Here is a 144,179-nt window from a genome sequence, read left to right as displayed (position 1 = left end):
CATGTCCGACTCTTTGAGACCCCATGAATTGCAGCACGCCAGGCCTCCCTGTCCCTCACCAACTCCCGGAGTTCACTCAGACTTGCGTCCATCGAGTCAGTGATGCCACCCAGCCATCTCATCCTCTGGCATCCCCTTCTCCTCCTGACCCCAATCCCTCCCAGCATCAGAATCTTTTCCAATGAGTCAACTCTTCGCATGAGGTGGCCAAAATATTGGAGTTTCAGCTTTAGCCATGATCAAGTTGGGTTTATTCCAGGGATGCAAGAATTTTTCAATATATACAAATCAATCAATGTGATACATCATATTAACAATTGAAAGATAAAAACCATATGATAATATCAATAGATGCAGAAAAGCCTTTGACAAATTCAGCACCCATTTATGGTTAAATGGTAGAATTTGGCATCTGGAGATAAGAATTTTATTTTATTTTAATTATAAAATAATGGGACCTATATATAGGGTTGCTGTGGGTCTTAGATAGGATCATGTCTATAAAATTATTTGGAAATATGGAAATAATTATTCTATCATAATCTACTATGATTAATCAAAATATAGCTATCTGGTACATTATTTATATTTACATCAAATTAAATCCATTAATTCACAGTTATCTTAGTATACCACAATTTTAATTTTAGTATGTTTTACTGAAAAGAATTCCTTACTCTTAGGGAAAAGCATGTGTATGTGGAGAGGTGACACTTATCTATTTTTACCATGCATATCAACCCTAGAAAATGTCTAGACTAAATTGCTGAACTGTTTGCAGTAACTCCTCATGGGCAGATACAATTTAATATTCTGAAACACTGGCATGCAAATGTATAGTTTTATGGGCCAAGAACTATCATTCAGTATGAATTCTAAAGACATACAAATTAAGTTCAATATCTGTTCCGGCCCCATGACTTTATGATTTCGTGATTATAGTACATGAACTCAACTATCTTCCATGAAAGGGAGATAGTCCTAAACCGAAGATCCTTGATCTTCCAAACTCTTTGATAAGTTTGGGCATTTACATTTGGATGTAAGCACTGCAGAAAACTGGATTATCATGCACAATAGAAAAAGAAGAATTTGAAGGTCTCAGAACCTCTTGCACAGATAGAGTAAGGAGCAGAGATGGTCAAGGAAGGAAAGAGAGTGAGGGGAAGAACCAAAATCCTTAGTGAAATCTATTAAACTCCAAAGATGATTTGTATACATAAATCCCAGGTAGAAACTAATGACAAATGGAGTCTGGGTCACTTTTTTAAAGTAATGAGTATATATGGAGTTAGGACTCTGGGACATGGGAGAGGATATATGATTTTAAGTCCCCAAAAAGTTGCAGAAATGTTGTGGTCTTCCACAGACTCTGGAGTTGGTACATATTTGAGCAAATTATGCCTAGATCTTAAAGAGGACAAAGAGCCTATGTAAGTAAGACATATACCTATATACTCATCTGAGATTTTTAACCTACCTACTTTCAAAAGAAGAAATTATGCATTGTTTTATTATTTAGTTTAATAGAACTTTATGTAGAGGCGTCAACAAAAGTTATCAAACACAGGGATGGGATGACTAGGACATGAGGAGGTGGGAGGGGTGATTTTGCCCCCAGGAGATAAAGTGTTCATGTCTGAAAATAGTTTTGATTATCATAACGGGGTGTTTTTACCAATACCTTTTGGGTCGAGGCCAGGGACGCTGCTCCACATTATATGATGTGCAGGACGCAACCCACAGCAAGAATATCCAACTCAAAATGTCAGCTGTACTGAGCTGAGAAGCCCTTAGACCAACCAGCCTATTATTTTACAAAGAAAAAATTGAGCTGAGAGGGTCAGTGACAGAGGTCAAGTCACACAGCACACCAATAGAGGGGATAGGCCCCTCAGCACTGTTCCCATCACACTATGTAACTTCTGAAAGCTAAAAATGAAGCTGTTGGGAAATAAAGCTTCTTAGTAACAAATTTAGGCTTCAGTTCAGTTCAGTTCAGTTGCTCAGTCATGTCCGACTCTTTGCGACCCCATGAATCGCAGCACACCAGGCCCCCCTGTCCGTTACCAACTCCCGGAGTTCACTCAGACTCGCGTCCATTGAGTCCGTGATGCCATCCAGCCATCTCATCCTCTAATGCATAAATCTTAAAACAGGGTACTGCTTACACTGGGAAAACTGGGCCACCAGAAAACAGAAAACTTACTTATGTAACATATCTTTGAAATTTACTTGATAATATAAAACTGATCTATATGAAATACATTATAGTAATAATTTTTCAAATGATATTTAACCAAAGACCTGCCCACCACAGCTATTCTCAACCTTTAGCAGCTTCACAGGCACCTGGAGGGCTTATTAAAAGACAGATTACCCTGCCCCCATCCCAGAGGTTCTGACTCAGGAAGTCTGGAACAGGCCTGAGAATCTGCATTCCTAACACATTCCCAGGTGATGCTGCCCTTGCTATCGCTCAAGAGGTAACATGTTGAGATAACACTGGCCTAGCACTGGGTCAATAAACGTTGTCTTAATATTGTTGGTATTTAGAAAACAATTTAGAAATAATGTAATCTCACTTTAGCATAGATTAATTAATACAGCTAATTCACACTTAGTAGAATATATTCTACAGATGCAGAACCAAAACTAACTTTGGACCTCGCTCAACTCAAATGTTTCACTTTAGAAATGAAAAAATTAATGTAACTTTAAAGTTATATTACAAGAATTCCTTTGAACAATAGCCAAAAGAAACAGTATTAAATGAAAATCATTTACAGACAATTTGAGTGCTGACAGTGTTATCCTAAGATACATAAACTCAAAGATTATAAGTACAACTATATATGTATACATTATTTTTAGCTTTATGTTTATGAGGGATATTTGAAATGTCAAATGAGTAAAACCTAGTCTGATGGGGCTCTTACGCCAAACAAAGTCTACGGGGAATATGACTATTGAACATCAATAATATACAATCAGGCCCTGAGGGACCATAACTGTCTCTTTAAATTATTTGGGAAAAAATGTACATGTTTAATCAATTAAACATAGAAAAGGATGATAAGCAGTATATTCTCATCATAAATAATCAATGTGCCACTGTTAATCTTGATTAATAAAAAGTACTCTCAAAGAAATTCATTTCAGTAGCACTCATTTTCATTCTGATCATTTAATTAAAAGAATGCAACAGAATTTCAGATACTTGAAAACTACCTGTGTACCTAGTGTGCTCCGATTAACCTGCCTCATGCTGGTCCTCCCAGTGACTGAATAGTCAACCTTTATCTCTTTAACATCACAGAGACAGTGTACACAGTCTTTATTTTCCTAATCATGACTTTCTGATTCAAGACACTGAACTTTTCTTGCCAGGGGCACGCAGGAAGCCAGCTCCTCTCAGCTGTGCTGCATCTGTCTTCAACTTTTAAAATACCCACCTGTCCTTTAACTTAGGTGCCATTTGTTGTCTCATAATCTTGGTTAAATCTTATCCATTTTTTTTTTTTTCCTTAACATCACACTGCTGCCGCAGTCTTAGCAGGCTTTTCTGCAGCATTTCAGTAAGAGCCTCCTATTTCAGCTAATCCCTGTACTAGGACACAGTGTGAGAATCTGAAACAGAATAAGCACTATATTGTTTCTGCTTTTGCTCATAGAGTGAATAAGTGTTGATGCCAAACCTGGGATGATGTCTCCAAGCCCCCCAAACATAGTACAGTGTGAGCCAATGCAGTTAACTCAACACCATTTAGGCTTGTACCGAATGGCGCTCCCACTGCAGTATTCACCTTGGAATAAATAGGCAGGATTTATGATTTGTTGAAATCACCTAACTGCCAGGTTATGCAGGCTCTGTTCTCATATTATAACAAACTATCACAACAGAAGACAAATACAGGAAAACATACAGCTCATTTACAAGTGAAACAAATTTGCAATCAGACAAGGGCAAAATAACAGCCAAGAACTGCAGTAAATCTCTTTCAGCTACTAGCCCCATCTAATAATGCTCTCCTACAACACCTCTGAGCAAATGGATTGCAGTCAGTTTAAACAGTCAAATCAACATGCATTCCTCGATGGTTAGAGATGATGCTTGACAAGCAAACTCTAATTTATGATTCATTTACTCTTTAAAGGTTTTAAAGCTAGGATGGCTAGAACACTTCCTATGCTTATTCAAGCATGCTGACAGAACTGAAATCTCTTAATAATTTCTCTCTGCACCTCTAGCATGGCTGACAGGCATCTGCAAGACTGTAGCACATAAACTACTGATTCATGCAAAAAAAAATATATTTACCCCCAAAAGATGTAGTGAAAGCTCAGCTTCCTTCAGCTTCCATAGTCCCTGAAGTGTTAATCTGAAGTAACAGTTCCATGAGTTTTCACAGGCCAGCAGTGTGTCTCCTACACTTGACCTAGACAGCCTTACATAACGAAGCATCGGGGCTGGGGAGCTTGCTGAGTGTCATCACCAGCAAGAGTGAGAAGTATTGGCAGCAGCAGGCAGGCGGGCAGGCTGGGAGTTTGCATGGAAATCAAGAAGTCTTGTCTTTCTCCTTTCAAATGTTTCAGAAGGAGAGTTAAGAATAGCTCAGAAATTGGTCTTGCTCTTTTTGTGGGGAGAGTGACCAGAAGCAGAAAAGCCAAATCTTCCAGCAAGTACCAGACACCTCTTTCAGTGTTTGCAGTAAACCTAGCAGAATGAATGGCTCTCCGTACAGGACTGTGCTATGACACCTAAAATGAGAGGCATGGTAGAGCAAAGCAATGACTCAAAGGCTGCCATGGAGCTTTTGTCTACCTTTAACTCATTGTGGTGAGTAGAGGGGAACGCATGTATTTGTAGGAGAGGAATACTTGCAGGTGTGAGTTGCTTTGCAGGGTGATAACTAAAGGATTTATAAAGAGTGTTCATGTCCCTTGAACATCTTGTTGCAAGCAAGATGATAGCATTTATAGTCTTGTGTATCAGATTCAGAATGTGGGGGGTTAAACTGGTTGCATTTAATATATTTCAGTTTCAGATATTTTCATGAAAGTAGGAAGAGAAGCAGGTACCTCTCTGTGGTGATGTGCAGATAACTTTCAGATGTGTTAATTACTTCTGATGTCTACACAAAAAAGATCTGAATTTCAGCATCCAGATTTTGCATATAATGAATCTCTTTTTTAGACTTTGAAAGTAATTTATCTGAATGAGGCAAGAAGATCACTGTGCTTTTAAATAAGCTTTGTTAGACTCACTCCTGAATATCTGGGATATACTTTTGAACAACAAATTTAAAACAATGTACTCTCCGTCTAATTTTCATTGAATTATCTCAAATGGGTAAAATATAAGTTAAGTCCTTAAAAGCTGGAAATAATAAAACCAGTCCTATATTCTTATCTTGAGTAGAGTATTATTAATTCAAGATGACATATTGTTTAATTATATATAAAATTGTGGTTTTATATGGGATATGGCCTAAGATATATAATTCCTGAAGCAATGGAAATGGAGAAGCCGCCATGCATCATTTAAAAATAATCTTAATGTGCTGCTCTTAGCTGGGAAACTTGTCTACTAATGCATCATGCCCAGAATAGAGCAAGGAAATAAGAGAATTTTAGTTCAATGAAACACATTAATTTAATCCCTCACCACTATTTAACCCCTAGGTAAACAGAGGTAGAAAGAAGTTAGGTGATGTGCTGATGGTGACACAGAGGAAGAGGTGACTGGAAAGTGGTTTTCCTGATACTCGCTGGTGTTAATATTTTGCTGACTATATCACAGTGAATGATTGTCCTTTGGTACTGGTGTAAAGGTCTGATGTTCCATAATTTTTTTTTAACTCATAGAAATAACAAAACAAAGTGGAATAGCACTCAATATCTGCTTTCAGCAGTTCTCTAATTTTGGAAAAAGTAAGTTTTGTCATGGACAGAATGAGAAATTTTCTTCAATTATTTCTCACAACTGTAATGAATATACTGGTACAACATTTAATTAAATTTTCAAATTGTGAGACAGTGCTCTGAACATTTAGCACTGGATACCATGGTGGTGGTTCAGATTCTTTTATTTTGTTGATGTGCTTATCCATCTCTTGAAGAGCTAATGTACATGCAATAACTCATAGGAAGCAGAGAACTGGAAAACAGAATGTTTCAAAAAAAGATTTTGTCTTATTACTCTTATTATTTCATCCATTACTTTCAAGCAAATGGAGGCTCTTGCAGTCAGGCATTTGTTTTTCATTTTTGCATCCCTGTTCACAGCACAATGGTTACTGAGCCCTCAGTAGATGTTCACTGAATTAACAAAGGGAGGGATAAAATGTGTTCATACTGACCCTTCTATGAGAGTTGTGTATGTTGTTGCCAAGTAGAGTTCCTTGGAGGACTCATTTTAAAGAACATATAAAAATGATTTATACATGGTAATAATTGCCAAAATAAATGAATGCCTCTGAAATACTTGCTTAGAAACTGTTATTATAAATTTTTTTTAGTGTTTTCCTTGCAACCTAATTCGATCAACATGGTTTAGGTTTGACAGCCCATAAGATATAATCTAACTTTCCCTGGGTTAACCAAATAGAGGTTTTGTTTTACTCAAGTGACATAAAGTTGAGACAAATGACATTAAGTTAGGATTTCACAATCCTGGCAGACCCACAGTCCTCAGGAATCTAAGCCCATTTTTCCTACCTCTTGGCCATCCTTAATATGCGGCTTTTATTCTGACTTGTTGCCTTGTGGTCTCAAAATGGCTGCCTCACCTCTACTATCCTGACTACATTCCAGGCAGGAGGACAGAAAGTGCAAAACCAAGAGCCGGCTGAGTGAGCTTTCCCAGAAGATCATCTAGAGACTTTGATTCGTGTCTTATATGCTATAACTGAAAAATGCTGCCGCTTGCGGGGGGCACGTGTGGAGTAACTGTTTTTAGCTGAACCCATTGCCACTCTCAGTGAAGCTGGGGTTCTGTTCTTAAGGTAAAGTGGGCTGCTTCTCCAACATACATTCTCCCTTAGCATATTGTTTTGGTGGTTATGGTAGAAACCTAAAGAATGATCACTTATTCTAAGCTGATTTATCTTCCCCCAAAATGAGAACTTTTCTCATTTTATGTCTGGTTCTTCTATGGGAAAAATTATCCTATTTTTGCGGTAGAATGTTACCTGGGAAACAATGGGTTTATAACTACACTGTTGTCAAATAGATGCAAAGAGAAAGCTGTAGATAAACTTTTCAGAATGAAGAAGGAAAAATAATCCCATCTGCCATTTCACCTCATACTCAGCCTATACTCACAATCCAAGGTTGTCTAAAGTTGTATCTTTCTAGAAAGATTCTACAAAAGAATAAAAAGCTCTAACCCTTGAAACATATGCAACTACTAAGTAAAATGGTGTCTCACTAATTTAGAAGAGGCTTTTCTTTTTTTTTTTTTTCTTCCCAGCTTGGTCTGTTATCTTGCTGAAATCAACTAAACTGAAAAGCTCATGGTGCCTCCCACTGGGCATGGAAGAACTTCATCAGACATTTCAACTAGGTCACAAGAGCACCTCTCTAAACCAGAAGCTGTTTTTTATATTGCCAGGAATAATAATACTGACATCTTTTTAAAAATCTGGAACAAGATGACCCCACAAATCAAAAGTTTTGCTTTAAGTTTGTAGAGGGTTCCTGAGCACAGTGGAATAGAAGCTCTCTAATTTTAGAGGAAAAAATGATAGCAATCATAGTTTTTACCAAACTTAACTTTTAAAGAAACATAGTTGACTTTTGAACCCAAATCACAATCACCTTGAAATAATCTAGTCAGAAAAAAATGAAATATTGCGGTAGTTTCTACTTCCCTAAATAGCAATGAAGTGAAGTGAAGTGTAGTGAAATTGCTCAGTCGTGTCCGACTCTTTGCGACCCCATGGACTGTAGCCTACCAGGCTCCTCCATCCATAGCAATGAGGAGCATGTCATTTATTTCACATCCTTACAGAAATCAGTGAGGAAATTCTTTGCAAAACAGCAAGACTATACCCAAACCAAATGGACACATCAAAATTAAAATATGTTTACTACCTGGCAGGTATAAGTTTGATAGGCTGTAAACTCAATGGAGAACAAAATTGTAATTTTCTTCATTTCCTTATACATTAATTTAATTTCTATTTTAATGTCCCATTTTTGCCTAATGGCAGAAAATGTAATTATTTCTATGTTAGCTCAATCACTTTAATGCTTTCTCAGTTATCTCAGGCTTAGCTCAGTAAAGTTTGAGATTTCAATTTTTTGCCCTTTATATTAATTAGAGTAACACTAGTTTCGGCAGCAAATACTCCCCAAAGTCTTGGTAGCTTAGTACAATGAAACTGTGTTTCTTACTCATGCAAAGATCTCTGTGGTTGTTCCTAGTTGGCAAGTGACCTTCCATGTGATCGTTCATGAGTCCTTCTTGTGGCTCCTCTTGCCTCGAGGTACCCAAAGTCAGCTAACAGACCAAAAAAAAAAAAAAAAAGACATAATGAAGAGTTACACCTACCTCTTCAGCCCAGAAGAGGCACACATGACTAGTTTGTTTTTATATTTATTTATATTTAGATGGTGAGGAAGAGTCATATAGCTCCACCTAGATGCAATGAAAGGCTGAGAAATGTTCCTGGCTCAGCAGCCATTTCTCAGACGGGAGCATAAGTTATTGTGGTCATCACGCTCTCTCAGCCTACTTTTCATCTTTGCAGTTTAAGCGTCTTTTGAACATATATCATCTTTTGCCAGTTATTTTTTATTGAGATTAGAGAATGGAGAGGATTCAATGGCGAGATGGGGGTCTCTCCTGGCGCTGGTGGCATGACTGATGATATTTTGCACCTGGAGATGTGATAGTGTCCTTTGTCTTCTACCTTCAGAGATCGCAGATATTTTGGTATAAATTTTTGAATGTTTGCATTGTAGTACCTAGAATTCAGGCCTATAATTTTACATTTTAAGTAAAAGTTCACCAAACTGGAACAGTTCCCCATGCTCTAAGAAACATTGCTTGTATATATGAATTTTGAAAGAACAGTTTCTAATCCATTCTGATCATAGCGTTTAGTTAAGGATATCATTTTGGCATTTCAGGCAGGATGTAAGAAAATACAAGGAGGAAGGGTTAGAGCCCGTGTCAGGACAGCGAATTTCTCAGAAATCCTCAGCTGACTTCTTCATGCCCTCATTGGCCAAAATTGTTATTTGGCCACTTATGGGTTGCAAGAGAGGAAGCTGGGAAAGATAGCTTTCAAGTTGGATTATTAGATGTTTCAAACTAAATTGGGGTTCTCTTAATAACAAAGAAGGAGGAAAAGAATAACTGTCTAATAGCACACTAATAGCGCAGATAATCAGCCTGAGGTGATTATAAACTTCTTTTAAACTTCCCAGGGGGCTAAGTATCAGTGGTCCTACTGCTAAGTCACTTCAGTCGTGTCCGACTCTGTTCGACCCTATAGACGGCAGCCCACCAGGCTCCCCTGTCCCTGGGATTCTCCAAGCAAGAACACTGGAGTGGGTTGCCATTTCCTTCTCCAATGTATGAAAGTAAAAAGTGAAAGTGAAGTCGCTCAGTCGTGTCCAACTCTTGGCGACCCCATGGACTGCAGCCTACCAGGCTCCTCTGTCCATGGGATTTTCCAGGCAAGAGTACTGGAGTGGGGTGCCATTGCCTTCTCCATCAGTGGTCCTAAGGGGGTGGGTAGGGGGAGGGGGATGGAGGAGAGAAAGAGGGGTGAGGAGAGAAAAAAGAGAAAGGGACACAGAGACAGAGAAACACGTAACTGAATGAAAGCAACCTAATTTCTATTATAAGAAAATTGGGCTAATGAAGACAAAAATTTAGCTCTAGAAAAAAATTTCTAGAGAGCTCTGAGATGAACCATAAATAGTTAAAATATGAAGGCTATTCTATGAAAATGAAGGAGATTGCATATCAGGAGAAACAGAGAAGAGGCCTGAAAAATATATTACCTACCTGGTGTAGGTATGTTTAAATTTAGTGCCCTTGAGTCTGTGTTGGACTTTACTAGGATGAGGCTCACGCAATTCATGTGATAATGGCCTGAGGAATCTGGTTATTTCAAGTGATCTCTTTCCTTAAGGAGCTGGGGAAAAGCAACTGTACTTAAGTGATGCCACAATCCGAAGTTCATGAACAATAAGTAAAATGATCAAAGCAGATGTTTTATTAGATAGTCCAGTTACTGTGTTGACTAATGTGAATGGTGGCCAGAGCTGACAAGGTTTTCTTAAGCTCATTGTTGGGGTTTTGTATCTATTGCTATTCTGCAGTGCATCTGTTGCTCTGAATCAGACTTCCAGCAGGAGAAAAGGAGAAGAATGAGACAGAGACAAAGAAAGGTTGGAAGAGAGAGAGAGGAAGTAAATGACTGTTGCTAACGATGAATCCCTAGGCAGTCTAGAGACTTCTTTCACTTAAATCTGTTCTGTAATTCATGGCTAATGAACCAGGGTGTTTGTGGATTTGTAATTTTGCCTTTCCATATTTTCCAGTATTGAATTCGCCTCTTAACATGCTAGAATATATTCAAAGCAGGTGCCCTACTTCAACTAGAAAGGGGCATTCTTCAAAAAAAAAGCTTTCTTGTCTCCATCAGAGCTGCCATTCTTCATTAAACATACACACACACACACCAGAATATCTAAGCTTTTAGACAAAAAGGAGAATCATCCAGATTGGAGTATATGTGGATGGGAGGATGTTGGGAGGATGTTAAGATGGGTCCCTGGGAAAAAGAGAGAGATGTGTTCAATTTTTTTAAGAAGAACAAACATACACAAATACAGACTTATTAAATATAAAAACTTAGGAATAATGATATATCCTTTAAAAAGATGTTTTACTTTGTAAAAGGACATCAAATTTTCATTGAAAAATGTCATTTAATAGCTGCCGTTACATTTATTTTTTCCAGAACAGGCAGTGGCTTGATTAAAAAACATTTTTTTAAACCCGGTTTTCATAGCAGCTTTACTTTGTTCTCTATATACTTATTAAATTCAAATGTAAAGATTAAGAGAAGCTGGACATTGGCAGTTTATTTGAAAATACTCTAAAAGTTATAAAAATGATATACATTATTAATACAGTCTAATATTTTGACCTGGTATTATATAAGATGTTTTAGTTTCCCCAGACTCTCACTTTTGATTTACTATTTTATTCTTATAATAATCCTATGACAGGTGTTAAACAGATTTCAGCACTCTACCCTACCTCTCTTTGTAATCAAGAAAAAAGATGGAGAAAGTGTACACGGCTCTTCCAAGATTCCCTTATTATTAATTTACTTTCAGAATTTATGTTTTCTCAGGATGGGCCTCTGGAGCAGGAAATGGAAATACACTCCAGTATTCCTGCCTAGAGAATCCCATGGACAGAGGAGTCTGGCGAGCTACAGTCCATGGGGTCGCAGAGTCAGACATGACTGAGAGACCTAACACAGCACACAGGATGGACCTCAGTTCAATAAAAAATTTTAGTGTATCAGCAAATCAAACAGTCAATATACATTTTTTGTGTGCCATCCTTTATTACTTCTGCAAAGTCCTCAAAGGCACTTTTAGACAGAATTCCAAATTAAGCTATTGTATTTGGAACACAGTTTTAGAAGTATTGTCTTCAAATTGCCAGTCTTGACTCTCTCATTTTGATGTGAACATCTGCGAGTACATAGAACTCTAAATTGGCAGAGCTCCCTTTGTTTAAGGCCAATGTTCCTCTGGGGGTGGAAAATTAAGACTGTAAATGTTGACCTGGGTAACACAGACCCATTTGTTCCTTTTGCCTAATTTCTTTCCTACTTTGCAACTTTTCAGTTAGAAAAAGATGTGAAAAAAGTAGATAACTTGCCTGAGGCCACATAGATATTTGTCCCTAATGAATGAAAGTTGCTCAGCTATGTCAGACTCTTTGGGATCCCATGGACTATAGATCACCAAGCTTTGCTGTCCATGAAATTCTCCAGGCAAGAATACTGGAATGGGTTGCAATGCCCTCCAGGGGATCTTCTCAACCCAGGGTTCAAAGCAGGGTTTCTGGCATTGTGGACAGATTCTTTACTGTCTGAATCACCTAAGGCTTGGCCAACATATAGGATTTCTTGACTAGGGTCAAATAAATGAAAAAAATAAATTGTTGAAATGAAAAATAGGCAACCTAGACTTTTTTTGTAGATATAGCTGGATTATGAAATGTTTAAAATGTATTCCGTTCCATTTAGCAAAACCTCTAAACATGTTCTTCACAGTGACCTCATATAGACTGAGTCACCCTCCTCTTGCCACCCCCCACCCCCCTCCTTTTTTGGTAACTGAAGAAGCTGATGAGAATGTTGTGCTAATGACAGTTAAATCTTTATCATAATTTATAGTTAGTGTAAACATGACTGATACTTTACAAGGCATGTTCATAACTTTATTCCCTAGAGACCTAGATGCTGACCAGATCCGCATGAGGTCTTTAAGGCAGTCACTTATCTGATTCTTTGCTTCTATTACAATGGAGCCCAGATGCATCAAGACCGTAGAACTCTGCATGCAGCGCTCTTTGCAGCTCATTACACCGCAGGATACCACTAAGCAAGTACAGGGCCTCCTTGATGTAAGGTGGACAGTGTGAACAAGGAATGTTCAATCCTAACCCCACACCTGCCATGGAGAATCTCTGTTATTCAGGTTTCTACTTGGATTTGGAAAAGAAGCTCAGAATTTCAGAGGTTGGCTCAGAACACTTGTAAAATCCAGTGATTAACAGATGTTCAGAAATGCCAAGCTCTTATTATTCTGAGTAACAAATAGTCTCCAGATGATTTTTATTTTGGGGAAGAAAAACCTCAGAATTGATTAGTCAACTAGCCCAACAGCTGCAAATGTCTTCAGATTTGAAAACATTTCCCTCTTAGCAGGGGATAGGCAAGAGGGCTCCAAATACAGGCAAATTCCACATATACATAGAACTACTCTGTCAGCAAGCTTAATTGGGTGGAAAAAGTTTACTCTAATTCCAGTATTAAAGAACATCATAAATCAACCAGTCATAGGATTTGGAGGTTAGAGGAAACCCCAATTTTGCTATTGTTCCACATGGTTAGCTTGATAAATTCATAATCAGATGAAACTTGACTTTGATTAGTGCTATTTAAAGAAAAGATATTTCTAGAGCACTTTCCAACTCACAATCTTTCTTCACTAATGTAAGATCATTTTTAAATGCAATATGTCCACACTTTGATATTTAATTGTTAAGCCCTTATTGTTAACCTTTAATAAGCAATAACATTTTATCAATAATAATGAGTGTTAAAAACACACTATTTCATTTAACATAAATTTATTTTATAAAACAGAGTAGAGGAAATATTACATACACGACATGCCACATCTTGACCATATTCTTTCTGAATTCCTGGTTCCAGAGCAGCCAGGGCAAATTTTGTAGGGTAGAAAATGGGAATAATAATGCCTCTCTCATAGGACTGTCATAAATTATAGTAGGAAACTTTGTCACTGGGCATGTGATAACTGATCAATAGTTTTCACTTCTACCCCTCTTGCTTCCATTGGGTAAAGATGGGAATTTTGGTCCCTGGTCAGCCAGAGGAAGACTGTTTTTAGTCAACTAAACCTTCAGATTCCATTAAATTGAAAATCTTCTATTTGACCTTTTTTTTTTTTTTAATTCCTTTTTCTTCTCACTTTCCCCTAATAGGAAAGGTGATCAGACTAGAAGTGTCCATGTTTCCTAGGGAAAGCTTACTTTTAGCTTGTGCAGTAACCAATGACCCACTGATTGAATTTTTAAAGTATCTTAGTTTCTGATGTGTTTACTCATTTGTTGTGTATTCACTATATTGGCAAGGAATATCTATTGACTCCTTGCCCGCACACCTATCTTTTGGAACATAAAACTCAATCCTTTTGGAATGTTTAAGGTCTGGAGAATACATGCTGATATTATACTGTGTGATCAGTGTTGGGTGCTAGAAGTCTGAATTACATTGGGATTCAAAGGAGAACAAGATCATTTCCTCCTTTGGTTATCTGAGATATCTTCTTGGGGGAAGTGGGATTTGGATGGAGGAGTGGAGGTGGGGCTATCACAGGGAAGACTATGGAGAGGGTGGAGCACTTAATCATCTTTGAAGAAAAAAGAGAAGACTATTCTGGAAAGAAGCAATAGGCTGTTTATGTGGAGCTGAGCATTTGTGTATTATCATGATTAATCACAGGAACACATGCCAAGCTTTCATCATAAAAATATTCTCCAGGAGAATTCATCAAGCTCTATTGCCTATTAATTCCAGTTGATGCATTTTATTTTGCATCTTCAGTGACAGGAGACACTTTTTTTTTTTTAAGAAATGAAGGCAATAAAATGAAATTCACTAGAGGACTGATTTATGTGTGATATTTTAAAACTGAGCAATGCCATTACCCCAGGCAAATTTTGAGTCTTTAGTTTTGGCACTTTTTTAGTGTCCTTGAAATTTCTAAATGTATGACTTGACATTTTTACCTAGAACATATCAATTGATAGTATTTTATCATCCTACACTTATCAAGAAATTATGAAGCAAAGCACTATAGTGCTGTGACATATATTTTCAACTGGAATAAAACACTTGGTTTTAAGTCTGACTTTTACCATTAAATATTCTTTTCTTGTATGACCTTGAATATATTTCCCATCTGTGAATCTGTATAACCTGTATAACAATGTACAAAATAAATGAGACTAAACATAAGTGCATCTTAATCTCTTCAAGTTTTAAAATTATGTGTTTTTTAAAAAATCACAATCCTCTTCTATTTTCATCTTTTTTTAAAAAAAAGCCACATTCATGATGAATGGGACCTGCACATTTCAAATGTTTTTCTTCTTAGGTAGCAAGATAATTTTTCATGGGCTACATGGCACCCTTTAGCCCAGTTAAATCTTAATGTCAAAACCAGCATCCTAAAGAAATTTAAAAAGATAAAGGATGATTTTAAAACAACGTCTTTCTGCTCCTGTTTGGGGCTTGCAGGGAATTCTGAAATATGCATAACTTAACTTTAATTTCAAGACTTTATGAGGTTTTCCAGTTTTAAACGGCATCCACTCATACAATTGCACTTGACCTAAGTGACCTTTTGTTAAAGGTAATGTGTTCAAGCCTCACCACTGTGGTGGTGATAAGTGAATGCTATTTCTATGTGGAGGATGTATCCGCAGGAAGCCTAGAGCTGATGGATGGTGTCACACTTATGACTATAGCACCCAATTCCTACTGGTACCATTACTCTCTCTCCTAGTCCCCCAGCCTGAAGATTAAGCTCCCATTCCCTGTGTTAGAGAAGATGTTTGCAGGTTATCAACCAAGACAGAGCATTGATTAAGCATTACGGATGCATCTCTATCAACAGAAACCATGGGGTGGCTGGCAGTTTTCAGAACCTTTGCAAGAAAGCTTAGAATTGGCCTCTGCATTGTCATAGTTTTCTCCAGCCCTGAGAAACTTTCATTTTTGTAAGCCTGGGTCCTAGATGTGCATGTAATTCTAGCTTACACATAAATAAATAACATCAGTGCTAACAGTACATACACTTTTGTTGTGAGGTAAATTTGTCCTAAATGCTTATTGTTATACATTTTTAATTCCCTTCAGAATAAATAGAAGCTGTTCTTTACAAAGTGGTTAATGAAAGGTAAAGCCCTTTTCTTTTGTTTTTCTATTTGATGAAAATAAATGTCTACATCTTCCTTAAGATTTAAGAATGTAGGAGACCCTATCTTTATTTCCCAAAGCAGACTGAATTTTCTAGCTTTACTTTTTAATGTTTAAATGTTATTATATCAACCAAAATAAGACCATGGCTGTAAAAACTATAATTCACAATAAACCTGCATTATATGATCATTTGAAGTTAGCCTTAGTATAGTGTAAAAATCATAGTAAAACACAGTTAGGCAGACTGAAATTGATATCACTAAGATTTCACTTGATATCACATCACTTCACTAATTGATATCATTATGACTTCTGGAAGTTGCTTAAGTTTTTTGAGGCTTTGCCCTTGTCTGTTTAATGGGGACAATAATCCAAAATCATAGGGTTGTAAAATAAGATCCTGAGATATGTTTGCTATAACAAAGATGTCCAAAAAAAAAAAAAAAAATACTATTTTTTCCTCCCCTCTCCTTCTTATGTTGAAAGTACAGAGTAGGAACTTAGTGAATGCTTCATTGAAAAAGAAAATCAAATCTCCATGATTCCTTCCCAGGTATTCTGTTTTCCTTACTTTATACACTATCTTGAGCCATCTTGATCTCTTTTTTGGCCACAATTACCACCTCTATACTGATAGTATTAGTTGCTCATTCATGTCTAACTCTTTGCCACCGCATGGACTATGGCCCACCAGGCTCCTCTTCCCATAGAATTCTCCAGGCAGGAATGCTGGAGAGGGTAGCCACTCCCTTCGCCAGGGGATCTTCCTTGACCCAGGGATTGAACCCAGGTCTCCTGCATTGCAGCCCAGATTTTTATAGTCTGAGCCACCAGGGAAGCCCTATACTGATGGTTCCCATATGTCTGTTTCTGTCCTATATTCCAGACTCTTTTATCTATATACTTTTTAGTAATCTCACATGAATGCTCCTGTTAAACTTTGTGTTTTCAAAACTGAGTTTGTCATCATCCTATCATTAAAAAATGTAATTAACAATTTTAAAAATTGCATTCTCTCTTACTTTGTTTCCTTTCACCATTACCCAAGCTAAAAATTTGGGTTATAGCCTGATTCCTCTCTCCTCTTCACAACGAATTGCCAAATCTTGCCCTTCTCCTTCTAAAGTATCTTTGAGACCTATCAATAACTCTTCATTCTTACTGCCACTACCCTGCTTCAAGCCACCATCTGTTCCCAGGTGGCGCCAGTGGTAAAGAACCCACCTGCCAGTGCAGGTGACTTTAGAGATGTGAGTTCAATCCCTGGGTTGGGAAGATCCCCAGAAGTAGGGCATGGCAACCCACTCCAGTATTCTTGCCTGGAGAATCCCATGGACAGAGGAGCCTGGCAGGTTACAGTCCATAGGGTCACAAAGGGTCAGACATGACTGAAGTGATTTAGCGTGCACACTCCAATTGGTCTCTCTGCTTCCAGTCATGCTTCTCTCCAATTCTTTGCTCATGTTGCAGTCAGAAAAATCTTTCTAAGTATACATCATATTGTGTCTCTTCTTTTATTGTGCTTAAGCCCCCACTTCCCATTTTAATGGTTTATACAGTGCATCCTTAATATACTTTATTACAATGGGATGCACTTCCTAGATCTCCTTGAAAATTCAAGCATTCATTGTAGTGTTGCAGCTAACAGCTCTAAATTCTGTCCTTCCCTGGGACTTTCCCTCAGCTGAAGAGAACCTACATGCACAAGTTCATACCCTCCCCAGGACAGCCGACATCCAATGACACCTTCATTCAGAAGCATAAAATTCTAGTCGTCTGAATACAATCATAGACTACTCTGAAGGTCCATCCCAATTTCAGAGCTTCTTGTGGGATTGGCTAAATACTTTGTTGTGACCATATTACAGCCCAACTTCCCAGCCCAGGGAGAGAGAGGTTGGGTAGTAGAATGACTTCACTGCCTCACAGATGTTGATATTGAAAGCTGTCCCCAGTAAACCTCCTATATTAAGACCTCAGCCTCTGAGCCTATTTTCAAGAATTCGGGGATTGCGTAATTTCCTTGGCTCTGTCTCATCTCAAGAAAAATTTGAAGCGACGGACCAGCATTACAGCTCTCAGATGGGCCACCGTTACAGCTCTGACAGACCAGTGTCACAGCTCCGTGTTACAGCTCAGTTTTATTTAGAAAATAAAGGAAAATGCATCCTCGAGGCATGAGAGCATGACAACCCAAAAGACTCGAAGAGGAGAGAGCGCAAGCAAGGTAGCAAGAGGGAGCGAGGGAAACTCTGGGTCCTCTGGCTCCTCTTTCTATGTATTTTTCTCCTCCCCCTGGGCCTGCCCTATGTAAATTGCGATTAGCCAGGAGTGCTGTTTGTTCTACCTGAGGTCCTCACTCCAGTCCTTGGACCTTCCTTTGTTCTATTTTTGCAGGCATTTCCCTTCCTTGTCTTTTAGCCACTGGCATTCTGGATTCCTTTTTCCTATTCTAACAAAGAGAACCCAATATTTCAACAAGACTATCTCATGGACTGTTTAGCATTTCACCCTCATACTGTATGACCTCTTCCCTTTGTACTCTTTTTTTTTTTTTTTTTTCCAATCCGGCCCAACCTAACTTCAGTTCTTCCAAAAACAGAGCTCTACCTTTGAGCTTTGGCACTTGTCCTTTCCTCTGAGCTCTCTCCTCCCTCATTCTTTGGGTCCTTGCTAAAGCGTCACTCCTTTCAGGAAGGTATTCTGATCCTTATTCTAATCAAGTGCATTTCCCTTGTGTTCTGCGGTTACTTCCTTCCTTGCAGCGTTCACCACTTTCATGTATTGTTTTAGCCCATGGCCATGTCTAGTCCATATTGTTGACTGGCTGCAGGCTTTGTGCGGAAACGGAATTATCTGCTGTTGTATCTCAGCTCATTTTACTGTGTTTGGTTTACGTTAGTCTTTCAAAAAATACTTGCTAAGTGACTGAAGGAATTAATCGATGCATAAACTGTTATTTAAGACTGGTTTAGAGTGATTAGAATTATGACATTCATGGAAGAGGAATTATTTTATTTAAGAATGATCATATGCATTTTGAATGCTTTAGTTTTTCCTGTACATACTCATATGTATGTGTTAATTCTCACACAAATAATCATGACCTCATCTATCATTCAAATGCAGGAATTTTAAAAAATTCTATCAGGCATAGCTCTCCATGGGAGTTATTCAAAAAATGTCAGTTCAGTACCTGCTAAGAATTTTTTGTCTAACTATATTATTAAAATCTTTCATGAAAACCCATATTGACAAACTATCAGAACTTACATTAAGTTTCTCCTCCCTACAACCTACTTCTGTTCTTCTATTTCCAACAGTCTGGGAAGTGAACCAAAATCGATCAAATACTTATGGTTTTATTGGGTGACCTAAGACATCAAATGGCCTGACAAAGGTGTTTGAATTAGTAAATTCTCAGCCTTATGCCATAAAATGGAAAATTAGGAGGAAATTTGATGTCACTGTCAACCATTCCCCAGATTGACCACCACAAGTTGGGTTCCCTTGAAGCAGGGTGCACTGTCATTCTACTCAGCAGCTAGATTTTGAGGCATCAGATCCTCCCGTTGGAAAAAGGGTGGAATTTTCTATGTGTTTCCTAGTGATGAGGTCACTTTTACTGGCCTAGGGCAATTCTTCAGAAAAGAAGGAAGCTCTGGTTATGAAAACTGACAACTGAGGGATCTGCCTTCTATCCTAGTAAAGGGAATTTGAGTGAGGACCACGCCTATTACTCAACAGTCAAAAAAACTAAGATCATGGCATCAAGTCCCATCACTTTATGGCAAATAGATGGGGAAAAAATGGAAACAACGACAGACTTTATTTTCTTGGGCTTCAAAATCACTGCAGATGGTGACTGCAGCCATGAAGTTCAAAGACGCTTGCTCCTTGGAAGAAAAGTTACGGACCAACCTAGACAGCATATTAAAAAGCAGAGACATTACTTTGCCAACAAAGGTCCATCTAGTCAAAGCTATGGTAGTCATATATGGATGTGAGAGTTGGACCATAAAGAAAGCTGAGTGCTGAAGAATTGATGCTTTTGAACTGTGATGTTGGAGAAGACTCTTGAGAGTCCCTCGGACAGCAAGGAGATCCAACCAGTCAATCCTAAAGGAAATTAGTCCTGAATATTCATTGGAAGGACTGATGTTGAAGCTGAAATTTCAATACTTTGGCCACCTGATGCAAAGAACTGACTCATTGGAAAAGACACTGATGCTGAGAAAGATTGAAAGCAGGAGGAGAAAGGGATGACAGAGGATGAGATGGTTGGATGGCATCACTGACTAGATGGACATGAGTTTGAGCAAGCTCCAGGAGTTGGTGATGGACAGGGAAGCCTACAGTCCATGGGGTCAAAAAGAGTTGGGCACAACTGAGCAACTAAACTGACTGACACCTATTACACTGTTCCCACACTTCTATGGCCGTGTCTTTAGATAGCTACAAGCCCATTCCATGCTGCTTACTGTCTTCTTTATTTAGACCTCAAGCCCTTCTTTCAGAATGGAGGCAAACCAGAATCCCCTCCGTTGTCAGTGGTGATCACTAATTTTTTCTTAGAATTTACAAGTCGTCTATTGCTGACAGTCTCTTATATCTAAATTAAAAATAATTCTAGCTTAGAATTTAGCAATAATATCCAATTTACTACAAAGTTTCTCAGATATGAGGAAAGAATATTGAAGTCCAACAATTTCTTACAAAGTGTGTTAGTAAAAACAGAAGTTATTTTCTAAAGCCAAAATATTATCCTTGCTTTTTAAATACTTGAGGACATTTCTGGTGTCGGTGGGAAATCTGCACCTAATTACATATTCATTTCCCAAAAAACAAGCCAGAGAAGAGAATTAGTAGGAAGACTATTAGGAGGCTCCAGCATGAGGGAAGCCATAGCTTATGTCCCCCTCTCATGTGAGAGCTTTGCTTAAGACATTGTATGCTTGTTCACAAAAAGATGTCAGCCCGCCATCTACACATTTTATATTGAAAGCATAGGATGACTTGTGGACACAGTAGGGGAAGGTAAGGGTGGGATGAACTGAGAAAGTAGCACTGGCATATATTCACTATCATGGGTAAAATTAATAGTGGGAAGTAGCTAGGTAACACAGGGAGTCCAGCCTGGAGCTCTGAGGACTCAGAGGAGTGGGATGAGGGGAGGAGAGGGAGGCTCAAGAGGAAAAGGAGATAAGTATAGATACACATGTGTGTGCAGCTGTGTGTGTGTGTGTGTGTGTATATATATATACATATGACTGATTCGCACTGTTGGCATAAACTGACACAACATTATAAAGCAATTTTCCACCAATTAAAAAAGTTTTAATTACAGTTTATAAAAAATAGAATTTGCCTTTAATTAATATCCCAGGAATACTTGTACTTAAGGCCCTTGTCAGAAACTATAACATCAAACTCTGTTTTGACTCATCAGAAGTCAGAGAAGTAGAGTTGACAAAGGATACTTTGAAGGCATGCAGTTCAGCCTTTTTTGTAGTTTTTACACACTCCATTATTGGATAAGCAGCAAGCCTTATTTGGGATCACATACAAACTCAATAGAAACACACAAAGGTCAAATTCTAGAGAGATCCACTGCAGGTTTGATTTGATCATAATCATGTTGTTTTCAATGATGTTCAATAGAATCATCAGATGCTGCAGCTGAAACAGCTACCAGTTGTTTGTTAACAGGCTGACCAAACAGTTGTAATTTAAAACCAAAGATCATCTAAATATGTATCTTTGGGACAGTAAAGAAGGAAAAATACCTTAAGTGAAAATTGGCTTTAAATCAAATTGAGAAAGCGTTTTAAATGAGATCATGTTTTTCAGACTAAAAATACATGGAAATTGCTAAATACTGACTAGGAAACTTGGCACATATTATAAATTGCTAAACTAGAAACTAGTTGGACAAATACTGTATGCTATCACTTATATGTGTAATCCTAAAAATACAACAAACTAGTGAATATAACACAAAAGAAGTAGGCTTACAGATATAGAAAACTAGTGGTTACCAGTGGGGAGAGGGAAGAGGAACAATATGGGTATAGGAGTAAAATGTACAGACTATTATGACAACAATAATATACTGAACAACAAGGAAGATGAAGCCAGTATATTATAGTGACTATAAATGGAGCATAACCTTTAAAAATTGTGAATCACTATACTGTATACCTGTAATTTATGTAATATTATACAGCATCTATATTAGTTTAAAAATGATTAAAATAATAGAACAGGATTAATAAGTGGCAGATAATTAAATTATACCTAGACTTTGCTTCCAGAGTCCATAGTCAATAAATATTTGTTGAACTGAGGAATAAATAAAAGAATGACAAATTTTTTAAAAAGTTCTTTCATCTTAGAAATGTCACTCTGAAACCTCAGGCAGCTTTAACTTGCATCCAGTGAAGGAAGAACAAGCAAATGAACTCTGTCTTTGATCAAAGTGCTCCACAATGAACTCAGTATTTAGCTACTAATTTTGAAAAACTGAGTAAAGGGTAACAAAGTCCTTAGGAAGAACTAACTGTTCACTGTTTAAAACTCTCAGATTATGTTACCACCTGCTGTCCCTTTTAAAATGTGTATTATAATCTTTCTGGAATTTTTGAATATATTAGTGTTTCCACATTTTTGTAGTAGATGTTTTCTATGTCTAACAGAAGTACCTAAGTCTTCAAGTTGAGGTGATTCTACTTTTGCTTTGATTGCAGGCAAATACTTGAGGCATTTCCCTGTAGAATTTAAGGCTGAGATTGCCCAAAGCAACTTCTAGTTAACTGCTCCACTGTGATCTAAAAGATCTTTCTCTCCCACTGCTGTTACCAGAATTTTGACATCATCAGTTAGTGAAGCAAGAGGTACTAACTACTGAGGCTGAGTGACGGCCTCAGTCTCGTCTTGGCACCTTTGTATGAAACAGGCTGTAACCACCAGCTGACAAAGAAATCAGAGAGGCTGCTGCTACCAGAAAGCCCTTCCTGGAGTTAAAATCTCAGGTCAGTAATTCCCAAGAGCTTTGGAAGCTACGTGGAGATGTCAATTTCTTCTACACCTATTTGCTCATCCCTCAAACACACTTTTATGCACTTTTTTCAAAATAAGTAATGTGAAAAAGTATATGTATATATATAGTGTGTGTCGTTTAGTCATGTCCAACTCGGCAACTCCATGGATTGTAACCTGCCAGGCTCCTCTGTTCATGGAATTCTCCAGGCAAGAATACCAGAGTGGATTGCCATCCTCTTCTCCAGGGTGTCTTCCCAACCCAGGGATTGAACTCAGGTCTCCTGCATTACAGGCAGATTCTTTAATATTTGAGCCTCCAGTCAAGTATGTATGTGTGCTGCTGCTGCTAAGTCACTTCAGTCGTGTCCGACTCTGTGCGACCCCATAGCTGGCAGCCCACAAGGCTCTGCCATCCCTGGGATTCTCCAGGCAAGAACACTGGAGTGGATATATATATATACACACACACACACACACACACACACACAATATGTATGTTATAGAGCATACAACCACATACATCCAGTTCATTGTCCTAGGGTATGGTATAAGAACGTTTTTCTTAGAAAAAAGGACTATATATTGTAAAGGACATCCCCACAGAACTTTATTTTTATAACATGCTTTATTTTCCTGTGGTAGAAAGGGCTCTATAGAGAACCAATAAAATTGCTAGCTTCCACATTGGTTTAATGTCTGCAGATGGAATTAAAAACACTTTAATGTGCCCTTCAGTGCAATATTACCACTTCCTGGCCATTTTAAAATTGGGTTTAAGTGCTTCGATGTCTGCCAATAGCAATATTCGTGTTAAACAGTGATTGTGAGGCACGTAAAATATTTCACCAGTGCTTTTGTCTGAAGTCTCCCACACTGTCTTTACAGATGGGAACTAAACACAAGATACTGGATATTTTCTATGCACACTGGATGAAATATTTAAATATAGTTGTTGGGAAGGTGTAACACTGGGATGTCTTAATTGCTCTGTATTTTTCTCTTTTAGTTGTATACAACTGTGGCGAGCTTCACTTTGCAATAAAACACATCTCTTAATTTTCTTTTATTCCAGGACGAATTGATAGAAAGGAAAGGGTGGATATGAATCCATCTCCCTACCTAATCCTTACAGAGCCATAAAAATGAAAGCTTTTTACTTTGTAGTTCCTTTGATCCAACAAGTAAAATATTGTATACATTTAATCACATTTCAGTCAGTAATTAAAAGGTATGAGTATCATTTTTTAGAAATCAAGCTCTAAATATTTAATGACAGATTCAGAGGTGTCTCATCAGTTTAGTAATGTCTATTCTCTAACTGATGTTCCATGTTTGCTATGAAAATGCAACTTATTTATTGTCTTCTTGCTTCCTGTGCTTTTTGTAAAAAAACATCAAGCAACTATTCACTGGTTCATCTCTGCTACAGAAATGAAATGTTGACTTTTTGTCATCTTTACTTGTTTATGTTCTAATTGCCCTTTTTTTATGTCTAAACTCACTAATAAAATATCTTGCTCAGTTTTGATGAGAATGTGCAACTAGAATCATTCTGTAAAGCATTTTCATACTAACAGTAGCTCTTTTCATTCTAAATGAATCTTATTTTCTCATGAACATTTTTCTGTTTCCAAGAAGATACAAGAGCTTTGGGACCCTCTGCTTAGAGCAGAATAACTAGAATCTTCTTACATAGAAAGCTTTGTGCTCACTGTTCTTTAACTGAAGCAGTTAAAACTAATACAAGTATGAGAAACACATACAATACAAAAACTGTCCTTTTGAAAAAATTCATAATTAATTTGTGATTAATTCTCAGGTTTAAGGTATTATTTTTTCTGAGATAAAATTACTTGATATATGTTTTAAAAATTTATGAGTATATCCAAACACTAAATGAAAAAGAAAACAGCAGTTTTAATACCTTCGTGTTTGGAGATGCTTGATGAGTAACTGGGCCACTTATCTCACTGTCTGTGTCCTTAAATACAATTCTGTGCAACCTAGATATCAGTTGGACAATAGGAATCCATCTCAGGTATAGCATTGCTATATTTTTGTTAATTTTTCTCTTTTCCCCTTTACTGTAAAACAGTTAACTTTTACACATAAAGTTCCCATTAAATATGAAACAGAATGATTGCCAACATGACCTTAAAGAGTATACAAGCAAACAGTGAGGTCCAGATCCTGAAAGCATCTTCGCATGGCAACTTGCCCACTCTCTGCCCTCTCTGCATTGACCTGATTGTGCTTCCTGTCCAAAAGCCTGGACTCATACTATGGGTCCAAGTCTACCTCAAGGTTAAAGCCTCAGTCTAGTATTCCAATTTTAAATAACCTCTTTGCCCTGTGCTCATTAAGCCTGCTTTATGTCTAAATGGATTATAAAATTCATGCAACAGAAGAACCTTGTTCTATAAAACCTGCCATTATATTTACTGGACTATAATGTACATCAATTCTACCAGCTATTCTTTATTTGGATACCCAGTTTCCATTCTTCTTCTTTTGGTAAGAATGCCAGGATTCACTTTGGGCAAATAACCTCTCCTCATACCTTTATGCAGTCAAGGTGTTTGCTCTCTGTCAGTCAAGAGGACAGGTTGGGTCAACTGGGTTCTTTCTGTAGACTCGGAAACTTTTTCAAACTGAACACAAGGATAAAAAAGTGGTCAGAGCTTGTTCTTTTTGGAAGGGGTACTCTGATTGGGCCTTAGAGTCTTGGTCACAGTTTTTTCCCTGAGTCCCCTTCTTTAGCCTTCTTATAAATTTTGAACTACAAAATATCTTTATAATACATTATTTTCTCCTTAAGTTACCCAGAGTTGATTTTGTTGCTTGTAACAAAAAAAATTTTAGCTAAATTATGTTGCTCTCTTGAGCGTAGGTCTGAACTGAATCTATATTCCTTACAGAATAATCAACATAATTATTTCTGAATGTATACTTTTGGGAAAATTTTGAGTTTTAGAAATGGTTTCAGTGAGGGTTAGGATATCAGCTTGCATTTTAGGTCAGGTTAAAGAGAAGAGTACTTTAAAATATAAGATTCCTGGTCATGTAATGAGTATTTGTTTAGGTGCCTATAAAGAGCATATTTCTATGTTAGATTAAGAGGAAGATATAAAATAAAAGATTCACATCTCCATACTGAAGGAAGATTTAACAGTCTAATGAGATTATGTTAGCTATAACACAGAAAGTTTTTTCTAACAGGTAAAATGTTTTAAATAAAAATTAAATCATAATACAAAAAATGTCATAAGGCAAGCACAGGCTTACTGCCAAGTGAGAGACAGAGATAACAAGTGCTATGATGTCAGAGGAAGGTGAGACAACTATGCTTGAATGATCTAAGAAGGTTTCATAGAGATCTGGAGGAGTTTGGGTTGAACTGGGCCAAAAAGCATGGGGTGTACAGCTGGTAGCATTTTTAATTTAAGCATTTCCCTCAACTCTGCAAAGCAGACCAAACCGAAAGAGAGGACAGCAGTAGAGGGCACACAGTAATTCCCGAGCTGGCCTCTGGCACACTGACACCTCGCTCCTTTCACATCCTTCAACTCAACTCTCGCCTTCTTTCGGTTTGTTCAGATCATCCGACTTGGAAACTCCTTTGATCAAATCTCAGGACTCTCTCTTCCCCCATTTACTCACAGGTTGAAAACTGCCTCCTTTCTCTAATATTGATTTTGGAGTGTCTTCTTAGTAATGCCCTTCTTCCAACTGGTTCCTCCCCTGATAGAAGACTCGCCTTTTGAGTAGCACCTTTTGGGTACGTGCCAAGCTTCTCTCCTTCACAGTCCTCATAAGTTGTACTCAAAAACTGGGAGGTGGAGAGACTGAAGGAAAGAGATTCAAGAGTAAGAAAGAACAGGGAAAATAGCATGAAGCCAAGGGCAAAGGTAGAAAGTACATGATAGAGTCAGGAAAGCAGCTCTGACTGAGTGGATAAGACTGAAAGGAGGAATTGTAAAAAATTAAAATAATATAACAGGTTGGAGTTGATAAAAGTGTTGGCACCAGAATAATCAGTATAGATAAAATCCAATGGTTTTTAAGTAGCACTATCTATATAAACATTGACTGGATTTTAGAAAGATTAAATTGGGAAGGTTCTGACCAGTAGATTGAAAACAAGAAACTCTTGCAGTAACCTAGATATGAAGGTTGGCTAGATGGTAACAGCAAATAAGTGACTGACATGCCAGGCATAATAATGCTCCTAAGACCCCAGATGGTTTTAGTTGTGCTAAGCTCATGTCGAATAAATTACTAGTGATTATATATTTCAGAGTAAGCCATGATAATAAGAAAAATTATTCTTAATATTTTATCCAGGTTGGTTTTCAAAAATAGACCGATTCTTCAAAATTATTCTGTTTGAGACACACAGACATAGAATCATAAGTACTGTTACCAAAATGGTGACATAGGAGACACCAACCTCCATCCTCCCACGAAGATCAACCACGAAGCAATTATGAACAGAAACAGCTTTGGGAGAGCTCAGGAGCCCATTTAAGAAACTTCAGCAAAACAGTGGAAGAAAAAACCTGAGAGCACAAAATTGGAATGAAGAACCGCGTTATTTTGCCTGCATCACCCCAGCATCCAGGCTGGCACTGGTCATCACCAAAAGGGAACTCTCCAGCTGGAAAGATATTCCTTTCCTGGGAAAGGGAGAATGGGTGAGTGACCAGCTTACCCAGAGTTTGGGGGCACTTCAATTGGGCATGAATGAACCAATTCAGTTTCACAGAAGAGAATGGTAAAGCTAAGACAGATGGAAAAGGCTGGAAACAAGGAAAGCAGACTCGACCAACATCAGCCCTGAAATGCGAACAACTGTGGATCCCAGTGATCTGCCCTGGACAGAACCCTTAGAACTTTTGCCACTGAAGAAACCAATGGGTACCATGGACTTGAGGACCTCCTGCAGATTTCACTAGTTTTTGTGCCCCAGGTAGTAGGATCTGCAGGCAGCCATCCTGAGTGCTTTCCCGTTTCCTCCTCCCTGCCCCTGCCAGGTCCCAGGATTCTCACACACAGCAGCCATCCCAGCCTTCTATCACTGTGTGAGAGGCCAGCCTAGACCCCCGCAGCTGACCCCCACCCCCATGCCCACACTTGACGCCAGCCTTTCCAGCAGGTCCTGCACACTGCTGGCCTGATGCTTGTCACAGCCCCCACTGCTGTATTTGCCTCCACGGTGAGACCCCGTAGCCATGGAAGTGCATCCCAACAGCCAAGGCCACCAGAGCTGTGCATTGGCACAGTTTCCATCTTATCTCCTATTCTTAACGATCTCCTGTTCTCCTTATCTCCTGCATCACTGGGCTCAGCTCCAGCTGCCTGTTTACCCATGCACCTGCATGACCCCTGCCCAACTCCTGCTGTTGGTCTCTACGCCTGTGCACGTGCCTGTGGTGAAATCCTGTGGTCACAGGAGTGCACACAGATGGTCAGGACCCCCACAGCTGCCAGTAATTATATAGTTGACTCTGGCTCTTGCAGCTGGTCTTGGCATTAAGTGGGAGTCTTCCAACGGTCCTATTCTAGCCAGGTACTTGCAGCTAGGGCCCACAGCTGAGTGTGTACACACTGCCTACTCCAGCCACCACCACTGTTTATGTCCTAGTCCCCAGCTACTGGGGACCTTTAGTGCTGCTGAGAATCCAAACAGTCCTAGAAAACACTGTGGACTCCCCTCAGGGACTACACAGTTGTCGATGAACCCAGCAGCTCAAGATGAGTCATCACATTGCCCTGTACTTGAAGCAGACACATGCCCCAGCTCTCGATGCCTGGCACCTCTAGTCCTGGGATCACAGCATGCTCCAGAATGCCTCTCCTTGCAGGCAAAGATCTTTTCTTACTGAAGTTAAATCCATAAAATCTGGAAGAACTGTACTTCTTCAAATACATAGGCACCTACACAAAGCTACAGGGATTACAAAGAATCAAGCGAATAAGACACCAACCAAAGAAGTAAGCTTCTAGGATTTGACACAGAAGAAGTGGAGATGTATGAAATGCCTGACAAAAACTTCAGAAAACTTAACCCAAAGTTAGCAGAAGGAGGGATATAGAAAAGATCAGAGTAGAAGTAAATGAAATCTAGAACAGAAAAACAATAGAAAAGATCAACAAAACTAAGTTGTTTTTTTGGAAAGAAACAAAAATGGACAAAGCTTCAGCTGAAAAAAGGAGAGAAGAACTCAATTATGAATTAAAGGATAGACATTACAACTCATACTACACATGTATATAAAAAGCACAAAGAATATTATATGCCAACAAACTGAACAACTTGTAAGATATGGATAAATACATAGAAACAGACAACCAAGTCTGAATTGTGAAGAAATAGAAAATCTGAACAGACCAATAACAAGTAAGAAATTGAATCAATCAGTGCTCTGTGATGACCGAGGTAGGTGAGATGGAGGGTTGGGAAGGGATATATATGTATACACATAGCTGATTCACTTTGCTATACAGCAAAAACTAACACAACATAGTAAAGCAATTATATGCCAATAAAAAAGAAATTGAAACAGTTATCAAATGAACAAATAGCCATGTTCCTGGATCAAAAGAGTTTTTATTGAAATGTCCCTACTTCCCAAAGCCATCTATAGATTCAATGCATTCCCATCAAAATTCCAATGGCATTTTTCAGAGAAATAGAAAAAAATAATCCTAAAATTCATATGGAACCACAAAAGATCCCAAATAGACAAAACAACCACAGAAGATTCCAAACAGACAAAACAATCTTGAGAAATAGCAAAGCTGGAAGCCTCACTATATTATAAAATTATGGTAATGAAAAGAGAATTATATTGGCATAAAAAAGATACATATATCAGTGGGACAGAATCAAAAGCCCAGAAATAAACCCATACACATAAGATCAACTAATATTTGACAGTGGAGCCAAGGATACTGAAAGGAGAAAGGATATTTTCTTCAATGAATGGTGCTGAGAAAACTGGATATTCACTTGCAAAAGAATGAAACTGAGCCCCCAGCTTACATGACTTACATAATTGTCTTGAAATGGATTAAGGACTTAAACATAAAGTCTATAAGCATAAAACTCCTAAAAGAAATTGTAGAAGGTAAGCCCCTTGACATGGGTTTTGGCAATGATTTTGTGGATTTGACACCCAAAGCACAAGCAACAAAAGCATAAATCAGAAAGTAGGAGTGCATCAAACTAAAAAAACTTCTGCACAGCAAAAGAAACAATCAAGAAAATGCAAAGGCAAGCTACAGAATGAGAGAAAATATTTGCAAATCACGTATCTGATACAGTTAGTATCTAAAATATGTAAGGAACTCATAATTCAATTCCAAAAAAACTCCAAAACAGTCCAATTTTAAAATGGGCAGAAATCTTGAACATTTTCAAAAATAAATACAGGAATGCTAAGCAAGTATGTGAAAAGTTTCTTAACATCACTAGCAATTAGGAAAATGCAAATATAAACCACAATAAGATATCACTCCCTAACAGTTAGAATGGGTATTTTCAAAAAGAAAAGAAAAATAAATTCTGATGAGAACGTGAAGTAAAGGGAATACTGTTACCTTGCTGGTGAGAATACAATTTGGTGCAGTCCCTCCTGAAAATCGTATTGAGGTTCCTCAAAAAATTAAAAATAAAACTCTCATGTGACCCAGCAAATCCACCCATGGATATATCTCCAAAGAAAATAAAGTCCCTATCTCTCAAAGAGATATTTGTACTCCCATGTTTATTGCAGTACTATCTACAATAGCCAAGACATAGAAACAACCTGAGTGTCCATTGATGGATGAATGCATAAAGAAAATGTGGTAAATATATCTATAATGGACTATAATGCAGTCAGAAAAGGAAAAAATCCTGGCATTTGCAACAACTTGGATGGACTTTGAAAGTGCAAGAGAGAGAAAGACTAATACTGTATGATCTCATATGTGAAAGCTGAAAACACTGAGCACATAGAAATACAAATTGGAATGGTGATTGCCCATGGCTTCAGGGGTGGGGGAAATAAAATGTTGGTCAAATGTTAAAACTTTTACTTAAAAGATGAGTAAATTCTGGGGATCTAATGTTCAGTATGGCAACTATAGCTAATGATACTGTATTCTATACTTAAAAGTTGCTATAAGAGTAGAATTTTAATGTTCTCACCATAAAAACAACTACAAAATGGTAATTATGTGAGGTATAGGATGTGTTTACTTATCTGGTAAACATTTCTTTCTCTTGCTGTTTGTGTGTGTGTGTGTGTGTGTGTGTGTGTGTGTGTGTGAAATCATCAAATTGAATGCCTAAATTTTTACATTGTTATATGTCAACTATATTTTAATATACTTTGAAAAAGGAGTAATCAGTACTGTAATATGAGATCCAACCAGTCCATTCCGAAGGAGATCAGCCCCGGGTTTTCTTTGGAAGGAATGATGCTAAAGCTGAAACTCCAGTACTTTGGCCACCTCATGCGAAGAGTTGACTCATTGGAAAAGACTCTGATGTTGGGAGGGATTAGGGGCAGGAGGAGAAGGGGACGACAGAGGATGAGATGGCTGGATGGCATCACTGACTCGATGGACGTGAGTCTGAGTGAACTCCGGGAGTTGGTGATGGACAGGGAGGCCTGGCGTGCTGCGATTCATGGGGTCGCAAAGAGTCGGACACGACTGGGTGACTGAACTGAACTGATCTGTAATACTGGGAATATTAACTACAGTATTAGCTACAGTATTAATTACAGTATTAACTCCCATTCTAAAGCCTACTTGAAGATTTCTTCTACACAGGAATATTTTCTCCAATTTTAATATAGTTTTAAGCATTACCTGTATGCCTTAGCCTCTGTAGAGGGCAGATTAGTATATATTTTTTAATGATTAAGAATAATAGTTTTCAAGTATCTTCAGTAATGTGATATGAATTGCACAGGATGATATTTATCTAGTCTCATAGTTTTGATTAAAGGTTTTCAAAATCCATCAATGGAGGCAAGGAAAGCACATAAAATTCTGAAGTAAGACTCGGAAATTAATATTCATGCTACTGCCATATTCAGAAAGACAAATGCTATATCATTTTTCTAGGAATCATTTCAACTGTTTCTGAGCAGGGGACACAGGGCAAATAAGCCTTACTTCATAAGGGAAGCCTGCATTTGCTCCTTTCTGAGCTGGCTTCACCATCCTCCATGTCCCCCTTACTGGTACATAAACACAGATCCAACCAGGGCAGGTACTGAATTAATCACTTAAAACTTTATTTTCTAAACAAACTAGAAGATATCTCATTTCTGTTAATAAAATTCATACTTCATTTTTTAAAAATTCAGGCTAGAGATGAAATTCATAAGACTCCAAAAATTCTTAAAACACATCCAAATATCACCACCAAGATATTTAGTGTTTAATGTATAGGCCTCTACACATTTTCACAAACTTAGATACATATGAACTTATAAGAATTTTAAAGACTTGGAAAATGTTAAGTAGAAATATTTCAAACACACTCCCCTCTTTGGCAAGTATTTTCAAATGCATATACATATACCCATTCCAGTTGTGACTATAGGAGCAATACATGAACAGATATGTGAGGCTGCTTATGATGAAACTTTGAATCTCATGGGAGCCTGCCCCAGAACCAGAGGCTGAGTTAGTAAGCCTTTGCAACTGAGGGTTTCTATACACATTTTGTTTAAAAGTGCTCCCCTAGGAGGATTAATACTTGGAAGCAAGGCTGGTTGATGATTTTGTCTTTGCTACTACAAAGAAGCAGCATGCAAAACCCAGCTTCATTTCCCTGTTCACTGGAGTCAATTCAATTAAATGTATATTCTCCAGATGTGGGAGTTGGAACCTTTAACCAGCAACAGTGCCTTCACTGCTGAGAGAGAGGGGGGCACGCAGAGAGAGAAAGAGAAAATCCAAGAAAGCTCTGTAAGATGAACCAAATAAGCACTCAGCTGCCAGCTGACAGTTTTAAGAAACAAATGACCTTAGGTTACTCTAACCATGACTCTATCTAAAATACATAAAAACATAAAAATCAATTTTACTAACCTAGAAATAATGGGAAGAAATGCATCAAAATTCAATAATTGTTTATCTCAAGACTGTGACCTTATTTATTTCTTCTTCCTGTATTTTTCCAGTTCCTACAAAGAACATGTTACTTTTGCAATCCAAGGAATAAGTACTAGATCTTAAGAAAATAAATATTCTATAGTGCAATGTATTCCCCCAATACATCAGGCGACACAGACCCCTGTGAATTGTACAGCCTGATGAAATGTGGTTAAGCAGCTTACCTTCATCGGCCAACTGCACAGAGCTGGCCTGTGACTATTGACTAGTGAGTGTGTACTGAGATTTGGTTCATGGTTGCTGTTTCTTTATCCCAAACCAGCAATGACTGGTGCAAAGATTTAAAAACCAGATACAGACGCAAATGAGTAAAGTGGATGCAGCTCCCTAGAGCCCTCCTCCCCTTTGGAGGGACAGCAAAGAGAGCTAGGCATACGCAGAGAGAGCAAGCAGTGAGATCACGGGAATCCAGAGCTGTGAGCTGGTTGTCTTTCATATCTTTGGAGGCCACGTCACAGTATCAGACTTAACTACCAAATAGGGCAAACTTTGTTGTCCACAAGTTCACTTTTTAGGTCCATTTCTTACCATTAATCCCACAGGTGTGCCTTTTACAGTAATAGCAATCTGCAGTTGTCTGAGGTATTCCTGACCTGTTTTTCCTCACTGTTCCAGCTTGCTTAGTCCATGCCTTACTTTGCTTAGTTCTCTTGACTCTTAGGCCATTTAAGTCAGACTGTGTTTTAAGTATAGATCCCAGTACTGTGTAAGTACTGCAAAGCAAAATCCCCAGAAAACTGAGTACTGCTCAGGGCTGTCCAAACAACTTGCAGTGAGGAGGAGCATCCAGGCACATGAAATTTACAACAGAATCACAATAATCCTTAGCACCCCTCCCTACCCCCAAAGTTCCTTTTTCTGCCACACTGCACAGAATGAACTCAGCTTGCGATTTTTTTTTAAACTGCAAATGAAGGAGGTGAAGGATAATGAAGAAAAGGGTGCTAGAAGAAATTTGTCACAAATATGATTGACAAATTGATTAGATGAAGAGATCCTGCAGGATCTGATGTAATCACACCCAACTACAAGTAGCTATTGTTACTATTAGGTGATTAGCTATTGTTAATCATTAGCCAAGGATTAGCTATTGTTACTTCCAAAGACAAATTGTTGTCTGTTTTGTTCCCTCCTTTTCTCCCCTAGTTCCTGGAATACTATCTTACAAAGAAGGCATCAACTGAATTGATTATTCTGTTAAAAAATCATTGGTTATTTTTTTCCTTGTACATTTCATATTAGAGGATATAAGACCTTGTTAGTGAGTTAGTGAAAATATTGTGTCCATTGAAAGTTCACTAGAGACTTGATTAATTTGATATTAGAACACAACAACAATATTTTATTCTTTAGTTTTTTTACTTTTGAGGTAATTTTCATGTGCCTTCATTTTAATAAAACCATTTAAAATATCTCAACCCTGAAGTATTAGAAGGTAAAAATAACTAATGATATAATTCTTATAGAGCATTTATAGTACAAAAATTATGGTATTTCTCCCTAAAATTTTTTTTTATTATTCAATTATTATTATTGTACTTGCTTTATTCCAAGATACATACTAATAGATCCAATATGCATTCGTATAAACAATATCATATTAGACTCAACCTGTCTTGATATGAATAATATCTTTATTTTGGGCCACTAGGCCCAAATATTCCAATGCATATAATAATAAATAATAATTTCCATAAATATAAAATGTAAATATACAATTTCAATTTAAGTATGTCACTATCCCCCTAGTCTAAGAAAAGACTGTGTTCCTCTTAATAAGAAGTAAATCAACAGCTATAACCTGTGTATATTAATATTCAGCTACATTGAACCAGTAAGTCATATTTTCTAAGCCACAGATAGACATTGATACAGTTTAAAATGGTCTGCCATTTTACTATGTTGTATGAACTAAAAAATACATGGGTAACTTGTATTATATCTGCTATTGGATATAGTAAGAGAGTAAAACATTTCCATGAGATTTTATATCCAGGCAGTACATGGGTTCATAGCTGTTTTTGTTTTTTTTTTTTTTCCATTCAACAACACATTTTTTCTTTGCATTGATCTCTGAGGAAGGCTTTCTTATGTTTCCTTGTTATTCTTTAGAACTCTGCATTCAAATAGATATATCTTTTTTAGTGTCTCTTCTTTTCTCAACTATTTGTAAGGCCTCCTCAGACAACTATTTTGCTTTTTTGCATATATTTTTCTTGGGGATAGTTTTGATCACTGCCTCCTGTGCAATGTCACGAACCTCTGTCCATAGTTCTTTAGGCACTCTGTCAGATCTAATCTGATAGATCTAATATAATAGAATTGGAAAGACTAGAGATCTCTTCAAGAAAATTACAGATATCAGGGGAACATTTCTTGTGAAGACGGGCAAAATAAAGGACAGAAATGGTATGGACCTAACAGAAACAGAAGATATTAAGAAGAAGTGGTAAGAACTATGCAAAAAAGATCTTCATGACCCAGATAATCATGATGGTATGATCACTCACCTAGAGTCAGATATCCTAGAATGTGAAGTCAACTGGGCCTTAGGAAGCATCACTATGAACAAAGCTAGTGGAGGTGACAGAATTCCAGTTAAGCTATTTCAAATTCTAAAAGATGATGCTGTTAAAGTGCTTCACTCAATATGCCAGCAATCTTGGAAAACTCAGCAGTGGCCACAGGACTGGAAAAGGTCAATTTTCAGTCCAATCCTGAAGAAAGGCAACACCAAAGAATGTTCAAACTACCACACAATTGCACTCATCTCATATGCTAGCAAAGTAAAGCTGAAAATTCTCCAAGCGAGGCTTCAACAATACATGACCAGAGAACATCCAGATATTCAAGCTGGATTTAGAAAAGGCAGAGGAACCAGAGGTCAAATTGCCAACAAAAAAGCAAGGGAATTCCAGAAAATCATCTACTTCTGCTTTATTAACTACACCAAAGCCTTTGACTGTGTGGATCACAACAAAAACTGTGGAAAATTCCTCAAGAGATGGGAAAACCAGATCACTTACCTGCCTCCTGAGAAATCTGTATGCAGGTCAAGCAGCAACAGTTAGAACAAGGCATGAACAGCAGACTGGTTTCAAACTGGGAAAGGTGTATGTCAAGGCTATATATTGTCACCTTGCTTATTTAACTTATATGCAAAGTACATCATGAGAAATGCCAGGCTAAATGAAGTACAAGCTGGAATCAAGATTGCCTGGAGAAATATCAATAACCTCAGATATACAGATGATGCCACCAGTATGGCAGAAAGTGAAGAGGAACTAAAGAGCCTCTTGATGCAAGTGAAAGAGGAGAGTGAAAAATCCAGCTTAAAACCCGACATTCAAAAACCTAAGATCATGGCATCCAGTCCCATCACTTCAAACAGATGGGGAAACAATGGAAACAGTGACAGACTTTATTTTCTTAGGCTCTAAAATTACTGCAGATGGTGACTGCAACCATTAAATTAAAAGACGCTTGATCCTTGGAAGAAAAGTTGTGACCAACCTAGACAGCATATTAAAAAGCAGAGACATTACTTTGCAACAAAGGTCTGTCTAGTCAAAGCTATGGTTTTTCCAGTAGTCATGTATGGATGTGAGAGTTGGACCATAAAGAAAGCTGAGCACTGAAGAATTGATGCTTTTGAACCTTGATGTTGGAGAAGACTCTTGAGAGTCCCTTGGACTTCAAGGAGATCAAACTAGTCAATCCTAAAGGAAATCAGTCCTGAATATTCATTGGAAGGACTGATGCTGAAGCTGAAGTTCCAATACTTTGGCTATCGATGTGAAGAACTACCTCAATAGAAAAGATCTTGATGCTAGGAAAGATTGAAGGCAGGAGGAGAAGGGGACGACAGAGGATGAAATGGTTGGATGGCATCACTGACTCAACGGGCATGAATTTGAGCAAGCTACGGGAGTTGGTGAGGGGCAGTGAAGCTTGGCATGCGGCAGTCCATGGGGTAGCAAAAAGTCAGACAGACTGAGTGACTGAACTAACTGAACACATCTTTTCTACTTACTGATACTTATAATTAACTTCAGTTTTCAATAGGTCTTCATTCTTACTAAGCTAAACCCATTAGCCCCCAAAGATCTCATATACTTATTGGTTTCAGATCTACTATTGAGAGTCTTTGTTCCTGTTAGAGCGTTCCATCTCTAGGAAGCAAAGCTATCCATTAGTTATCCATACTTCCTCACTGCTATTTTAGCATAAATATAAAATTTCTTCCAAATCAGAATGAAAATTTCAACGAAGAGGGTGAAGTATCAGCATTCTTGAAGTCTCAGGGTAGCAGCAGAAGGGGAAGAAACAGCAAGAATGAAGTATGGGGATTAATGAAGAAGGAAATCAGAGAGAACAACGCAAATACGGCACCGTTTGCTTTCATATGACAGTGTTACAGAGATTGGGCTTGATTCAAACAATAAAGTAAGATTCTCAAGGAAGAAATTCAGTCAAATTCGTAGAATCTTTCTGAATAAGAAGTCACCTTATTCTTTTCCTGACTCAGACTAGTTAACTTGTGGAACGACACATAACTGCATTTTCGAGCTTGAAAACTCTTTTATTTCATTGACCAGAAGATGGAGCCATTATATAAAGAATTTTTTAAATTTGCAGGCCAAAATTGATCTGCAGTTTCTCTCTTTAATATTTCAACCATTTTATGCAATTTGAGTAAACCAAATGCCGTTTTTCTTTAACAATGGAAAGGAGATAACATGTTTTAACCTCACATATACAGAGAAATAATATATTATTTTTCAAGTTTTTAAAAAAATATTGCTCACTAATATGTATACAAAAGAAAAAGACAAAACAGAGAAATTAAATGTCATATTCAACTAAGTAAGGCAAACACTCAGTAAGCAGCAGAGACTGAGACCCTAAGAAGAACTTCCTAACTCATAGCTGAGGCAGTCTGCTGGGCCCTAAACCAGTATTGCGGCTATGTCATTCAATACACACTTGAAACAGACCAGGATGTTGTGGGCATGAGTGCTCTTCTCATAGGTCAGTTACGGGGGGAACACGGAGAGCTGTGTGCAGAGAATATGGCATCTATGGATTACAGCCAGAGCAACTTCTCTTGATTTTCAAAGTTAGCCGCACATTAGAATCAGCTGTGGAGTTCTTCCTATTTCTACAACATTCAGGCTGCACCTCAGACTAATTAGAGCAGAATCTCTGAGTTTCAATCCAGGCATTGGTTTTAAAGTCCCCTTGTAATTCAATGTGAAGTTTGAGAAACATGGTCTTGACCAGTGCTTTCCAATCTGTAATATGTATGCAAATTATTGGTTTATTGTGTGGTTACTGTATGCAGGTCAGGAAGCAACAGTTAGAACTGGACATGGAACAACAGACTGGCTCCAAATAGGAAAAGGAGTACATCAAGGCTGTATACTGTCACCCTGCTTATTTAATTTATATGCAGAGTACATCATGAGAAATGCTAGGCTGGAGGAAGCACAAGCTGGAATCAACTGCCTGAAGAAATATCAATAACCTCAGATATGCAGATGACACCACCCTTATGGCAGAAAGTGAGGAAGAACTAAAGAGCCTCTTGATGAAAGTGAAAAAGGAGAGTGAAAAAGTTGGCTTAAAGCTCAACATTCAGAAAACTAAGATCAGGCATCTGGTCCCACACTTCATGGCAAATAGATGGGGAAAGAGTGGCTGACTTTATTTTTCTGGGCTCCTAAATCACTGCAGATGGCGATTGCAGCCATGAAATTAAAAGATGCTTGCTCCTTGAAAGGAAAGTTGTGACCAACCTAGACAGCATATTAAAAAGCAGAGACATTACTTTGCCAACAAAAGTCCATCTAAGTCAAGGCTATGGTTTTTCCAGTGGTCATATATGGATGTTAGAGTTGGACTATAAAGAAGGTTGAGTGCTGAAGAATTGATGCTTTTGACTATTGTGTTGAAGACTCTTGAGAGTCCCTTGGACTGCAGGAGATCCAACCAGTCCATCCTAAAGGAGATCAGTCCTGAATATTCATTGGAAGGACTGATGTTGAAGCTGAAACTCCAATACTTTGGCCACCTGATGCGAAGAGCTGACTCATTTGAAAAGACCCTGATGCTGGGAAAGATTTAGGGCAGGAGGAGAAGGGGACGACAGAGGATGAGATGGTTGGATGGCATCACCAACTGGATGGACATGGGTTTGGGCGGACTGCGAGAGTTGGTGATGGACAGGGAGGCCTAGTGTGCTGTGGTTCATGGGGATCTTAAAGAGTCAGACAAGACTGAGCAAATGAACTGAACTGAACTGGATGAAAAGCCTCAGCATCACCTGAGAACTAGTTAGAAATGCACCCTGCAAATGCTTCCTCTCCACTCCTCCAGCTCAGCAATAAAGAATCTGCCTAGAATGTAGGAGACAGTCTGATACAAGAGTTAGGAAGAACCCCTGAAGGAGGCAATGGCAACCCACTCCAGTATTCTTGCCTGGAGAATCCCACCACAGAAGAGCCTGGGCTACAGTCCATGGAGTCGTGAAGAGTTGGGCAGACTGAGGGCCCAACACTAGCTGACTGACAGGATCTTAAGCAGCAGCTCGACATTAAACCAAAATCCCGTTTGTTGTTGAGGTTGAGATTGCCTTCTTCGACTGCCTCTCTGTGAAACAAATGTGAAATGTGGTTTCTGAAGTCAAGCCTGGATTTGAGCTCTGTGAGTGACTTCACCTCACCTCACCTTTACCCCTTTCCAGATGTGTATCCATGAGCAAGCTACCTAAGTTTAAGTCCTCATCTCTGACATATGCCTATCCATTCACAGGCTGCTCTAAGGAGAAACTGAATATGAAATCTCCACCCTGCTCTTGGCACATGGTAGCCAGCAGTGGTCTGCTGGAGCCAGCTTGGACCAGCTGGAGGGGCCTGTGGCACCTGTCTCCTCCCAATGCTACATTCCGAGACTTCAGATTGTTTGCTTGAACTTTGTTGTTGTAGGAGTATTTATACTACAGGAATGGACAACAGATAGATACAAGTAAGAGATTTTTAGTCCCAAAAAGAGCCAGTTACTAAACATTTACCAGGACATGACTGGTAGGCATTCGTTTTGTGGTTATTTACTCCTAAGGAGAGGTGATTTGCTTTTCTCCTCTGAAACAGAATAACCAAACATAACTCAAATACAAGAGAGGTGTGGGAGGATTTCAGGAAAACCCTTCCCTGCTAGGCTTTCCCCACCATATATTCCCACGATTTCTGTTAAATTCACAGACTTGTGGAAAAGTTAACACTATAAGTAGACACCGACCTTTGCGTAATAGGAGTCCATTGGAGCTTTTCCTTTTCAAGCCAAACTGATGGAGTTCAGGCCTTGAAATAACCCGTTGAACTAATCCTCACTGAGCCTCTGTTAGAGGTCAGACCTTCTAGGGTTAGAGAAGGCTAAAATAAAGAGTGTGTCTACCTCACATAGGACTGTTTATCAGCTGAGAGGAGACAAGTCAACCAATGGATAAAAATCATAAGAATTTTAGGTGGTAGTAAATGGTGAGATGAAGATGGAACTCCAACTTGGTGAGGAGTGGCTGGGGCAGTGGGGTGACCTTATATAGAGTGTAAGGCAAGGCCGCTCTAAAGAGGAAACACCTGAGCTGAAATCTAAGTGGCTGCAGCTGGGTTCTGAATCAGAGGCACAAGGAAAGGGGGAGAAGAGCAAACGCAAAGGAGCTGAGGCGAGAGTGGATTTAATGAGTCAAAGAACAGAAGGGAAGTCAGTGGGGCTAAAGCTCTGTGAGTTTTAGAAGTGGATAGTATGGCAGGGGGGCGTGCAGTTAAGCACGGCCCAGGTCATAGCAGGCCCTTTAATGCTAAGTCTGCCCCTCATGGTAAGTGGAAGAGGAAGCTCTGAAGAACCTTAAGAGGAATTAGGGCAATGGGGGAGAATTTTTGTGTATGTGTTCATAACTCAGTCATGTTTGGCTCTTTACAACCCCCAGGTACTATAGCCAGGCTCCTCTGTCCATGGAATTCTCCAGGCAAGAATATTGGAGTGGGTTGCCATTCCCTTCCCAACCCAGGGTTCAAACCCAGGTCTCTTGCATTGCAGGAAGATTCTTTGCTGTCTGAGGCACCAGGGAAGAATGGCTCGTTTAGATGAGGGTTTCAAAGGATCATTCTGTTTGTTCTGTGGAGAAAAGATAGTAGGGAATCAAAAGTGGAGCCAAAGGACCAGTAAAGTGGCTACCAGAACAGATCAAGCCAAAAATAATAGTGCTTTAGACCTATGGGTAAAGGTGATAGAGATAAGGAGAAACAAACAGCTTTGGGGTGTATTTTATAGCTTGAACCAACAGTACTTGTTGATGAGTTGGACGCCTATATAAGGGAAGGATAAAAGTATGCTCTGAGGTTTGTTTGATTTTTTAATTTGAGGAACAGGGTAGATATTATTATCTATCAGCTAATTTCTAGTCTTAAAAAGAATGACCAGTCTAAATAACGAAGAAAAGAAAAACTTTAAGACACTGCAAGCTGGAGAAAAGGCTGTTCATATTGCATTCTTTATTTCAAGCTATTCCTCCAAAGATAAATAATGAATGTGTTTATGGTACATCCAAGTTCTCAGATAGCTTTGTGTTGTTAGTGAAATGCAATTACGATGCAGTAGGAAAATGATGTTTCAGTGAGATCACCAAATAATTACTCTCCTCTAAAATAATTAAGACATCATTTAAATTTACAAACTTAAGTCTCAGGCTTAATAAGTCTCTTTGAATAAATTATTTTCCCCCGTTTTCCTATTGCTTTATAAAAGCTATTTCTAGGTTTGCTCTAGGAGGCTTATGAAATGGAGAAAAAAATTCTCTTGGGAGCCAAAATTTCATTACGATGATCTTAGCTTTTATGACTTTCAGACAACATTGCAAGAGATTCTTAGATAAGATATCGTTTCATGTCCATTTGAAAGTGAAAGTGAATGTCACTCAGTCGTATCTGACTCTTTGGGACCCCATGGACTATAAAGTCCCATGGATTTCTCCAGGCCAGAATACTGGAGTGGGTAGCCTTTCCCTTCTCCAGGGGATCTTCCCAACCCAGGGATCAAACCTTGGTCTCCCTCATTGCAGATGGATTCTTTACCAGCTGAGCCACATGGGAAGCCCAACAACACTTAATCAGGTAGCCTATCCCTTCTCCAGGGGATCTTCCTGGCCCAGGACTGGAACCCAGGTCTCCTCCATTGCAGGCAGATTCTTTACCAACTGAACTAACAGGGAAGCCCATAGCCTTTACATAAGAGCATAAATATGTACTCAGTATTACTATCAGAAAAGATATCATGGAAGCCCAAGTCCATTTAATGCTCAACAATGAGATGAGCAGATATCCTGAAAAAATCCTGATGTAAGATGCGTGTTGAGTAGAATTTAATAAGTATATTTTTGAATGCAAGACGAAGCTTGCAAGAAATTAAAGGAAATTTCTAAGAACCAAAAGAAAAGAAGCAGCAGGACACAGGAGAAAACACTGCAGCTGGGCTGCCTTGGAGGTTTGATGGCTGATCTCTAACTCAGAGTGCTCTGTTATTGTTGATTATTACTTTATTGAGGTATAATAAATATACAGTAAGTGAAAAATCATACCATTCTAATATACATATTTATGCTCTCATGTAAATGCCACGCAGATTAAGATATAAAACATGTTCTGTATTCTTCAAGTCTCCCTAATGCCTGTCAGTAAGCCTCCAAAATGTCATTACTCTTTTGACTTCTATTATCAGAAATGAGTTTTGCCTGTTGTTAAACTTTACAAATTAATTTATACAATGTGTAATCTTTTGTTTAGCTTCTTTAGCTCATTATTTTGTTGGTGAGATTCTCTATGATACTGCATGTGTCAGCTAGCTGTCCTTTCCTGCAGTGTATATTACTCTACCACAGTATCCTTTCCAATAGAAATACTGAATCTGCATTTCTGAATTTTCATAAAAATGTCTTTTGATGATTATAAACACTCATTTTTGTGTATCATAAAATTTCCAGTAATAGAATACATATATGTTTAAACAGATATTGACAAACATATTTTAAAGTAATTGTTCAAATTTATATGTTTATTAGCAGTGTATGATGGAGAAGGAAATGGTACCCCACTCCAGTGTTCTTGCCTGGAGATTCCCAGGGACGGGGGAGCCTGGTGGGCCGCCGTCTATGGGGTCGCACAGAGTCGGACACGACTGAAGTGACTTAGCAGCAGCAACGTATGAGAATTTCTTTTGCTTCACATTTATAAAAATTTATTGGGATACATTTGATTTACAGTGTTGTGTTAGCTTCTGCTGTACAGCAAAGCAAATCAGTTATACATATACATATACCCACTCTTTTTTCTCCTTTATTTTTTTTTTCTAAATTTTGCTTTAAATGATTTACCTGCTTCAAATTTTTAACAAGACTTGTTATTGTCTGTCATTTATATGTAGTCATTTTGGTGATAGTCTAATAATATCTCATGGCTGTTTTAATTTTCATTTGTCTGATGAATAACAAAACAAAAATTAAAAAAATAAAAATAGTGATATTTCAATGCATTAATAAGGTAGTATTTCTGTTTGACATTTTGAAGTTTATTTTTTATACATCTTACATGTTTTCTTCCTCCCTATATCCTTTTCTTAGTGACTTCTTCTGTCTTAAATAGATATTTTCTGGTGTTTTCATTGAACTACAGGCCTTTACATGTTCAGTTGCCTTCAGTACGTTTTTTACTTTGACCCATAGTAACTCAGATTCAACACACTCAAAACTCATTTTTATTCACTTTTCAATATTTGACTCTAGTCTACCCTTACTAGATTTAACTCATCTTCCTCGTGTTCCCGTGGTTAGCACTGAACAACCATCATTGACTGATTCTTCTGAGATACAGCAGATGCTGGATATTATTTGATAGAATATTATTTGATAGAATTTACTACTGAATCCTAAGAGTGAGCAGTACTTCAGAAAATACATAATAAAGTGTTTTGCCTTTAAAAATCCTACCACATATTTATGTATTTTGGATCTAATGAGTGCTGGTCTCTTATAGATGAAGAAACAGGCTCAAAGAATAGAGTACATTGTTTAAGCTTATAGTCACATTGCTAGTGACAGAAAGATTTAAACTCATGATACTATGTGATATGCTGCTGTTGTGTATATATAGGTGGATATTTGTATTTTTTGGAAAATCTTAAAGGCATAAGATGGTATCAGACTCTGAAAAGGAGAGCTTAGATTTCTTTAAGTGCTTTCAATGATCTTGTAAAGAGGGAGAGGTTTGTTTTGTTAGTTTTAGCTCTGAAGATGACAGATATGGGGGGTAAACAAGAGTTCTCTTACTCTTGGAGGAGATAACTGAACAGGAGGAAATGCTGATAGAGAAAAATGCCAACGGCATTTTCAGTCATTTTAAGCTGCCAGAATGATTCATTTTCCTGGATGTTCTTCTCAATCCTGGAAATTAAGAATTAATTTTATAGTAAAATGCTATGAATAAGAATTAGGTATCAAAATTCCACAGAAAACATTTGTTTTCTTTCACATCCTGTGAAACCTACAACTATCAAATTTCTAAATATCTTTTGACTCACTTGAAGAAATTAGTAAAGACAGAAGTTTCTTGTAATCTCCCTAAACAACTCAGCCTGTCTTGATATAGCGGTTCTAGTTGATGAATTTAATAAAATCAACTCTGTTAAAAGAATAATAGAGGAAACAGGTGGGAAACAAATTCCTTCATGCTTCATTTTCCTATTTTCTTTTATATATTCATCTTACCCTAACCACTCGTTTGGAGTCACCTAATTTGGTTCTGATACTTCCAAGTAAAGGAAAAGATGTTTCTCTCTGAGGAATCACACATTGTCCATTTATTTGAGAGGTAAATGGGTCTGCCTGCTACAAACCACAGCCAGAGTACCACCTAAGAGCCAGGTTATAGGCAGAAAGGGATCTGGGAGGAAGCCAGGGAGAAGAAAAGAAATGATCTACTTTAGCTTCATGATACTAAACCACAGCCTACATGAGAAATCTGAAAAATAACTGCAGACAAGAAGTGAATGTGAGCAAGCATAATTTAATCATTTTCATTGAAATAAAGTTAAGACTTCGCTTAACTCTCATGCCAAGATTACAAGGGACATGATGAGCTTGGTCTAAGGAGGTCAGTGCTTCTATAGGAAAACAAAGCCCCATGACTTGAACGAAGCTAGAGAAACAGGGACTGGCGCACGTGCAGTGAAAGAACTGCACAACCTCAACTCACTATTTTTAAGTTATGACCCAGAATTATGAAGCTTTTGAGAGTGGAGCATCCAGATACTGTCTTTCAAAGTATCATGAAAGAAAATAGTCTATAACAAGGTTATAGAAGAAATAGCAAAATATAATTTAACAAATAGATACATGATTTATAATGAATGATAAATCAATATATTACACTCTGATATTTAGTCATTCAGATGTCATCATCATGTTTGTCTTTCACGAAAGTGAGGTGTTGGCAGTTCTAAAGCTCTGCAGAAAGACCAAAAGTAGATGGGGTTTGAGTAGCTTTTCCAGAAGGTTGGAAAATGTCACTTTTCTGTAGTCTCAACTTATTAACAGTCTTTCTCAGACTTTGAGTTGCATTCTTTCCTTTCAATAAATTATAGCAATTTTCTTCAGTAGTTCTCTTTTCAATTTTCCCTGGGGTTTATGCAGTTAAAATCAATTCTATTTAAATTTCTCTAAGGTTATGAAATCTCAGTATGTTCTGCCTAGGTTGAAATATTCCCATTGGTGCCACCTGCTAGTTTGTACAATACATAGCTTTTTCAGAATGGTTTCTTTCACTTAGCAATATGGTTTGTTTTTGCTTTTCTTATTCTTATAGGCCCATAGAGATATCCCAAGGTGTTGCTAGTCACTGAGTGGAAATTAATGAAATAGAAGTCATATTGTCTTGCATAAAATACAATCGAAACTAGCACATGCTAGCAAATATTACATCTGGAAGAGGAATAATTTTTCCTCAGTGCTACTAGGTTTATAAAATTGTTAATAAGCTCTGAATCTTTTCTATATACTTACTAACTATAGTTTCATCCACGGCTTTTTGCATTTCAATTGCTTAAGAAAAATAAATTTGAGGGTCAAGCTAAAGCACGTGATATAAGCTTCCTAAATCTCTTAAAATTGGCTTTTTCTTCTGGGACAGATTGTCAATATGGGTATCCAATTACACAACTTTCAGAATAATAGAGAATAAAGTATAGCATGTTTCCCCTATTGCTTGTCTCAATTATTCATGTTTTTCATCCCATGTGCATTAAATCCTGTTGCAGCAAAGGTCCCCTCCACTCTAATGAGTATGCAACCTTTCCCTCCCTTGAAAGAGATTTTAACCATGTACTCTGCAGCTCCTTTTGCAAGGATTATGGTATAATGTTAGAGGTTATTCTCACAAAAACAGAAAATACATGCAAACATGATTTTATTTTTTGATGACTTTTATTTTTAGATTCTATTACAATGTGCAGGTCTCAAGTATAACTACAATATAATTTATGACAAACTCAAACATTTTGAGCATTCATATATGTATGAAATTTATAAAGAGTTCTATGTAAACAGCATTATTATATTCATGGCTATTCATTTATCTTTACAAAGCAACTCAATTAGTTTCCTCAAGAACATAACATAACAAACCACAATTATTAAAAGAAATTGGTGGCCTCTAAACATAGGTCCTAAACCCAAGCCAGTTACTTGGCCATTCTAATTTAGCTGGCCCGTTCTCATCACTCCCATTAACATTCCTCTGAAAATGCTATTTAGAACTGCTTTATTTACATATACATTTCCTCTTAACTTTTGAATAAAGCTATCAAAATTCTATAAAATCATGCTGAACATTTAGGGCTGAAGTTTTCATCAGTTAGCATTTAGAAACAGCCAACAAGTTACTTACATCTTTTGCAAACTACGTAACAGTCAAAAAGGTAAAATGAGATTCTCCCATGTTTATTTCCATTGGATGAATGGATTTGTGTTCAAATCTGTTCCTTGCCACTTTACTCCAATTTAAATTGTACAGTGTAACTGTCATTTTATATCACTAGATTACATGTGTTCAATGATACTGTGACTTAAATATTAGCATGACAGTGCTGAGAATGGTATCTTATTATTAGTACTAAACAGTAATCTGTATGAAAAGAGAAGTCTAATTTCCCTTCAAGCTTGTAATATATTAAATGAGCACTTGGTTCCAAAATATTGTTATTAATTGATAAAAAGTTACAATTAGACATTCCTGGGAAAACATATATATATAAAAACTTAACCATGTTACATTAAAAAATTATAGTTCAGCATGAAATGGAAGTGCAACTTTGTAATTCTTTTTCTGAAATGCTTAGAATAAATTATGTTGAGGAACAAGTTGCTAATATTTTTTTTTACATAAAAATCAGGCAATGTAAAAACATGAATAGTAAATCACACATAAACCTTCCCACATCTTTTCCCACTATATTTTATAAATATGCAAAGTACAGTTATATGGATTTAAAATGATGAGGATAAACTGCATTCACATTTAAGGTAATATTAATTTCTTAATTTTTTATATTAAAAAATCTTACAAAGGTAATATATTTTGCATGGTTCTCTAAATTGGTCAAAACCTATTTTCAACAGACTTAGCAGGGAGGTGATACAATGCTCTATATAGTCTAGGAAAACACTGCATGGTATCTTATATTGTAAATAAAAAGAGGCCCAAATATTGTAAGATGAATGATTGGACTTAGGTGTAAAGAATCTTTGGCCCTAGGTTTAATTTCATTCATGCTTTAGGATAAATGTCTAGATGTGATGATCTCCTTCACAAATGCTGTAAAACACATCATAATTTAGAAACACTCTAGGCAGGAAGTTCTGTGGAAATGTTGCTTACTTTGTCTTTCTCATTTCTGTGTTTTGGTTTTTTTTTTTGCCCTTTGCCTTTCATCCTCTATCCATATTTCTTCATCTCTATGGGTATGCTTAAATATCCTTTATTTTTAACTAGCCAAAAGAACAACAACAAACACTTTATATAGAAATACAGTTTATGTTCTTTTTTCATTGAGGAAAGCAAATGAACGAAATATTGTTGTATATATTTGTTTTGAAACCTCCCACAAAATCTTCTAAATAAAATTACTTTCCACTTTTGTAACTCAGTTTTTGCTTGTGCATGAATAACTCGATAGAAGAATGATCTCATGTTCCTGGAATAAGCTCATAAAAAATGCATTATGGCTATTCCTTCTCAAGCCAATATTAACAAGTTTTTTTTTCTAAACTAGATATATAATCCTTGATAGAAGAACAACAGCTAAGGCAAAATGAATGTGTGCTTGGTAAACTTTAAGCTCAGGGTACATTATTGATGGATACATAATATATCTCATAGTCATAGAATTTTAAGGAGAAAGTGACATCCTCCTCATTTTGTAGATGAAAGAACAAAGGTTCAAGTGGATTACTAGAACCAATTAGGCAAGCAAGTTGGCAAGAATCTTGGTTGAATGCTATTTCATTCTTACTACACACAAGTAGTAAGCCTGTGTTGAAAGCCTGCCATGTAGTACGACTTGAAAGCTTGCCATACACATTCAGGATATTATGCAGGTGATATACTAAAAACTGTGCCCAAGTCATTATCTGCTCAAACATGTACCATGATATCAAATATCTTTCTGCATATCTGGAAGCACTCCACTGAAGACAGTATCAGCTTTGCTCAGTGCTGAAGAATGATTCAACAATACTGCATGAGAAAGCAGATAACTGTGATAAAAATGATAAGAGTTGGGTCATTGTTGGTATTTTTGGAGCAGCACAGTCTGGCATTACAGTATATAAATAAAAATGGATAAAGCTTTCTTTAGCTGCTTCTTTTCTCAATTATCTTCATTTGTTTCTTTCAAGGAATGTGATATGTACTTAAACAATTTTTCATGTTTCATGATTACCGAATGAACAAACAAAGATATAGAAAAAGGCAGTCCATGAAGCACAATATTCTAAAGGTAACTCTTATCCTAATTGGTATATGCATCACGATAAACAAAAAGCATTGGTAGAACTGACCAGCCTACACATCCCATGGCATTTAGTGGGCACATATAACTTGGTTTTCATGTAACATGGATAAATTTAAGCACCTCAAAATATAGAATGACCTCTGTACATGATAAAAGAGTCTTGCCCTCTAATAACAAGATAACAAGGTGTTTTAACTGACCATTCATTACTGGTGCCTTCTATCAGAGCACTTCATTGAAAAGTCAAGGCAAATACTTTTGTAGATATCCAAATGTTGGGTATTGGTGTGTGTGCGTGCGCACGCATGCCTGCATGCATGGGAAACATGAATGTTTACAATCCTGTGAAAAGATGACAAGGCAGATGTGAATATTTTCTACATGGCTTTCTGATTAATTAAAAGTAAATAAAATTAAATCACCTTTGTTTGCTGTAATCAATAATCCCTGTACACTTTCTCTTAACAATTCTTAGAGATATATTTACCAATGCAAAAATAGCCATCTGCTAATGCTGCCCACCTATGTCAGAGAATCAGAGCTAGCAAATGCACTGACTTTGAGAATAAATTGATAAAAAGAGATTTGGCATAGACCTCCTCAAAAGAGTCTTATTAACACAAAGATATCACCTTCACAGGCTGTAAACAATATATCAAAAATGGAGCTCTATTTTTTGCCTTCCTTGCCATCTTTCCCTTTGTCTTCCTTTTCTGTTTTGTCTTTTTCATATTTCTCTCTGTCTGGTTTTGTTACACTATCATATGAAGGTGGAGAGACAGTGGATGGAGTTGCATCTGTTTTTTCTGGACTTGAGTTCTCATTAACATTATCAAAAACCATATGTTCTTTATTGGGCAAATCATCATCTCTGTCACCATCTTTGATGTATATACTTGATATATTTTTGACATGTTGCCGTAAGCGGTAACGTCTGTAAGCACGCTGAATAACTGTAGCAGACACATCCTCTTGCTTTCTTTTTAGAGTAGTTGTGATGGGCTCATAAGACACTTTAGAAGGATTTGCAGACATGAACCTTTCTTCCATCTGTGAACGAAGAGAGTCCATCTCTCCACCTTCCCCCAAAACACGCTTTGTAAAAGCAAATAAGATGTCAAGGCAGTGGATCCTGTCCCCACTGACCATGGGCAGGTCCATGGCAATGAGCTGGACTTTGTTTGGTTTTGCTATGAGAAGAGGAGGATCCAGTGCAGCTGCAAAGTCAGAGAGTTTGCTATATTCTATAAATTGAGTCGCATCTGGATCAAACTTCTCCCAAACCTCATAGAACATCTCAAAATCGTCCTCACTCAGGGGCTCAGTACTTTCTTCAGTAGCAACACTGAAGTTCTCCAGGATGACAGCGATGTACATATTCACCACGACCAGAAATGATATGATGATGTAACTGACAAAATAGAATATCCCGACAGATGGGTTCCCACAGTCTCCTTCAACTGAGCTTCCAGGGTGAACTTTTTTGGGGTCACAGTCCGGTGGTGCACTGTTGAGGATAGGCGCTAGCAATCCATCCCAGCCAGCAGAGGTGGTAATCTGGAACAGGCAGATCATGCTGTTGCCAAAGGTCTCAAAGTTGAACATGTCATTAATTCCAGCTTCCTTTTTAACATAGGCGAAGTTAGACATTCCAAAGATGGCATAGATGAACATGACCAGGAAGAGCAGGAGGCCGATGTTAAACAGCGCAGGAAGGGACATCATCAAAGCAAAGAGCAGCGTGCGGATCCCCTTGGCCCCTTTGATCAGACGAAGGATTCGGCCAATCCTGGCAAGACGGATCACTCGGAATAGGGTAGGGGACACAAAATACCTTTCTATCAAATCTGCCAGAAACATACCTGGTGAAGAGTGAAGGAGTAAATGGTAAATATTTAAATATCTATGCTACAGAAAATCATGACTCTAAATAGTTTTATGTGCCATTTTATCTCTTGTGATTTCAGGATTTTCATTTTATATTGAAGACAATATAACAATCCAAGGATTGAGGAATCCCACAGTAAAATGACTAGACTTAACCATTGTGACATTTTTTCTCCTTTAGTAGGTTTGTGAACCTTATTTTTTTTTTTCCTGCACAGTTTTTTAATTTGTAAGGGTAGAAAAATTAAAGTCACATAGTAAAATGCTAAAAAGAAAATATAAATCACCTGAAATATCAACCAACCATTAACTGCTGTTAGTATTTTGTTTAGGATCACTCCATTTTTCTATGCAAGCACACAAACATATACAAATGTAAGCATGATAATAGAAGGGTTTTTTTGGTCATCTGTGTTAGTTATTTCGTCATATGTTATGGAGGTATTTCCATATAAATGACAACAGAACAATTCCCTATAGTTGTATAATGTTCTGTCAAAGTCACCATATATTGAAGAACTTTATGCTGTTTCCAATTGTTTTGACTGAAATGAATATCTAAGCAGGTGTATTTTTTTCTAGTTGCATGAGCATTTTTTGATAATAATAGAAGGTAGGTGAAACAGTGTATTTAAATTTTTGTTATATATATTGCAAATCTACCTCCAAAAAGTTCGTAGAAACTAACTTTCCTAATGACAGTCTATGACAGTGCTCCCACTTCACATGCTCACCAGTGCTGTTTTCGTCTTCGTAATTTTACCAAAAATATCTCTGTGATGTTTGAAACATCTCAGTATTGCGGCATTTTTTTGGGGAAAAATAATCCACATTTTATTAATTTATTGGACATTTTGTATGCTTGTTGACTATTTTCAGCTTTCTCCTTTTGGCCTAGTCTAGTTCTTTGAATATTTTTCTGTTGGGAGATTTACTTCTTATTGATTTGTGAGGAATATTTTTCTATTACAAGTAATCCTTTGTTAGCCATAAATGTTACATTAACAATTTCCTTGTTTTTAACATGTTTTTCAACTTTTTTTCTTTTAATTTGGTGGCGGTAGTGATTTTTTCCTCCATAGAATAAATATTTTGATTTTTACGTGGTCATATCTATTATTTTGTCTCAAGCGAGTTGTTTGTCATGAATAGAAAGGACTATTCAAGCTCATGGTTATAAATCTACTTCTACTAGAATACATTTTTACACATCAATTAATCTTGATCCACGAGATCTTTTAGCTGAGTAACTTAGTAATTCTCTATATATTGAAGCTTAAATTAGGATTATTTATTTGAATCTATTACTTCATCAATGTAATAACAATCTTTAATATCTGGCAATGTAAGTCACCCCTCATTACTCTAATTTTTCTTCCAGATGAATTTTAGAATCATTTAGATTTATGTTGCCAATTTATTATCCCACTCATACTCTCATTGGGATAACACTCGATTTATTATTTAAACTTTCTTTTGTTTCTGTTAGTTTTCCTCATAGAAGTCTTATACGTTGCTTATTACAGTTATTTCTAGGTATTTTTCTTTATTTTTATTGGAATCATGAATCAGATTTCCTTAGATATATTTTCTAATCTTTTGGTCCACATAAACAATTATTAACATTGGTTCATGGTTCATGCAATTTAAAATCTGCACCTTCTGAACTCTAATTGAATCCATCTTATTGGTTGATTTTCTTGCATTTTTAGAGTACCACAGTAAGACGTGAAACTGATCATTTGCTCCATTGTTTAAAGATATGTACCTCTCTGTTTTCTGATCTAATTGGATCAGCCAACACTGTTCCAAAGAGAAGTGATAGAGGGATATTCCTTTCTTCTTCCTCTCTTCTGCTTGTTGTTAATGTGTGATTCCTACCTAAATTTTAATTTTTCTTTTATTTTTTTCAAAAATTGATTTTGAATGCTTATTCTAAGTTGCAGTACTCAATACGGCAGTTTTAGGTTATAGTACTTTCAACCTTTCTGAGTCTCCTTGTTTCAGCATCTCTAGGTGAGTTTGTATTAAATAATCTCCACAATCTCTTCCTGTCTAAAATTTATAATTATAAAAACGAATGCAAACCTAAACTACTGGGCAAGGCATGTACAAATAATGAAAAAGAAGATGACAGGAAAACAGCTATGATAATGAAACAAGAGGAAGTATAAAATCAAATATTGTGATTCACAGCCATGACTACGGTTGGTTGAAAATGATTACAGACTTGACAAGTACGAAGCTGTAAGAAATGAAGCTGGCATTTCTTCATACTTTAACTTCACTTTGATTTCAGGGGGAATTTTCAATCACCAATATTCTGGCTAGTTATATTATCATTAGTCAAGGGATAGTTCTCATATATGCAAAAACTGGAAATGATTTCAGATTCTACATTTAGATTTGTATTGCCAGTTTACATTGGTCTAAAACATACCCATCTACCTACACACTTGCTACGTTTGTGAAAGGTATCCTGGAAGTCAGACATCAACGGGCATTATGTGCTTCCAACAAACAGAAAATGTATCCTTTAGGCTCATAACTTGAACCTAGGAATTCTGACACAGGTGTTTTTATTTTGTTTAGTTTTGCTTTAAAGGTTACTTCATTTTTTTTCAGTGTTACTCAAAAGTAGGTTTATGTTCATGAATTCAGAAACTTCTCTGAATATATGTGATGTTTAGTTTGATTCAAAATTAAAATCTGATTAATAAATGGTCTTACCTACAATGGAGAGAATTACAACCACAAAATCAAAGATGTTCCAGCCTACAGTGAAGTAGTAGCATCTGAGAGAGATCAGTTTCAGCACACATTCTCCAGAGAACAGGATAATAAAAACCACATTGATCCAATATAAAACTTCAGTCATGTATTCACTTTGTCCCTCTTTTTCTACCATCATGGTTACCATGTTGAGGCAGATCAGAACCATGATGGCTATATCAAAAGCTTGGTTTGTTACTAGGTCAAAGATACATCCTTGGAATTTGTTCTGCAAAGAAACAAAAATGATAGGAAATTGTACAGTAAGTTTTCCAAGTAGTATCCATAAATGATTACATTAACAAAACAAATTTTAAAGGTATCTGTCTTCAAAACTTGCATAAATTATCCTTGGTTATAAGTTCTTGCTTTGTTTAAGGAATATTATTAATGGGCTAAATCTAAGTCAGAGTACATGACAACTTGTTGTTGTTGACTTTCAGTGTACCAATTCTTCAATTAACCTTGTAAACTAACATTTGCTTTTAAGCATATCCACCCTAGTATGTCATATAGGAATTGCCAGGATTACAAGGTAATTTTTTTACTAAGAAAATCTCAGAGAAAAAAAAAGAAAAGCAAATCTCAGTTCCATTACCTAGAGTGTTTCAAGGTAATAAAATGATATCTTTAAATTTCTACTTTGTCACATTATTTTGAGTAATGTGTTGGCATTGTCTTACACTGGTATTACTGCTATAATATCAGAGATCTATACTTTCCTGTCTCTTCCATGTATAGAATATATACTTCCAAACATATCCATATTTAACATACCACTTTTCTTACCAACCTCACTGAAGAGTACTGTGCTTTTCATGAAACTCTATTTCAAAATCACTTTATTGGTTGCATAGGGAAGTTTTAAGACACTTTATCAAGATCAAGTAGGGTACTGAGAAAATTAAATACTAGAGCTTTAAATTCATAGATTATGGTTCTGCAAGTCTGGGTGAAACCTGGCCATGTGTCCATTTAAAAAGTGCTGGATAATCCTCATGTAGGCAGCTGGTACTAAACATATTCCCATTTTTAGGATGCTCTGTCTTCATTCACAACTTTGGTATACAGTGTTATACAAAACAGAAATTGAGATACATTATAATGCATTTAAATTTATTTTAACTGTTAGAGGAATATAAACTATTTAACTGCTAAGACTCACTATTTATATCTGAGTCTATTCTGGTCTTTGATCTTATGGCAGGATAAAGTTTAGATTCATGACCAGTCTAACTGCTTCCCTGGTGTTCTATCTGTCGTAATATCAAAGTCTACAAGGTTGGTTTCATCTGACTGAAGACAGCTATCACTACATGCTATGACTACACCATAAAGTCATCAAGATAATCAAATTTCAGTCAAAAGTACATTTTATTTCGATTCTCTATAGACCATTTGTACTAACAGTAAGATGTATAGCTAATGTAGAGGTAAAAGCATATATAACTATTTTTTCATTTTTATAGAAAAGGAAAATATATGAAGGAATATTAAGAGCTGTGATAGTGTTCAAAATACATATATACAGTTTTATAAGGACTTTTCTTTAAAATGTTAACATTATACATTCATGTTTAAGAAATAATTATATATTAAAGATTAATTAAAATAATTTTAAAATTTACATGCTAAATATAATATTTTTTACCCCTGGCCGAGGAATTGGCTTTTGTGGTTTCTTGGATCCCAGCTTTTTCATCGCATTGTAATATTTCTTCTGTTCTTCTGTCATAAAGATATCTTGACCTCCAAGGTAAAGAAATAAAAATAAATCTAGTTAAAACCAGAATCATTTTCCAGATATTCCTTCAGGTGATTATTCAGGTTAAAAATGTATTCATACAGAAATGAAATGTGTTTTCACTTCAGTAGCACACATATTAAAATTGGAACCATATAGAGATTAGTATGGCTCTTGAAAAGTATTCCTGTATGCTTTGTCACTTTAGTTGTGTCTGACTCTGTGCGACCCTATGGACTGCAGCCTGCCAGGCTTCTCTGTCTATGGGATTTTCCATGCAAGAAAACTGGAGTGGGTTGCCATTTCCTCTTTCAGGGAATCTTCCCAACCCAGGATCTAACCAGCATCTGCTATGTCTCCTGCATTAACAGGCAGGTCCTTTACCACTAGTACCACCTGGGAAGCTAATATATTGTTATATGTTAATTACACTTCAATTTAATAAAATGAAATGTATCTTATTATGTGCAAGGTAGCTATAAATCAAATCTATCTTAAAGGATTACCTACACATAGGGACATTTCTATGTGTATGTAATGTAATATGCATAATATATAAAAAATATGGATTACATGAAATAATAATTGGCTCGCTTATTTTTTAGTAGCCTAACTTGTTTTGTTTTAAATGATATGCTGGTATCTCATTTTATCTGCTACTTGTCTCATCAGGCATTTCATTGCTAAACAACAAATATATCAGGAAGAGTGATAAGAAACAAAAGTAGTGAATAATAAGTTGGCTAATGTTTACGTATTAGCCATACTGGCTCATAAATAGTAGGGGCAAAAAGTAATAATATTTTTGTATTCACTTGTATTCATTTTATTATACCATATTCCTTTAGCAGAAAAATGAATATACTATATACGTTATTATAACACATTGATAGTGTACACAGACAAATATATTTGGTATACACATAATACATTTATTTACTTATTTACTAAAAAAACTTTCATTACCTCTTTAATTCCAAAGAAAGGAATTTCAACATAAATAGTTTATTGGGTATAAATAATATACATAATAGAGTTTTAGATGTTGAGGAAATTATCAATACTCTAGGATTTCTGACTTGAAGGACTTTCTAATTGAATATACAACATTTAAGATTCGACAGTAAATAAACTAACATCTAAATAAAGTTTTTGACCCTTTCTTCACTGTAGAAGTCTAAATCTCACACAGGAGACCTAGAAGCTTTGCCTATTCTTTTAAACTCTGTTGATTTCTTAAAATTATCTACAATTTATACAGATTCACACACATTCCTTATTGACCTGAAATATAAACTTTTAGTTATGGCATAAATCAGCACAATCCATGTAATTAGGAATTTGGGGGGAAATTTATAGTTCTGAAATCTTTACTTTACTTGTAGGGTCCTGGAATTAAAGGTGATCTGGATATGGTTTCCCTTTGGTTTTCCTGGATTGCATTTTCTTATCTATCAAATACCTAATGAAAACCAGTCTTCCCTTTCTGTCTTATGTGTTTTAATTTACGTCTCCTCTAATTGATATGCAGTCTTTGTGTAACTTTGGTATTCATCTGATCTACTGATGTACAAGAGAGAATTTTCATGATAATGTCAAGAGAAACCTAAACCCTTCACCGTCTAGTGATGAAGGTTGAAAGTGAGTACATGCTAAGTTGCTTCAGTCATGTCTAGCTCTTTGTGACCACGTGTACTGTAGCCTGCCAGGCTCCTCTCTTCATGGGATTCTCCAGGCAAGAACATTGGAGTGGATTGCCATGCCCTCTTCCAGGGGATCTTCCCGACCACAGGATCGAACCCGTGTATCTTATGTCTCCTACACTGGCAGGCGAGCTCTTTACTTCTAGCGCCACCTGGGAAGCCCAAGGGTTGAATATCATAGCCTATTAATAACTTATAATTACATGTCTTGTCTTCTGTTGATGATACCCTGGTCATCAGTATAATGAAGAGCGGGATGAAGCTAAGAGGAGATTACAAAACACTCCAGTAGAGAAACTTATGTTGTCATTTTAATTAACCATAGCTTATAAACACTGTGAAACACATCCCTTTAAAACCTATGTGGCAGACATTCTGTAAGTCAGGCTGGTCTTTACATGTTATGTCAAAGACGTATTACATAGCAGTTAAAATCAAACCCCTTATGATTATACAGTGGCAGTGACAAATAGACTTAAGGGACTAGATCTGACGGAGTGCCTGATGAACTATGGACAGAGGTTTGTGACACTGTACAGGAGACAGGGATCAAGACCATCCCCAGGAAAAAGAAATGCAAAAAAGCAAAATGGCTGTCTGAGGAGGCCTTACAAATAGCTGTGAAAAGAAGAGAAGTGAAAAGCAAAGGAGGAAAGGAAAGATATACCCATTTGAATGAAGAGTTCCAAAAAATAGCAAGGAGAGATAAGAAAGCCTTTCTCAGCGATCAATGCAAAGAAATAGAGGAAAACAATAGAATGGGAGGTACTAAAGATCTCTTCAAGAAAATTAGAGATACCAAGGGAACATTGCATGCAAAGATGGGCTCAATAAAGGACAGAAACTGTATGGACCTGACAGAAGCAGAAGATATTAAGAAGAGGTGGAAAGAATACACAGAATTGTACAAAAAAGATCTTCATGACCCAGTTAATTACGATGGTGTGATCACTCACCTAGAGCCAGACATCCTGGAATGTGAAGTCAAGTGGGCCTTACGAAGCATCACTATAAACAAAGCTAGTTGAGGTGACGGAATTCCAGTGGAGCTATTTCAAATCCTGAAAATGATGCTGTGTAAGTGCTGCACTCAACACGTCTTCAAATTTGGAAAACTCAGCAGTGGCCACAGGACTGGAAAAGGTCAGTTTTCATTCCAATCCCAAAGAAAGGCAATACCAAAGAATGCTCAAACTACCGCACAATTGCACTCATGTCACATGCTAGTAAAGTAATGCTCAAAATTCTCCAAATCAGGCTTCAGCAATATGCGAACCATGAAATTCCAGATGTTCAAGCTGGTTTTAGAAAAGGTAGAGGAATCAGAGATCAAATTGCCAAGATGCGCTGGACCATTGAAAAAGCAAGAGAGTTCCAGAAAAACATTTATTTTTGCTAATATTATTGACTATGCCAAAGCCTTTGACTGTGTGGATCACAATAAACTGTGGAAAATTCTGAAAGAGATGGGAATACCAGACCACTTGACCTGCCTCTTGAGAAATCTGTATGCAGGTCAGGAAACAACAGTTAGAACTGGACATGGAACAACAGAGTGGTTCCAAATAGGGAAAGGAGTGTGTCAAGGCTGTATATTGTCACCCTGCTTATTTAACTTATATGCAGAGTACATCATGAGAAATGCTGGGCTGGAAGAAGCACAAGCTGGAATCAAGATTGCCAGGAGAAATGTCAATAACCATGGATATACAGATGACACCACTCTTATGGCAGAAAGTGAAGAAGAACGAAAGAGCCTTCTGATGAAAGTGAAAGAGGAGGGTAGAAAAGTTGGCTTATAGCTTAACATTCAGAAAATGAAGATCATGGCACCTGGTCCCATCACTTAATGGAAAATAGATGGGGAAACAGTGGAAACAGTGAGAGACTTTATTTTGGGGGGCTCCAAAATCAATGCAGATGGTGATTGCAGCCATGAAATTAAGACGGTTACTCCTTGGAAGGAAAGTTGTGACCAACATAGACAGCATATTAAAAAGCAGAGACATTACTTTGCCAACAAAGGTCCATCTAGTCAAGGCTATGGTTTTTCCAGTAGTCATGTATGGATGTGAGAGTTGGACTATAAAGAAAGCTAAGCGCAAAATTGATGCCTTTGAACTGTAGTATTGGAAAAGACTGTTGAGAGTCCCTTGGACTGCAAGGAGATCCAACCAGTCCATCCTAAAGGAGACTAGCCCTGGGTGTTCATTGGAAGGACTGATGTTGAAGCTGAAACTCCAATAGTTTGGCCATCTGATGTGAAGAGCTGACTCATTTGAAAAGACCCTGATGCTGGGAAAGATTTAGGGCAGGAAGAGAAGGGGACACCAGAGGATGAGATGGTGAATGGCATCACCGACTCAATGGGCATGAGTTTGGGTGGGCTCCATGGGTTGGTTTTGTACAGGGAGGCCTGGCGTGCTGTGGTTCCTGTGGTCGCAAAGAGTTGGACATGACTGAGTGACCAAACTGATCTGAAGGCTGAATAATCTCACTCTACAAGAGTAATTACTTCATTGGTTTGTTGTGAGGATCAATTAAGGTACTGCATTTCAAACACTGAATAATTATTTATAATTCCTGTTGTTGTTATTAACCTTCCAAATAAGGTTACTGTTACTGAAAAGGGTTGATGTTACTTAGAATTTACTTACATGTACCAAAGTCTGTACTAGTCATTTGTGTAAATACATTGCATACATTTCCCTTTTATAACCTGAACTCATTAATAACTTAAGTTCAAATTTTTAGAAGTGTATTTTCTGATGAACTATTAAAACCCAATTATCACATAGATTTGTTAAAGATAAAAACAGTATTTATAAGACTTAAGGACTAGTTTCAAAGACTAGCTTGAAAAACTAGTAAAGTGGGGTTGGCTATTAGAAAGAGGTATGGGTATTTGGTGGGTGTCCCAGGTGGCTCAGCAGTAAAGAATCTGGCTGTCAAGTGGGAGATGCAGGTTTGATCCCTGAGTTGGGAAGATCCCCTGGAGAAGGGAATAGCAACCCACTCCAGTATTCTTGCCTGGAAAATTCCATAGACAGAAGAGCGTGGTGGGCTATAGTCCATGGGGTTGCAAAGAGTTGGACATGACTGATCAACTAACACTTTGACTTTCACACCAAACCGAGATCAAAGTGTTAAAGTTAAAAAGCACTAAGAGGCCACATTTCATTTTGGATGGGCTTTGCACTCAAACAGAACTTTGGATCCTAACTGCCAATGACCTAGTTCTTGATTTGAAACAAGCTGTTTACTCTTTATAGGCCTCGGTTTATACACACATACAAAGGTACCACTTTCATTTGTTTGTTCTATGGATTAGATGAATTCTTACACATTTTGTATAGCACAGGAGGCCTCCTACGTAGTAGGTTATTAACTGAAGACAGCTTGTTCCTGTCTTCTTTCATTCTCCAAGTAGGTTGGAAAGAAACTGTAAACTTATTCAGAAAGGGGCAGAAGATGAAACGCATGTTTCAAATGCAAATGAAACCCTGGAAGAATGGTAGGGGATAACAGGAGCTGTCAGTGTTTTGAAATTAGTAATTGTGCCTGATGTTACTGGTAATGGTGTCTATTCATCCCATCTTCCTGCAGTGGCAATTCTTGTAAGAATAATATTTAAAAGCAAGGGGAGTTAAGCAGTGAGGGCTGTGGCGGTCCTGTCATGATCATACTGCTCTTTCTAGACACACGTACAATTCATCCTCTATAGGAAATGTTACAGAACTATATACGTGTGCTTATATATCACAGGTACACATATATAATGATGAAAGTAGGAAAAATAACTACAATGGAAATGAAGGTATAATTCATATATTTTTTTCAAGATTATTATTTAAGATTCTCTGCCTAAAGGCATGAATATATGATAATACTAATTTTGACTGTCAGATATAAAATGTTAGAATGGAACAAGGAATTTTAAAAATTCTTTGAAAAATAAACACCTGTGTTCAGAATGTAAGCATAAACAACACAATATTTACTACATTTTCCTTCACCCATGAACAGTCAATCATATCATGAATGACATTTCATTGCAAGTACATGTCTTTTCTTAGATACTAAGCAAGTACCTGAAATCACTTCCTTTTTGTTATTCTATACCTTATCCTTCTAAAGTCTCTTCTCCTGTGGGTGGTGCTACAGCCACGGTAACTCAGTTTACTTTGAGAAAACTGAGACTTCACAGACAATTTTTTCTCCTGCAAACCACAAACAATACTGTAGATCCTGCCCCCTAAAATCTCTTAATTGAATGTATCCCCTATTCTCTAGTGGGCTTCCCAGGTGGCGCTAGTGGTAAAGAACCCTCCTGCCAATGCAGGAGACATGACATGGGATTCCACCCCTGGGCTGGGAAGATCCCCTGGAGAAGGGTATGGTGACTCACTCCAGTATTCTTGCCTGGATAATCACACAGACAGTGGAGCCTGGTGGCTATGGTCCACAGGGATGCAAAAGGTCGGACATGACTGAAGCGACTTAGCACTCACACACACACATTCTCTAGTGCTGCAAATGACTAATTTGGAGAATGATGTGTGGTCTGCTGCTGCTGCTGCTAAATCACTTCAGTCGTGTCCAACTTTGTGCAACCCCATAGACGGCAGCCCACCAGGCTCCCCCATCCCTGGGATTCTCCAGGCAAGAATACATCATTTTTGAGCCTGAAAGGCAGGATTGCGAAAGTCACTTCAGTCATGTCTGACTCTGTGCGACCCCACAGATGGCAGCCCACCCGGCTCCCCCATCTCTGGGATTCTCCAGGCAAGAATACTGGAGTGGGTTGCCATTTCCTTCTCCAATGCATGAAAATGAAAAGTGAAAGTGAAGTCGCTCAGTCGTGTCTGACTCTTAGCGACCTTATGGACTGCAGCCTACCAGGAACCTCCATCCATGGGATTTTCCAGGCAAAAGTACTGAAGTGGGGTGCCATTGCCTTCTCCGAAGTGTGGTCTAGGTCGCAGGTAAAGCAGAGTCTAACCTAGTCTTTGGGCTCTTACAGTCATTCTCTGCATTGCTGATAGATTAATTTTTTTTAATTAAAGCTGGGTTTTCATAAATTCTGGGAAAAGAGACCTCAGAGTTGGATCTACGATGCAGCTACTTCTGAGCTATCTGATCATGTGCAAGGCACATAACCCCTCTGAGAGGTGACATGGGGATACTATGCCCTCTAAACTTACAGAATGTGATGAAGATTATTGGGCAAAGTACTTTACACAGGATCAGACATGTCATCAAATCTTAATAAATGTGTATGTCCTGCTTGTATGTTCTTTCTTGTTCAGAATACTCCAATGACATCAGCTCCTATTGAAAAATATCTAATATGGCTTTTCAGATCTGTGCTCAAGCAAATCAAGACCTCTTACTATTTCTTTTCTCAAAACTACATCCCAACTGGATGGTCTGGTATTTTGCCTGGATCGCTGCCTCCTTTATCATCACTGTGCACGTGCTCAGACATATCTCTGACCTGCTGTGGACTACTTATCCTTTTGCCTCCCTGTTGCTATGTGTCTCTTCATCCATCTTCCAAGGCCTGCTCAGTTGTCACATACATCATAAAAATGTTTTAGCTGTATCTAGCTTTCCTCTAACTGCCTATTTATATTCCTTGTTAACTTCTTATTGCATTTATAACTATATCATATTACAGTATTTGGGGGGTAGAAAGGGGCCTAAATAATATACAAAATATATAAGATCAATTACTGACTATTAAAACCCTATCACTTACCAGGTGCATAATTTTGGTAAATCACTCAAAATCTCTGTGCCTTTCCTCATTTACAAGACAAAGTCTACAATAATAATCCCTCTTATGGCTCAGAACAGAATATAGGAACTATTTATGAAAAGCATTTTGAATAAATAAGTAGTGCACTGAGTTTTCTTAATCAAGTCTTCACAGGGAACACTGGGGAAAAAAAAATCTGAACAGTTGATGTTTTGCTTAAAAATAATTAGGACTTTGTGGTCATTTAGTTGCTAAGTTGTGTCTAGCTCTTGTGACCCCATAGAGTGTAGCCCATCAGGCTCCTCTGTCTATGGGATTCTCCAGGCAAGAATACTGGAGTCAGTTGCCATTTCCATCTCCAGGGGATCTTCTCAACTTAGGAATCAAACCCAGGTCTCAGGCATTGCATGATGATTATTTTCTGTGCAGAGATGAATGAGATTAAGCATATCCATCACTGGACACTAAAAACTACTTGGAAAATTAATGAAATTCTAATGAAGTAATTGATATTAAATTTCACATTATATTTTTTAGAAAAATAATGTTCACGTCTTTCAGGGCAATGACAGAAACTTGAAATACTTATCTTCTTTTTCTGTTGGTTGAAATTATCTATGATGACACCAATGAACAAGTTCAAAGTGAAGAATGACCCGAAGATGATGAAGATGACAAAATAAATATACATGTAGAGGCTATATTCATAAATGGGCTGCTTGTCTACCTATGGAATTAACAAAAGTTAACAGTATGTTGACAACAGATTCATCATTTTCTTTCTCACATGCTCTGACAAGGAAATTCAAATAGTGCAATCCTAGGTAAATGTGGTTTTACAGAAGCCATAGTGTTAAACTTCAACATAATCATTCTTAAACATTTATTCAATACTAAATATAATTTTCAAATAACTACAAAGGGCTTATCCACTTTCTTGGATTATAGGACAATGTAGTAAGTAAATTACAATCCGTGTTATTTCCAGAAAAAACAGTAAAACAGATGATATCATTTATATAAATTTTGCCTTTTTAAATTTGATTATAGAAATATCTTCACTAGCTTTTGTGATAATATAAACCAGTCAGTAGTTTTCAAAATTCCTTAGTGTGAGACTTATTTCACATTAACTCTTCCAAGGCACTTTAAAATATAAAAGCAGTAAGACGGATAAATAAAACATGTTATTTCATTTTTATTTTGATAAATATTTACTGAACACATTACTGCCAGGCTGAACTAAGTTCTCTCTTTACATTTTCTAGCTGGATCCAGAGAACAGCCCCATGAGGTAGTGGTGAATTATTTTCTTTTTATAGATCAATAAACAGGCTCAGAGAGATAAAGTGGCTTGCTGCAAGTCAGATGCAAGCTTTTCTGATACAGCAGAGTCACAGAATTTAAGTCAAGCTCTGTTTCCAAATGCCACACAGGTAACCGAGGCAACTACCAGGTGGATTTTCTTCAGTGTGTGTGCACGTAGCAAGAGCTTCTTGGAGCTGCTGTTTGAAAACAGCCTAACTAAACAAAGAAGCTTTTCAAAATTGTAGAGTTTGGTGTTGTTTACCAATACTTACATTAACAGAATCAACTGCTGCATACATAATATCCATCCATCCCTTAAACGTTGCCTGTAAATATAACATTGATAGAATCTGAATGTGAAGCTCATAGTCTAAAATAGCCATAAATGAGTAAGTGTATTTAATATTTCAACATTTATTAAGTAATATTAAGTTAGTGAACTATACAGTCATCCCTTGGCACATGCAGGGGGGACTGGTTCCAGGGCATTCCCTGAAGATACCCAAATCTGCCCAGGCTCAAGCCCTTGCATCACGCAGATGCAAAGCCATGGATAAAGAGAGCCCATTATATTTCAAGATACCAACTTAACATAAAGATGCTGGGTCAAGAAGAAACAGAGGGGGGCACATTGCCAAGTCACATTCTCAATCTCAGTCCCACTGAATTTCCAGGTTGTTTTAATTGCCTGTGAGTTTTGTACCTGAACTTTTGTTTTTCCAGAGGGGGTGGAGAGTTTTACAACTAAGTAAAGAAGTAATTTTTCTCCATATCTTAAGGATTTTCTGTACCCGTGGCAAGTCCTTCTGATTTCCTTGTAGTGTGAAAGTAGTAGTCCAAAAAATGACTATTCATTTTTGGAGCAATTCAGAAGGCACAATGGCAGAGGGGTCAGGTGACTCTGGAAAGGTGATTATGGATTAATCACCTGTAGAGCAGTGCAATAGAGCCCATGCTTCTTAACTCATATTTATAGGCACATGTTTTAAGAGAGACCACTTTTGTTTTTTAAGTCACACAGTACTTTATCTTTAATTTTTAGTTAACAGCTATATGATAATGACAGCGCCTCCATCCAGTGTGCACTAAATTATCAAGCATTCATCAAATGAGTCACTTACCACTTGAAGTAGAGACAGGTAACCAAGTCCAACATTATCAAAGTTCACTTTTAGGTTTTTCCATCGCACATTCTGACTAACATTCATAAGCGCAAGACAGGCAGAACGGTTTTCAACTTCATTCGTAGGAAACCGTAGTCCATTTGTGGTGTTAATACACTCATAAAACTTCCCAGCAAACAAATTTACTCCCATGATGCTGAATATCAGCCAGAATATGAGACACACAAGCAGCACATTCATGATAGAAGGAATTGCACCGATGAGTGCATTCACAACCACCTAGCATTCAAAACGAAGAAAAGAATGATTAGGACCAGTAAGAATGTTAAATAGGCAACATTAATGAAACATTATGCAGAATTAAAAAAGTTAGAAAAGCTACCCTTACATGTTTAAGACAAGACTTATTGAATGCCTACTATATGCTCAGCAGTGTGCTAAGCAGGACAAAATGAGACAGGAGCCCTGTGCTCAATGAGTTTACAAAAACACATGAGGATCACACAGTGAAACTATTAGCAACAACACAAAACAATTTACTAAGATTAAATGACAGTTCAAATAAATTAAATAAATAAAAGAATAAACCAAAAACCTGATGTATGTAAGGTGAAGTCATAAAATCTGCATGCTCTAGAAAAGAAAGAAATGTATAAATATAAATGATTAAATAAGCAAAATGTACATTTAAAGGTTCATAGTCCTAGAATTACCAGTGCTAAAATTCTTCCATGTAAACCATTACTGTATATAAGCTAGAATTAAGACTGGGAATCTTTTTGTGGTTTGAACTCCTTAGATTTAATTGGTTCTGCTAGTTATGTGATGGGGCTTCCCAGGTGGTACTAGTGGTAAAGAACCTGTCTGCCAATGCAGGAGACATAAGAAACTCAGGTTTGATCCCTGAGTCGGGAAGATCTTCTGGAAGAGGGCATGGCACCCCACTCCTGTATTCTTGCCTGGAGAATTCCATGGACAGAGGAACCTGGTGGGCTACATCCATAGGGTCTCAAAAAGTTGGACACAACTGAAATGACTTAGCATGCATGGACACTAGTTATGTGATACATAAATATATTTGAGATCTTAGGATCCCTGTTTCCTCATCTGCAGAATGAGAGCAATCTTTTCAAATTTATTATTCTAACTTTAAAAAGCACTTTACATATAAGCCTTGGCTAAATATAGACAGAGCTAGTCTCAGCTAACACAAAAATGCAATACAGTTTATCTTTCATGCTCCCTTTATTTCTGCTTTTCAGCCATTTCTACTACTACCTGTCACCAATGCCTCTTTATAGTGCATGGCAACTACTCTAATATTTATCACTCTCTCAGTTCAGTTCAGTTGCTCAGTCATGTCCGACTCTTTGCGACCCCATGAACCGCAGCACACCAGGCCTCCCTGTCCATCACCAACTCCTGGAGTTCACTCAGACTCACATCCATCGAGTCAGTGATGCCATCCAGGCATATCACTCCCTAGATTTTCTTAATTACCTCATCTTTCCAAACTTACTATCTTCTTAAACTCTACCCTGAATTTGGGGACAAATGCATTAAAGACTAACTTGATAAGTAAAAAGCATATGTTCCCTCTTTTTTTGCAATATGTTGAGCAGGTTCTCAGGACGTTTCCAAAAGGGAAGACATTAAGGATCCCTGATTACTTTAGAGATTGTCTGGAGCAGGAGTTGGCAAACACTGTCTTAAATATTTTTAGGCTTTGCAGGTCATATGATCTCTGTTGCCACTATTCCATTCTGCCATTGCAGCAACAGACCAGACATAAACCAGTGGGTGGGGCTATGATCCAGAGGGCCTTCCAGGTGGCTCAGAGGTAAAGAATCTGCCTGCCAGTGCAGGAGTCACAGTTTTGGTCCCTGGGTTCAGAAGATCCCTCGGGGAAGGAAATGGCAACCCACTCCAATATTGTTGCCTGGAAAAACCCCATGGACAGAGGAGCCCGGTGGGCTACAGTCCATGGGGTTATACAAAGAGCCAGACACAACTTACTGACTGAAGAATGCAATGTGATCCAAAGAAACTTCCTTTATAAAACAGGCATCCAGCCTATGGGCTTTGGTTGTTGACTCTTGATCCAGAACTACAGTTACTACCCTGTGATTCATGGACCTGTAGAGTTTCCATGGGGGCATGAGATTATATGAAAATATTCTGGGCATGCTTTGCTTATGGAGATGATTTATACTTTCACAAGAGCTTTAGAGTGCACATCACCCCCAAAAGGGTTAGAAAGAACAGGATTAGAGAGTTCAAAGTGGTCAGCTATGATTCAAACCTGCATTTTCACCCTCATTTCCTTTACCTTCCCACTATGCTTATCACCTAGGTGTGCTGATCCTTCTAGTCGCTGCTCAAACACCCCTTGCCTATTCAACTCTGTCCTTCTCTACCAAGTTGCACCTCTGCCTGGAATGCCCACCTGCCTGTGAGCTAGGGCCCATTCTTTCAGTCATGGCTCCAAGGTCACCTCCTTATGAAGCCCCTCCCAGGTCTCCCCAGGGAGCCACTTTCATCTTTACTCCCCTAGCACTGGGTGCTTACTGTTTACAGCAGATGCCACAGAATAACTAATATTCTCCTGTCTATCTCTCCATGGACATTGTCCTGACTCACTCCTGGGGGGCTGGGGTCTATTTACCATTGTACTTCTTTTATAGAACAAAATTTGACTCATAGTTGGTGTTGAAAATGTTTGCTGAAAGAATGCGCGTTATGATGGATCTCTGAGGGAGATGGATATATGTTGTTCTGATGAGAAGCCATTTGGAGAAGTCAGTAAGTTCCAGAACCTCAAGTCTTTTCAAAGGAAGCTAACTATAAAATGTCTCCAATCATATTCTTTAAAATGACCCTGCATTGTGAAGAAATGTCCCTTTTTTTGCCTGGCTAATAAACATAACTAAATAGATACATTTGTCACTCTAAATATATTAAAATATTCTCCTTCATCCTATTCACCTGTATTACAGATGAAGAACAAAGAACAGGGTAAAATAATGGAGTGACTTAATCACTGAGGGAAGTAGTTTTGTTGGTCAAAGTATATTCCTTGATCATGAAAATGTCACAAGTGCTCCGCTTGAGTCCACGGATCAGTGAGAAGTTCTGATGGCAACATTCTATATACTAATGCTCAAAGAGCAAAATTAATGTCAATTCCAATATTACCTTTGTGTATAAAATGAAACGTAATTTTTCAGTTCTTACATGACAAACAGGAATTGACTTTTACTTATGAAAATTTTTTTTTGTATAATCATGATCTCTCATATACATTGGAACAATATGCACTGGATACATTAACTAGTTGAGGTTATAGTCTTAATTAGGTTAGCAGGAATATCAATGAAGATCTGCTAGACTAAAAGACGTCTACCATTCCCCAGAGGCTTCAGATTTCTGAGCCCCACTCTAGAGTTTATCATTCAGCAGATCTAGGGTGCAATCAGGAATTTGAATTTCTAGTAAGTCTTCAAATGATGCTGACTACATTTAGAGGAGCAGTGACCTAGATTAATCGGCATGTTAAATTGTTCAGAGACTACAGAGAGGCAGTCAGATAAATATGTATGATGCAATATAATAAGGATTTTATGTGTTTGAACACATAGGAAGGATGCCCAGTTATACCTGGACAGACAAGGCACATTTAAATTTAGGTCTAAAGGATAAGTAGGAATTTGCTATATTGATGAGTTAGAGTTGAGACAGGGGAGGGAGAAGCATTCCCAGCCAAGAGAATGGAGGCATGAAAAAGCAGGAACATATCTGGAGAAGAAGAAATTTGAGGGGAACAGCAACAAATGAGGGCATGGACTCATTAGAGAAAATAAACTCACTGTCCTCTTATCCTCTATGTATTTTATGAAGAAGTTGCTTGTTTAATACAGCCCTAAAGCTAGGTTTCTGGTAGTCATTATTTATCTCACCTGCTTTGTTTCTGAAAAATGAATCAGTTTTCAGGCACTATACAGTCTAGTGCAAATTAAATTAACTCAGAGCTTCCGTTTTCTCAAATATAATTTGGAGATATTTCCATTTTCATTGAACCATACATTTCAAGAATGAAATTTAAAGTGATACCTGATGCTACTTCTCTGTCTTGTCTTATTCTTCCTACCCAGAGTGACTCCTTAAAAAAATATTATTTGAGCACCTGATACAGGCAAGTTCTTTATGACTTGTATATGAGAGATGCTGTCAGGACTAATAGTGTCCCCTTCATTTGCATTAGGAAAGATTTTCATTTAGGAAGGGAAAAGTAACTCATTTGAATCACTGCCTAACAATATAATATGAAGGAGGCATTACTATATTTCATTTACTCTTTGTTAAACAATATGCACTGAAATGTATATATATGCACATGTATACACACTTATTTATATAGACAGATTGTACATATGTATATATATGCACATGTGTATAAACAGTCCATAATTCCTAATTACCATTTTTCATATTTCATACTCTATTAAGAAATATGAATATATTATAAAGTTTAGTATTTTCTTACCCTCATTCCTTCAAATCTAGATAAAGCTCGCAGAGGTCTTAAAGCTCTAAGTGTCCGGAGGGATTTAATGGGGCCAAGATCTGAGTAGCCAAGAGTGTTTGCAACTAATGTAACCAAAGAAACCTGCAAAAAAGAAAATTTTCATTAATCAAAAATGTCATTTAATCATTTCAATTAAATAATAATGCATGATGAGAACAAGTCAATTTTATTTTATATTTTTTTTATTAATTAATAAAAATTTATTGGTGTTCCCAATCCTGAACCCCCTTCCCACCTCCCTCCTGAGCAACCAACAAAGGTCCATCTAGGCAAGGCTATAGTTTTTCTAGTAGTCATGTATGGATGTGAGAGTTGGACTATAAAGAAAGCTGAGTGCCAAAGAATTGATGCTTTTGAACTGTGGTGTTAGAGAAGACTCTTGAGAGTCCTTTGGACTGCAAGGAGATGCAACCAGTCCATTCTAAATGAGATCAGTCTTGAATGTTCATTGGAAGGACTGATGTTGAAGCTGAAACTCCAATACTTTGGCCACCTGATGTGAAGCACTGACTCATTTGAAAAGACCCTGATGTTGGGAAAGATCAAAGGCCTGAGGAGAAGGGGACGACAGAGGATGAGATGGTTGGATGGCATCACCAACTCAATGGACATGAGTTTGAGTAAACTCCGGGAGTTTGTGACGGACAGGGAGGCCTGGCATGCTGCAGTCTATGGGGTCGCAAAGAATCGGACATGACTGAGCGACTGAACTGAACTGAAGAGCAACTCAACAAGAGCAACATGATTTGTATATACAGTTATCTACAAATTGTCTAAAAATTGGTTAAAATAGATGCCTTTTTAAGGAAATAGATTTAAAGGAAAGTTAACAGAAAAAAAGAAAATAGAAGGAAAGAAAGTTATTTCTTATATCTGAAAAATAAAATCACATATGCTTTTCATACTTTTGTAGGTTTTTCACTTGCTTGTTAATTCAGAACATTTAATTAAAGCAACTATCAAAATTTCAATTGGAATAAAGTCCAGGGTATCTTCTTGGGCTCTAAAATCACTGCAGACGGTGACTGCAGCCATGAAATTAAAAGATGCTTGCTCCTCGGAAGAAAAGCTATGACCAACCTAGAAAGCATATTACAAAGCAGAGACATCACTTTGCAGACAAAGGTCTGTATAGTCAAAGCTATGGTTTTTCCAGTAGTTATGTACGGATAACTACTTTTCAAATGAGTCAGTGCTTCACATGTACGGATGTGAGAGTTGGACCATAAAGACAACTAAGTGCAGAAGAACTAATGCTTTCGAATTGTGGTGCTAAAGAATACTTTTGAGAGTCACTTGGACAGCAAGGAGATCAAACTAGTCAATCCTAAAGAAAATCAACCCTGAATATTCATTGAAGGTACGGTTGCTGAAACTGAAGCTCCAATACTTTGGTCACCTGATGCAAAGAGCCAACTCACTGGAAAAGACCCTAATGCTGGGAAAGACTGAAGGCAAAAGGAGAAGGGGGTGGCAGAGGATGAGATGCTTAGATAGCATCACCAACTCAAGGGACATGAGTTTGAGCAAACTCTGGGAAATAATGGAGGACAGAGGAGCTTGACAAGCTACATGCAAAGAGACACGACTTAGTGACTGAACATCAATAATGAACTGTGTGATTCTAAAGCTAAGTCCAAAGAGTGTGGCATTCACTCAGCCAAATATATGTCCTAGTATAGACCTTATTCAAAAGTATTCTGAAGACTTATGATTTGGAAACGAGGCAAATTTTCTACAAGATTTTTCTGCCCTACAGTTTCTCAGAATCAGCAGCAAAGATTTTCCCAGAAATAATTTGTGGGACAAAATCTCAATTGTACTGAAGACAGCTCACTAGTAGGTGATCTCACTGGCTTCACAATCAGTACAGGCATACAAGAACTTCGTCATGTTAGATGACCCTCCACAATTACCACAACCAGTGTCCAACAGAAATCTGTGTTCTTATTGTAAGTTATCTCAGAAGAAAAAACATGGAGGAAAAAGCAATACACATTTTGGTAAGGAACAATGAACTCCTCAATGACCTGAAATCTGGAACTGTAGTCTTTGAATAAGATCCACTTAAAGTATCCATTGTTTCACACTGTGTGCAATAAGAGGCAATGACTAAGAACAATATCTGCAATGCAGTTCATTGGGATTAAGTAATGACTGAAAGATTCAATTTTCCAGGGAAGATTAGGAGCTAATCAAGAGTCAACTTCCTTATGTTTAACTATTAAAGGAGTAGAAAAGTTTATCATTTATAAGCTCACTACTGCTGCTGTCAGAAACACAGTGAACTGATTTTTGAATCAGGATGTGTGGTGAAGTGTTTTAATTTCACATAGTTATTATATTTCTAAATGTCTAACTAAATGTAGTATAACTGTTTCTTTTTAGGTCCTCATGCTATATATCCCTCTTGCCTGAAAAATCCCATGGACAGAGGAGCCTGGTAGGCTGCAGTCCATGGGGTCCCGAAGAGTCAGACACGACTAAGTGACTTCACTTTCACTTTTCACTTTCATGAATTGGAGAAGGAAATGGCAACCCACTCCAGTGTTCTTGCCTGGAGAATCCCAGGGACGGGGGAGCCTGGTGGGCTGCCATCTATGCGGTCACACAGAGTCGGACACGACTGAAGCGACTTAGCAGCAGCAGCAGCTATATATCCTGCATTCCTAACTAATCCTCATATCACTTTTAAATTCACCTAATCTTTCAGGTCCATTAGTTTCCACTTAAGTATGTTTAAAAAATAGGTGTACTTTTAAGTTAGAATAATAAATGTTCCTTTTTTTTAATAAGCAAAAAGAAAGTTTTAAAATGTCTATTATAATCTGAATAACCCCTAAGGAAATGGTTAACCTGATCCCCAAACCACTGTTAAGTGAGTGCTATTATATTGAATAAATGCACATTATTGAGAAAATTAAATGCAGTCTGTAATTGAGAAGAACAGCTACATATATGCACATATTTATCTTTCTACTTATGTATACATGTATATAAGCATGATATATGCCCCTCCTGAAGAATAATGGTCAAGCGAGTTTCAAATAATCAGGAACCTTGCAGATATCAAACAAGCCCATCCTCTGAATATCAAATCATGAGTGGTTCTAAAAGCTGAATATGCACCAGAATCATCTGGAGGGTTTGTTACCATAGTTTTGCTGGGTCCCAACACCATTATTTCTGATTTAGTAGGACTTAAGTGGGTCCTGAGAATTCACATCTTTGACAAGTTCCCACCCACATGTGCCAGAGATGTTGGTTCAGGGATTACACTTTGAGAGCAACAGTGCTAGATAGATAAATTTCTGTTTTTGAGATATTAAAAAAAAACTCAACTCTTCCTCTGAATCCATATGCCTAGATGTGTATGAATATTGTGAATATTGAGTGGAGTTCTGCTCTGTTGCATTATTAAAATATTGTATATACATATACATATATATCATAAATATTATATGTATATATAATTTATTTAGCTTTTTGAAAAATATTAAAAAAATTCAAATTGAAGCTATATAACTTTCCTGAATTCTGCATAACATACTCCAAAATATTGAGAATCACACTTCAGATTTTCAAAATACAGACAAATTCCATTATTAAATAGCCATATCCCTTGATTAACTAAAAATAAATTCAACTTTGCTTGTAAACTTTTCTTCTTAAGCTGAGAGATGAAAAGAGCAAAGTTTGGGATAATATTTTAAGAAGTTTGTGAAGATCTTAAATATTTTATAATAATTTTTAGAAGACTCAATCATAATTACAGGTTAAAAGATCTACATTCTTTCTGTTACTTCTTATTTTGGCTAGCCTTTCTTTAAAACTATTATATTGCAAAAGTATTCATCTTACCATTCAGTTTTCTAGGCAGTAACTATGTAACATATATATTAAAAAGGTGAATCAAAAATTCAAATATGAAATTATTAGTATAAGTATCAAAAATAAAATTTCTCATAGAGGAAGTCTGAGAGAACACAGGAGATTATAAGGTATAGCTATGCCTTGGAAAAAACTTTTTTGCATATCACCTATCTAAATATGATTAATACACAACATTAGTGAGATTTTTCAGACCTCTTATTATTAAGAATAAACCATCTTTAAAATTTACTCAAAAGTACCTACATCGACAATTAAGAAATCCAGCCAACACCAGGCATTGGTGAAATAGGTTTTGTAACCATATGCTACCCATTTTAGAAGCATTTCCAGAATGAAGATATAAGTGAATATCTTGTCAGCATACTCCAGGATAATCTTAATGGTCTTTTTCTTTTCAATATATATATCTTCAAAAGCCTGTGAAAATAACATTCAAATTTAAATTCGGTACAACTTAAAGCTTATGATTCAAGACCAAAACAGGAAGTGAAATTCTGATAAAGAGATCACTGACATATTATACTATTATGGGCCTGCTGACTTTCTTCTGGTTTAGTTACAGTGGAACACATGTGCTTCCACGTAAAGGGAAAAAAAGAAAGAAAGTCTGTTGCTAAGTTGTGTCCTACTCGGCAATCCCATGGTCTGCAGCCCTCTGTCCATGGGATTCTCCAGTCAAGAATACTGGAGTGGGTTGCCACTTTCTCCTCCAGGAGATCTTCCAATCCAGGGAATCAAACCTGGGTTCCTGCATCTCCCGTATTGCAGGCGGATTTTTTTTTTTTTTTTTTTTACCACCGAGTCACCAATCTGCCCGGTAGACGTAAGAGACGCCAGTTTGAGCCCTGGGTTGGGAAGATCCTGAATCCTTCAGGATTGAGAGACCTATCCCATTCTCATCCACTCCAGTATTTTTGCCTGGAGAATCTCATGGACAGACAAGCCTGGCCACAGTCCACAGGGTTGTAAAGAGTCAGTCACAACTGAAGCGACTTAACACGCAAGCACACACGCAGGCGTAACACTTAGTTCTCATCAGTACAGGTGGCTGGTCACCAGAGGTCAAGAGAAATAGGGTGCAAAAGAATGAAATTACTTATAGTCCTATGAAAGAACTATGATCTCTGACTCTTTCAGTGATTTCCACTATCTGACACCCCTACACTCTCCTACAAATTAGTAAGTCCTAATAATTTAAGACATGATTCCAGGGTCAGCCCCTCCTATAAATCTCTCTCACCCTGCACTCTTCTTCAAGCCAGCAGTAGGATTTAGAGCCTCTCCTTCAGCTCATATGTGTTTATGAATTCTCAGTACCTAGCTCTATGTCAAGAACACAATAGGGAAGTTTTGTGAAATGAATCAGTGCTGTAGCTTAATAAGGCTATAGCACACAGAAGATGGTTTCTTTCTTTGAATTTTTCACCAACCCTTTATCATTCATTAAAAGCTTCAGCTCTACTAATATCTGTTATATTGATTCCCAAGAACTTTCAGTGAGTGATAGATGATGATACTGTGGTTACAGCCACAAAGTCCTTGAGAAATAGTTTGAATGGACTTAAAGAACTGAGTTAACTGAAGCAATTGAAAATGACTGCTGACCTAGACAGGTCTAAAGGATTAGGATTTTCTCTTTCAAGTTTAAGCAATATTCACCTTGTTGGAGAAAATTAAAGCAAAGGACCTTCATCTATAGTGGCTACCAGTGGTCTACTTGTCCACAGTTATGGACTTGTGCCATTCTTATTCTTCTTATTCCAAGTTTTTCTATCAATACTTTAAATATAATCCTTAGCACTTTTTACAAAAGGTTATTGTCAATATTGAAGAAACACAGAAGTTGGGATACAGAGACTGGACAGACCTACTAAGATGCTGAGAGAAGGTTCTAGCAGTTGGCAGAGTTTCTGAATGACAATGGAACTGAAATGCAAGAATTAAAGTCAATCCCTCAGGACTTACTTGCTTCCCTTCTCTAAGTCAAGAGAAAGCTCAGGGAGCCTCTAACTCTCCCAGATCCTTTTCAAACCTCATAGAAAGTGCTTAGCACATGTGTAAGAATGAAAGACCTATCCCATTCGCATCCTAAAACTACAGTATTTTCTCTTATGCAAGATGCTTTATAAGTTGACACTGTCTGTCTTTTTCACAGTATCTCTGGTCACCATCCACCTCCCTGGATTTGCTCTTCCTTCCACGACACTTTCTACAGTTTGACAACTTTCAATTTCCTAAATGTCTCATGCCATTTCATGCTTCATTCCGCTCAGGCCACCTTCCTGGCTGGAAAATTCCTATTCATCTTTCTAGCTTTTGCAAAACATCATCTATCTTTCTGAATTCCCAAGCAGATGACTCTTCTTGCTCCAGAGCTTAAACGTGCATGTACTTCACTTACAAACATACCCCAGTTCTGTATCACCCATGCCTCTTACTTCCCTAAAGCTCTCTGATCTCCCTGAGAAAAGTCTGTGCGTCTTAAACATCATTGCATTCCAGGAGGAAGAATAATGCCTGGCATGTAGTAAATATTTACTAAGGTAACTAACGTTGTCCTTTACTGATCAGAGGGATTAATTTTTAAGTAAAAAAAAAAAAAGCCACAATATTTTTAACTTCCAACACATTTATTAAAGATAATGACCATCCATTTAAGCATTAGGTGTCAGATCACTTACCAGAGCACCACTGCTGAGCAAGATCATGAGAACAATGAAGCTTTCAAACCAACTGTGCTCAACTATCCTGAAGCAGGTTTTCCTGATGTTCCACCAGATTTTTCCTTTCCCTGATTCTATGTTGACTTGACAGCATGGGAACCTCTGTACGCAACCTGGCAAGAAAGACATGCATGTAAAATCTGGATATTCAGAATAAATAAAATACTTAAGAATATTATTTAATGCAAAGTGCTCCCTATGATAATTCCTCAACCAAATAATTTCAAGCACATCTGAAGCTTCAAATAATTTTAACTTGGGTGTTGCTTTTTCTTATCTCCTAAATCTCCATGGCGTTTTCTTAATATTTGTCAGTAATTTCTAATTTGGATATATTTGTGTTTTCTATATTTCCCTAGTTCCTCATCAACCTCTTCTACAGTATTTAAACCACATACTGTTAATTATTATTGCAGCCCTAATACAATCTTAATCCTGATACACAGTGAGCAGTAAACAATGATTGGTGAATCAATATCAATCTCAAGATAATATTGCATTTCATGACCTTCTTTATGTGAATTTAGTCTACAATCTGGTGCTGCTTCAACTCCTCTAAAAAAACACTTTTGAGAAACAGCATTCTAAGTAATATTTTAAAAATTAGTGGAAGGACCTATAAATTCAGTTCAAAAGAAATAGATCTTGATTATAAGATGCAGATAAAACTTTCAAATAATGTAAGTTAAAAACCAATTTGACTTTGGAATCACAGATGTAAAACATACTTCTATAAAAAAAACTGAGGAATTTTTAATTTAAAGTTATTTAGGTTTATTCATTCACATCCTTATCAAACATTTATTGAGCAAGCATTTTACTCAGCTGTGTACACAGTTTCTTCTTATGGAATCTATTTTTGGCTTTTAGTTAGGCAGCTAGATATAGAAATAAATGGCTACAATAGGATAAAGCAACTAAAAGGACAGATATGCCAGGGTTATTTTTGGTAGCATGGAAGACATTCACCTAAGCTAGCTTACTTTGTTGAAGAAGTAAGGTCAGAGGAGGTTTTCTGGAAGAGGTGTATTAAATCAAAGTGTTAGTCAAGAAGAGTTTGAATGGAATTCCAGCCAAGAGGCAGCAAAATGTGTACAGGGATTATTTCAGAACTGAGATGAAAGCAAAGTGTACACAAGAGGCACGGATGAGAGATGAGGCAGAGAAATTGGTCAGATTACAGAAAATATTTTCCCCCACCTTAAGTAGTTTGGTCTATGTCCTATATTCTAATGAAGGGTAAGTGAAGGGTTGTGGGTAGAGAATTATATAGGAAGATCATAATTTAAATAGACATCTCCAACAACTGTGGAGGATAAGTTGGAAGAGAAGAAGAAAGAGAGATGGGGAGGTACAAAGAAAAACCCAGACTAGAAAACAATTTAGGGTGCTTGTTCAGCATTCCCAACAAGAAAAATAGATTAGGGTAGCTTTTGTTAGGAACTAGAGCAGTAACAGAGTCAAGACATATTTGGTATAATCAGTGGATTTGCTGACTGACTGGATATGGATGTAAGAAGAAGGGAGAAGCCCAGACAATTGTGAGGATGTCAGCAATGAAGACCACAGCAGCAGGAGCTGCTTGGGGTGGTAATGAGTTTGAGATGCCTGTGAAATCTCTAAGCACAGAGGTCCTGTAGATATTTGAAGGTGTGAATCTATGAAGTTTAAAGGAAAAGTCTGGGCTGGAAAAGAATGTGAAGGAATCATTAGCATGTATGTGTCAGCTGAGATTAGGACAGTTGTTAAGGCCACACAAAAAAAGTATTTAGGGTAAGAGAGAAAAGGGGCAAATCTGGAACATTCTGGAACAGCTATATTAAGAGAATTCAAAGGTATGCTGGAACTAACTCACACTGGTCTTGACAACTTATTGTGAAATTGTCAGGAAAATTTTGCTAGCCTGTTGTTAAATGCAGCTGTTATCAAAAATTAAAGTGTATAAACCTAAAAGTCTAACTTTAGAAAAGGTAATAAATACTAAAAACATATTACTCTAATAATTTTACTACAATTTACTATTATTTATGCTCTTGAGGGGACGACAGAGGATGAGATGGCTGGATGGCATCACTGACTCGATGGACGTGAGTCTGAGTGAGCTCCGGGAGTTGGTGATGGACAGAGAGGCCTGGCGTGCTGCAATTCATGGGGTCGCAAAGCGTCGGACATGACTGAGAGACTGAACTGAACTGAACTGAATGCTCTTGAGTACCTTTATGTATTCTACCTGGTTGGTAGAAGTATGTTACACTGTTGGGCTACTGTGTGTCTCTTTTCAACTCCACATGCAGCAAAGTGACACCAGTAGTTTGAGATGAGTCATGGTGGGAATCTTTACAAAAGTTATCAAGTGCTATAAGCCAAGGCTTGCTGATTTTCTAGAGCAGACTACGAAAGTGATGGATAAAATGTTAATAAAACAGTAAAAGTTATGTGTGTTTGCAGCCATTACACTGTGAATAGCATGAAAAATTTGAGGAAATATTCCTTCATTGCTCAAATCCTATTATCTGATTCAGCAAAAATTTGTTCACATCACTGATGAATGAGTCAAGTTCTGACAGGAAGTCTGTTTCATGATACCGATTAATGCAAATGAAAATACCATGCAACCTTCAGGTTAAAACTATTCTTGTTTATCAATTGCAATCATTGTTATAAATTTTAAAAATTGGCAAAATTCACACTCTGTGAGAACTAATTAGCTATATGGAATAGTCAATGAAGGATGTTGATTATATTATTATTTGTAAATTGTGTACCACATATCCTTTAAATCAACAAAATATGGTAAACTGATGGCAGTACGTATACCATTTTTTTTTTTTTCTTGGAGAACTGGTTGTTAAACATTTAGCTGTACATCACTGGGATAGGTGGAAGAAAAGAAAACCCTGAAGGAAATGACAAGAGTCAGCGGTGGGGGAAATGTACAAGAGGCTGAAGTAAAAGAAAAGTTAGCGAGGAAAAAGTTTCATGAAGGACTGTGAACACAGCTATGACCAAGAGAGGCTTAGAGAAATAACAACTGAAAAATTTTAAAATTAAAATTGATTAAAGAACAAACAATCAAAATTAATTTAAAGAAAAGAAAGAATTTAAAAAGAGGTACTACAGTTAATTCTTCTCTTAAAAATCTTAGGCGTAAAACCTCATTTGCAGAGAAAGTAGAACTGGGAAAGCAAAAATGAGCAGGGCTTTCAGATACTTGTTTCAGAAGTTTCAGTTCAGTTCAGTTGCTCAGTCGTGTCCCACTCTTTGCAACCCCATGAATCGCAGCACACCAGGCCTCCCTGTCCATCACCAACTCCCGGAGTTCACCCAAACTCATGTCCATCGAGTCGGTGATGCCATCCAGCCATCTCATCCTCTGTCGTCCCCTTCTCCTCCTGCCCCCAATCCCTCCCAGCATCAGAGTCTTTTCCAGTGAGTCAACTCTTTGCATGAGGTGGCCAAAGTATTGGAGTTTCAGCTTCCAAAGAAATCCCAGGGCTGATCTTCTTCAAAATGGACTGGTTGGATCTCCTTGCAGTCCAAGGGACTCTCAAGAGTCTTCTCCAACACCACAGTTCAAAAGCATCAATTCTTTGGCAGTCAGCTTTCTTCACAGTCCAACTCTCACATCCATACATAAAAGCCTTGACTAGATGGACCTTTGTTGGCAAAGTAATGTCTCTGCTTTTTAATATGCTATCTAGGTTGGTCATAACTTTCCTTCCAAGAAGGAAATTTCATGGCTGCTTTAAAAATAATTTCTGTGTCTATCAACCAATATGTTTCATTAAAATATTGAGCCTATCAAGTAATAACTTCATATAATCATAACCTGTATGTTCTGAAACAACATAGCTAGAATTTTAATGAAATACATTTTTCGGAAAATGTACTGTAGTTCTTCTGTGATTCTGTAGTGAAATTAGTTCATTGATTCTTAATAGGAGGTAAGTCTTAGTAAATAATTTTCAGCTTTATAGAAGTGTAGCAAGCTATACTTTCCCCCAAGTCTCTGACATTTTTCCTGGCATGTATATTTTATGTGTTCTTGCCCTTTCTGGGAACTTCTAAGTTCCGGCATCTCCTGCATTTGACAGGCAGATTCTTTACCACTGAGCCATCAAGGAAGCCCCAAGAAGATTTTACCATTTGGGATTTATTTTTGTCAGTATTTAGATTGAAGAAAATATTATTCTTATGATTCAGGCAGGAAAAGGCACTATATATTCTAATTAGAAAAGTAGATAAACCTTTTATCTGAGATGAAGGTGCATAAATATTTTCCTCAGGATTTATCATACCTCACAGTTTCTCTCTTATTTTGAGACAGGAGTACAAGACCACTGCCTGTTTGACCATCATAGAAAGGTATATCCCAAGAGGTTTCCAACCTAGCTGGTTAGCAACGGTATCACAGTTTCTTTTTTTAAAGGACTATTAATTAAATGCAAACATAACAGAGAACCTCTCAAACATTTTAATGGGTCCCCATGGGTAAATGCTATTCCTTTTGGGTGGTTTCATTTATTTGCTCTTATGAGTCATTACATAAAATCTCCACTGGTTTTCATCATGTTAAACTAATGCTTTCAAATAAAAAAGAAACCACAGACTTCTTCTAAGACAGTTTATCCATTAATAAAAATGTAACAGCATGATCAGTATAATTAATGTAAAAACTGATTAGAAAATGTCTTTTTTAAAACACTAAAAATTCTAAATCCTTTAAAACAAATGTTTTGTCCATATTTTCCTTCAAAAAAAAGACAAAATAGGCACAAAAGAGTTAGTTATTGTGTTATCAAAGTTAGGATTAGTTATTAGCTATTTTTTAGGAAGTTGAACTCAGAACATTTGAAGGCAGAGCTGAGTTAGTGCTTCCTATCAAATTAATAGAAAACACATCCTTATAAAGAAGAGTGTATCCTTCTCACACCCTAATCCTGATTTTTTGATTTGCTAATTGTTTAATCCAACAGCAATACTATTAAAACCAAGCAGAATGAAAGAGTCACGTCATGCTCATAATTATACAGATTGCAAAGACATTTAGAATTAAGGATAGTGAAGAATGGTACTAAAACTGGGGAAGAAACCTGAAGTCTTGAATTATAACACTAATGACACAGAACTAAAGAAAGACAGAAGAGGGAGGAGAAAAAGGTGAAGAAGAATAAGGTGCAAACTGATAAAGTGGTAGTTATGAAGCTGAAAAGGCTCAATGGATGTGAGACTATAAACAACAAATCCTGTTACTGTTCGTTTTCACCAAAACACAATTATTCTGACTTAACTCACACATTTGCCTTGATTTTTCTGCTGCCTTTCAGGTAACAAAAACCTCTGAAGGCCAAATACTGCTCTAGATTGGCACTGATTCTAGCTCAACGCTTGTCAGCCAATCACAACTTGGTCAGGGTCATTTCTATTATAAGTAAACAAACTGTGGATTTCCCATGCAGACCAAGCCCGCTTATTTTTAACCCTTCATGTGGAGACTATGTATTTCTCGGAGTCCCCAAGCTTGGAGTCATCTTTGACTCTTCTAAAGAAAAGAAAGCTTTAACACCCAACATCTAATCCATCAGCAAATCCCTTCAGCTTTAACTTCAAAATATATTCAGATGCTCATACTCCCACAGTAGTTTTAATTTCCCATCACTTCTCGCCTGGATTACTGCAGGAACATTCAGAGGTTTTCCAACTTCTGCCCTTGCTACCCACCCACCTGCTTATAAGATGACATGTTGTGAGACTTCTAAATAAGATTCTTATGTTTCTCAATACTCTTATGATCTGGCCTCTGTTGCATCTCTAACCTCACCTTTTACCAATCTTCCCACCTCTCAATCTGTTCAACTCATACTGGCCCCTTGGTTTTGTTTTCAAATGTGCATATGCCCACTTCAGGGCATATGCCTTCCTTACTCTGCTTGAAACAGTCTTCCTTCATATATCTGCTTCAATTTCCTTTAGGTCTCTGATCAAGTGTTACCTTTATAGAAAGTCCTTCTCTGATCACTCTATTTATATGGTAGTAGGCTGCTACCCTGAAGAAGGCAATGGCACCCCACTCCAGTACTCTTGCCTGGAAAATCCCATGGACGGAGGAGCCTGGTGGGCTGCAGTCCATGGGGTCGCTAAGAGTCAGACATGACTGAGTGACTTCACTTTCACTTTTCACTTTCATGCATTGGAAGAGGAAATGGCAACCCACTCCAGTGTTCTTGCCTGGAGAATCCCAGAGACCGGGGAGCATGATGGGCTGCCGTCTATGGGGTTCCACAGAGACAGACATGACTGAAGCGACTTAACAGCAGCAGCAGCAGCAGCAGGCTTCTATCCCTCGACCTTGGTATTCCCATTTTCATTTTACTTTTCTAGAGCACATATCGTTTATCTGACCTACTATACACTTACATATTTCATTTGGGTAAGAAACCTATTTTTTTTTTCAACTGCTCTGTCCAGTGCTCAGGCCTGTGCCTGGCAGAAAGAAAGTACTTAATGATTATTTGGTGATTGGATAAAAGAAGTAGATAAGCGGCTGAAGTTTGCCATTGCTCATTGGTTGCCCTGTTTAATTGATCAGGCTGAACCTCTTACCCCAGCAGGTCCAATGAGTATAAAGTCTTTAGTGGAACACAGGTGCTTAAAATGACATAGCTAAGAGATGTGTGTTTGCTCATAGATTTTCTTTGGTGTTCTGGTCATTAAAAAATATATTTATCTATTTATTTAAATTTTTATTGAGGCGAACGTACATATAGTATAGTATATATATTTTAACTATATAGATTAATATTCTCATGTAATAGCCATGTCGGTCACGATATAACATTTTCAAGCACCCAGAAATCACCGTCATGCCCTTTCCCAATCTGTACCTCCTAAAGGTAAGTATTAGTCTGACTTCTACCTTTGTAGACTGATTTTGCCTATTCTTTTTTTGGCTTTCCCAGGTGGTGCTAGTGGTAAACAACTTGCCTGCCAGTGCAGGAAACACCAGAGACATGGGTTTGATCCTTGGGTCGGAAAGATCCCCTAGAGGAGGGCATGGCAACCCACTTCAGTATTCTTGCCTGGAGAATCCCATGGACAGAGGAGCCTGGTGGGCTACGGTTCACAGGGTTGCAAAGAGTCAGACATGATTAAAGTGACTTTGCGTGCGAACATTCTTCTCTTATTCTGTCCATTTTTTTCCAGTTTTATTGAGATAATTGACAATTAAAAATTTAAGTTATACAACTTGTAAATATGTTATATTTACACTGTGAAATAATCACCACAATCAAGCTAATTAAATTGCCATCTCTTCATATAGTTACCAATTTCTTCTTTTTTTTTTGGGTAATTAAAAACATATAAGATCTACCCTTTCAGCGAATTTAACTCTACCATATAGTATTGCTAACTATAATCATATTGTTGCCTGTTATATTTTCAGAATGCATTCATCTTACACAACTGAAACTTTGGTTTGCAGCAAATTTTCAGTGCTGAAGGCTACAATTCATTGAAAATATGTTTCTGTAATATCTCTTGTATACTAGACAAATTAGAGTTATGAGTTTGAAAAGTTATGACTATCTCAAAGTTATTATATAAGTATTCTCATTGGTATTTTATAGGATTAAAATAGCCTTTGTAAAGTTTGATCTCAGTAAGATAGCACCTACAGTCTGAAATAGTTTAGCATTAATACTTTCCGGAGAGGGTTTAAGTTGTTCTAAAGTCCTTTTCTGATATAAAGCTATAATTTGTTTGATAAACCCAACTTCTTTCTGGTTATCTTAGAATTTTAAGTCAGGGTCATTCATAAAATGTGTAGAAGAAATCTTGGTGCATCTGTACAAATTTAAGTTTACATGGTTCTAGTCAATTTAACTTTATTGTGATGCTGAAATACATGATGATACCCTTAAATGCCTTTCATAGGGATACTTCTAAAGGAAACTCCATGTGTTTTGCTTATAGTACTAATTTGAGCAAACACAAATTTCTATTAATTGGGTATCACACTTATTTGCTTCTTTCAAAAACTGGCAGTGCTTTACAGCATAACACACTGCCACTGTAAATTACTATTAGTAGCATAAGTGTGGAAACAGAAGCCTAGTCACAGAGCTAAGACTAAATCAGCATGGAATGGAGTCTTCTGACAGTTTATCCATCAATCCCAAGTAAGCATTAGGTTTTAAGACTAAGGCCAAAACATTAACAAATGGATGTTAAGTGAGGTCTCAATTTTTCTCTTACCATCTGTGAAACAGGCCTCTGGCTCATCTGAATTTACAGGCTCAGCCTCTGCCTCTTCTCCTTCTCCAGGCACAGGGTTATCAACTGTGCTGCACTCTGAGGAACTTGATCGGTTCAGCCTCTAAAAAGAAATCACCACCCCACCAGAGAGTTCATTTAGGGTTCAATTCAAGTCTCTTGTTAAAAACCATATTTGATCATCAGAGTCATGCAAAGTGTTATGAAGAAAAGATTAACAATACGATGGCCATAAAAACATATAAACGTACACTGAGGTCAGGTCACCTTACAATGCATCTATGTTTGATCTTTCTATCTACACATCCTGTGGAAAATACATTTCATTATTTTTAGTATGTCAACAATTATTGGACAGAATTAGCCTGAAGGTACAATTTTTATGTAAACTATAACATTTGCAAAGTACTGACCACACTTTTACTTTGTTTTATGTTTAATATAAGTTTATATACACCAGTAATTACTATTTTAGAACAACTAGACCCTAACAGCAATAATATACATATGCCAAATTGCCAACACCTGATAACGGAAAGGTCTGATCTGACAATTGGCAGAAAAAGCTTGTTGATACTTAAAATAATTAAAAATAATAAAATTAGTGTAAAATGAAATCCAAACATATTTTTTCTATCATTGCTTGGATTTAAGAATATGTATCAGGATGATATAGATAGAAGGCCTTTCATCAAAACAAAAAGTCAAATACTGTATCGGAATCAGAATGTCAAAGCAATTATTCATCATCACCTATCTTAGTGATGGAATTTCAGGATATAGTAGAAGAGATCATAACTATTATTTATAATGTCAAGAGATAGTGGCTACTAAAGCGCGCACCACATGCAAACTCTGAAACAAAGATTCCATGAAACTGAACACGGCAGACCAACACATGAGAGGAATGAACTCGCTGTCATTATGATCATGAAACTGATCATAACACAAACAGGCTTTTTCCCACCCAGAACTTGGTGATCAAACAGGATGTTTACACACACACAGATACACAGAAAGTTTTCAAAAAAATACATACAGCAACTGTAGCAAAACTCTGTCAAACCTTCCTAAAATTATTTTATAATGGAGCAGCACATCAATGGAAGAGTTCAATTTTCATTCTCATTTGCTAAATGATGTGGTTATTGGAAACTACTAGTTACTACAGCATGTAGTCTCTTATTAAGATTACAGCTTTACTTGTTTTTTTTAAGAAGAATTCCAAAAAAATGCAAGTTTTAAAAAGGAGAAAATTCTTATTTCATTTAGATTTATTCTTCAGTCTCCTGAATTGCATTAAGATCACAGGCCCAGCCTAGACTATGAACTTTTAGTGAATGACTTGGAAGCTAAAAGTGTGCTTTATGGGTACCACATTATATTCTCAGTGCTATTATTACCACACAGTATTCAACATCAGTAAAAAAAAGGCATTGATAAAGTAATGAGCATAAGCAATGAAGTAAGGAAAGCTATTTGTATAACTGAAGTAAAGAACTATGAATACTGTATTAAAATTACTATTAATACTATTAATACTTCTAATCTATATTAGCATAGAAGTATTTTTCCCACAATGTCAAAGATTTTTAAAATATTATGAATTAACAATATCAATATAAAATTTCATTTAAGAAGTAGGTTATTTAAACTGATTGTATTCATCTAAAATTACTTTAAAGCAAATACTAATTAATTATGAGACTGGATATTCCATAAGACTTAAGGTTTTAAAATATATATTACTCCGGGAAACAATGGGGAAATTTGTGATTACTAATATGTCCTCTTGTGCCAACTATCACCAAAACCAATTTTAAGTACCATATCCAAAGACTACAATTATTTGATACCCTCAATTCTTGACCTTTCAACTGCAAGTGAACCATCACAAGGGACATGAAAGACAAGACACTTTGATTCTGTGGAGCTGAAATCAAATACTGCCATCCTGAAAAAAAGTTACTGGCTTGGATTTGAGGCAAAGCAGTGGGTAAAACAGTTGATAGAATAAAAAACTCCTTACTGTTCTTAGCCAAAACATTGACAACTCGGATATAATTATAATGATTTTCTCTCACCTGGTAATAACTTCTAAATAAAATCATTAAAATTTGAAGATTTGTAACATAGGTTAAATTAATGAAATCATCTCACTCTTCAAAAGAACATTAACACAGCAGATTAATGACAAGTTAATTTATAAGTAAAAATTAAGATGATTTTGTGAAGCATATCTTGCCATCGAAATGTCCTCCCCCCATAAGTTTTATGGCAATTTGTCAATGAAATTCAGAGTTTGACTCAGATTTTATATCATAAATGACAGGTATTCAAAATTATTCCTCACTGGAACATAAATTATCAAAATATTCAATATGTCCTATAATTTGTATCACAAGTCAAATTCTTCTAGCTTTCAAATTCAATGTTTAGAATGTTTTTAGGAACTCAATGCTTTCCCGGGAATGTACTAAGTATTCACACAGTAGTAATTTCAGTACTGTATATAATTTCAAATATTTATGTGCATGTCCTAGCAATATAGATAGTTTAAATCTATTCAGCTTTTAAATTTAATACTTACTAAAGCAGAAGTTTCTTTAACAGGGTCAAAAAAGGATACCTTTAAATAGAAAGCCTTACATCTGTAACAAAGATTTTCTCTTGAAGATAAATTTTTCAAATCTCATAGTAGGTGTTCTGATTTTAACAACTGACTGTTTTTTTATTCTTATTTAGTATATAGAGAAGATCAAGTCAATTATTTGTGTTATTTTAAATAATTATATGGTTATTTTCATTTCTATAAACTCAGTCATTTGCTATTTAGCTTTCTTTCTTGTGATTTTGGAAATGGAAGAATATACTATATTAAGAACAGTAAAATAAATACTTCAGAATACAAAATTTCTCCTTTGGTTTTTATAAATAGGTCATTTTATAATTTCATATTGATTTTATTTTTAGTAAAATATGAAATAAACTTTTTGCCCATTCTTTGCTTGTCAACAGAGAATCTTTCATCTTTGGTGTTCTACACAGAAGTGGAAATAAGTGTAAAAATAGGATAATTTTTAGTAGACTCGCTAGTATAGTATAGAATAGAATAGGAAATATGCTATAGTTAGCATTCCTGCCTTTTTATTAAATAATAGGGTATTGACTGTAGGTACGTTCTAATTTTTTCCTTCTTTCCTTTAAATAAAGTCTACATACTTGCCTCAAAAATTTCAAATGTACAATAGTATATGATGAAAAATACAAGTCTCCTTCACTGTCTCCCTGATTCTGTCTCCTTTAGGTAATTATTATACTATACATGTGTTTTTGACATAGTTTTCTATATTCAGTATAAAATACTATGTATTTATGTATCCATAAAATACTAAAGTAGTTTTGTAACATTCTAATCTTGACTACAAATTTCTGTAGCTATTTCACTATTGAAAATATGATCAAATTAAAGCTCAATTATTCTTCACGCATTTCCTTTTGATTGCCTTGAAGGTGTGCTTTTTACAAAACTGCATTTAAGAAGAGATTCTGTTAAATATAGGTGTCATATGAAAAAACTGCCCTGGGCTGGTCATTTACAAATTTCTTACTGACATTTCCTGACATAGACATTGACATTGTAAGCCTATTTCATGCTAGTATGGATGCTCATTAATGTTAGTTGGTCATATTTTATTCTGAGAAGTTTGAAGTAGGATTGTCTAATAACTTGATAATCTGGCACTCAAAATCAAAAACACTATCAACATAAAGCACTGAGGAGACACAGAAGTCAACAAAAGCCTTATTCAAAGAGGATGGCTGGTGTTGAAAACATCCCAAAGATGTCACATTTAAAGTACATATTATAAGGCTGTTTGCTTCACACAACAAAAGAAAAATGTTCTTTGAATAGCACAGTCTAGAATAGTTATCTCACCTGAGCATCAAATCAGAGAAACACAAGGGACAGGAAGAAAGTTGAAAGAAGCAAATCAAAAGGAAAGGCTGGCCATAAAAGGACAAAAAACTATGGGAAGCACTAGTGATAAAAAATCTCCACTGTATGTTAATAAGCAAGAAAGACTTTATTAGATTCAAAGACTTGATTAGATCCAGTATCACCCATCTTTTAACTTTACAGCCTTGTATTATAATTTATACATATAATGAAGTTTTTGAATCTGCAGTGAGTAAAATGGTAAAGTTTATAACAAAGGATCAAAGCACTTTTATAGAAGAATTCTATAGATAGAATTCTATACTATGCTTTGTGTGACTAGAAGTCCAGTTTTCCAAGTTTACCGTTCTAGTACCGGATAACTTGAATTTAAAGCCAAAATATGGTCTCCTCTCTCTTGCAATTCCTCCCACCTTCTACAGAAATACAAACACTACTCTCTTCAGCACTTTTAAAATTAGAGATTATCTATGATATTACCATTTGTATGTTTGTTTGTTTTTATCTTGAGAGTAATGATATTTATTTTCTTTACATGATTTAGCTTCTGGGCCCCTTACAGTCACCCAAATTCTGTTCTGGTCTCTCTGGATTTCTGTTTTCTCTCAAGATTATTTTTAAAAGATAATGCCCCAAGTTAAAAAATATACCAGATCAGTTCAGTTCAGTTTCCTAGCTCATTTGTGTCTGACTCTTTGCAACCAGACATCATTCATCAGTGATACCAGATAACATTCATCGGTGGAAAATTAAATATTTTTTCCTCTCTGTGGTCTAAATTTTCATTTTGCTTCCATTTAGGTTAGCAGAAAATAGTTTATTTACTAGTTAAGTTCTTTTCTCACATAGTTAAGTGTGGAGCCCTATACCAAGGTCACAGGTGGGGAGCCCTGTACCAAGGCCACAGGATAAAAATCTCTGGAGCTGACCAAGCCCCATAGCAATATTGGTCGGCCTATTCCTCATTGGGAAAGAAGTCAGAGAGACTATCACCCATTTGGGGGGAAGCTACTGGGGCACAGTGAGCAGTGGCGCCTTTGTAGAGTTACACCAGAGAGTAACCCTGGCCAGAATTCCTCAGGTGCTTCCACAGCCATTTGCGTGTTTGCAGAGGGTCCTTATGAGAAAGAAGTGAGGAGGTGAGGGAAGAGACCCCAAGTCCAAGTACGGACCACCAAAAATGTCATGGTCTGTGTGCGGGTTGGAAAAGAATTTCTAGACATGAGGCAGAATGAGAGGAGAATAAAGTTTATTAGAGTGGGAGACACCATTAGCACAGCAGGTTGGCTCAAGGGAGAGCTGAACCCTTTTGCAGGCTGCAGCCACTTTTTAGTCTCAAGACAGAGAAAATTCCTACTGGAATGGTGGCATTGGGTGATTGGTTAGGATACTATGGGGTGGATAATAGGGTGGGCATTTTACTTAATATGGGGTCAGGAAACTGGCCAGTTTAGATCCAGAGGCTCATGGAAACAGTTGCTATGGGGCTTGGTAGTTACAGAGATTTTTATCCTGTGACCTTGGTACAGGGCTCCATACCTGTGACCTTGCATAGGGCTCCACATTAAGGGCAACTAAAACACCAGCACTTTCTAAAATAAAGGACAAGAAAACAGAGTCTTTCCTTTCCTTTCCTAGTGTTTTGTTTATTGCTATTAGAGAAGCTGTGTAGACTTTTGGGGAACAGCTGTTGTTCATTCAGCAGGAAACCCACTTAACAGTTCCATCTCATGATCAAATGGTTTATAGTTTTAGACAACGGAGAAATAATGAGGTAAAATCTCAGTCACCACCAGGAAACTCAAAATAAAGCAAACACTTCACTAAAAGTTCTTTGTTTTCTTAAAATCTTGTACCTAGGGTAATTTCTGTCCAATACATGACAATGTATGTGACTGAAAGATATAATCTTGCATATAAAAACAAATAAAAAATGCAAAAAAGTTTGGTCGAAGATTGGACTGGTTTTAGACTTTCCAGCCAGATCCTACAGTTTCATCCACTTCTTTCTAATGGAAAATGGCATTCACCCTGGCATTCAAGGTCTTGAAAGGTAAAGCAGCAATTGGTATTCAGGGGCTTTGTGCTATTTGCAGAGAATAGTATATAAATAGTTGGAATGCAGTGGGTCAAATCAGAAAGAATACCTTAAAAATTTTGGGAATAAATATTTAAACAGTTCTACTTTTGAGGCCTGCTAGAATACTGCAAGTTGGTAAATAAGGATTGAAACATAGGCAAACATGATCACAAAATGTGAGGTAAAAGCATGTACTCTGTGACTTAAGATCACTACATATTATCAATAATAAAAAAGAAATGATGAAGAACAAACTGCCGGTACCTCTGAATGATGAATACTATTTCCTGAAACTATTCACTTGTAAGGAGGAAGGACAAGGAATGACAAATTCTAATAATAAAACAATTACCATTTTTAAAAAATATTCAGGATTCTAATATTGCAAACACAATGTAAAAATAGAATTTGGCACAGATAAAAACATATTTTTTCCTGCCAAAGAAAATGTTTCAAGTCATTCTTTGCAACTGAGCCTTTGTTTATCTGGAGAATGACCATTCCTTAATATGCACCTCATGTTTTCTAATGTAGTTTGATAACAAGAAAAAAAGTAGTAATAATTTAGGAATTAAGCACGCATACACACATACATGCATATATATGTGTATATCTATATGTATTTCTAAAAATAGTTTTCTCAAAAAGAGTGTTTTACCTATACAGATATAGATGCTATTACATATGTGTGTATCTTTACTTAGGTTCTAGGAGGAGGACTGACTACACTTTGCAGCAAAATAGTTTTCTAAGACAATATTGCCTCTAAATCATCATCAATCTGAAATAGAAAAATATGTCTTTTACTCAGGAATTCCTTTAAAATTCACTGTAAGTAAACTAGAACAAACTATATGCTTCTTTTTAAATTTGAAACTGAGCATCACTATTCCTAGAGCGTATCAACTTTAGGATAAAGTTTTGGTTTCATCATTGGAAACAGAAAACAATAACAGAAACATTCTAACAATGACAAATAAATTAAAAATATGAACTCTATTAAGTATATAAAAAAGCATGATTCCTATTAACATGGGTTTTTCCTTCCAGTTCAGTCATTCAACAAGCTATACTAAAATTAAAACAAGATATTATATCTGAATAGCATATTTATATATGTGTTAGACATTAGTTATAGCAATTCATATTAATCTGTTTCTAATTTTAAGAAAGTGTTTTATGTCTTATTGACAGATTTAGTGTCCACTTCATAATATGTTCCACTTAAACTTTTTATCTTCTTGAGGCTACTCTGTATATCTATCTCCTTATGAGATAATCACAGTTATACACAGAAGATATCAAAATCTGCATAAATTCAAGTCCCTTATATAAAAAGGTATAGTACTTACATATAGCTTATGTACATCCTTTATACTTTATATATCCCTTATAGTTTAAATCATATCTAAGTTACTTATGATAGCTAATACAATGTGAATGCTATGTAAACAGTTGTAAGTGCATGTAAATACTTGCTGGCATGCAGGTAATTCATGTTTTGCTATTTGGACTTTTCTGGAATATTTTTGATCCCTAGTTGATTGAATCTGCACCTGCAGAACCTATAGGTACAGACGGCCAAATGTACATAATAAGAAACTTATTCTCATCAGTGTATAAAACTGATTCTGGAATCAAATTAATCATTTCAGGCATTTATAACTCATTCATTCATAGGCCCAGTAAATTATTAATGATACATTTTACACATGATCAAATAAAAATCAAATGTTAATTACTGAATCAATAAGGGAATAAAGCCCTAGTTATCATTTTGCTTAAAACTATTTCAAAATATATGCAAAGTTTGGCCTAGAAGCTGGGTCCTCTGTCTCTGTCTTCAGGTTTCTACATGCATACTCAGAAACTGCATGAGCCTCAATTTCCTTAAACTGTGAATAAAAGACTAGCACCAGAATGGTCCTTTCATGTTACAAGATTTTTATGTTTATACCTGAAATAATACTCTCACAAAATTTTTCTTAATAAAATTTTAATTTACTGAATTTAATGTGACAATTTTAATTTTTCCCCCGGCTTTACCGAGATGTAATTGACATATAGCACTGTGTAAATCTAAGGTAAACAAGGTGATTAGATTACATGTATATACTGTGAAACGTTTACCACAATAAGGTTAGTTGACACATCCTTCACCTCACATAATCACCGTTTTTGTTGTTGTTATGGTGAGAATATTAAAACTCTACGCTTATCGCAATAAGCCTGACAAGTTAATATGATATATATCTATGCATATACAGTTGACCCTTGAACATCATGGGGGTCAGGGCATGATCCTCCATGCAGTCTAATATCTGATTAAAACTTACAGTCAGCCCTCTACACTCACGGTTCCTCAGTATCCTCTGTTCCACAACTGTGGATTCAACCAACCGTGGATCATGTAATACCGTATTATTTACTACTGAAAAAAATCACTTTATAAGTCGAACTATGCAGTTCAAACTCCTGTTGTTCAAGGGTCGACCGTATAGCTTAAATTAGGAGGGGAAGTTGATAGAGGTTTTTAAATTAAATGCTGCTTCGGTGGTTTCTGTTACATGCTATACCTTATTTTTATAATCTATCCAATAAAAATCTATAGCTCATGCACTTGAAATCACCTAAGGACATGAGAGATATATCAAGTGAGTCATCGAGAGAATAACAAAAATAGATAAAACTGCCCAGGACATGCTGTGATGCCAGTTTATCTATGGCACAATTGTATATGTTTCTACTTTCTTGCAATGGGTCAGGCAGAGAGATTTTGTAGCTGAACAGCATGCATGACACTGAAAAAAAATATCATATACATATGTATGAATTTTTTTTTAGGTAACCTGTGTAAAAGTGGTCACATATGTCTCTGCCTGGTTAAAAGCACAGAGCTGCATCCTTGATGGATCCAGTTTGTTTTTACCCCTGTGAGAAGTAAGAAAGTTAGGTACTGAGGTATGGAAGTGGAGCATGATGGAACAGCTTAATCAACTGATTTAAATGTTTAAAGTCACATACCTGTAAGTAGAAATTAGTTATATTTGACAATGCATGCTATATGCTAAACATAAAGAAATATATTTGCAACACAGTAATAAAATTATGGATCATTCAACATAGACTGTAAACAATGAACTAAACAGTTATATCATTCTGTTGTTTATGAGATGAATTAAATACTGTAATTTCTGAAGGCAACATTTTGCATTCTGTTTGCTCTTCATAACAGACATTTTAAAGGAAGTGATCCTCAAGTGGGGAGAGAGTGACAGTATGTGGTTTTTGAAGCATACTCTAAAATTAGCATTGATGATTTAATTTTGACATTTCAAATGATATTACATGAAAGGAATGTTTTCAAATTTATCAAAATATAACGATTAAGAAACATTGATTTAAACATCAGACCAAAATTTCATTGTTTTTAGACACATGAACAAATTCAATAAAGAGGAAAAAATTTTAAACAGCTTAGAACCAATCTGCAGAAAAATGATCTAAGTGAAATTCTATAGGGGTATTCTGTTTTGTCTTTGTAAGAATCTATGCATAAAAAATAAGATCAAATGTCAGCTCCCCTCCAGAAGTATAATTGAATATTGCCAAATCAAATGCATTTCTGGAAAAATTAATATATTTTCTAAAATGGAATAATGAGAAGAAATCTAAACTGCCTGTAACTGCCTCTTAGTGGAAAAAAAACTTTACAAAAATCTTAGGAGAGACAGGCCTGACAACAGTGTAATAAAACCACCATATGGTAGAAACACATAAAATATTTAACATAAACCACCATATAGTAAAAAACACAAAATATTCAACCTCGATGACTGCAAATGTTTAAAATTTGTATCAAATCAATAAAAGGAAGCAATTTAATAACAAGTAAGCACACAAAGTTTCTCAAAACATGATGGCTTGCAGAAATTGAATACTGAATAGATGAATGGGTGGATGGATAAGTGAATAAGTGAATCAGATGAACAGTACGACTGTTTATTCCTCTGTCTGGGGTTTCCATCCCTACCACATTCACGCAAAAATATGATCTCCTTTCTTTAATATCTAGCTTAGGTGCCACTTCCTTTCATGTGCCTTCAACCTAATTAATCCGTTACTCAACACATCCTCATTGGACTGGCTTCTCATTCTCTCATGGAATATGCTTTGTTCTGCTTTGTGTTATATTTTGAAGGCACACTGTAAGCTAATAAATTAGCACTAAGGAGGATTAGAAACTGAACATGAATCAGCAAATGCACAATACCATTATAACAGAAAATCTGACTATGAATTGCAGCATTACAGGGATATAACAGAGAATATATTCCTACTCATGCTTTTGCCTTTCCATGATATGTATTAGAGGTGGTTAAAGCCTGGAGTTCAAATTTAAAATGACTCCCAGAAACATCAGCAACTAACCTGCACTATTTCTTAATCCTTTAGCATTTTAGTTATCTGTAAATATAGATTAATATCAGCCTCTTTCCCAGGTTGCTGTAAGGAGGAAAGTTATATAGCGTATATGAAAGTGGCTAATGTATACATTCTCTCCTTGGTCTCTTTGTTGCTTGCTTTCATGTCCACTTCTCAAGTGCTTAGTCACCTGTCCTCTTCCTCCCGTGGTCCCTGTATTGTAGTGGATACTGTGGTGCACTGCCCAGATCTGCCTTTCAAACAAGCTACTCATTCCTCCACCTCCTAGGAGTGTTGGCAGCTGAAGACTCATAGCTGAGTCCCTCTCTAGGAATTGAAATACAGAAGGGAGCTGCCTTACCCAAGGTCATACTCCCTTCCCTGGAAGAGTGGAGGGAGAACCTGTATCCAGTGACTGATGGGTTCAGGGCACACAGGTCCTGAGCCCTTGCTTTGATTTGGGATTACTCCAAAGGCTCATACATACCAGCAATATCTATAGAACCAGCTGAACCCTCTGCTACAACTGCAGAGCATGTCAACTCCTCCCTCTGCCCAATCAACTCGCTTCCATCATTTCATACAGGTGTTAGGTGTTTAACCTGAAAACACTACTCACAGTTGGTTTTCCAGGGAATCTGATCTAAAATTAACATACAAATTTCCAAGCTGTCTACAACTCTGAATTATCTTCTTAAAACCTCCAAATATCTACTGTTCACTATCACTTAGCTATCCTGTGAGTAGGGTACAATTAAGATGTCCCCAAATTAAACTGTCTCTCCCCTACCCCCTTAATATTTCCCCCCTGCATATTTTTAAAGCATCAATATCCATCCAGTTATCTAAGCCAAAACTCTTTATTTTGAATTACTTTGTATCTCCCAAAATATGTGTTGAAGTCCTAATGCCTGTTACCTTTGAATGTGAACTTATGTGGAAATAGGGTCTCTGCAGATGTAGCAAGTTAAGATGAGGTCACTGGGGTGGGCCCTAATCCAATATAATTAGTGTCCTTATAAAAAGAAAAGACAGGAAGAATCCCATGTGACAAAAGAAGCAGAGATAAAGAGTGATGCAGCTGCTAGTCATGAAGGCTAAGGATGAAAGACCACCACCGGAAGCTAGGAAAAAGCAAGGGAGAATCCTTTTCAGAGCCCACTGAGAGAGCATGGCCCTGCTGACACATCAATTTCAGACTTACAGCCTCTAGAACTATCAGAGAATACAGTTCTTGTTGTATAAAGCCCCAGGTCTGTGATACGCTGTTATGGCAGCCACAGAAAATGACTATCCCCTTTGAAACAGCTCACAATTCACATATCCAGATCCTGAGCCCTTATGCTTTAGCTTGCAAGTGTCTTTGACTAATCCCATATGTCACCATCACTCCCTGACCTTGAGCCTTCATCAAGTGTCCTTGGGATGGTTGCAACAACTTTCCATCCTCTCTGCTTCCTCACCTTTATTACACTCCCAAACAAACTTCCTTTGAAAGTAGAAGTCTACTAACAACAAAGAATAACAAAACAAGACAAAGTTTCCTCTTTCTATTAAATAAACAGAAACCAACTTCAATCTCCAAATCACGGTCAGCCAAGTCACCCACTATTGGATTGGCTCCAATCGACCTCTGTTACCCACTGCTTCCTATGTGGCCATCCTCTCATGTATTTAATGGGTGTTTTTTGTATCTGGATGCTTCCACACAGGCTGGGCCCTTTACATCTACCAGAAAAGGGTTTCTCTGTTCTTCTTTGTCTCTGTTTCCCTCCCTTCCTCCCCTTCTCTCCCTACTCTTTCTCTCACCCGATGAATTCTTTTTATCATAAAAAATACTTCAACTGGCATCCCTATTGTGAAGTATTCCAATTTATTTTCTAGGTTAGTCACCCTATCTTTATACTGCCTCAGCCTCTTTTAATTATTTTTATATGTTTATTTATAATTTCTGATATCTGTGTGTGTTTTAACTCAAAGGCAGGAACCTAGCTTTACTCTTTACCACTTACAACAACACCATAGACCAAGAAGACTCTGAACCACATCTCCTGAGGAAATGAGTACACTGCTGACATCTTTCTAGAATCCAGCAGGCATGCGGCAACAAGCAGGTGCTTAGGAAATGGAAGTTGAAAAAATGAATAGCCACAGTTAACAGAATATATACTCATGGATTCCTTTGTAATTTTTTCTCCCACAATAATCAAAGTGAATGAGGGCTTTAGGTGGCCTTAACTTCCTTTAAGAACATAAATTCTGCATAACTGTTTTTGCAATGTTTTCAATGACATTCCCTTGAAGGTGAGAAGTTTATGTAAAATCTGAAAGTTTCATTGTTCTCCTTTCTCTAAGGACCTCAGCTAGCTCCATCACAACTTGGAGACAATGTTTCAAAACACTGAAGAACCACTGAGTAAAGCTAAGCATTTGCATTTGGCGCTGCCATCCATGGGGTCGCACAGAGTCGAACGCAACTGAAGCGACTTAGCAGCAGCAGCAGCAGAGGAAGAATGAATGGGGAGGTCTTTCTGTGAGGATGTTTTCCTCTGCTGAGTACACAAGATGAACAAATTCACTTTAAGCAAGCATTGATAATACATTTGTCAAAAGAGCATTAAAGATTTAGGGTTTTAGATTCATAAAACCCAGTGTCTCTGAAAGCTGTCAGAATGTATTCCAAAAACCACATAAGACTATTATGTTTTAAAATCTTTGGAGAAAAAAATGGATAAATTTAATGTTTTCCCCTAAAATTTACACACACATTCAAAATTAACATCACAAGTCTATAATTAACATCACAAGTTTATAAACTGGCTATTTTTCTTTCATCTTTAAAGCAAAAAAGGAAGTAATCTGTAATAACTGAAAACAAAAGGATGTCTCTTTAACCCTCTAAGAAAGAGCTCTCCATTAAAAAAAAACTTACGAATTTAGTTTTTTACAACTTTCAATTTTGAGATGGCACGATTTAAAAACAGAAAAAAATAACTACATGTCTTAAGAACTTAATTAAGCCAGATGCCAATCACATTGAATTACTGCACCTGGTGAAAAAAAATTTTTTTTTTCTCTAAGCCACTATTAGCACAATGCTTGGAGCATAGTAGATCTCAATAAATATTTATTGAATGAATGGATGCATTTCATGTTTCATTTGAGGCTCATAATAAGGAAGCACTTCAATGCTAATGGTGAAAATCTGCAGTGTGTTAATGTTTGCCAAGGGCTTGGAGGGCTGCACTGCACCCCAGGAGGAGATTGATTCTGAGGGTGGCCATCAGTTCAGCGTGTATTCCAAGAAGCAGTGACAGGAGCCTTATTCTCATGGGTCCCTAGAGATGACAGCATGTCTTTCTTGATTCTGAGACAGACTCATCCTCAGAGAAATGCTGGTGTTCTAATGCCAATTATTGCCTCAAAACTCAAGATATTTTACTCAACACCTTACTTGAACTCATCTCTGGTCACTTCCTAGTAAAGTATTTGATGACAAAATATTTTACCTTCATTCTGGAGTGTATATATCTAACTGTCTATCAGAAGAAGAAAACTTGCCTGAGAGCTGATGCTAGAAGAGGGCAGGAAAAAAAAAAAAAAAGGATGCAAGGTCATAACAGAGAGGGTGGATTTGTTTTCTGGATGGGGAAGGGGAAAGCAGGAAATGTCAGAGATTTTATTTCCCCCTGTTCAAAATGCAGATTCTTAATGTAGACTATATTCCCAGCCCTTGAATAAAGAAAACGAATTTTCAGAAACCTGGATCAAGTGAAGCCAGAGATGAATTTAGGTTCATTTACGCCCACCAATCCATCAGAGTGGTCACTGGGAACACTGCTGGCAAGGATTCTGAGAGTGCATCCAGACTTAGGCAGAGAGAATTTGCAGGATACAGCCCAGAACAGGCATTTGTAACAAGCTCCTACATTCGTCTTTACACATAAAAATTGAACCTGTAGCAAATTGCTATTTACAGTGCGTACATGACTACTCAATTTCATACCCATGGTAATTGTTAATTGGGCACTAATTTTTCAGCAAGCACTTGTTTGTTTACCCAAATAATGTAATCTTTATTATAATTCTATTTTGCATATAAGTAAACTAGAAAAAAATCACCAGAGGTTTTTGTAAATTGCTCAAATCATGGAGACAGTAAATATTAAGGCTAGGATCTAAGGCAAGAATTCTCTCTCCAGAGGTTGCCTTCTTCACCATACTCCAGGTAATGCTTAAGACTTAAATAACTGACATATATTCAGTTAGGCAATATTTTCTATTGGATAATCATGATTTGCCTTTTTGGGAAAAGTGCATCAAGAATTATTTCAAAGATGAAAATATAGGAAAGATACAAAGGAGAATAAGCAGTTAAAAACTGAGAACTCAATGAGAGCTGAAGATTAGGGGAATTAGAGCAGAGAGCTTAGCCTGAAATGATGTAGAAACACTTCAGGTAAATAAGGAAATGTGAATATCTTTTAGTGTTCCGAACTGAAAAATAAAACCAACAAGTCATAACTAGAAACATTTAAATCACAAGGCACTGGAGAGGAAGACTCTAGATGCAGGTTGTTAACAGTTGGCAACTGCTTAATACTACATAATGAATTTCTTATAGATCTTGAAATTTCATTACTTCTCAAGTCCAGTATATAGTCAAGCAGGTTTGAATACACCCAGGGTGACACACTTTTGAGATATGTCATGGAAAATGTCTTATGAAGAAGGACAAAATTTCAAAGCCCATAATTTAAAATCTGAATTTTTAGAGGCTAATGATGATGATGAATACAATAATAAACACGATACCTAACATTTGTTTAGGGCTTACCAACTCAAATACTGTGTAAATGACTGAAAGAAACTAGTTTATGTATTTTTAATTATGACCTACAAGGTAGCCTCAAGCTCCTGAATATTATGCCACATATTTCCATTTCTATGAAATAGAAAAATATATTTTTTCTCAAGTAGTTATGACTACAGTGTCATACAAAACTCAATGATAATTAAGAATATTAAATTACCATCAAATGGTCTTTGGATAACACAGTTTAAGTGCACTAAATTTCATGCTTTTTAGGTTTAGGAAAGGTTTATGGGACAGGTGTCAGAGTAACTTTATGAACGTCTAAAATAGTCTATTTCAGTACCAAATAACTTATAGATGAAATCATTAATTATAGAAGACAGTTGGATACTATGTCATCACAAACCTCCTCTGGATACCACAGGATATGTAAATTCTTCAGAAGCGTGGCTCAGTATCCCAGGGGAGACAAACTGGGTATGAATCCCATTAAGAATGTGAGTTTTATCCCTGAAAGGGACAAAGACAGGAGAATAAAGGCAGACTTATGCACATCAAGACTGGGACTTGATTTTGCTCTGCCTTGAACGAGCTTCATAACTGTAGATAAAGTTGCTTTCTCTTACTGGCTTTCTGAATTATTAGAAAATGAGGTGCTATATGGGACAGGTCTATTAGATTCCCTTTAAAATGTTATAATTCAACATACTAAGAATATGATATTTGCCAGCGACTTAAGGAGATCCATGTAAGGATAACCACAGGCTTTCAGCAAAGAAAAAAAGGACCAGGTAAGAAATTATTCCTCTCAAATGTGAAAGTTGCTCAGTTGTGTCTGACCCTTTGCGACTCCAAGGACTGTATAGTCCACGGAATTCTCTAGGCCAGAATACTGGAGTGGGTAGCCTTTCCCTTCTCCAGGGGATCTTCCCAACCCAGGGATCGAACCCAGGTCCCACATTGCAGGCAGATTCTTTACCAGCTGAGCCACAGGGAAGCCCAAGATACCAAAGTGCTTTTTAACACCCAGAATCTCAAGCTTATTCAGAAAGTCTGCTAGGCAGTTAGGGTTTTACAACTCCAATCTTTGTAGGCAGAAAAGTGGGTAATTGAATTAGTTTTTCTTTTCACATGAGTCTAGACCCAGATTACTGCTTCTGAACAGGGTATGAGGAATCTAATTTTCTACTTTCAAACCAAAACAACTACACCTTCCGAATTTTTGGAGTTATTAACCTCTTCCATGTAAAGATTTAAAAAAAAATAAAATAAAATATTTTATTTCTTACTTTGTGATCTTGGAGATAATTTCTTTGGCTACTTAAAATATATGTTCATAATTTTTTAATCATATATTTATTCAATGAATAAGTATCGAGCATTTACTATGTCCCTAGTATTGGTTATATTACATTGTTACATGTGTATACATACACACAGAGCTGTGTATCTTTTTCCAAAATCCACTATAAATTTAAGAAGGATAGGTCTTAATATGTGTGTGTGCGTGTGCTCCTCTCAGTCATGTCCGACTCTTTGTGACCCCAAGGACTGTAGCCTGCCAGGCTCCTCTGTCCATGGAATACTCCAGGCAAGAATACTGGAGTGGGTTGCCATTTCCTACTCCAGCAGTTCTTCCCAATGCAGGGATTGAACCCACATCTTTTGGGTCTCCTGCACTGGCAGGTGGATTCTTTACTTTCCCACTGTGCCACCTGGGAAATCAGGTCTTAACAATATAGGGTCAAGCAGATAGAAGATGCTTGGGAAATATGTGTCAAATATTTTCAAATGTGACCTAAAGAGAGGAAAAATATTATAAAATGGTATCTTAGAACTTTAGAGAGATGCCATAAAAATCCTGTCATAAAACACACTTATGATTATTATATTCCATGTTAATAAAAATGCAGCTCAATAATACCTTGAATATATGCCCCTGGAGGTGGGGAAGGAGGATACAAAAAAACTGTAATGAAGTTTCCTGTTCTCAATGAGTTTACAGTACCATTTGATGCATATAATAATTTTTTAAGAATATAAAATATAATGCTAAATAATAAGCACAACTTCTGAGCACTGTGAATACTGTTCTAAGCATTTTACATGTGCAATTCATTTAACTGTCACCTAGCTCTTAGTAAGGGCTAATATTTTACATACAAGGAAACTGAGGGCTGTGTCTTAAAGGGCATACTCAGGATTTTGACTGAAGAAGAAGACCCCAAGCAAAATCACGCAGGTTGTGAGTGTAAGTGGCCCGGAAGAAAACTGGCTTGGTTCAGATGAAGGGGCCCCAGGGTGAGGACTAGGTGACACAGCCAGTCAGCTGGTTGAGGCCATGATATGAAGGCTTTTACCTGCAATGTACAACTCAGATCTACCTTGGGGATCAAGGATACTTCAAAGGACTGATGTCATTAGGACTGGACCTGAGTAAAATTAATCAAACAAATGGATTAGAGCAGATGGAAAATGAAGGCAGAGATATCAGTGGGGACACCATGTGGAAATGCTTAGGCAAGCAGAGGGCAAAGGTGATGGAGAAGAGCTGTGGATTCAACAGACGCTATTAAAGGAGACTGCATATGACTTCACAGTTGATGACAAATGGAATAAAGGAAAGGAAGACTTAAATATTCCCATACTTTCAAATCTAGCTAAATAAGATTATATCAGTTATTAAGAACCAGTAGGTAAAACCTTACCACATGAACCTTCAGGAAGTTACTGTACAAATTCACATACACACAAAGTACCTATTAGTATGCATATTAGAAAAGAATTCGTGACAGCAAAAATCTGAAATTTTAACTCATAATAATTAATAACATTAAACAATCTATGTAAAAAAACAATCTTACCCCTTTGCTGTATTCGCTATCTGAATCACTGCTAAGTTCCTCAGTGTTCATAATTTCCAAATCAGATTCCCCAGGTGCAATGGGCACTGTCACTGTGAGGGTGGGATTATGAATAAATGATTGACCATCACTTTCTTCCATTAAGTATTTGTCCATGTTGTTTCCAAAACCACTGGTTTTATCTTTTTCTTTGTGGAAATTGTGATCCTTGCTCATTTCAGCAAGTGTGCGGTTAGAGATGTAGTTTTCCTTTTTACAATTTAGATCTTCTGTTTGTCTTATCTCTTTGGAAATCTTTGGCTTTTTGGAAAATGCTTTTAGAACAAACTCACGTAAGGTTTGTTTCACATAATTTATTCCCGTCTTAATTCTGGCCACTGCAATCTGCAGGTTGTTTGCATCAGTGTCTTCTTCAATTGCTGTAAGATTGTCTGAACTAAATGAGCTCAGTAATAAAGCAAGAAATAGGTTGAGGACCTATGTCAGGAGGAGAATAGGGTTGGAGAAACAGGGAGATGGGAAATAAAAAAGAACATAAGTACAGTTTTCTGAAATACAGGCCAAAATCCAAATCAGCAATGAAGAGCTCTGTACTTCCTCATCCATAGATAAGAACACGGGATAGGGCAGCAGAGGAGAAGCTAGAGTTCTCATCAGTCTCCCAGTGTGTGAGCTTCTGTGAACGCTGGAGCAGAGGTCAGCCCGACCCTTAAAGGGCCAGCATGAGGAGCAAAGAGAAGGCTCCCTCACCATTACTGTGATGTCATTCCTACACTCATTTCTACAGCAGAAAACTTGTGTCCAAATTCCCTTTTATGCGTCTAAAATGCCCTCTTAACATTTGCCTTTACTTAGTATTTGTTACCTGTGAGAAACAAGTAGAACAAGAAAATTGTGACTAGTGTCTGTTGTGCTGAAGGTAACTTAAGCCAAGATCTGCGTTTACTTTTCCCAGAAGATAAACTTCACTTATTGCAGTAAGTGGAACATATAATGCTCTCAGAGTTCCTGTAATATTCTGTCCAAGAATTGTGCCAACTTGCAACTTAATGAGACTTTTAAAGCAAAGAAAAAGATCTGCCCATTGAACCCAATTCAAATGAGATAATGGCATTATGATTGGGTGGCTTTACTGTCAATCATTTTGGTTTTTCTGGAACAGATTATAAAACAGGTCAGGAAAACTCCTATCCTTGAAGAAAAATTTTGTGTGCAAAACCATTTCTGTTTTCCTCCTAGAGGTAAGGGTACAAGTAAACTGAATATTATTTAAAAAAAAATTCTCATAGAGGGTGCAAAATATGTAAATTATATTAAAAATATTTTATATAAAAAATGATAATTGAAAAACCCTTTCATGTAAGTTTCTTCATGGCCAGAAACACCTACTTCACATTTAAACAATCAAAATTATACCAGACTCAGGAAAAAGAACTCACCACTAATTTTGGTCACACCTAGAACAATTTCTCAGAAATGTAAGTAGAAAAGCACAAGTGAAAAAAATGTCTGTGTTAATGTATCAGGCTTAAGAGAAGAATCTGAGATGAAGGGGAAAGAAAATCACAGAAATCAATTTGATGAATCATTAAGAAAATTTGAGACTATTTTCCTGTTGGTCTTCATTGTCAATAAAAAAATATATTTCACTATAAATATATGTTTGCTGATGTGTGTGTGTTCTAATAGGAATGGTGATGACAAACCAAGGGCTCATTTTCCCTTTCGTTTCCGTAATCATTGCAAATGTTACAATAGATTTTTTTTCCTTCACATTTGTAATTAGATTTAGCTTTTCCAGCTTTATTGAGATATAATTATCATATTACATTGTATAAGTTTAAAGTGTACAACATAGTTTGATGAGCATACAGATAGCAAAATGATTACCATCATAGTGTCAAGGAACATCTCCATCATGTCTCATAATTACCATTATGTTTTTGCAGTGAGAACATTTATGTCTACTCTCTTACCAACTATCAAGTTGGCTTGGGGGCTACAAGGATTAAAAAAAATCTAGCAACTTGTTTTCAAGTCAATGGGAAGTGAAGGTACTAACCATATAGCTGTTACCATATACAACCATATTTGATGAGCAGTCTGACAAATGGCTGACCAACTACATCAAATGAACATGATGGCTTTGAACACTGAAGCCAGTCACTGAAAAGCATTTTATCCCAATTTTCTCCTGTCTCTAAGCTTGAAAATTCCCACCAACAGGTAGGTATAAGATAGAAAGAAGCAGAAGGCATACAAGCTAAGAAAACAGTAATGGAGAAGCAGATCACTTGTAAAAGAGGTGCTATAGAGTAGTGGTGGGCAAACTTTTTCTGTAAAAGGGCCAGGTGGTAAATTATTTAGGCTTTGTAGGACAGAGGATCTCTGTCTATGTAGAGTAACACAGCCACAGACAACATGAAAATGAATAAGCATATCTGTTTTCAATAAATTTTGCTTATAGAAACTATAATTTGAATTTCATTTAATTTCCCTGTGCCAAAAAATATTTTTCTTTATATTTTTAAACTATTTTAAAATGTAGAAAACATTTTCACTTTGCAGGAATCATACAAAAACAGGCAGTGTGCAGGATTTGGCCCTTGGGCCATATAGTTTGCTGATACTTGTTATAGATGCTAGACTTATATATGACTATAAAACAGCAGGACTAGGCCTTCCATTTGCCTTGTTCCCATTATAAATTCATTTTGTTATTATTAATTTAATCATATTCTATTTACTAGCATAGCTTCATGTTTGAATCAACATTTAAAAGATATGAAAACCATGGATTAATTCATATGACATTACTATCAAAATGAAAAAGTAGAAAAATGAAAACTTTCCATTAAAATAAATATTATGAAAGCTATAAATAAGCATTATCTGGCAGAGAAATTAAGACAATAATTCATTATCTTTTCTGTTCTTCACTGGATTAAAATAGTCAACATTCTAATTAATGGCTTTAGACCTAATTAATCCTATAATTATAACATAAATGATCATATCATCATATAGTAATTTTCTATGGAGAGTTTTAAATGTATGAGCAGGTGATTACATACCACCAGGTTTCCAATGACCATGACCATCATGTAAACAATAAGGCACATGGCTTGCCCGGCGACCTCCATGCAGTCCCACATGGTCTCTATCCACTCTCCACACAGCACCCGGAACACAATCAGGAAGGAGTGGAAGAAGTCGTTCATGTGCCAGCGAGGGAGTTTGCAGTCTTCATTGATCTTGCAAACACATTCTTTGTAGCTCTTACCAAAGAGCTGCATGCCAACCACAGCAAAAATGAAGACAATGATGGCCAACACCAGGGTGAGGTTTCCCAGAGCCCCCACTGAATTGCCGATGATCTTGATCAGCATGTTCAGTGTTGGCCAAGATTTTGCCAACTTGAAAACTCGGAGCTAAGAGTAAACACAAAACTTATTATCAGTTTTTATGAAAAAGTTCTCAATGTTTCCAGTCTTGAACTTTGTTCCAAAATTTAATTCTAAAATATTATCATTATCTAGTTAAAATCAATTATTTTTATTATTAATTTTTAATATACTGTCAATATTCCTATTATTTTATTATATTTGCCACTATACAATTACTACACATATTTTGAAGGAACTGTAATTTTAGTTCAGGATAGTTATAGAAATCTCTTATCACAGTTTCAGATATTATATCCTTTAGAATTGATCATTTATCCTTAATTCTGTTTTCTGATACTTTCACAATTTTTTGTCATGCTGACGTAAGGAGAAAGTTCAATATATTAGAGGGAAAAGGAATAAAAAGTCATTATTTTTTAAATATTTTTGACATCAGACAATTTTTAGGGGATAAGCTTTATGAAATCCACAAAGTTATGAACATATTATAATGGCTGAAATTCTACAAACCATAAGCTTCTTATTGTGATATAAATTACTGCCCTATCATTATACTAGCATATACAACTGAATACATCTTCAAGACCCCAAAATTAAAACAATCAAATATTGTTGAGCTCTTTAAGTGCATCTGCTACTGAAGGAACTTCATTTTACTAGCTACTGAGATCTGATCTTATATTTTGAATCACACCTCCAAAAGTTAAAAAAAAAAAAAAAAGTAATGTAAAACCAAAGAAACACCCCTTTATACATAGAATAAAAAGGCAAGGTTGGTCTATATTTACCAGTCTGAATGATCGTAGAACTGACAATCCTTCCACATCTGACAGAAAAAGTTCCACTAAGCTTAAGGTCACGATAAGACTATCAAAAATATTCCATCCTATTTGGAAATACTCATATGGATCCATGGCAATTAGTTTTAAAACCATTTCAGCTGCAAAGATGCCAGTAAAGACCTACATGAGAAATAAAATATATTTGTAGTATTATTAAAAGGTATGAAAGCAACCTAATGATGATAATGACTATTTGTGTAGCATTTACTATGTTTCAGACAATGTGCCTTATAAAGATACTTTATAAACATATATTATTATTTAATTTAATCCTATAAACCAACTATCACTATTCCTATAGTTATAAGCATTGAAGAGTTAAGAAGCTCTGACTCTATCAGTTTTCATCACCTTTAGAGAGCATTTTAGAAGAGCACACTAAAATCTCTGATACATAAAACCTTTGAAAATTAAGATAGGCACTCTTCGTAAAACACTTATTAAATAACTTATGTCAACAATTTATTCTGGAAGATAGTAAAAAGGAAACATATTGATACTAAAATTTTGAGCCAGTCTTTTTTTTGGTCTGACTGCTCTCATAGAGTAATAAGGAATAAGTTGACTCACTCCAAAGATGTATCTGTAGAAGAGGAAAAAGTATTTAATCGATACAGTGGCAGCTAAAGTAAGATTTCCAAAGTGAAAATGTTAGTCGCTTAGTCATGTCTGATTCTTTATGACCTGATGGACTGTAGCCTGCCAGGCTCTTCTGTCCATGGAATTCTCCAGGCAAGAATACTGGGGTGGGTAGCCATTCCCTTTTCTAGGGGATCTTCCCAACCCAGGGGTTGAACTCAGGGCTCCTGCATTGCAGGCAAATTCTTTATCCTCTGAGCCACCAGTGAAGCCCCAAAGATTTCCAAAGCTTTGACACAAAAGTACATCACAAAACATCATTAATTTATGACATGGCATCAAAAGGACTCAATTAAAAAGGCAACAGCAAAAGTCTTATAAATCACTTGGGTACAATTTGATTCAAAGAAACTGAGCAAAAAAGGTTCAAAGGGAAATGGTCAGCTCTATAACTGTGAGTCATTTGTAACATAATACATCATCAAGAAGACTAGCAGGGAGCACCCAGACTTGGGACTGTAGTTATAGACAAGTAGCATGATGAGTCATTTTTTGGATTCACAGTGATACAGACAACTCAGTGAGAAGGTACTGGTTTTCATGATCTGACCTCTACCAACAATTAGAAACTAGACAGTCCTGTCCTTTTGCAATTAGGAATAGAAAGAAGAGTGCTAACTCAGGGCACATGAGTTTAAACATCCTGCCTTGGAATACGTGTAAGAAATTTTGGAGAGAAGACCAACTCAGAAACACTCTTTGACTTCACATAGCAATTGATTTGGGACCATGGCAAAAGCAAAACTATCTTATACAGACTTTTTGCAAAGACATCCAGAGTTATTCATGATTGATAAAGAGTCACACATTGGGACCTTTCGGCTGTGAAACAGAACTTCTTGCTTGGTTATGCAGATGGCTGGAAACTAGCACTTTCTGTTTGCCATAAGGCATTAACTGAGTGTGATCACCACTGCCCATTTAAGAGATCACTCTGGCATCGACTTTCCTAACAGAATCCCATATCTTCCCGAAGCTTACAGATCCCTTCTAGGCTGCCGTTATTTCTTCTGTGTCCAGTTTAATCATTTTGACTTCTAAATATTCTTGTTCTTAAGGCTTGTTTCTGCTGATTCATTGAAAGCATGATGATTATAAAAAACAGATAATTAATAAGGAGCTACTGTGTAGCACAAGGAGCTCCGCCTAATACTCTATTACAACCCACATGGGAGAAGAATCTAACAAACGGTAGATATAAGTTATGTGTATAACTGATTCACTTTGCTGTAAAGCAGAAACTAACACAATATTGTAAATCAACTATACTCCAACAAAAAATTTTTAAAAAAGAAAGAATGATGATTACGATGATGATGGTGATGACTGATAAAAACAGGTTTAAGTACTTACTATCTGCCTGGCTAATAAGTAGAAAGTCTTCATTCTTCTCAATAAATGTTAATAAATAAGCATTAATGTTATTTATATACTTAATATAAATAAGACATTATTGTTATATTAAAATAAAAATATTATTTTATAAAGAAAACATTATTATTACATAAATTAGAAAATGAAAGATTATAGATATTAAAATTTTTTCCTAAGATCATATAACCAGTAGGAGGCAAGAGCAGGACTCAAATTAAGGACTTTGGGACTTCAAAGGCCTGAATCCTTTACCTATATGTCAAAACAAAGTATCCATAGTTTTCCTGAAAATTTGTAGGGTATGTACTCACAAGTAAGCTGCAATACAATTATAAATTGGGTAAGAAAGTATCAAGTTTTCAAAGTGTTGCTGCTAACAGACATGCCTGCCAGAAAACAAACACACATTTACTCCCAAGATGGTGATCCTTGCTGTTATTCATAGACCTCAATATGCCTGCAGAATTACTTTAACATAGTGTTTATCACCAGAAACTTGTCTCTGTACAATGATTCACATTGTGAATTCTGAGCATGCATAACAACATAGCTAAATATCCATCTGACTTAAAAAAAAAAAGGAATGATAATCATGACAACCAAAGAGAGACGTTCTGGGTACATAATACACATTAACAGACTTACCAAATTTCCCACAACGAGCACATTTTTGAATTCCTCAGTCATTGGGTGATGTTCCATAGCCATGAACAATGTGTTTAAAACTATGCAAATGGTAATAGCAAGATCTACAAAAGGATCCATTACAATAAAATAGATAAATTTTTTGAATTTTATCCAATATGGAGAGCAATTCCAGATCAAGAATGTGTGTGCAAATCTGTACCACCAAGGTGGACATTTCTGTCTGGACTCCTCAAGTTCTGGAAGAAAAAACCACAGAGAACACCAAGTTAATCATTAGCATATCATATATTTTATTGCTAACGGGATGCACATCAGCAGTACACTTTAACACTGAAACAAGTCTTCTGCTTTATACTTTGTAAGTTTAACAATATCCTTTCTATGAAAGCATAGCATATAACATAAAAATCTTATATCATGAATTCACTTATTAGATCAATCATAAGAAGAAGGCAGTGAAATTAATGAATGAGAGCATTTATGGATATCTCTGAGAGAAACAAGCACTTAACATATGTTAAAAGAATTGATGTTTTCTTAATTGAGATAATATATATATATAAGATAAATGTATATAAACCAATATATATACATACATACACACACACACCCCGATATATATATTCCCTTATGCTCTGAATCCCATTACAATAATAATACATTTCTAGTCTCTCCAGGAAAAGCTTTTGCCGGCTCACAGGTGAAAACAATCCCAGGACCAAGAGACTAGAAATAATTTATACAGCTATTCATGCAATAGGTAGCACACACCATTAGCCCATTTCATTCTCATCATAAATTTAGGAGGTGGGTGAAAACTTTGTCTGGGCCCATCATGGGTGTGTTGGGGGATGAGGTGGTAGCCCATGGACAAGGTGGAAACAGAGGCATGTTGTGGGGAGAGAGGGTGGGCGCCAATACATTGTTGAGATTGGCACCCTTTGGCTGATCACTGCTGTTCACATCGTATTCTCTAAACTGCTTTCTCTAGCGCTTTTGCGTCACTATCTTGACATGTTGTGTCACATATTACCATTTTACAATTTTATAGAATGTTCTCAGAAGCAGAAACTTACAGAATCTGGAAGTTGGTATTGTTTTCTTGATCATAATTTTGAGAGACTAGGTGAGATTTCTAAGTGTATATACAGTAAGAGAGTCACATAGCCCTGGGCCACCCTCACTGTCTTCATTTAGTACCATAAAGCTATTTATCTTTGAAAGGTCATTATCACCCAAAGCCTGTCTTTAATCACAAAGAACTTTATCCACTTTTTAAGCACTAAAGACAATTCCATTAGTACCTATTGGTTAGTCTTACCATTGCTTATAACCATTTTATATTCTTTGAATTCTTCCTAAGTACTTGCTATATCTATTTAAGGCTCACCAGGACTTACCTGAATTTTGTTTAAAAATCTGTATGGTTAAGAGAATGTTATTCCATACCTTCTACAGTGTTTGTTAATATGCTTGCCCTACTCATTGCCCTTTGTCTGAGATTGGGGTCATTCAACATATCCTCAGAAAGGAGGTAAGAACTGTGACGTCTTTTCTTGTATATTTGATTGGTTGTACCCTGAAAAAAAAAAAGATGATTAATTACAGTTTTAAGAATGGAATTTCAATAAATTGTAGGTAGAAAATAAAATCTTGCCCACAAAATTGTAGTGAGTAATTAGAGTCTAGACTGTTTATTTGAGTCATGGCTCTGCCATTTACTGTCTGTGTATCATAGGAGAGTTACTTAGCCTGTCTCCATTTCATCATTGGCGAAATGGAAATAATCATAGTACTTGCCTCACAATCTCATTATGAGGATTAAATGGCTTAACACTAAGGAAATAAAAACTAAAATGAGCTGCTTTCATTGTTATAATCACTATCATTATCTATCTTCCTGGGTCTCCAATTTATTCAGATAGCTCTACTATGTAAGAGTCCTAACATGAAAACAGCTAAATAAGTGTTGCAATGGTGTGTGTGTGTGTGTGTGTGTGTGTGAAGGAAGGACTTCAATGTTCTCTGATAAACTTCTGTAATTATTCTTTGTTTGGGTATAGCAGTAACAGGGCAAGGGTCATGACTGTTTCTCATGCCAAAGCAGATCTCATGAGCTGCTCTGAGTCTATCAAGATGAATGACTCAGTAGGAAAATGATGATTAAGACTGATGGGACACTGTATCAAAATGGAGAATGTAAGCTCCATCTGAAAGAGGCTCCAAAGGATTGCTGCCATGCAGGAATATGAGCTCAATCTTACCAGGTATACCCATATTTATGTAAAGATGTCTTATTTCTAAATCTTGGCACCTAATTCAAAGTTAAAACACTGTGTCAGTTCAGTGCAGGCCAACAATACATGCACACATACACATATATGCATATAGACAACCATACAACTATATGGAGAAGGAAATGGCACCCCACTCCAGTATTCTTGCCTGGAAAATCCCATGGATGGAGGAGCCTGGTAGCCTACAGTTCATGGGGTCGTGATATGTGGTATGTATATATATGTGTATACACACACACATACCATTCTACAAACATGTATATAGATATACAGATTTAGAGTTGTAAAGTATAATTGTTTAGATACAGTTATCTATGCTTGTATATTAAAATGTAGACAAACAGGCATAAATACATGTATGTATATATATGTATGCATGTCCATATATGTGCGAGGATACACACACATATATTTGCAGGTGGCTTCTTACAGAGATCTCTCTATAACCATGTTTTAGCTGATATACTCTCTAATTTACTGACTTTCTGGAAGCAGAGATTACTTTTTCCCCCAAGTCAAACAAATGGCTGTGTTGATTAAAGCATTTTTTTCTCCATGTAGACATGTCTCAGGTGTCAAGGTTATATTATTTCTCATGCAATTTTTTCATCTAAACTGTACATTATTTCACGCTATTATGTTTTGCATTTATTTCTATTGAATTATAAAGCATCCACTAATTACTCCAGTTCTGTAGTTTTAGTCTTAGAATTTAGAGTGATAATGACTTTACTGTGGTAAAATTAAGTATTAAGTGAAACATTTCATTTAAAAATAGGAAATAATCTCTAAATCTGATACACATTATATAATCTTTTATAGGTAATACACATCATTGAAAAGCAAAACACAACAAAGATATTATTCCATGGAAATTTAACATGCTTGTTTGATAAGAAAAACACCTTGACAGAGGGCTGAAGCTATATCATGCAAGCACAGAGGTCACATACGACCCAAAAGCACATGCATGCATTCAAACGAAAATACACGTGTGGCCATGGCTTCGATGGAACTTCATTCTCACTTAAAATACTTCATTGTCTGCAAATATGATTTATGAATAGGTGGCATGAGTTCAGAGCTTGTTAGGTTAGTCAAAGCCTTTCCGATATCAAGCAACACAATGTAACATGGTGAGTGACCTTAACAGATAACCAAGGAACTCCAAAACCAGAAAGATCTCACTTTCAGGCTTCATCACACCCTTTTCTCATACCACTCAATGACTCTCAAACTCTTGAAACTGTTGTTTTGGAAAGGTGTTTTATTTTTGTCTTATATGTATATGTTTGCATTTACATATGTATTTTGGATATTATGTTTTTATTCACAGATTTCAGATGGAAGAGTTTTGGTATTTCTTTTAATGATAACAGTGTGTTTCATTTATGTGTGGGGGAAAATCAGTTACTCTAAACTATTCCTAAGAAGTTTACCACATCCTAGAGAGAAGTGTGGTGCTTAAAAGCACAAGCTCAGAAACAGAAGGCCTCTTTTTTAATCTCAGGACTACCATTTATTGGCTGAGTGACTTTCCACAAATTGTTTCATTTCCCCATGACTTAATTTCCCCAGGTGTATAAAAGGGATAGTAATATATTACCTCCTAGGGCTGCTATAAATACTAATGTGTCTGCTATTATTATTACTATTATTAATTATTAAGAACTCAAATAAGATCCCTTGGAGCAAGGTCTATATAAAGTAGTGACTTGAAAAAATAGCAGTAGGTGGCAAATAACCCAAATCTCCTTACAGACATGTAACCTTATTATCAACTAATAATGTTAGCATTATCAATGCATTTTATGCTGATATATAAATTATTTTCTAAGGGGATGATTCATAATCAAGTATAATATCAGAAGATAAGTACCATTTTTCAAAAATGGGATTTTAAATATCTTGGAATTGGATACCTACAACAATAGTATAAGGATTACATTAATCAGTTAAAGGTGTGTTTCTAGCATAGAAAGTATTGCAAGATGCAGAGCCATTCAGAGGACCAGAGAGAAGGCCCCTCCAGCAGAGAGAGTGATGGATGCAAGAACAAGGGCCGAACCATGCCTGAGCTATTTAAAACATCCTTACGCTGTCATCAGAAGTTGCCTTATCTATTATCACCTCTGGCAGGAGCTGTCCATTGGGTAGCATGAGGGCGGAGGGTCCATCCACCAAGGAGACCACGCCGTTGCAGTCGACAGCGCTGTGCATCTTCCCATTCACTGGCAGCACTGGGGGAGACCTACTAGCTTGGCTGATGTTACTGCTGCGCCGCTCCCGAGGTCTGTGGGGCACAAACAGGGAGCCCCTCCTGCTCTCGTTGTCGCCAAAGATGCTGTGCTCGTCATCGGCAAATTCAGTCTCAGATCCAATATCTCTTCCTCGACCTTTGAAGCTGAAAAGACTTGTTCTGCTGCTCCGCCTTGCAGAAAACAAGGAGCCTCGGATGCTGAGTGGTGACTGCGGGAAAAATAAAAGGCGATGTGTATCTGCTGAAGCAGACGTGCATTTCCTAGAACTCCTATGAAGACCGCTGACCTGAGGGCAGAGGGCTCTGTACTGGGTTAAAGGAAACATTTTTAAAAACAAAGAAATGCAGCAAAACGACAAATTCCTTCAAATAAGAAATGAGGAGACTGGAAAAGTTCATCTTTTCAGGACCAAGTGCGTTATCCGCTACTGTATCACTCTCTATACTTCTGGCCTCAAGTTATCTCTCCACTCATTCTGTACCATTCATGTTGCTATAAATAAATTATTACTTAAAAAAGAATTTGATACTAACAGCTATTACCGAGCTGTTCATACATCAACCCCTACATTCCTTAAGTACTGAAAGTTTATTGAGGCTAAGACCACACTGAACGCATCTCTGCATTCCATTGCTTGCAACTCTACTCTGCATACTGAGGGCTCAGTTAAGGTCTGTTAAGAAAGACTTTCTAATACCAACAGATTTACAAAGTCTTAAAAATATTTGTTGTTGTTGTTGTTTAGTCACTCAGTCATGTTTGACTCTTTTGCGAAACCATGGGCTATAGCCCGTCAGGCTCCTCTGTCTGTGGGATTTCCCAGGCAAGAACAGTGGAGTGGGTTGTCATTTCCTTCTCCAAGGGATCTTCCCCACCCAGAGACTGAACCTGTGTCTCCTGCATTGGCAGGTGGATTCTTTACCGCTGAACCACCAGGGAAGCCCCCATAATAATATTAGAACATGAAAAAGAAGCTGCCTAATACCAAAGAGGTGAAAACAAGTCACATTTACATGACTTGTGTCCAAGATAAACTATGTGTATAAATCAAACTGCATATTCCTTGGATGTATCTAATTCAATAAACATTAATGCTTACTATGTTAAGGACAAGGTGATAGGCATTGAGAATAATGGAAAATGCATATAATAAAGTCTCTACCTTAAAACTAGCTTGAATTGCTCTAGTCATAATTTTGTTTTGCCTTTGTTTTTTTTTAACCGATATTACATTCAAGTTATATCTCCCCAACTAGATTATGAAGTCTTTGAAGGAAGGGATTCTTTTACTTTTGTGTATATCTGGTAGGGTCCTACAGACTTAAGCAGCAGAAGCTAGAAATTTTAATGACATAGATGAAAACGAGAGTAATTCTAAGTGGGTACCTGAAGAGCAGATTGCGAGGAGTAGAGAGAACAGAGGACTCTGTGGATGGGTGGCACCTGAGCTAAGGGGCAAAGAATGGGTGGCTCCATGCCAGGAGGAAAACAAGGAAGAAGAGGAAACCACGTGCACCAAGTCAAAAGGCATGAAAACATAGGGCATGGAGGGGCGAGTCACAGTTGTGGTGGATAGGCTACGTGGAGGCTGACAAGAGTGGGACTGAGATCAAAGCCACGGCGTTGACAAGATGTGGGGCTTGTTCTGTAGTCAGTGGCTATTCAACATAGTTTCTGTCTGTTTTTTATGTTTTAAATTGAGCAGAAAAACTATTTTGTTTTAGAAAAATTATTTGAAGGGACTGTGCAGTGGAAACCAGGGAAGTGTAAAGAAGAATAGGAATAATAGTTCCTTGCTCCTGGAGGTTTGTAAACAGGAAGATCTGAAATACAGAGGTGTAGGTGGAAAAAAAAAAAAAGGGAAAGAGAAATTTCACGCAAGGAGAAATAAGAGACTATAGGACTAGATATTAGAGACTGGTACCTTTCGAGGTAGAGGCAGTAAGGTTTGGGTGACTGATATTCTGGTGATCCCTAAAGTGGTGACTGCTTGCAGTCATGTGGTGACTACCTACTGTAATCTGGTGATATCTACAGTAGTCTGGTGTACCTACATTGGTGAAAAAGAAAAAAATTAATCTAAGGTTTGTTTGTAACAATGAGGCACTGCAAAAATGAAGACTAAATAAAAATAAGAAAAGGTAACTGATACTGTAAATTATTTCTTCATTTCTACACTGGTTCTCATGAACATGTGTTTTGGATATTTATATTGGAGAAGATATGACAATTCTAAAACTGTAAGCTCCTTCAAAACGGTCAAACTTAAATGGAAGACTATATATCTCTATGTTCTTTCCATAAATGCCCAGTCATCAATAGGTTTTTACCTAAAAACATACTAATGAAGTCACTCACTCTTCTCCTGAGCACCCTTCCCTCAGTTGGAACTCTATGATCCCACCTCTGGCAATACACATGTGATGGTGTCAGTGGTACCTGGTTAGGGGTAGACAATCTTTTTTCACGTGCTCGTCTATGACCTTCAACACCAAGGTGGAAACTTTTTCTCCTGATGCTCTCCTCGGATTCCGATTTGGACAGTTTCTCATCATCTCCCTTTTCTTCCCCACTGGAGAGTTTCTTTTGGTTCTTTTTCCTTCTCCTGTTTCTTCTTTCTTTAGCACTTTTAGAGCTCAGTCTGGATGTTTCAGAAGAACTCTCAGAGAGACCCATTATTCTGCTTCTCCCAATGCTGGTATATTCAGCTGCTGCTAATGCTATTGCCTGTTGAACCAAGAGAACACACACACAGTGAGTCAATTCCAAGAACTGCAAAATGCACCTCTTTACCACAAATTTAATTATACTGTGCATATAATCATGTCCCTCATATGGGAAGTAATGTTTCCTTTGCATCATGACTAGAGAGCTTATAAAATATATGTTTATCACTTCTCCTGCATTGTTAATAAAGCCATATTGTGCTTCATAATTAAACAATTATATACTATTACTATACTTATAATAAAGCAAATTTAAATAGTATATGTAAAAGTTTTAACTTTAGATAATTCTGGGACATAAAACTCGTATCAACCATGCGATAAGATAATTCATTGTAGAAGTTGTTCAGGTATACAATATAATTCAATATTATCAATAGATTCACGCACTTCTATAGTTAAATGAAGAAAGAATTATTTTAAAATAAAATTAATCATTACAGAATAATATATCAAGAAAATAAAAGACACTTTTAGGGATTACCTAGGAAATTCCTGCAATAGCCTAGTCCTAACCCTTTTACAAAAATTAAGGTTTTATTATTAAAAACCATTATAAAATCTTCCAACTCTTACAAAGTTTGGAATTAAAGATATTGTGAATAAAAAGCAAGAATTACTCACAATGCTACATCCCAGGAATAACTGGCATTAACACGTCTTTCAGTCTTCATATATTTTTAACGTATATCTTACATTCAATTTTGTATTCTATGACTTAATATTCTTAAAACATATCATCTTATGCCTGAGTAATATTTCAAGACACAAAAATATTATAATCCTTTTAGCCATTTTCTAATTTTTAGAAATTTAAATGCTTTCTGATGTTTAATATTAAAATATTACACTGAACATCTTTCTACCTAAAAGCTTCTCTGCATCACAGATTACATTCCTCCCAATAGGTTAGATTTCTTGAAGAGATTTTACTAGGTCAAACCATCAACTTATGTAAAATATTTGAAATTTTGGTTTTCTTAGTACAAACTTCCTCAAACTTTTCCACTGACATACCCCTTTGGAGGGAGGAGTAAGGAAAAATCCACGAAAATTTGTGACTTAACCGAAAGTGGCCACAATCATAAGTATGATTTTTTCAACATCTCACATTACCTTAAAATTTTTGCAACTTTAACCAAAACTGATGTCCATTTGCTTTCTACTCCACAGTGTATTTATTAACTCTAATATCAAAATAATTTCCCCTAAGGACATGTGTACAATTGTTACTGTGGGGAAATAACATCATAAATGTTTCGGGACTTTGCTTAATATCACACACAATGAGGAATCATGCGGAACAGGTTTAGGAAAAAGAGCTTAGAACATTCTCCATGCTGAAGTGAGCGGATTAAGGGGGAAGGTAGAATGAAGCAGATGTCAACTCTAAATACAGAATCGCTTCCTTTGACCACACCAGAATGAAAATTCAGTTTATATGAAAGAATCCAGAAAAGAAAATCTCCCTGGGAAAGGTCGGACAGAGACCACAGGGGTTCTGTTGTTCCCCTTTGCCTTTTCACTTCTAGGAAGGATTTTAAACCAAATAAAAATACCTCAGCTTCCTCTTGCTCTTTTTTAAGTCGATCTAGCATCTGCTGAAATTCCAACTCTTTCTGCCTCGCTTCTTCAATGTTGGCCTGGTTCTGTTCTTCATAGGCCATGGCAACAACAGCCAAGATCAAGTTTATTAGATAAAAGGATCCCAGGAAAATCACCACAACAAAGAAGATCATGTAGGTTTTCCCAGCAGCACGCAGGGTCTAGGCAAAAAAGGAAATCATTATTTCAATAACACAAAGGGTTTTTTTTGGTAAATCATTTCAACTTGAATGGCATATTAAGGCATGGTAAATCGAGCAGTTCTGTACAGTCTCATGTTATCAAAAAAATAAGGGAATAAAATTGTATCTTCATGGGAAACAATCAGTATTAAAACACACACTTTTCCAGGACAAAAGATATAGCAATGTATTAAGCCTGTACCAGAATTAAATATGATTCTAGACTATGATAACTTAATAATAACTCTGAATTTTTTTCTCCCCTAGTCTGAAAATTACTCAAAAACTAGCTGTTTTTACTCATTTTCAAATTATAGGACTAGACAATTTCTATAGTATCACATTCTGATATATTAAGTATTAATGTTTATGTTACCACAAGGTAGATAGCCTTATTAAATAAACTTATGTATTCAACTTTTACATATTTTTAATTAACACTAAACATTTTTAAATGTAATACATGTTAAAAAATTAAATTGTACAAACAGATATTAACTGAAAAATAAGTCTCTTTATCCTATCTCTAATAACTCAGTTCCTTTTTCTATCAGTATCAGTTGTCACTGAATTCTTTTGGATAAATTCTTAGTAGTGGAATTCTTAAGTCAACAGGCATATTCATTTTAATTGTCATAGAAACTCCCATGTTAGCCTCTCCAGTGGTTCACAGAAATGTGTGAGAAAATCTGCCTCCCCATAGTTTAATCAGACAGTATCTTCCTTTTGACCAACTTCTTGATCTTTGTCATTCCAAGAGATGAAAAGTTATACGTCACTCTAGTTTTAATTTGCAGTAAAGGTGAGTATCTTTTTGCATCCTTAAACAGTCATTTGTATATTTCATATTTTTTCCTGTGAAGTTAGATTTCCATATAATTTCTATATTCATTTATAATATTCTCAGAAATGAAACAGACAAAACAGGCCAAAAGAAGAACCTGTGGCGATCTGAGAAAAGTGACTCATTATTTTTTTTAATACAGAATTATCATTTTTGGCCTCCTTTCTCTTGAGGTTGGGTGCTGATGACATATAGGTGAAAAGATAGAGCCCACAGTCCCCAGAAGATCACAAGTAAGTTGGAGGAGATGGCCACGTGAATGAAGAATTCCACTACAAGAGATGGATGATGAAACCTGCAGCTGAGTTAGGAGAGGAAAACTTAAGAGTCATGAATTGAGTCTTCCATTCTTATTCTAGTTTGCTCAGGCTGCCATAACAAAATCCTAAAAACTGGGTACTTTACACAACAGACGTGTGTTTTCTCATAGTCCTAGATGATGGAAATTCAAGATCAAAGTGTTGGCAGGTTTGGTTTTTCCTGAGGCCTCTTCCCCTTGGCTTGTAGATGGCCACCTTCTAAGTTCTCACTTGGCATTTTCTGTATGTGCATGTGCGTGTGTGTGTGGTGTCTCTCACTCATGTCCTAATGTTTCCTTCTAATAAGAACATTAGATTGGTTTAGAACCTACCCAAATGGCCTCACTTTAACTTGTACTCAGTTGCTTAGTCGCGTCTGACTCTTTGCATCCCCATGGACTGCAGCCTGCCAGGCTCCTCTATCCATGGGATTCTCCAGACAAGCATACTAGAGTGGGTTGCCATTTCCTTCTCCAGGGGTTCTTCCTGACCCAGGGATTGAACCCACATCTCCTACATTGGCAGGTGGATTCTTTACCAATGAGCTCACTGGAAAGCCCTTCATTTTAACTTAGTTACCTCTTTAAGGGCCATAACTCTAAACATAGCCATTCTAAGGTACTGAGAGTTAGGACTTCAACGTATGAATTTGGGGGAGATACTACTGAGTCCAGAACAAGTGTCCAAGGTAGTTAAAATACAAAGCATGGTGAGCACAGAGGAGCCTGGTATTTAGAGCACTGTAAGCTGGGAGGCATGTGTGGAAAGCACAGAGTGTATAGCAGTGCTATGAGAAAATGTTATGGGATATTTCTTGCTATTTACCTAGGACCCCATGGGATGCTGCATTCACAAAGGGGGAAAGAGATCTGGAGACCAAAAGGCCCAGAAAAGAAAAGAAAATAATTTATGATTTAAGAACGATCCGTTCTAATAGTCCTCAAAATAGAACACGCAGGACTATACAATAGAGTTTGCTCCATTCTAAATTGAATAAAATATCTCATACATAAAGCTGGTTCAGACATACACATCAGTTTTTTTGTGCAATGAATACAATGAATGCTTCTCTTGGCACTCACCTGTTGGTAAAGGTTTTCCCAGTAATCCTGGGTCATTAGCCGAAACAAGGCTAAGAAGGCCCAACTGAAAGTATCGAAGCTCGTGTAGCCATAGTCAGGATTTCTGCCAATCTTCTTACAGGTGTACCCTTCTGGACACTGACTACATGTGAAAAAGAATATCACAAGTCAGAGGACCTTCAGGATGCAAGCTAAAGAGCATTATAGAGAAGTCAAAAACTCAAGATTTCCTTTTTAGGGGGACAGTATTGAATAATGATTAAGAACACACTTTTTGAAGTCAGGAAAAAGTGGGTTTCAACCCTGTCCCTGCTTTTTACTAGTTGCTGACTTTGTCAAATTACTTAAATTCTGCAAGGCCCAATTTCTTCTTTCCACAAGACAAGGTAATAATATGTACTTCCATAGGTTAAGATTGTTTGTAAGTTTAAAAAAGATAATGTATGCAAATTACCTAACCTACTTCCTGTACATAAAAAAATTTGATAAATGGTAGCTGCTATTAGTATCATCATCAACAATCATCAAAACTTGAAAACTTTCACTAGATATCATATAAAAATTCTTATATTCACAAAGATTGATATTAATATACAGGTCTCTAATAAAACTGTTTCCCCAAATTACTCTTGAGGTGAACTAGAATCAACAACAGTCAACAGATAGCAACTGTATAAGTTCATGGAGATTTACAATTAGACTTTTTGTCTTTTTAAAGTTGGTAGATTGGTATTCACAATGACAGATAAAAGGTGTTTTGATGTGTCTTTGGGAGCAGCAACTTTATCTTGCTTATTTTTGTGTTTCCTGTGTACACAGAGTCTGGTCAAGGGATCTCTGGGCAGGGAGAGTGCAAGAACAAAGGTCCTACAGCAGAAATAAAGTTGGTGTATGGGAGAAACAGCAAGTACTTACATAAATATGATACCTTAAAATAGCTTTACCAAAGTCCATGGGACTCGTTTGTTAAGAGTAGCCAAACTGTCACTGCATTCTGTCATCTATGAACTGTACTCAATGGGAGAATGAGTAGAATTTAGGGATGGAAAGAAAAGTTGATTTCATCACTCTTCTTTCTGGAAACAACAAAGGCTAGAAACTATCCAAACAACTTCTGGTTGGATTTTTTGGAAGTAATTTTTTTTCTACTTCCTTAAGATATATATGACTGGTATCTTGTTTTAATTCAAGCATACCTACATCTTGCTTTCAAAAGTACACATTGTCCATGATCGTTTTAAAGTCTGGACTCACTGTGGGACAGCATGAGTCAAATAATGTCATGAAATATAAGAAAATAACATAGAATCAAAGGTGGTTCTTAGCAAACTGATTGAGCTTGCTTTTTCTTTTTTTCAGTCTTTAGACTAAAAGTGAAACAAATATTACATACCCTGAATCGGTGCTGAAACCACAAAGGAGAGCATCTTTGGATCCCTCCAAGTAATAAAAATATTCTGTTTCGGAAGAAATTGGACAACATCACATTATGGAGTGTAAGCTTTCAGAGTGGCTGAGCAGGTAAGTTAACTAAAACAGATATATTTACAAATACATTCAGGCCCGGCGATAGGCATTCATTTATTGCATTCTTATAAATTCTCACTCAAAAAATCTTGATAACCTATTACGGTCCAGGCAGTGAATACAATGACAAACAAGATAAATAAGATCATCAGTTTTATGAAGCTTTATGCTCAGGTAAGGGTGGAGGCAAGGGATGGAGAAGAACACTTAACAAGTATATAAATAAATATACAAGGGAAGATGCTCTAAAAAAATAAATTAAGAAAGTGTGACAAAATGTGGCCAGGGAAGTCTTTTCTAAAGAGATGACATTTAATCTGGGACCTAAATGCTACGGAGAAGCCAGCTACTCAAAGATCCTGATGAAGAGACATCTTGACAGGGTAAAGAGCAGAATAAAACCCTAAGGTAGAAATGAAATTGGTATGTGGGACAAAACAGCAAAATGGCCAGCCCAGTTACAGTGTAGTGAGTGGGGGGTATTGTGGTGGCAGAGATAGGCAGGGACCATGTGGCAAGGCTTTGCATGGCATGGAAAGGAGTTTGGATTTTAAGTATGATAGGAAGTAATAGAAGTAGGAAGTAGAGATACAAGACAATGTTGCCGTGGCTGCTTTGTGGACTCTGGACAATAGGGGGGCAAGTGTGGAGGCAGGGATACAAGCTGAGGGACTATAGTGAGAGGAGACAGGGCTCCAGAGAGTAGCCATGGATATGGAGAGAAGGGGGTAGAGTAACGGCGACAGGATGTGCTGATGGCATGTGTGTGGGATGTGTGGAAGAGAGGAGACATGGGGATGTGTCAACTGGTCAGACTGGTGCCCGTTACCTGGGATAAGGAAGACTGAGGCAAAGAAATGGCCTGAAGGAAAACCAGGATCTCTGTTTTAGCTATACTTTGTTTGAAATGATTACTAGGTATTTAATTATATTTGTCAAGTAAGTAAGTGGATGGATACGTCTTAAGGTCAGTGAAAGTATCAACTACAGTCAGGCCAAGGGGATCTGATGAGTGAATCCGGAGAGGAAGTGGAGTAAGGGAGGGGAGGGGAGGGGAGGGGAGGGAGGGAGAAGAGAAGAAAAAGAGCCCCAAGGATTCCAGAAGAGGAAGAGCCAGCAAGGCAAAACCACAAGCGAAGGAAATATATTTTCTGAAATTCTCTCATTGTTTACTCACTAATCAATATCTACTTATGACTTCCTAAGCTCTGGAATGTTGAGGACATGGAACTGAAATAAATGCACATTTTCCCCTCTCATGGTACCCTTGGTGCCCATTTTCAGGGGTAAAGGAGCTCATAGCTCTTCCTTTATTCACTGTAACAACTTATTCTTAATACAGAGGGCCGATCCAAAAGTACATAGGAAAGGTATAAAGGACAAAAAAAAAAAAAAAAACCATTTTAATAGGAGCTCAACTTCCTATTTGGCTCAAGTCCAAAAAATGTTAAGATCATTTTTAGCAGTCTCTGGAGTAACAGTAGAACAAAGACTCTGAAGTCAGATGTACTTACATTTGAATATTGCTTCCACCCTTTCATATGTAAGTGAATTGTTTTTACCACTATATGATTTAGCTACTGCATTTGTAGCATGTGGATAGGAACACCTACTTCATAGAGCTGTTGACTAGTACTAATATGATATAGCATGTAAAACACTTAACACAGTGCCCCCACACTTCCTATATAAATACTCAAAGAGCAGCTCTTATAAAATAACTTCAGGTAAGACTGACCGACTTACACATCACCATTCGGCATTATGCAGAAGACACAAATCTTAGATGACACAAAGCAATAAAGCCTCTCAGTTTGGGGAGAAAATTCTCACACTGTGCTTTAAAAAAAAAGATCCTGTGCCTCAGGGAGGGCGGGCATGGCAGAATGAGGATGGAGGAGATTATCGTGTAACTTTTTATCCATAAATCTCTGAGATTTTTTTATTATGGAAAGATTACTTTAGAGTCATCCTTTAAGGTAATATTGATTCATATTGGCCAATCACGGAGGAGTTCCTGTATAAAAGTGGACTATACAGCTGCCTGTATAGGAATGCTGCAGGGTTAACTATTCAATTCAGCACATGAATGATGAAAGGGAAAGCAATGGGAAAGCTCACACTGGCCTGGTGGAACGCTTGAAAATAATTCCGAAACAAGTAAACAGTAAAGTATTAAGGTAATTAGCCTCGAGAGAATTTAAGGTTAACATGTAATGGGAGAATGCAATATGAAGAGAAGAATTCCTCTTCTGTTACTCCCAGCCAATGATACATCTCACACTTTTCTGTGGAAATAAAAACCCCTGGGCTTGACTTAATCCTGTTCTGATGAACACTGCAGCCTGCTCCTCATCTTTCCTCCTGCTTCAGTGGTGGAGATGTCTCTCCCCTTCACTCTTCCACTTTCTCAAGGACTTGCCTCTCCCTACTCTCCTGAATTATTAATCCATAATTTACTACTTATTCCTTTTTAGCACTAGAAAAATATCTCTATCAAAATCCACCTTTACAAAATGCCAGCCACTGTCCCTGTTATTCTGATTCCCTTATAGGCAAATGTCTTGGAAGAACTGTCTACACATACTGTCTTCTCTTCTTTCTGATATCTTATTCACCCCTGTCACCACCTTAGTCCAACCCTGTACTCCTACCACTCCACTAAAATTTCTGCATGAAAGTGACTAATGATTTCCATGTTGTGTAAGCTAATGTACATTTCTCCATCCTCATCATCCTTGACCGTAATCCTTGATCTTGCAGCATCATTCAACACAAGCATTCCCTTTTTCTCAATCTACTTTCTTCTCTTGGCATCCTTACTTATATCTTTGCTTCTTGCTTTACTGGCCATTCTTTCCCTATGTCTTCTTTGGGGTACTCCTCTCTACTTGCCTTCCAGACATTAGAGTTGTGGAGATGAGCAGCTTCTAACCACCAAATTTGTTTTAAAAACCAGGTTGCCCATTTTCTACTACTCATAAACATCAGGGTTTTTCAGAAGGATGTGGGTAGATGTGTACATATCTTTTCCTTTTGATGAATACTTCAAAGTATATCTATCTCCAAACTAGGCAGTTCCTCTGGTCTCTATGCTTAAATCTCCATGTCTACTTTCTATCTCCATTTGGATGTCCCAGTGACTTCTCAATTTTAACTGGGCAATAGTGACTTTCTCCTATAAACCTGCCCACTCTTCCCTCATTTCCCATCGCCACCTATCCAATTATTGTGGCCAGAAACCTAGATGAGATCCCCAAGCCCTCCTCTCCTCTTTAATCCATCCATGAGTTATAGAGGTCATCTTTTTCATTTTCTGACTTCTCTCAAGATGAAGTCACCATCTTTTCCTGTTTGGATGACAGAAACAACATCCTAATGGTCTTCAGATTTTCAGTCTACCATCCATTCTTGCCCAGTGAGCTCTCCATATGGCAAAAGTGATTAAAACCACTGCATTTAAAATAAAATCAAAACTCCTTTGCTTGGGCTAAAATATCCTGCATGAAATGACCCCTGCCTTTTTCCTTTACTTTCTCTGTTGCCATTCTGCCTCTCTTATGCTAAAATCTAACCATTCTTTAGCAGGAATGATGCTAAAGCTGAAACTCCAGTACTTTGGCCACCTCATAAGAAGAGTTGACTCATTGGAAAAGACTCTGATGCTGGGAGGGATTGGGGGCAGGAGGAGAAGGGGACGACCGAGGATGAGATGGCTGGATGGCATCACTGACTTGATGGACGTGAGTCTGAGTGAACTCCTGGAGTTGGTGATGGACAGGGAGGCCTGGCGTGCTGTAATTCATGGGGTCGCAAAGAGTCGCACACGACTGAGCGACTGAACTGAACTGAACTGAACCGTTCTGCTGTTTTCCCATTCTTTTTCCTTTCCCATTCTTTAAATACATACTCTTTCCAGTCTTAGGGCTTTCCCACAAGCTCTTCCTTCTAACTCAAGGAACAGCCTTCATATACACTTACACTGTGTTATGACTTCTTATCCTTCATATCTCTGCTTAAATGCCACCTCCTCAGAGAAGGCTTCTTATTTAGTTAGTATCTCAGCCCCTGAGATTTACTTTCTGTGCATAGCATTTATTATAACTTATAATATTGTTATTTGTCTGTTCCCCTCCTTTTATTCTTTTATTCCCTCAAGAGGATAAGCTCTGTGGATGCTGGGTCTGAGGCTACCATACTCATTGCTGCAGCTCCAGAAACTTGCACAATGCTTAGCTCAAGGAAGCATTCAATAAACAGACACGAGAAATGAATGCTTGAATAAATATTGAAGTGAGACCAGGCTTCTATGACACAAAAAACAGATTCAACACAGTAATCTCTGCTGTGAAAGTGTATTTCAGAGGAAAATCAAGAATAATGTACAGAACTGAGGGAGAAGAAGGTGGTATAAAATTCCACTCTCAGCTAAGCTGTCATTCACTCACATGTAAATGCAACATGAGGGCACACTGCAAAATCTAAGAGCTTTTACTACTCCTTTCAAAAAAAATTGCTTATAGCAATTCTAAAATGTTTTAAAAATCACTCAAGTCATGAACTCAGGAATGAGACCAAGATTCTGAAAAAAGGACACAGTGTTCCCAGTACAAAAAGTCAAGTTTAAGTAAGTGCTGTAAACCAACTCATAAAACAGAATATAAATGTCAGCAATTATCTGTAAGATATATAAAATTTTATGGCATATAAATTAGAAATAGTCTTTGGGAAATATGTAAAATTTAGGATCATATTAATAAAATCAGAAGCTAAAAAAATAAATTAAAAAAGGAAAGGAAAATTTGCTAAATTCCTTATCAAATACTGTTAGTAAAACAAACACATAAAAATTCTACTTTGAAAATCTTCAGTTTTCTTGTTTTAGGTTCCTTTTTTTTAGTTTTCTTTACTTACAGGTTTTTTCCTATATTAGCTAGATTTTATTTGCCTTTATATTTCTCAGTGAGTAGGAAAAACACACTGAATTAAAAAAAAAAAAGATGCATATGACTCTTTATTATTTAAGGAGAATTAACTCCTGACCTTTACTCCCTGATCCCCTTCTATCTAAGGCACTTATATATCCATTTTACCTCTGGATTCAATTATCTATTAACTTTCATGGGTTCTTTGGGTAACATCATACAGACAGGTGTTAGACAGAAAGTACAATCTTGTCAGACCTCATTATCACTCACACTAATCAGCTTTGGTGAAAGAAACTGTGGTACGAGATAACTGTTAGGAAACATGCAATTTATGTTTTCTGTAAGATACTCAAAAGTATATTTGTGAATTAAGTAGACTTCTGAGACTGTGTATACCTATCGTCTGAAATGATACCTACAGAACAAGTTCTGAGGAATTAAACTTCAATGGTCTATCAGCTAGATTGAGGGGAGCCATTAGAAAGCTCTGTGAAACATATCATTGGTTATAATAGGAGGATAGAGCTTAATATAATAGGATAAAGCTGAATACATTTCTCTGCTTACACAAATCTTTAGAAATATATTGAGACAAATATTTTAATATGTGATAATTGACATTGTACCATGATTAATAATGTTATAAGAATAATACAAGTATAAAAATATAATTGTATTATTATATAATAAATCATACTATAAAAAATGTAAGCATAAACTATACAATAAAACTATAGTATATAAATATATAGTTCATGATGAAATCTAACGGTCAATATCATTAATTTATAGCTAAATTTATTTCTCTACAGCCAAATTTATTCTTTTTTATCTTATAGAAATTGAGAATTATGGAACTATCCCAAGTTCTCAATATTAGAACTGCTAGAAAGCTTAGATCCAGGGAAATTTATGAAAATACAACATGATAAAAATTCACACTGTTGCAACTTTCTGTATATTTGAGTGGTTTTGAAATAATTAAAATGAAAGCAACATTTCATTGCCAAAAGAGAACAATGCTCTTAGCCTTATTTCAACCTATTAGCAACTACAGAGGTATTCTTACTTGCATATTCTTCTTCATCGAGGGTATTCAATATGTCTTCTATTGTTTCATTATTTGCAAGTGAAGTCTGCACACATTTATGCTTCAGGTTGCCCATAAAGAGCTGCAGCCCAATCAGGGCAAACACGCTCAGACAGAACACAGTCAGGATCATGACATCTGACAGCTTTTTCACAGACTGGATCAGGGCCCCCACGATGGTCTTCAGGCCTGAATACAGAGCAGAAAAGGTGTTCAAATGAAATAAAGTTTCCACATGAAAACCAAAAGCAAAATACAAGCTTTCCTAGAAAAGCATGCACTTTATCAAATCAATGATCTTAAATAACCTAGTTCAAAAAAAGTCTACCAGCTCAAAAGGGGGGATCTGCTATTTTATATATTTTGTTTCTGTATATTGCAGCAAGTGACTAAAAACTTTAAAGTATTTCCAGAGAATAGCCAGTCAAAATGAATAATTTGGTTGCTCGAATCATAGCCACACTCACTTGAAAAAATAACTTGTGTCAGTTCAGTAAATGTCTGTCAGACAAACCATCTCTTTATAATGACCAAAACAGAGGCTGAATTACAGGATACAGTGGCAACAGTTTTCAGTAAAGAAATGGTTTGTTGAGGAAAGAAAAAAGCATTGTGTCATGCAATCCTCCGCATGCTAATATTTTTATATCTGTTTTCTTCACTCTAAGAAAAGCAGTAAAAAAAATTGAAATTTTTATTCCTGGATAAGCAAAATGGAAAATAAACTGTTAAACAGGAGGAAAAATTTCAAGTTGAGATGTGAACCAAATGGCCATCTTCATCCTCTAAGACTCATGCAATTGATTAAACTCAAAGGCTGACTTTTCATAACAATTATGAAAAACATGAGATCAAATTTAGTTAAAATTATGTAAGATTCAGTTTTTATTGTTTTTTCCTTCAAAAGATCAAAGTCAGCCCTGGTGTTTAACCCCACTCTCACCTGGAATGACTGAAATTGTTTTCAAAGCTCGGAGAACTCTGAATGTTCTCAACGCTGAGACATTGCCCAGGTCCACAAACTCTGTCACATATCTGAAATAGGGGAGTTTATACACAAACACGGTGACAACACACACACACACACACACACACACACACAAGCAAAGAACAACTTCCAAATAGTTGGAGTTATGAGTGACCTAATGCTTCACACCAGTTACTTCTTACCTGGAATTACAGAAATAGTTTTCAAAGCTCTCAACACTCTGAAAGTTCGAAGAGCTGAAACATTGCCTAGGTTTACAAATTCTGTTAAATACCTGCAGAATTAAATCAGAGTTATTCAGAATTTAGATAGAGTCTATGATACTTACCTGTGCCTTTAGTCAAGGTGTTTCCTATGCTTGGAACTTCTTATTTAAATTTATAGTTCTACAAATCTTTTGCTTCTATCATTACTAATTTAATTTGATTTGAGTCATTTGATGTGAGCAAAATGCAAATATTAAAATGGCCTCATACACTTAAATGCCTAAATAAATGATGAAATGCTTCAATGACTAGACTTCAATATTATGGTAATATCAATAATGTTCTATAAAACACCATCAGCAAATCTTGACAACTGTATGCTAATTAAAAGAAACCAGCCACAAAAGGCCACATATTTTAAAATTCCACTCATGCGAAATGTCTACATTAGGCAAATCCAATGACAGAAGATAGATGAGTGTTTTCCAGGGACTTGGGGGAAGAAGGGAAGGAAAGTGACTGCTCTCTGGGATAATGAAAATATTCTGGAGTCAGAGGATGGTGATTGTTGCATAACTTTATGAACATACTATAAAACACCAAATTTTATACTTTAAAAAAGATGAAGTTTATGGCATGTAATTTATACTTAAGAAAAAAGGAGACCCCTGAGAAGATGCAGCCTTTGACACAGTGTTATCTTAGCAGGTGGTGGGTGGACCTACAGTAGTCATGGATGAAGGACAAAGAGGTGGGGCAGGTGTACAGAATTGGAGACTAAAAATCTCAAGACCCTTTCATATTGTCTGCTGCTGCTGCTGCTAAGTTGCTTCAGTCGTGTCTGACTCTGTGCGACCCCATAGACGGCAGCCCACCAGGCTCCCCTGTCCCTGGGATTCTCAAGGCAAGAACACTGGAGTGGGTTGCCATTTCCTTCTCCAACGTATTGTCTAAATCCCTCCAATGAACATGTATTACTTTTACAATTCAAAATGACAGAGAGAAAATATTGCACTTAGGTTTGAGATTTTAAAACTAAAGAAATCTTCTGACAAATATATTTAGGAAAAGAGCAGCAATATAAATAAGCTAAAATTATATCTTAATGTGATATTTTCCCCATGAAAATAAACTGTGGATGCCTATGTAATATATACACAATGCATTAATGTTAGGTTTAGTATGCATTGACAGTCCTTATGAAAAGATTTGCTTCTATACTTTATTAGTTCTTGATGATATACATTAATAGAAAGAGCACCATGCTAATAATAAATGCCTGAGTTTTCTCTGTTTCTCTTAAAAGTTTTACCAGATATTAAATAGGAACTTGGGAAAAGTGTGACTCTAACTGGCACCACATATGCTATCCATCCACATGCTGAGCACAGAGGAAGATCCTCTATTATAATGATATCATAAATACATGTTTGAGTAGGAAATGCTCTTTCTGAAAAATTATTACCATTTTTTGATGACTAGTTTCCATGTAGTATCTTTTAAATCAAACTATTATATGCAGGAAAAGTCTGATCCCTAAGTTCCTTCTCACTGGGATACTGTGCTGTCTGAGATTTTCATGAGTTTGGAGTTTCAAGAAATAAATACTTACGCAAAGACAATGACTATGAAATCAAGCCAGTTCCATGGGTCACGAAGAAAAGTGAATTCTCCTACACAGAATCCTCTTGCAAGGATTTTCACAAGTGACTCAAAAGTATATATTCCAGTAAAAGTGTACCTAGGTAAAAGAGTCCATTGTGATATTAATCCATTGTGAAAAGAATATGGTACCAGGTAAGCCTTTATAATTATTTTTCTCAGATCAACCAAAGGAAGACACTGATTAGAGTATGGCTGATGATTAAGGGGCCCACTCTAACTATTAGAATAAATTACAACTAATATCTTTCCAGAAAATCTTGAAATATATGTCAGAAACGCTCCCAGAAAGTAGAGGTATTTTAAGTTTACTAAGAACACAGGTATGAGATCTGCCTAGAAAATTCCTGTATTGTTCCTATCTGAAATACATCCAAGGACAAGAGATACATGACATGTCTAAGAACAGGCAGGGTATCTGGTAAGATCTTTTTTTCTAGAAAAGACTGTAACATGTATTATTCTTTTCTAATGTTAGCAGGTTAATACTGTAAAGGGGAAAAACCTAATTGAAAGTAAAGTAAAGTAACTACAGACCATGGGAAGATGATCACCACAATTTTTATACATTGGGAAGATAATCACCACAATTTTTATACATGCAATAACTTCCTGGTATGAAAAAGGAAGGATGACAACAACCATACTAAGACTACATTAAAATGTACTTATACCCACTTACTCTACATTCTTGGTCCAGTCTGGAGGATTACTCATGGTCATAAATATGCAGTTCGTCAAAATAGTGCACATGATAAGCATGCTGAATGCGGTAGCTTAGAATCAAGGAATATGATCAAACAACACATGGTAACTTTGAATATCTGATAACATTTGTTGAAATGCTGACAATTTTTCCTTAGAAAATAATTCTAAAAGAGTCTATAGACTTAAAAAAAAAAAAACCTCTCTGAACAAAAGAGTAATGGATAAAAGCAATTTATCCTAAAATACTAAAATTGCCATGATGATGATGATATAATGAATGCATGCATGCATGCTAAGTCCTTCAATCATGTCCAACTCTTTGCAAACCTATGGACTGTAGCTCACCAAGCTCCTCTGTCCATGGGGTTCTCCAGGCAAGAATATTGGAGTGGATTGCCATGCCCTCCTCCAGGGGATCTTCCTGACCCAGGGATCAAACCTGCATCTCTTATGTCTCTTGCATTAGCTGGTGAGTTCTTTACCACTAGCACCACCTGGGAAGCCCAAAATTGTCATACTCCCAATCTATTCAGATATCTACACCAAATTATATTGAGATTGATAAACCTGAGTCTTTTCAGGTAGAAAAGAAATAAAACTCTGTATTTAAATAAAATAGCCAAAAACTACATTTTAAAGAACCACTGTAAGTAAGCATTTTAAAAAGGATATGCATGTACTAAAATCTTAATAGATATTCTTCTGAGAGGACTGAAAGGAGAGAGCATGTACAAAGCAGGTGTGGCATTGAAACGGAAGATTGCTTTCCCTTTGTTCAACACTATGAACGTCTGCAGGAGCAAAAAGAAAACAGCATGAATTGAAATTCCAAAATTTCAATCTAGCACATTAATATCTGCAGTTTACCTCTGCATGTGGTAGAGTCATATTAAAGAAACTCTGCCATCAGACTCAGGCAGTGTGGTTCCAAAGCCATTGATGGAGATATTCACGTCATGTTAGCCAATGAACTCCAAGTCCATTGTCCATTTCTTCAATAAAGTAAGAAGTGAGCCATTTATGGGTATGTATTATTTACAGCTTTCAAAATGCAGTGTTCTCTTTTTCATATCCCTTAACATTCAAATCAGTAACAATAACTTGTGGCCACTGGAGTTATTTTAAATACAACTTCCTTATATCATTACATTGCATTTTATACAAACCAAATAGCAACCAGCTATCCCTGATTTTTATCATGTTGCTTTGAGAATTGTAATACTTCCTGGCTATTTTCAGGGTCAATAGCAAATGTTCTAAAATATGAGTTTTCAAAATATTTTCATGAATTTAAGGAACATTAGAGTTGAAGGAAACCCATTACTTAATTTGATTTTCCTATTTTACATATAATACTAATAAACAGCTAAAATAACACAAATTAAAGAACTTGCTTGCTACTATCCATGGTAATTTTTTGAAATGTAAATAGAACCATTTAAAAAATACGTAACCACTGAATAATGAGTCACATTTTCCATGGCTTTGGTATTTAGTTGAAAAATTTAAAAGCCAAACAAATAAACAGCAATAACAAGAAAACATTAAAACAACGTAAGGAATTGGCTTGGAAACCAGAAAGACTTAAGGTCAAAGCCTGCTCTTACTTATCTGTGGCTGGCAAGCAAATTCCTTGTGCTATCTATTAACAGAAGACACTGATTTTTGGTCTTTTTGATGTTGATTATAAGTTTTACGTATGTTTATGAGTGGTAAACGTATGTAATAAATATTTTCCACCAAATTTTAGAGATATAACTTTGGGTAATCTTGCTTTTGTATGTGGCAGTGTTCCTGAGAAAACAAACGAGAACTATCTCAGGTTAATTTTTTATACTCCTGGTCTCTTTTACTATACCAGTTATGTTAAAACATAATTGAGCATAAAGTTCACTTTTATATTGAAAATTAGCTTTAAAATTAATACCTCATGTTTGAGTACAATTATTGTTTTCTTAAATCTCAATACACTGTGCTTCTTAAAATTCATTCATCTAATATTTTCTACAATTGTCTAGTGAACGTGAGTGTGTGCTAAGTCGCTTCACTTTTGTCAACTCTTTGCAGCCCTTTAGATTGTAGCCTGCAAGGTTTCTCTGTCTATGGGATTTTCCAAGCAAGAATACTCAAGTGGGTTGCCATGCCCTCCTCCAGGGGATCTTCTTGACCCAGGGATCAAACCAGTGTCTCTTCAGTCTCTCCTGCATTGATAGACAAGCTTTTTTTTTTTTTTACCACTAGTGCCACCTGGGAGCAACTATGGCGTAAGAGATACTGAAATGAATTTGAACATAAGTGAGGCATGAATTTTGCATTCAAGAGGTTTCAGAGAAAAGTGATTAAGAGCACAGTAACTCTAATACAGGGCTTCCTTGGTGGCTCAGAAAGTAAAGAATCCACTTTCAACACAGGAGACATGGGTTCGATCCCTATGTTGGGAAGATTCCCTGGAGCAGGGCATGGCAGCCCCTCTAGTATTCCTGCCTAGAGAATCCCCAGGGACAGAGAAGCCTGACAGGCTATAGTCCATGGGGTCATAAAGAGTCAGACACGACTGTGTGATTAAGCAGACAGCACAACTCTAATACAAGGCATGACATGACAGGTATCATACAGAGAAATCCAAATGGCAGAGCATGAGAGTAAAGAGGGAGCAGGGTCTTATGTCTATTGGAATAATTAGGGAGGCTTCATGAAACAGAAGTCATCTGAGCTAACGTGAAAATATTACTGCCTCAACTTGGCAAGATCAAGTTAACTTGTACTTGAAATTTAAAAAAAAAGGACTTGGCTTACTATTTCTAAATTCAAATTCCCAATTTTCATTTACACTAAAAACTTCTTTAGGATTGTCTGGATTTATACACAGCCACTAGTTAATTACAGATGGGAAAACAGATATGAAATTTTGAGTAGCAGAATAAGTATCTCTAGAAAACTCTAAATTCCTGCTAGCAAATGCACAGATGTCAATGTCTGAATAAATTATTTTAATATGGCTCACTTATTTAATAATTTATTGAACATAAAATTAGAGAATTATGAACTTACGAGTATAAGTTTTGGAGTTGGACGATAGTATTCTAAATACTTGATCTACCATTTCACAACTTGAGGGCTAGCACTCAGTACCTGTGAAGCTTTTAAGTTCTGGTACATTGTAAATTCTTGGTAAATGTTGGGAACATGTATGCGTGCTAAGTCACTTCAGTTGTGTCTGACTCTATGTGACCCTATATACTGCAGCTCACCAGGCTCCTCTGTCCGCGGGATTCTCCAGGCAAGAATACGGGAGTGGGTTGCCATGCCCTCCTCCAGGGAATCTTCCCACTCCAGGAATCAAACCTGCATCTCTTATGTCTCCTGTATTGGCAGGTGAGTTCTTTACCACTAGGGCCACCTGGGAAGCCACTGAATATCTTCATTATATATGAAAATGAAGCCCTAATCTCTACATACCTCTACATTAATTTATTAAATGTTCTCTTTTTTTTGTTAAACAAAGCATTGATCATTACACTCAAGTATAAGTTAAAATCTGAACCTAAGTCAAATCAGGAGTCATTAAGATTTTTAATCCAAGCAATGATTATAGTGTAGCAGAAATAAAGCTCTCATCTATTAGTGTGAATAACCTGAAACATTAAAAACTCAATCCACGTGAAAGTCAACCCTGAAGTTGCAAGGGGAAGTCCAAACTATTTTAACCAAGAATGACTGAGGAGCTAGGACACAGCACAGAAAGTTGATCATTTAAAGCTCCAAACCAAAAGATAAAAATAAGAAGACTCAATAATCCCTTTGGGTATTTATTTATCTGTTAAGAAAGGGCCACGAAAAATAGATTACCTATTCTGACTTAGCTCTACCTAAGTATTATATTCTGATGCAGATGTGTGTTGGGCTTTTAATATGGTTGGTGTCACATCTGAAAGGAGCTGGGGCCAAAGCGAGGGACTGGAGTCCTACCCCAAATATTCTCTATTATATTAGTCTATCCCAGAGCTAAAATAATTCCATTTTTCATCCTCCAAATGCAAACATTTTCTTCTTACCTTCCAAGTCACTTTAAGCCAATATTAGTTTATGTCTCTGAACTGGGATTTACTCACAGAAAGACTTTTTCCTCCTTAAGGGAGGCTGGTTAAATTACATCCAGGCCCCCTCTGGAAATGGGAATTGCAGGGGCCAGACATTTTTCAGGATGAAGTAATATCAATAAGCAAAATGAGAAAGTATTTTTAATTTTGCCTATTTCATTATTTATCCACTCATTGTTTCATTCATTTTTGTAAAGTTGTGAGCAAAGTAGTTGCTATACAACAAAAACAAAACTAAATTAAGAGATGCCGGACAACATCTCAGGAGGGAGTCAAATCAACTTGAACTAAAAAAATCTAGGACGGAGTTTACAAGCGTTTATGTAACATTTTGTGAGTTAATTAATTTCCTCAAATCCTTTATTAATTCCTATCTCTCCAGGTTGTGGTGAATATGTTGCTAATTTGTATGAAAAATCCAGTGCCTGTCACAGAGACCCTGAAAACATGTTAGCTTTCTTTTCTTGAATATGAACAAGCATGCTGGGTATTATCTCAAAGGCTTCTCAGGTATTCTGCTTATTTGACATGCTGTCAGTTTGTTGACATGCTGATTTTAATGTGAGGCAAAAAATTATGCATTGTTACTCATAGCAACTCTTCCTGAAGTAGATGCGTTTATACTATCAAAATTAAGTTCATCACATTTTCTATTTCACAAGACATTGCACTGTTCCTTATTTTGTCTGCTAGCTATCTTATCAAGAAATGTGCCCTTTTATTTATATTTTAAATCAAAATAACTTTTAAATGGACTTTATCCTGCCTTTCTTGACATCTTGATGGTAATTCTGCAGGTGCTGTGTAGCAAAGCATTGTTGGGAGAAAGTTAGGGAACCTGCTGATTTTATCCTGTACTGTCTCTTCTTTGTCAAGTTCAGTTTGGTTGTATCTGCTACTGTCTCGAAAAGGACGGTAACCTCCTCATTTTCTTGGTAGAATTATCTTTACAGCAGTTGTTTCAAACTCTCCCATTTCCTTGTTCCCAAGACTGACTCTCAAAGGACAACTTCCACTCCTGTAGTATGGAAAATATTGACAGTATTTAACATGCATTTCCTCAGATGTGCCTACATTTATTTCAACACATCTTAAATTCATCTTATTTGCCCTACAAGGCTCACACAGTAAGGCTTCTCTCCACTTTTCTAATGCAAATTTAAGCCGACTTGTGGTTTATCCCTTGTCTTTACTCAACTCTCTGTATTTTCCTCTCTGGGAATAATTTTTCTCCACTTTTAAACATGCTATTTATACCCTATGTAAAAAAGGTTTTCAAGGGACCTCTCTGGTGGTCGAGTGGTTGAGAATATGCCTACCAATGCAAGGCAACATGAGTCTGATACCTGGTCTGGAAGATTCCACATGCCATGGGACAACTAAGCCTGTGTGCCACAACTACTGAAGCCCATGCTCTCCAATAAGAGAAGCCACTGCAATGAGAAGCCCACGCACCACAACTATAGACTAGCCCTTGCTCGCCGCAACGAGAGAAAGAAAGCCTGCGCACAGCAAGGAAGGCCTAGCATGGCCAAAAATAAATACTAAAAAACCGTAACTGCAACGTTTCATTAGTTTTTTTTTTAAGTTTTCAATTTTCCTGTTGCCTTCAGTGACCATCTTTCTGATGGAAATTTCTTAAATTTCTCATACTTCCTCTTTTCCTTGCTGTCCATCACTATCTTGCTTTTTTAAAAAAATGAACAGAGTTAATTATAATGTTGGGTTAGTTTCAGGCATACAGCAAAGTGAATCAGTTATACATATATCCTCTCTCTTTTTTTCAAGATTCTTTTCCCATATAGGCCATTAAAGAGTTTTGAGTAGAGTTACCACTCTCTTGCTTTGACTTCCATCAACATAAACTGCTTGCAAAAAAGTTACCAACTCATCCTCCTTGTTCATTCCAATAGTCTTTATCTAGCCTCAGCTTCCTGAGTAATTTTATGAGATATTCTCTTTCCTTTTTTTTGAATAGTGGAAAATTTTCTGATTTATGTCTTACCTCTCTGACCATCTCAGATTCTCCTTTCTCTCCAACCCCCTAAATGAGTGGCTCTTGAAACCCTATAATTAGATAAGTGATTTTATATATTCCCATGGATTCAACTGACACCTCCAAGCAAATGCATTCTGGACGTATACCCAGGTCTTACTTCTCACATTGACAGTTATTTTGTTTCTATGAGGATGCACTTATGTCATGTCTAAAGGGCAAAACATGATACTGAACACTATTAAAAAAAATCAAGAGTATCCCAGTGACAGAATCAGTTTTGATGAAATATTAGAAAAAGTACATATTCTGAAATATCCTACATATGCATTTTTAACTAAACATGTTTTCATGATGTAGTTTTTCACTAAATCCCTCTTAATCTCAGTATCTGTTTGTACAAAAGAGGTAAAGAGAGACTGCACCATTGCAGGTACAATAAACTCACTTTTTTGTCTGCATAGTAAGGGTCCAAGTCCTCCAGGGGCTCTGACACCATGCCTGGAGGAATGTCCCCATAGATGAAGGGCAGCTGTTTGCCGGCTTCCAAGTCACTGCTTGGCTTTGGCCCTTCTTCGTCATCGTCTTTCTTTTCTTCTTTGGGTTCCTTTGCTTTTCCTTCAGCAATACGTTGTTCAATGAGGGCAAGAGACTGTTTTGTGAAGAAGACAAAGCTCTGAGGTCCCGGGGGAGGCAACATTGCCATCTTTTCATCCTGTATGTTTTATTTCCCCTTCAACTCCTTACATAAGAGGCCTAAGGAGAAATAAAGAAAGCCTTAACTGTTTGCCAGTCAAGAATGACACTTAGCAAATAATAATAATTATTACAGTAATAATAAAAAACGGATTCTAGTTTCAATTGCAATAAGTAATGTGTTCACATAATTACCATCATGTTGAATGGGCACTTACTAAGTGACTATGCCGAGTACATCATGAGAAACGCTGGGCTGGAAGAAGCACAAGCTGGAATCAAGATTGCCGGGAGAAATATCAATACCCTCAGATATGCAGATGACACCACCCTTATGGCAGAAAGTGAAGAGGAGCTAAAAAGCCTCTTGATGAAAGTGAAAGAGAAGAGTGAAAAAGTTGGCTTCAGAAAACGAAGATCATGGCATCTGGTCCCATCACTTCATGGGAAATAGATGGGGAAACAGTGGAAACAGTGTCAGACTTTATTTTTTTTGGGCTCCAAGATCACTGCAGATGGTAACTGCAGCCACGAAATTGAAAGATGCTTACACCATGGAAGAAAAGTAATCACTAACCTAGATAGCATATTCAAAAGCAGAGACATTATTTTGCCAACTAAGGTCCATCTAGTCAAGACTATGGTTTTTCGTGTGGTCATGTATGGATGTGAGAGTTGGACTGTGAAGAAGGCTGAGCGCCGAAGAATTGATGCTTTTGAACTGTGGTGTTGGAGAAGACTCTTGAGAGTCCCTTGGACTGCAAGGAGATCCAACCAGTCCATTCTGAAGGAGATCAGCCCTGGGATTTCTTTGGAAGGAATGATGCTAAAGCTGAAACTTCAGTACTTTGGCCACCTCATGCGAAGAGTTGACTCATTGGAAAAGACTCTGATGCTGGGAGGGTTTGGGGGCAGGAGGAGAAGGGGACGACCGAGGATGAGATGGCTGGATGGCATCACTGACTCAATGGATGCGAGTCTGAGTGAACTCCAGGAGATGGTGATGGACAGGGAGGCCTGGCGTGCTGCGATTCATGGGGTCGCAAAGAGTCGGACACGACTGAGCGACTGAACTGAACTGAACCATGTACCTGACTTATTTTCCATGCCCTCTAATGAACTTTATTTAAGAACTTGAACTTAGTACTTCACGGATCTTAGTGACAACTTAATTAAAAATGCTTAATTCACTTTTCTTTTCATCTGTGCTTACTCTTGGTGCAACTCAACTTCCCTTGTTTAAAAATCTTCGTGATAGGACTTCTGATAGCACCATTTTCCAGTTCTCCTCTTTCTGCATCACCTGATCCTATTCTGTCTGACATACTCACAGTCTCTGCTTCTCTCTCTTAAAGAAACTCATTTCTATAAAGTGAAGCAGTGGAAGATTGTTTTACTCTGTTTTACACATTTAGATTTTCTTATAATAAATACATGGGCTTCCCTGGTAGCTCAGATGGTAAAGAATCTGCCTACAATGTAGGAGACTGGGTTCAATCCGTAGGTCAGGAAGATTCCCTGGAGAAGGGAATGGCAACCCACTCCACTATTCTTGCCTGAAGAATTTCATGGACAAAGGAGCCTGGCAGGCTACAGTCCATGGGGTTCCAAAGAGTTAGGCATGACTGAGTGACTAACATACACACACACACACACACACACACACACACACACAATAAATACATGCCCTTTTACAAACCAGAAAACATTTTTTTCATTTTGAATTTAAAATGATTTAGGGAAATGTTTTAGAAGAACAAAGAAGGTAAAAGAAATTTTGGAAATGTTTTGGGAAAGATTCAATTTTTAAAGTTAAAAAAAACAAAACTATGATAGGCACTCAAATTATGACTTCCTTAACTGACTTACATGTATATACAAAACATTACAAAAAGTGCAGGAAAGAAAAATTTAAAAATTATATATTATTATTTTGGAATGTTCTAAATAAAAGAGCATAAAATTAACAGTTCTTATTTTTAAAATGATAGGCACATTATTTCATTGAGTCAAGGTAACTTCATAACTCCTCCACTGGGAAATAAAAATGAGTCCTTCTGCATTAGGATTGCCTGAGTGTTGGGATACACCAACTTCTAGTATGTCAACCCACTGTGAACAGCTTGAAAGATTGTGCATTAAATGATATCTTGATATACAAAGGGAGGATGAGATAAGAGAAGCCATGGTCTGCTCTTTTATTTTCCATTGTGAAATGTAAAAATTAAGCAAATCACAATAGTGACAACACAGGTTATGTAGATTCAGAAAAAGAAGTGAAAGGAAGCTGAAACTAATCATTCTTTCTTTTCCAGATTTCTCCGCTTCCTATGTTAAACAAAATCAACTCTATTTATGTTTAGAGCAAAATGGATGACTCTTCCCCTTGAGCACAGTATAACAACCCTTATCAGTAAGTAGTATTGTTAGTCACTCAGTCGTGTCCAATTGTTTGCAACACCACAGACTATAGCCCACCAGTGTCCGCAGTCCATGGAATTCTCCAGGCAAGAATACCGGAGTGGACTGCCATTCCCTTCTACAGGGATCTTCCTGATCCAGAGATCAAGCCTGGGTCTCCTGCATTGCAGGCAGATTCTTTATTCTCTGAGCCACCAAGGAAGCCCTTATCAGAAATCTATGCATTTTTTTAAAGGTGGAAAACCAGTTTAAAAACATAAAAACAATCATTTTGCAATGTAGATTTATGTAAAAACTTATAAAGCAAATTTAGCTTTTCTGAAAAATAACCTTTTTATGTTTTATCACACAGCTCAGTCAGTAAAGAATATGCCTGCAATGCAAGAGACCCAGGCTCAATCCCTGAGTCAGGAAGATTCCCTGGCAGGCTACAGTCCATTAGGTCGCAAGAGTGGGACACAACTTAGCAACTAAACCACCACACACTTGAATCTGGGTTTTGCCATGGGAATGTCTTATCACATTTCTTTTTAGCTCTGCTAACTCATATTCATTTAAAATAATTTTACCAAATAGTTAATCTGGGCATGTTTCTATATCAGATATATAGAGCTGTGAGAGTAAGGAGAAAACACAGCTTCTGTGTTTATGAAACTTCTAAAAAGGAATACCAATTGAACTGAATCATACAGGCAAACCTGGTTTGACCATAGTAAAGGAGAATACAATTAGTTTAACTCACATTCTTTTTTTATATCTTGAATGTAGAAACAAAGATATCAGGAGAGAGGGTACCATATGTAAGAGGAAGTAGTGAATTCTCTGATATAAGAACAAAATTTCAAACATTTCTGACAAATTCCAGGACTCTTTTAGTATCCTCTCCAAATATGCAGAACTAAAACCCTCTTATAAATAGTAGATATATAGCAATCATTCACGGGAAAGAACATGTTGAAAGGCATGCAATGGCATAATTAGAAATAAGAACATATCTCTACCTGGATTCAGAATTATGGAATTTTATAATTATGGAAAAGAACAAAGTCAGCCTATTCTGCTGGCCACAAGCAGCTAATAATATTGCTTTTGAACAAAATCCAAACAGTTAATGACTACATGTTTGCTGGCTTTCCTGGGTTTTAAAGTATTTGACTAAGATTGTTTACTTCATTGGACTTCTCAGGGGTGCTGGTGGTAAAGAAGCCACCTGCCAATGCAGGAGTTGTAAGAGGTGTGGGTTCAGTCCCTGGGTTGGAAATATCCCCTGGAGGAGGGCATGGCAGCCCACTCCAGTTGCCTGGAGAACCCCGTGGACAGAGGAGCCTGGCGGGCTACAGCCCAGAGGATTAGAGTTGGGCATGACTGAAGCGACGTGGCATGCATGCACTCATTCACTCCATTGTTTCTATAAATTCAAGCCAGTAAGAAGAGACATTTATTCTGATGGGAACTAAAGCTGAGATGACTTTTCTTTTTAAGAAAGTAGTGAAAGATAAGGAATATCTCAATGCGCACATTCAAAAGCAGGCCAGGGTGACTCATGAGAGAATGAATCATGACTCATCATTTCACTACTAGGTAAGTACTCAAAAGAATTTAAATCATGTCGCCATAAAACTTGTACATGAATGTGCCTAGCAGCATTATTCTTAATAGCCAAATAGTGGAGACAATCCAAATGTCTGTCAACTGACAAAATGCAGTGTATCCACATAATGGAATATTACATGAAAATAAAAATTAGTAAAATATGGACACATGTTACAACACAGATGAACCCTGAAAACCCCATGAATGTAGCCAGATCCAGAAGACAAAAGGCTGGATGGTTCCAGCCGTGTGAAATGTCCAGAATAGTTACATCCTCAGAGACAAAAAGAACAGTACTGTTGCCAGAGGCTAGCAGGAGGGAATAGTGAAAAATGACCATTAATGGTGATGGGGTTAATGGTTAATAGGAATGAAGTTTCTCAGAGAGATGGAAAAAAGTTCTAAAATTAGATAACGCAATGATTGTGCAACTCTGTAACTATGCTATAAATCACTGAATTTACACTTTAAAGGATGATTTTTATGATAGGGAAGCTACACTTCCATAAAACTATTATAAACAATTTCTAAGAAAATTGAATCATGAAATCCATGAAAACTGTCCTAAGTCAAGAAAAGAGGTTTAGAAAATGGAAACAAATGCACACGTTCAACACCAATCTCTGCATAAGTCTCTATGGTCTCAGTATAAACACAGAATATCTTTTGGTGTAAGATTAATTTAGGAGAAGCCATGATTTAGTTTTAGCACTTGAAGGCCAAGCCTGGTACAATTTATAAACCTGTGGTCACAATCACTTGATTTTAGAAGTTAGTAGCCTTTTGGAAACTGCACTACCTCTCTCTGAGAAACAAGGTGGTAAGTGTAGTTGCCATTTGGGTTTAGGAGATTCCTCAACACTTCTAGAAATCATTCAGGTAAGGAGGGGTTACTTGTCCTGATTGACATTAAGTGTACACATACTTGGTCTCCTGCGGGAAGAGATGGCTGAAGAGCTGGTATTTTGGTACATCTTACATTCAAATGGAGGTGTCACATCTTTCAAGAATTATTTGAC

At 36.8% G+C, this 144,179-nt stretch overlaps 1 protein-coding gene across 1 annotated transcript; it reads right to left on the bottom strand.

The window, feature by feature from the left end:
* Window positions 1-49,787: 49,787 nt before the first annotated feature.
* SCN9A (sodium voltage-gated channel alpha subunit 9) lies at window positions 49,788-139,156 on the bottom strand. Its single transcript, XM_052635773.1, has 26 exons — window positions 138,899-139,156; window positions 133,027-133,145; window positions 132,329-132,418; window positions 131,597-131,725; window positions 129,961-130,052; window positions 128,770-128,979; window positions 122,639-122,702; window positions 121,246-121,387; window positions 118,793-118,999; window positions 116,947-117,234; window positions 114,344-114,715; window positions 111,399-111,528; window positions 109,947-110,185; window positions 107,235-107,408; window positions 106,114-106,470; window positions 103,040-103,516; window positions 84,876-84,996; window positions 76,578-76,732; window positions 74,140-74,313; window positions 69,961-70,083; window positions 65,415-65,696; window positions 64,566-64,619; window positions 63,575-63,712; window positions 55,429-55,533; window positions 53,736-54,006; window positions 49,788-50,980 (listed from the first exon to the last, which is right to left on the bottom strand). Exons 1-26 carry the CDS (start codon window positions 139,154-139,156, stop codon window positions 49,788-49,790), a joined length of 5,964 nt encoding a protein of 1,987 aa, XP_052491733.1.
* Between the last annotated feature and the right edge of the window lie 5,023 nt (window positions 139,157-144,179).

Source organism: Budorcas taxicolor, chromosome 2 (genome assembly GCF_023091745.1).
Source record: "Budorcas taxicolor isolate Tak-1 chromosome 2, Takin1.1, whole genome shotgun sequence".
NCBI classification, from domain to species: domain Eukaryota; kingdom Metazoa; phylum Chordata; class Mammalia; order Artiodactyla; family Bovidae; genus Budorcas; species Budorcas taxicolor.
This window is presented reverse-complemented; position numbering and strand designations above follow the sequence as displayed.

Coding starts and splice junctions, on each gene's coding strand:
- SCN9A (XM_052635773.1), bottom strand. CDS start 139,156: ATGGCAATGTTGCCTCCCCCGGGACCTCAGAGCTTTGTCTTCTTCACA. Junction 131,726..132,328: donor GACTGGACCAAGAATGTAGA/GTAAGTGGGTAT, acceptor TCTTTTACCTAG/GTACACTTTTACTGGAATAT. Junction 65,697..69,960: donor CTAGATTTGAAGGAATGAGG/GTAAGAAAATAC, acceptor TTTGAATGCTAG/GTGGTTGTGAATGCACTCAT.